This window comes from Microtus pennsylvanicus, chromosome 3 (assembly GCF_037038515.1).
Source record: "Microtus pennsylvanicus isolate mMicPen1 chromosome 3, mMicPen1.hap1, whole genome shotgun sequence".
Lineage (NCBI taxonomy): Eukaryota > Metazoa > Chordata > Mammalia > Rodentia > Cricetidae > Microtus > Microtus pennsylvanicus.
Genome location: NC_134581.1, coordinates 130,508,646 through 130,620,945, shown reverse-complemented (window position 1 = coordinate 130,620,945; position 112,300 = coordinate 130,508,646). Strand labels below are relative to the sequence as shown.

The window sequence follows — 112,300 nt, the reverse complement described above, 5'->3', positions numbered from 1 at the left end:
CTTTTCTCTTCCCCTTCCTGTTATGCTGTCTAGCACCTGAATGTGTCTGGACGTCAAGGTAGAAGCTGCATCCTGAGTACGGGAGAGCAGGTTGGGGGAACCTGGGAGCCTGTTGATCACAGAACCACTCAGCAACCCTGCAGGAGGAAGGGTAGGGCTTCGTGCAAGCTTCTACAATAGCAGAACACAATTCTGGACTAAAATCGGTCACCCAACGTGAATGTTAAGGCCAAATGCTGCCTGAGAAATCACAACCAAAGCGAGGGTGAGATGGATAGACAGCATTTGAGTTGACAGGAGCAGGGGCAGGAATCAGACATACCAATAAAACTGTGGACACACAGTAACAGTGTTGCATAGTCTGAGTGCTTTTATATTGATCAAACTGTTTTTCAGTAGAGTCCCCGACAATAAGTCAGAATGAAAAACATTCCAAGTTTACAGAAAAACATATTGCTGATCGACTAAGATACTTTACAAAACACGGCTTAGCACAGTCCTTTGGTTGCTCCAGTGGTACGAGAGCTATCAAGACAGGGGCAGGGCTCGTGTCCATCTCCGAGGTGTGCTTTTCCCCAGGCTGAGGTCACCAGGGCTTTGCCATCTTTACTAGGCCTGCTCTAGGATGACAGGCAAGAACCAAGAGGGTGGCGAGCTTTATCATCACAACTCCACAATGACAAGGGCTGAGACAACCTCTTAGGCACAAGTCAAAAAAACAGGGTATGTTTCTCTAGGTCAGCTCTTCGGAATTGGTTACGGTTAAACCGTTTCCCTGCAATCTAATTGTGAGTTCATTTCGTCCATCTGGTCATCAGTCCCTTTCAACCGAAGCAAACACACGAACACACAATTACCTGAGACCAGAGGGAGAAATATCTGTCAGATCAGGTCTGGACTAGGTCCTGTCTCTTACAATCTCTCCTGCGGATACTGCCTCTTAGTTACCTTGGGAGGATGAAGAGGGTACTCACTGCCCCCCAGATGAAAAATTGTAAGGCTGGGGATGGGTGGTGGGGGAGATCAACCAGGAACCCAGCTGTAAGAGAAGCTATACAAGTCTCAAAACTTATTTAGGCAACAATGACCGTGGGAGGAAACTAAAAATACCGCTACAAGTTTGAGATCCAGCCGCCCTGTCTCCCTACCCCTAAACAAGCTTCTCTGAATTTTTCTCACCATGTATGGGTTCTAGAGAGCGATGCCAGCAGGGGACCCATCCGGATGAAGCCAGCACATTGGGGCATCTGATATGATCTTCTGGAAGGTGCTAGAATATGGGCTATAAATATCTTCTCCATTCACATCCAGCCAAATCTCCCAGGCAAAATATTTAGCCTGATTCTGATGCAATTCTCGGGATGAAACATGTTTTCTTAAGAGCAGCTGTGGAAGTGTAGGATGCAGGGGAACGGGAGCTCAGAGCTTTGGTTTGTGACTGGTAATGCTGACCCCGTTTACTTTGGGGTTCTGCTCCTTGAGATTATTATCCTCTCGTCTTGCCCTTCCCAGGATGCCAGGGACTTTGTTTCTGGCGCTGTCTGCTGTGTCTGAACTGCTGGCCCCACACAATGGCAGAGAGGCCAGCTGCAGCCTCCTCGAGCTTCCCGGACGATTATGTAAGTGGAGCAGCAGCGTCTTCCTGACCACATTCAACAGCCTGTTTCTAGAAAATCATAGAACAATCTCCAAGGACATTGAGTCTTTGCAAGGGCTTTGCACACAGGGTGTTGATAAACATTTCAATCAAACAGTGGTTTGCTGAGCAGCCTGACTCCCCTGCAATGCACCCAGCATTCTCTGCGCCTCCTTCTTTTTGGTGCTTTGCTGAGGGTGTTCTCAGAATCTAGGCTGAAGAAAGGTATCAGTCCTCTGTCTTCTGAACGTTTCCCCTCTGGAACACCGCCCTATGAAAACTCAGTGGGTTCCATATTTCTGATGCATTTTGGGGTCAACCACAGAGAAGTCAACTTCCCTAAGTCTTCAGTAGCACTCGCTTAAATATTCCAGTGGCCGGAAATTAATTCCCATAGTATGATCTCATTCTGTCTTCAAGTTCCAAGTATTGGATCTCATTATCTTACGCAGAAGGAAGCACAGACACAGTTCCCAGGTTCCTAGGCAGAGGGCTAACTTGGCACTGAGTGGGCTAAAGACCCATTCCAGTTTCTCATTACATAGGGCACTGGGGATTGCACTCTCCCGCTCACACCATAGAGCAGTAAGATGTGCGTGGGTAAGAGACAGGCAGGAGGGAAGTAGAAGAAGGCGCTGAACCTACAGCTAAAGAATGTTCAGAACATAAAGAACGTTCAGAAACCTGGGCTCCTCTGCACGGTCCCTACCCACCTTGCTTTAATTGGCTCAGGGCCTGCTAAGTATCAATGTAGCTTCACCCACTTCCACGATAACACCCAAGTATCCCTTTCCCATAAGTACCACTAAGAAACCTGCTGACATTCTTCTGAATACACAAAAACTGCTATTTAAAAATACCACCTTAAAGCATACATGTAATTTATTTTTCCTTAAATAATAATTCGCTACAATCCTGCCAAAATTTTTTTAAAAAAAATTTTAACCATGGTATTCACAGAAGCAGAATTCTTGAGGACAATCAACATCCCAGAGTACTTAGAATAAATTAACATCAAATTGTGTTTATATTCAGATAGTCTGATTCTCTCCTTTGAAATGAAATGGAGACCATTGTAACTAAGGATGAATGCACACATTTGTTCTGTACAGAGATTCATTCTTTACATAAACTCAACAGTAATTTGAATCAAGTCAGGAATCCTGAGAAAGGTCACCCATCACACACACGCCACCCTCAAGAAGCAGTGTTTCTTATGGTCACTTACTACAAGTTCTTTTTTCAGAAGGGTTCAAAATTCTGGATGCTATTTAGATATCTGGATGCTCCCGTCCCTCCCGTCCCCAGGAAAATCGTCTTGTTTCAAGTGTGAGAGCTTGAAGTAGCAGCAATCCATATAGAGATTCAGTAGTCGGCGATTCCAGTCACGGTGTCTGAGTAACAGTAAGGGGTGAGCAGAGGCTCGCCTGCTTCTAAAGCTAAGTAAGACTCGGCGTTAGGCAGAGGCCATTTCCCAGTCTCAGCCTAGAAGCCACCTGAACATACATTACGAAACCGGTTCAGGCACTGGGGGTGATCCTGAAGAAAGGAATTCAGGGGTCAGGGGAATGGGGTGCTTTGGAACATGAGCTCAGAAGGAGTGGAGATGAGGCAGAGGGATGGAAGGCAGAATAGACCCTGCTCATCCTCCAGCCTGGAGTCCCTTGTGCCCTGCCTATGGTACATTCATCTGAGTTTTCCCTGGTGTCAGGGGTAATGGCCACCAACTGCCAAGGAAGTTCGGCCCTTGGAGTCAGTCCCACACAGATCAACACACAAAACACCTGAGCAACCACAAGTAGCCACATTGGTTTCTGGCAGGAGGAGAGTCAACAGTACTGATGGCGTCCCCTCTCACTGCTTGAGGATGGCTAACAGGGAGCGGTGATGTTGGAGGGAGAAACACAGTTCCCAGTTGGAAATCCCCTGCGGCTTATCTTTCTGGGCCCAAAGATGTCATAGCGGCATGCATATCTGCATCAGCAGGTCCTATGTACAGGGTATCTTTTCCACAGAAATTTGAATTTAAAGTGCCTGGGTTCCAATAAGCTCATCCCTTCCCACAGGGACCAGCATCTCCGGGGGCCTCCAGGGAAATGGGCATCCCCTTCTTCAGGAAGTTGCCCCAGGGATGAAGGAATGACCGCTTCACAGATGTCTTAACTGGGATCCAGCCTCTGGACTAAGCCTTCTTCATACACTCGAAGAATCGCTTCACACACAAACTTGTATTGGCTCTGGAAGAGAAAAGAAAGCTGTCAAGTCCAGAGCCCCAAGAGTGCTGCCTCACCCCATGCTTGAGAGTATCTCTGGGATGTTTATTATGTTTCCTCCCTGGGTGCCAATGCTGGTCTTTGCTGGGAAAGAGGAACTCACATCTTAGCAGACTGGGGTGGGGGGCTGCCCTCAGGAAGTACGGGAGTTAAGCACTGACCGGCATTCATCTTTCTCTGCCTGATGACTAAACACAGTTGCTATAGTGCCTGTTGTCATGGCTTCCTTAGCATGATAGACTGACCCTCAAATTACGAGCACAGATAAACCCTTCCTCTCAGGCTTCTTAGGCACTTGGCTGCACACAGCCATGAGAAAAGTAACTAAGACAAAGACTGCCGTGGAAGCCCTGGTGACAAGAAAGGGCTGTTTGGAGAAGTGTCTGAGAGGACCCCCCACTCCCGTCCTGGCCTGGAATACCTGGACATGTGCAGAGGCCCAGGACGGAGGTGGGTGATGGAGGATACAGACACAGGTGGGCTGGCATTGGGGGTGGGACAAGGAATCTCGATTTCATTTTTTTTTAAGGGAGTTAGGGAAGATGCTGATTATTAGACAGTCCTTCAATATCCTTGGAGGATTGATTTTAGAACTCCCTGTGGGTACCCAAACCCTCAGTTCTTCCAATCTTTTCTATAAAATGGGACAGTATTTGCTTATAGCCTACGAGCACCCTCCACATACCATCCTGTATACTTTCAAAATCACCTTTCTAGCAGGACATGGTGGTACATCCATTGGGAGGCAGAGGCAGGTGGATCCCTGAGTTCTAGGCCAATGGTTTACATAGCAAGTCCAAAATAACCTCCATCGCAAATACCACCAAAACCCCAAAGCAAAACAAAAATTACCTCTTGTTATTCCTAATATCTAACACAGCATGAATAGTTACACAGTGTTTTGTGGGGAAGAGAAAAGAGTCTTCATATGGTTATGCAGAAGCATTTCCCCCATCTTTTGATCTGTGGCCACTTGAATCCTTGGGTGTGGAGCCACATATGAAGAAGGCTGACAAGGTCTTGCTAAGTCGTCCAGTAAGCCTTAAGATTGTAATCCTCCTGCCTCAACCTCTAGACTAGCTGGGATGAGAGTCTCGTACCACCAGGACTGGCTGAGGGTGTTCGGTGATTTCAAACCAGCATCTATTTAGTCTTCCATACTTTAAAACACAGCAGATGATGACCTTAAGGAGATGATTAGTTTTCTTATTTTTAGTTATTCGTGTGGCAGTGGGAGGAGCTTGCCTTCCAGGAGATCCCACACAGACTGGGAACAAGCATCCTTACCTACTACGTTATCTCTGTGGCCTGCGCTGTAGTTCCCAGGTATGAACTAAGGACTCATAATCTCCTAGGGAAATATTACAGCCTCTGTCCAGCAGCCTGTGATGGCTCTGAGGTGGTTAGAACACAGAGTTCCTGTTCTTGCCTTGCTAACTAAACCGTCTCACCTACCCCGCAGGTTTCATCAGGAGGCTGCTACCCTGTCTTTGACAACTCATTTTTAAATATTCTTCTAGAACATTCTGAAATACCCTTGGGGCTTTGCCCACCATGACTGAGATTACAAACTTAGCCAGTTCTACTCAACCCAAGCTTGGGTGGTTTCTGTTTGGACAACTCTAGTCTAGTGAATGAATAATCAAAGGCAGGACAGCTCCTATCTGCAAGACAGGGAAACTGAGGCCCACAGAGGGGTTCAGGGGTTACCAGAAGGTTGTCAGTGTGTGAGGAGGAGGACAAGCGGGGTATTTCCTCCTAGGGACACTTGTCATATTAAGTAAGCACCCAGGCACAACACAGGAAGAGACAGCCCATGGTGAGGGATCCCAGGTGACTTTGCTTCTGATGGTGATGATGGGATGCAAGCAGGGCCGTTCCTGGGCTCGAGTGGCACCTAGAATACACCAGAGGTACACGGACTGCACGCAGATGGGCCCAGGCTTTGCGGTCACTGCACCTCCGACAAGCTGTGTGACTCTAGGCACTGACTCATTTCCCTTGAGCTTCATCCTATCCCCGACGTCCCTGGCTATAACTGCTCCTGTGTGAACTCAGAAAATGTGGATCTCTGCCTTCTGGTTGTTGTTATTGTTCAGACAGGGTCTCAGTATATAGTCCTGACTGGCCTGGGATGTTTTATATAGACCAAGCTGGCCTCAAACTCAGACATCCACCTGCCTTTGTCTTCTGTGCTGGGAGTAGAAGCGTGCATCACTATACCCAGCCAACCGCAACCATTTGTGTTTTATTACGACCTTTTCTTAATTACTGAGTTTCTACTTACTGATGTCTGCACCATCATGGCGCGCTGGTCTCTCATTTTCCGGACAATATCCAGCGGGTAAATAGGCAGGTTCCTCTCAATTAAGCACATAGCTGTTTCCATAGTGACCAGCACACCTGTTCGACCTATTCCAGCACTAGGGAGGAGAGAGAAACGGAGACTCGGGATCTGTCTAGGAATCCTTTCTGCAAGGCTGAGCTGAACCCCTCATCAAGGCCGCCAATGCTGACCCAGGCGAGCCCTGATGTTGGTTTCAAGAACAGAAAGGAGGACACATTCATGTGTGATCTTAAGCTTGTCAAAAGAAAAAGCCCGTTCCCACAGGTCCTGAGGCTCAGATTTAATGAGGAACCCATCCATGGAACAGAAAGTTCACTCCTTCTCTGAGTCATAAATGCTGTCAAGCTCAGAAACTTCGGGACAAGGAGGTGTGGCGGGGTTTTCCTTTTCAGTGTCCAGCTGCACTTGTTTATGACTTATTTATATATGTCCAGCACATGTTCATGGCTTCACTACGTTTCAAGTATTTAGAAATTGTTAGGAAATAAGCATAGTCTAACAGGAGCACGTGACTTTGTGGGACAAGGGTGGGTTTCGTGTCTGACTATTCCTCCTGGCCTTCCCAAGGGGCAGAACCATTGAAAACAGAATGCAGTAAGGGTCAGTACCTGCAGTGAACGAGGGCAGGCTCCCCGCCTACCCTCAGGGACCTCACGTACTTCACAAACTCCAAGAAGTCTGAGGAGTCATCAGGCACGCCGTGGTCAGGCCACGCAACATACTGGAGATGGGTCACTGTGTGTTCTTCCCCAGTCTGTGGAAGATGTGGCCTCGGTGAGTCATCAAAGCAGTGAGCCCTGCCGTGTACACCAGCCAGGGTGGCCTTATCCTCAGTGTCCTCTTGTCCTTCTGTGGCCAGCTCTGCTATGGTCTCAGTCAATTCCCACCAAGTTCCCACTCTCCCAAAATATCACTCTTGCCCCCAAGACATTGCTTTCTTGACCTCTTTGACCTCCAGTCATTTGGTATGTCTTCCAGACTCATCCCACATTGGCATTTGCCCAAAATGTCCTTTTTTGAGGCTGAACACTATTACACAGCTAGGCCTATTTTGTTTACCCGCACACCATTGAGGGACAGACCCCAGGGCAGCCTCTCCCTCTTGGCCCCTGTGAATGGCAGAGCTCCATACATGGGACACTGGCTCTCCGCCAACCAGGTGACATTGCAGCAGAGGTGAACAAGAAACTCCGCAAGGGCTCCTGACTGGGCCTGCCCCTCCACCACGTCCCTCGGGACCACACTCACCTCAGTGTTTGTAACTAGCATTTCTCGGGACACATAAGCAATGGTACAGTCCTCTGCTTGACACTGGACGTGAAAGATGCCGTGGTCCATGACATCAGGGGGATCTGGCCAGTACTGGTGACATTTGGTCTATAAGAAACCAGAGACTACGAGTCAGGCTTTTCTGTGGGGCATAACCAGGGGCAGTTATACTGCATGACAGCCAGAGACATCTGTTCAAGGAGGAATGACAGGAGAGGAGAAACTCAGATGAGACCACTTGGGCCCATGGCCTGAAGAAGGGAGTCAACTTATCATCTAGGTTTTGTTCACTGGGAGAGCAATGGGGCCTGGGTTTTTAGGGTGGGCCAGCCTACCAGAAGCCAGTCGGCCAACGGTGTCACTTTCTCCTCTGTGGTTTGTTCATGGGAAAGCAATAGGGCCTGGGTTTGGGGGCTACCTACACTCTACCCGGGCTGATCCAGGTTCCTTGGGCCTCTTTTTCCGCTCTCAGCAGCCTCGGCCACCTCACCTCTCCTCATCTTCCACCTCCCTCACAGGAGCCTTGGGACACTGCAGTTAAGAGCTCCTGGGCATCAGATAGGGCGCTGCTGGAAGAACTTTCTCTCCACTTATTGGCCATTTGACTTCCAACAGCCCTTGACCTGTCTATATCTCAGGTTTTCACACACTGACAGAGGCCGGAGAGGTTGCAGGATGGAGACACTGGTGGGTGAGGTCAACGGGGGTCATCAATACTGCTGTTGTGAAAGCTACAGTAACTGAATGACGGTGGCCAGCTTCCTCAAAAGTCCTCATTTAAAAAACTTCCAAGCCGAGACAACGACCCCTTTCCATGCGAACAGGGCCTCCTACAACCTCAAATGCTTTCATAGGAAATAGGGTTTGGGGCCTCGGAGGGTACAGACTTTGTACCTGTCCCTCTGAGGGTGGTGAATGGCTCAGTGGGTAAAAACACTTGCTGCGTAACCCTGATGATGAATGTTTATCGCCCAAATCCATGGAAGAAGGAGAGAGCCAACTCCCTTAAATGCTTATTTCTACATGTGTGCTCTAAGCATGTTCAACACACACGTACACACACAATAAATCAAAGTTGTAAAATATTTTTTAAAGGTGGGCTGAAGAGATGGGGCAGAGGTTAAGACAACTGACTGTTTCTGCAGAGAATCAGGGTTCAGTACCCACCACCCACATGGCAGCCCACAATCATGTGTGACTCCAGTCCCAGGGGATTTGATCCCTTCTTCCGGCCTCCATGGGCACCAGGCACACACTGGGACGCAGACATACACACAGGCAAAACATTCATACACATAAAATAAAATTAAAACAATTAAAAGTAAATAAAAAAAATTCCCAGTGGAGCCAAGACTTCCCATACAGCAAAGGAGGAATCTAGGGCACTGTGCGCTAAGACTAGCCATGGCCACAAAGCTGCTATGACATAGTCTAGCATTCATCCTGTGGTTTGTCACAGTGTCTGCCAATATGCCAGCTGTGGCTTTCTAACGTTCCCATGCTCTATTTCCCCTTCCAAACCCTGTAGCCTCTTCCAGAAGCCACTGTGGCTCCCATCTCTGGCTTCCACAACAGGGGAAAGTCTAAACTGCCCATATTGACTCATTTAACACCAATAATTACATATCATTATTATTATTATAGATTTCTGTGTTGGTCCAGCTAGCTCAAGCCACCCTCTTGCTTCGGTCTCCTGAGAGCTTGCACTGTAGGCATGTGCCATCATGCAGAGCTTAGAGAGGAAAAAAATCCCTCCTAAAATCTAGACTGGTGCCCACGTAAGTAAAAATGACATTAGTTTGTAGCAGAAAGGTGGTATAACCAACAGACACATGGAATTTGTTGGGAAACAGCTCTCCCAGCATCTTCTCAAATGGCACCGTGACTATCTGAAATTAGAGTATGCGGTAGGGGCTGGAGGTGAAGGTTCATTGAAACAGTTTGGATGGAAATTTACCCCGGTGGAGACACTCTCCGCCTCTCCAAGATTGAGTGCTTGCTGTCTGCAGGGTCAGAGGCAGAACTGCTGGACAAAGACTGTATGCCTGTCTGTCCATCTGAACCTGTGTCTCTCATCTGTACAGAAGAAGAAAACTGCCCCTCGGCTCCCCAGGGTTCTGCCCTAGGTTAGCTGGGGGAAGATCTCCAAAGTGAAATGTCCCCGTGCAAGGCAGAGCTACACAGTATCTCTGTGTAGCTCTGCGCACCCCGGTATCTTTATCCACAAGGAATCTGCAGGGAACTGGACTCGTTGTAAGTCTTTCTGGATCTGGACACACTAGGGATGCAGTGGAAGAATCAGAAGTCCATGAAGGGCCTTGCACTGTCCTGTTAATGTGCCCTATAACCCAGTGTGCATCTCGTAAGCCTGTCTCATGACTGCTGGCGAAGGGGTACAGAAGCCCCACATCTTTGGAAAAGTATCTGTTAAGCCCCCAGGGGTGCCTTTATGTTTATATTGGCCACAATGAATCGTGACTATGGATGGATTATCTAAGGCTCAGAGGATTTACCCCATGTCAGGCCACAAGAACTATGAAAACAGAGCACAAATTTCACTCCAGGCTGTGACGATAAGAGGAAAGGGGGCCGGCCACCACAGAGAAGTGGGTCGTGGAAGGACAATAGCCACTGCAGCTGGTTGGTAGGCCATAGCTACTGGCAGATGTCGCCAGAAGGACTCGGAATACTGTCTCCACAAAGCGTTGTAAGTTTATGAGACTGCGCTCATCTTCTGCTCCCAGCCATCCATTAACTCCAAGAAGAGGATCTGGGAAGGAAAGGCAACGCTGAGATGGCTTTGGAAAGAAAGTGCTCTCGGGGACCAGAGAAACATGCTGAAGGCTGGGTTCATGGCAGAGGAAGAATGTCTCAGGAAGATGGGCCAGATGGGGTTTGTGGGAGAGCTGTGGGCCCAATTAGGAAGGTTGTATCATCAGTTCTTAATTTCTTGCTAACTTAGCTGGTCAACAAGCATCCCTGAGGGAGGGTTTGATGAATCAGAGATGCTACGGCATTATCCTCTGGGTGCTCTTCCCCCCAGTCAAAGGAATGCAGATAGAAAGGACAGGCCGCACGGGTGGGGGCAGACCAGGTAAGAGCGATAGGTGTCATGGTCAGAGTGGTCAGAGAGCTCAGGACTAAAAGCCTATTTATAGGTGAGGCAAGGACAGATCATTTAGGCTGGAGGAAAAGGAGGCAGGATGGAAACCAGGACTAAAAGCCCATAACAGACGAGGCAAGAACAAATCATTTAGGCTGCAGGAAAAGGAGGCAGGATGGAAAGGGTCACCTGGGCGCAACAGACTACTCAGGAGAGTTGCACAAAGGGCACAGGTTGATCTGGAGACAGGCAACATTTTGCTCTGTGCATTTAGGAGATGTGCATCTATAGGGGATGGGCAGGACATGCTGGCCCAGACCCTCTGTCAAAGCCCAGCTGAAGGCAAAGTGGATAAACCAGCCTATGAAAATTCTGGGCCAGTGAGCTGTTGCTTCTGCTGCGAGGGAAATGGGATGGTCCTGAGAAGAGGTAGGAGGGACCAAGAGGGACAAAGTGGGAGCCATTTGGGTACCAATGGCACCGAACAACGATGGGCAGATGAAGTGAGGAGGTGGGGGAGCTGAGACCGGCTTCAGGTGGCTAGTGCTGGTGGCTAGGTTAAGTAGATTGTGCCTCTGGCTCAGACTGTAGGCTCAGGGGCAGGGGCTCCGTAAGTGTACACACGAGGGGTTGGTTGGTGGCTTTGGGCTCATCTTACATAATGGCACTAAGTAGATGTGTTCAAGCAGAAAGTAAGCAGTTGGCCTGGCGGTTCACGAGCTGGAAGGCTTGTGAGACCACCTGAGGGCATCTGGATACTAACCACTCAGGAATCAGTCCCGCGGGGAGGGAGCCATCTAACCTCTATGGGCACATCATCAAGCACACACAGGAAACAGAGGGAGTGCCAAGAGGCTGATCTGTGTCACCCCAAACCTCTTCTTGTCAGCCTCGTGACAGTCATGGTCTTTATCGCTATTCAGAGCAAATCCACTGCCTCTGGTCCAGTGAGACAATGGGACACCAGGACTTAACCTTCTAGAAATCCACTCTCAATACTCAGAGCCACTCAAGAGATGGGCATTGTCTTTCGTGGTGATGTGGAAACTGGAACTTTTCAGTCCTATTCAAAGCCTTGCTTTAACTGACCAGTGAGACAGGAAAGAAGATTAGCCAGCCACACTATTCATATGGAGATATAAAATACAGCCCCCACCCCCCAGGGAAAACACACATCTGATGCAAGGCAAGGGAGATTGGTTCCCCCAAACCTCCACAGAGAACCTACCCAAAGCCACCCTCAGGAGACAAGGACACAGGTCAGTGACCCCTGCAATCTTTCTGAGCACAGGTGATGAGAGACGCTGCAGGTGGCCCCCTGAACACAGAGATTGTACGGACTCCACGCAGCACAGGAAGGGCATGGGACTCTAGGGCGTGCCTGCCGGAAGACCCACCTCCTACAGGCACGGACGGCATAGGGAGAACGAGCGGGATGCCCTGGAAAGTTCATCTTACAGCCAAAGAGGGGCAGAGCCATTCACCCGGAATGACTGAGCCAGAAGGAGTGGCAGTCGACCGGGCCTGGAGGACAAAGGGTGCAGGTCACCCAAGAATCTGTAACAGGAGAAGGAAGCAGGGACTTTGGACTTTAAAAGGACAGGTCTCTAACTATTGATGAAGGGCAGACAGAGTAAGTGGCCTGGGCCCAAGATGCTGAAGGGATGGGCAGGCCTCCTGGGACTCTCCAACACATGGAAGCAGGCTGGTGAGTTACACTAAGAAGAAAAGGGAGACAAAGAAACCCACTGGGCCACAAGGAGACCTCAGATGACAGGAAAGGGCAGATGGACGGGCAGGCTCTGGGAGAGCGGATGGATGAGGGTGAGATTTCTCGGGTCACCGAAAGGACCTTTCTTTCCTGAGCTAGGACAAACAGATGGAGGGAGGGAGGGGCTGCCACCAGAGCTGATCCTCGGTCACCTGCCATTCCTTCAGGGGCTCCCGGTTCTGAGGAGAAGGAGGACTGTCTAGCTGGAAGGGTGGGAGGGAGCTTTCAAACAGCAAGAAGCCTGACACCAGCAAGACCATGACGGTGTTGAGTCACTGGGAGGATTCAGGTGTCAGCTTGGAGGAATGACATCATGAACTCAAAGACCTCAGGGGATAGCAGAGAATTCAGCTTTGCAAACGGCTCCATAGGAAACACAGTCTGGGCACCCAAAGTACGAAAGGCAGGAGGAACATAGACTATCTGCCATCAACGACAAACCAGAATCGGAGGCAGATTCCTGTTTGTGGCAGTCACGTGACTTGTGCCACTAAGAAAGCCTCAACCTGGGTCTAGGATCACTTGAACATTCTGTCCCTCACATTTCAGCCCTAGCTCCACAATACATAATAGAAAAGGAGGTAAGTGTGGCTGGCCTCAGATACAGGGCTCGGGAAAGAATGCTTGGACTCTATTATCAGTGGTTCTTTTGGTGTGTGTGTGTTTTAATTTTTTTTTCTGAGCTATTTTTCTATAGCTTTGGAGCCTGTCCTGGGAATCACTTCGTAGACCAGACTAGTCTTGAACGCCCAGAGATCCACCTGCCTCTACCTCCTGAGTGCTGGGATTAAATGAGTGTTCCACCTCCACCCATTAATATTTGTTTGTTTGAGACAGAGAAGTAAGGCAGCTGAAAGAGCTAAATCCAAATGACCATGACGGCGTCTGCTGGACACTAGAAACACACAGTCCTCTGAGTTCATTATAGAGACTGCCCAGCCTTCCCCAGTCCCCTAGGGTGATGGGCGCTATCACTGTCTCAGCTGCCAATTGAGGAATGCCAAGGTCAGAAAGGCTGGTAACTTCATCAGGAGGAACTGTTTTCAGTCCCGTCTGGCCTAGGGCTGCATAAAGTTGCCAAGAGTCGAAGGTGTGCATTATCAGAGGGAAGGGACAAGCCACCTTTGCAGACTACAATCTTACTGTGTGAGGTGAGACACCGATCCCACGTGGTAAGCAGAGCCACAGGCAGCACAGGGGTGGGGCAGGTGGGGTGAAGGGAGAGGTACTGCTTTCTAGCTTGTCTTTTTAAGAATTATTTTTAGATTTACTATCTTACGTGTACGAGTGTTTGTACATGAGTGCCATGTGTGTGCTAGTGTTCATAAAGATCAATCAGAAGAGGGTGTTGGATCCCCTGGAAACGAAGTTACAGATGGTTGTGAGCTGCCATGTGAGGGCTGACTTGAACTCTGGTCCTCTGGAAGAACAGCCAGCGCTCTAAACAGCGGAGCTGTCTCTCCAGCCCTTCTTGCTTGCTTTAATAGATCCACATAAGAAGTGGCAAAGAGGAGGCTGAGTTTCTCATCCCTGCAGGTGTCCACTTGGAGATGTACAAGTCACCAGCAGACCCTTTCCTGTCCTGAGATTCATGTTCCACACAACACCATCTACACACACTGGAGCTGGAAATCAAGTCACTTACCCGCCCTCGTTCTGTGAGCGTTGTCAGCATGACCACGAGAGACAATTTCTGATCCCAGACAACTTGCCAAAACTGGGCACAGGTGTGTGGCAGGGGGCCCTGAGTGGCGATGTACTTGTTTACAAGGTTAGCGGCGGGCATCTCCATCTATTGGGAGGAAGGTGAGGTGGTACAGACTGTCAGCGGACCCAAGGCGAGCAGGAGCCTCCAGTCTATACTTTTCTAACAGCTATCTGAATCATCCCCGACAAAGATCTTATCCACTCACAGCAAGAAAAAAAGAAACTGCGGCACAGAGCCATCTCCAGATTTGATAGTAACGTGAACGGAGCAGAGGAACTGCTGATTACACCAGTTCTCACGGGGGCAGTTCTGCAAGGTCATGGTTTAGCCCGCGATGGCCCCAGGGACCAGTCCTGCCATCTGGCGACCTGAAAGTGTTTTTCAATGTGGTCCACTACTGGAAAAATCTGCTGACTCTAGCTATAAAGGGAGAAATCTACGTTTGGGTACGTTGCGCCATGATGCGTGTGTCCCCCATGACGGGCGACCTTTTCCCTTTTTCCTCTTTTGCCCTAATATCCGTGGAGGACGACTTCTTCTCTTACTGGTAGGCAGGGGGACACTGATAACATGAAGGCAAAACACAGAAGGTTACAGACATACCACCAGCAGAAAGAAACACAGAAATGGCAATGGCCCAGTCCATCGGCAGGTGGATGATGGAATTAGAATGTGTTTGGATCCATCTCTCAAAGGTTCGTGGCTTTTAAAGCTATTTGGTGAACCTGCTTTTGCTCCCCTGTAAAGTGAGACCACCCATTTTCTCATAAAGCCCCTGCACTAGAACGATGGAGAGAACGGGAGCGTGCTTTGTCATGGGCAAAGCCCCCCATGCTGTCCCCACTCTTATTACTAGGATCAATGTGTTCTTTTGCAGCCCCCAGATTCCCAGCTTACATTCACATAACTCGCGTTAATATAATCTTCGTTTCCCTGCAATAATACCCGGGTGGTGTCATCTGCCGGAGAGAGAAAAATTTGCCCATTATTCTGAGTGGTTATTGTTATCATCCCAAGTAAACAGGGGTTCAGTTCCCAGCCCCACCTGCAGCTACTGCCTCATTAGCATAAGGACTACTTCCCAGCTGTTCTGAGTCTGAGCCGGCTGCAATAAAGACGGTGGTGTTTACAGACACACTGAAAACCCGTCCAGAATCCCAGACAATCTGTTTTCAAAGGGAGGCCTTATCTTGTGGAGGGGGAAGGAGGCGTCGGCCGGATACTCACACGGCAACACATCCTTGTATCGGTTTTTATCCAGATTCTGAGGCAGCTTCGCACACGTGACGGCTAAGCCTGGCTTCTTCCTGTAGAGTTGCTACCAGACAAATACACGAATTAGAAAAACAGCATCAAGTCCCCAAAACCCCACTGCTATGAAGAAAGATCCGAAAGCATATCCTAATGTCAACTGTCTTCACTGCAGATCCCCCCCCCCCCCACTATTTATTAATTTTATTTTATGCTTTGGTTTTCAAGACAGGATTACTCTGTGTATCCCTAGCTGTCCTGGAACTCACTCTGCAGACCAGGCTGGCCTTGAATTCAGAGATCTGCCTGCCTCTGCCTCCCGAGTGCTGGGATGAAAGGCGGGCGCCACTACTGCCTGGTGAGACCTCCCAATCTTAACACTTCAAAGTGATCCTATGTTACACAGCATAAGGAAACCTCGGTAAGAAATCATATCTTGGTAGGATAAGTCAGCTAAAGTCTTACACATATCCAAACCCGAGGATGTGTAGAGAAAAGAAGGCAGTCAGGGGTTGAGTCACAGACAATGGATCCGGGTAAAACCTTATTTTTAACAGCAAATTTTGGCAAGTGTGGGGGGATGGAGAGGAGGAATTCTGACTCATCCTCAATTAGTCTAAAACTACATTTTCCTCCAAATCAATGGAATGAAGCATACTCTTTGCTGAAGAGCAGGACTAATTCATTCACTATTAATTATGTCGGGAATACATCCCCACAGCGGAACACCGAACCTGATATCGCAGCTTCATTTAAAGGGACAGTTCTCCACACATACAACTACTGCTAAAAATCAAAATAAAGCATCATCTGCACAGACTGGGTGGACATGATGATAAAGGAGCTGGCATGATCATCACTGCAGCTGTGGGAAGGGCTGGGGCTTTTATAAGTGGCGGTCGGAGGTTAAAGGCTTGGGCCATGACCATGAGTGGGAGGACAGACTCAAGTTAGAAGGAAGCTGGCCAAGCTGCCCCTCTCATGTCTATATAGCGGCTTCCACAACTGTCACCAAGCCCTTCGCACACAGGCTTCTTAGTAACGCTCCAAGAATTTTAAGCCATATTTTTCCCCCCTTCTCAATGAAGTTAAAAAGCAAAAGCCTACTTGTAATTTTACAACTTTGAGGCAGTCTTTTCATGTATTTTCTTAAACTTATTATCTTCTGTATACATATACGCAAATATGCATAAGTATGTATGTAAACATACACAATGCATGTGTATAAATAAATACATATGCATAAATACATATAAAAATATTTTTATGTATTTGAGTGTTTTGCTTACATGTCTGTGCACCATGTGTCTGGCATCCGGAGAAACTACAGAAGGAGCCAGGAGTAATGGTGTTCACCTTTAATCCCAGCACTTGGGAAGCAGAGGTGGCAGATCTCTGTGAGTTCAAGGTCAGCCTGGTCTATATAAGCTAGTTCCAGGACAGTCAGGGCTGCACAAAGAAAGAGAAGAAGGGGAAAGAAGAGGAGGAGGAGGAAGAAAGAAAGAAAGAAAGAAAGAAAGAAAGAAAGAAAGAGGCAAAAAGAAACTAGAGGAGGGCCTAACATCCTTTGGAACTGAAATTACAGATAGTTTTGAGCCTCAGCACGGGTATTAGGTATGAAACTGGGTTCCCGGAACAGAAGAAAGTGCTCTTAACGACCGAGCCATCTCTCTAGTCCCAATATTACCTTCTTAACATCAAAAAATGAAAATAAAGTACTTACTTGTCTTTTTCATGTTATATCAATGGAAATAAAGTATCTGAAAGCACTAAGTATTTGTAATAGTTAATTTTTTTGGTTTTGTTTTGTTTTCCAAGACAGGGTTTCACTGTGTAGCCTTAGCTGTGCTAGAACTCGCTCTATAGACTCGGCTGCCCTCGAACTCACAATGCCACCACTGCCCAGCTGTGATAATTAATCTTGATTTTCAACTGGATTGAGAGTCACCTAATCAGACCAGTAAAGCTCTGAAGACGTGACGTACTCTGCAGAGATGGTTAACTCGGGGCAACACCGAGTGTGGATGACATCATTCCCACAGGACCAGGATGGAATGGAAGGTGAGAAGGAGGCTGCCGATGACAGGCATCCCCCTCTCTGCCTGTGACTGCTGAGGACAACAGCTCTGCTTTCCATGCCCTGCACAGTGATGGTCTGCTTCAGTACAGGTAAAGAAATCACAGAGCCAGGCCACCGTGGACCTGACTTCTGAAACCGCGAGCCCCAACAACACAAAGCTAACACGATATTCCTCAGAAAAGATTTCAATATCAATTTTCTTTACCCCGTGTTTTACAAATCTCTAACAAGACAAGTCCTATGAGGCATAAACCTCTTTAATTCTGAGCAGCCAAACATTTCCCAAGCTCATTTAGACCGAAAGATCTCAGCATCTCATAGCCTGCGAGCACTCTCGGAAACCCTGCCGCAACTTAAAAGCCTGTTTCATCCTCGTTATTACATGGTATCTCTTTCCAATACTGTAAGATATTCTCCACTCCAATGATTTTTAATGGCTCAATAATCTAATTATTATAATTTATTTTAATTTTTAGTTTACTTTGTTGTTAGCCCAATCCAGAGTCTTTTTATTCTGATAAGTACCTGAGAACAGAATTACAGCTTCTGAGCATATTTTCAATGGCTCTGATACATACTGCCCTGCAGGGATAGAGACTGATCGGTTCACCGAGCTATAGTCAACATCCTCAATTAAGACGGCTTTGTGTCTTGAAGGGGGAGGCTAAACACCCACCCTCAGCTGTATTTCTGGGCACTGTATTGTTTTTGTAATCTGGTATCTGTTAGGCCTGTTTCTCTCATTAGACAAACTGCATAGAACTTACCAGAGGAGAGTTAACATGGAGATTCGGGGTCATGACAAGGGTACTGTATTTGTTTCTTATATATCTACGGGATGTTTTGAATTTGCCAGCTCTCCAAGAACCTGGGCATTCTCAGCACCTAACAATCTAAGGGAAGCTGCTGAACCGACTCCAAATATCCGGTGCTTTTACAGATGATGAGTCCATTCCAGAAATGAACTTGTGATTTATTGGAGGTTCTGGCCTGATTGAGGTGCTGTCTGGCAGTCACGTCTATCTAAATGGCATTTTTCTTCTAACCAATTAGCTCTGTGGAGGTATTCAATTCAGTGAATAGGAGCCAGCCTCTACAGGTAAGAAGATGGATATATTTTCAAATAACAGAAATGTAAATGCCATCAATTGTGCTCTAGCAACAAGCACAAACCCAGCCTAAGGTGTTATTTATCAAATGATTTTACCTGTATCTCAGTAGTAATGACCTGCTGAGAGGATAATAAGATACAAAGTCACTTTTGTTAAATGACCGGAATGTAGCTGTGGTGGTCTGAATGAGAAGGGCCCTCATCTGTTCATGTATTTGAACATGCGCTTCCAGTTAGTGCAACAATCTGGGAGGGATAAGGAGGTGTGGCCTTCTTGGAGGAGGCATGTCACTGGGGGTGGGCTTTGAGGTTTCGAAAGACATTCCCAGTGTCTCTCTGTCTTGAGGTTGTATCTCAAAATGTGAGCTCTCAGCTACTACTCCAGAGCTGTGCCTGCCTGCATGAGGCATGTGACTCAGGTTGGCCAAGAATTCTCCATCTTCCTGCTTCAGCCTCCTGATTACAGGTGTGTATCACCACACCGGACAGAAACAGAGTCTTTCCAGGGATCAGATCAAATCTTGAAGGTACAATTGTCCTTGCTAATTGTAACATGTACTGATCTGAATCTCTGATGAAGCCTTGCTGAGCTACCCCGACCCTTCCAGATACAAATTCTGAAATTATCATAGGAGTCAGTGAGTCACTTGTTTTGACCCTAATGGGTAGTTCCTTGAAGGACAAGGTAGGCATCAATTAAGAGACGGGTCAGACGGGGATGATTTTTTGTTTTGGTAAAGACAGATGATGTGAGGTAATGGGCAAAGTTAGATGGGGTAGAAAGGACCCTCAGTGGTCTCTTGTGAATACTGTTTCTTATCTGCCCATCCATCCATCCATCCATCCATCCATCCATCCATCCATCCATCCATCCACCCAGCCACCCAGCCACCTATTCATCCATCTTCCTCACCCATCCATTTATCAGTCCATCTGTCAATCCATTAACCCACTTAACCATCCCCTGTCCGTTCATCCAGGGAAGAAGTTAATCCCTTGCAATGCTCATTTTCTATCAACTGAACTCCACAGGTCTCCAAGGAGAAAGTAGCTAAGAGTAGGCCAGAGAGAAGCAGGGTGGGAAAGAGTTGAGTCACACCCAGTAAGCATGAGCTACTGATGATTGGAGGGTTTTTTTTTTTAATTTTTTTTTTTTTGAGACATGGGTTTCTCTGCATAGCCCTGGCTGTTCTGGAACTCTCTGTGTAGACCAGGCTGGCCTTAATTTGCCTGCCTCTGCCCCCTGAGTGCTAGGATTAAAGGCTTTCTCATCACCGCCCAGCTAGTGATTGAGTTTTTAAGTGTGTTCTCAAGACAAGGTCTTGCTATGCCGCCTAGAGTGGTCTCAAAACTCCTGGGATTCAGTGTTCCTTTCGCTTCAGGGTCCCCAGTAACTCAGACTATAGGGGTTTGATACCCACCCAGGTATACTTGGTTTTTAGATTTTTGTTTTTTGTCTTTTATTTTTAGTTAGGTTCATGTGTGTCCATGTGATGATTTGCACACGTGTGTTAAGTGCATGTGGAGGCTAGAAGAGGAAGAGTCAGATCTCTTGGGTCAAGAGTTAGAGGAAATTATGAGCCACCCAACATGGACATTGGGAACTGCCCTTGGGTCCTCTGGAAGAGCAGTGTCTGCTCTTAATGGCTGAGCTATCTCTCTAGCCCCAGATTTGCATTGTCAGTACGGATCTAATCCCAGGTCTACCCCTGACAAGGTGTATGCGTGGGATGAGTGCCTTCTCTTCACTTCTAAAAGAGTGGTCTAGGGGCTGGGGCTGGGGCTCAGTGGTAGAGTATATGCTTAGCGTGACAGACGTCCTGGATTCAATCTTGAGCACCAAAAGAATACAAAGACTGATTCTAATAATTCCTGCCACATCTACTTCACAGGCGGAGTGAGGGCTGATGCAGAAGCAGGAGGGACACACTCAGTAGATGGCAAAGTGCTTCAGAATTGCTAGTTACCATGGTTGGTCTGGAAAAACGGGGACCAAATAAATGCCTTCTGTTTACTGGAAGACGCAGAAACGGATGAAGGAATTCTCTTCATGAAAAAAAAAGGATGTTTATAGCAAGCTTTACAAGAGTGAGGGTGGGGAGGTCTGTCTGCAGACCACAAGCCTCAGGCAGGCGCTCTGTGTCACGGAGGAGGCAGTATGACTGCCTGCTGGGAACCAGGATCTTTCTCCTGCAGTTGTCCACAGAGCACAGCCGCCACCAGCTGAGCAGCCCACTTGTCAAGGTACTGGAGGATGGGAGAGGACTCAGACAGTCATGTCTCTGGAATTTACAGCCCAGGGCTCCAAGCTCAGTGCCAAGTGATGATACCTTACGCAGGCTGGGTATGCTCTTGAAGCCTCTCTTGGTTTATAAATAATAACAGCTATTAATTTTTATAGTGTTCTAATCACGGGCCAGATAATGCATTAAGTATTTATCTCATCCACTCCTTACAATCAATTCAGGAGACACCCAATTTACACGTGGGGAAACAAGGGCCATAGAGGTTAAGGGAAGAGGGTAAGGGGAAGAGTCAGAGTTTAAAGTCTGTCTGGCTCCATGTGGCTAGACAGCTTCCCAGATAGCGTTGACGTGTATGCTTCTAATAACAACTTCACAGGCCAAGGGCATCTCAGTTTCCTAAGCCCGTGTACATGCTGGTTAAAAGGATAAGCTCGAGGTATTGGTACCCTGCCTGGACTCCCGTCAGGCTCTCTGACTTCTACTATAAGCCCTTTAACTGAGATTCTCCTCCTCCTGGGCACTGGGGATGAAACTGCCTTAACGGGCGTCGTGAGAATCACAGAGTGATAGACAGAAATTACAGAGTGATAGGTAGAAATACAGCGGGAGAATGACAGAAGCCGCTGCCCTGGACACAGCGAGGCTCACTAAGGTTGCCTTTCCTGGGAGTTTCCTGTGTCTCTGGCTTCCCTTGGCTCACTCTGCTTAGTGCTGGAAGACAGCCTCCTACCCTGAGATGGCTGGGTCACACGACGTTCCCAGGCGCCTAGGGCTCTTTGAGGGGCAGTGAGGGATATCCAGGGAACTCTGGGATCCCAGCACTTCACTGAAGATTAAACCTGTCTTATCCAGTCAGTATCTTAGACTTCAATATGACTTTATTTAAAGAGCTTATTAGAATATGAAATAAGTGCACCAGACTGAAGTGTAAACTGCAAATGTTTTTTTTGGTTTTTTTTTTTTTGAGACAGAGGGTTTCTCTGTGTAGCCCCTGGCTGTCCTGGAACTTGCTGTGCAGACCAGGCTGGCCTCAAACTCAGAGATTCACCCGGCTTTGCCTCCCAAGCACTGGGAATAAGGTGTGCGCCACTACTGCCCAGTTGTGCATGTTCTTAAGGCATCCTCTGGAGGGCAGGGAGAGGCAGTAGCGGGCAGCGGGCCTAATACCATTTCTGCCTTCTTCTCTGGGATTAATTGATGTTTCAACACTTCAAATGAGGACAGGAGAGGTGCTTGATGCAGAAGTCTGGCAACCTGAGTTCAATCTCCAAAACCCATATGTAAGAAAATGAATGAATCAGGTGGCACTGGTGAACGTCTTTAATCCCAGCACTCAGGAGGCAGAGGCATGAGGATCTCTGAGTCTGAGGCCAGGCTAGTCTACAGAGCAAGTTACAAGACAGCCAGGGCTACAGAGAGAAATCCTGTCTCAAGAAACTAACCAAAAAAAGAAAATAAATGCCTTCACAAGCTGTCCTCTGGCCTCTCCATGTACACCGCAGTACAGTTCACTTCCACATCATGCACTAGTAATAAATTAGTGCCCCCAACACACACTAACACTCTCAGGCGACTCTGTTGATTTCCATACAAGTGGCTACAGGCTCACCCTTTAAGGAATACTTTTAAAAGGTGGCTCTGTGGTGCAATGGATAGTGCATTGGACTTCTAGTGAGGAAAAAGAAAATACTTGTAGAAGCTGATGAAATCATTGCAAGGGGACCCTTATGGGGGCTTCCTATATGTAAAACACACACACAAGGGGCTGGAGAGATGGCTCAGTGGTTAAGAGCATTGCCTGCTCTTCCGAAGGTCCTGAGTTCAATTCCCAGCAACCACATGGTGGCTCACAACCATCTGTAATGAGGTCTGGTGCCCTCTTCTGGCCTGCAGACATACAGACAGAATATTGTATACATAATAAATAAATATTTTAAAAAAAAACACACACACGAAAGTTGAAGCAAGAGCCCAGAGAAGACTTTTAGTTAGGGTAAGAGCATGACTTCAAGTTCCCAAGGAGAGCCCACAGTGCCTCCTTGTGGATATTCTGATCAACTGGAATCACCAGTTGCCAGAGAACATACACTCACAATTATAAAATCTTGAATGTTGCTTGGTCTCATGATACAGCCCCGTAAATATACCAAAATTAGACAGCAAGCTCCCTGTGGCTAGGGGCCATCTCTCCATCCCTCATCACACCCCCAAAGTACCTCAGATTGGGGCCAAATCTACAAACAATCCACCCGTGGCCCTCCCAGCTCTGAGCCTGGATTTGAAGCCTCACTTCAGTTATTCTGGACTGCTCACGTCACAGTTTCTCATCCAGATACCACTGCCACAAGATGCAAGCTTTGACCTTTCTTGTTCTGAAACCAGTTCATTAAAAAATAGAGAAATCGCTATTGGTGGGGGGGGGGGCGTGGAAGGGGAGGAACAAACCACTTCTGCTTTTCCTCCCATGGAGTGGTTTCTACTGCTTTTCCACTCATACTGCTCTGCCATGGTTTACATTCTGGGCCCTAGGCTACCACAAGGTGAACCTTTTGCTTAAGGCTTTCTGCTCGGCATTCCTTCCCATCTGCCAGCTGTGCTACGCTCTCTTCCCGAGCCAGTCAGCAGTCAGATACATTTGACAAACTGCCCACCTTCCCTCATCTTTTTCCTTCCAGGCTTTTTCTAATAACTGATGATCTGTTTCTGAACCCCCTCAGAGCCTCTTATCTTATTTTGTGAGCCGAGACCATGTGTGGCATTGTCAACTGTGTTAACCATGTTAACTAGGTTCTTTGGTATTCTTTCTTCTTCTTTCCCTACCCTAAACCCCTTTCTGAGCCAGGGTCTTACCATGTGGTCCAGGCTAGGTTCGAACTTACAATCCTCTTGCCTCAGCCTCCAGCATACTGAGGCACCATGCATTTACCTGTTCACTGCATGAACAACTGCCCTCTTCCACCTCCAAACACACACGGCCGATTAACACGTTCTATTTTCATTTGACTAGTGGTGGATAAAACCGACTTGAAAGCAGTTTTGCTTTTGGGGGTTGTGTGAAAGGCCTCTGCGGGTGCTTCTGCAGACAGAGGCATTATCATGTATACTGTAGATCCGTCCTTCCTGAGAAGACAGGGCAGACTTTACGTTTCTGTGGTCTGGTGGTCTTGGAAGGCCAGACACTGCCATCACGGGGTGATACCAACTCTCTAAATTCCCATGTGGAGTTAGGGGTAGACTGCTGACATGCCACCATCCTCTGTATGGCACCATTTTCTGTCCTGGGAGCTGAGCTCCTGCTGGCAGCTCTGCAGGCTCAGAGCCTCTCACTCTGTTTCTGACAGGCCAGCCCTGCCTACAGATCGTTGCTAGAAGACAGTGGGAGAGCTGAACACCTGGGAGAGGTCCTGGACCTTCACCTGATGCTTCACCATTCTGAGACTGAGAGGGGGCCCCCATCAGTTCTGGGGGAGTAGAAGCCTTACTATGGTCCTCACCGAGACTCTGTTGTCTGAGCCCTTTGAACCACAGTCCCTTGGCCAAGGAGAGAGGACCATGTTTTAGCTTTGCCAGCTGCTGCTCACTTGCAGCAGAGGCACATGGTGAGTGACAGTAACTGGGGGAGACTCAGGCCCCGGGATCCCCTTACCTCAAACTGGATCAGCACCGTACCACTTTCCAGACCTTTCTTCAGCAGTTCCATGGATCCCTCCAGACTGTCCCCGCCCTCAGGATATACAGGAAACATGGTTTCTGGGAAAAGCTGACTCAGCTCATCTTCGGATCTGATCTCGGCCAGGGAGCGCACAGCTGGAACAGACACAACGGATGAGACAATGGTCACTCTGCTTGCTGGCCCAGGACACCAGGGGTGGTGGCCCACTTGCCTCATTAAATGATCCCAGCAAGATGGCTCAGTGGGTAGGGGAACTTGTCAATAAACCTGACTATCTGAGTTTGGTTGCAAGGACCCAGATGGTGGCAGGAGAAAACTGACTGCTTGGTTGTTCTCTGATCTCTAAGTACATGTATACACAGTACTCATACACATATACATACAAAAATGATAGGATAAATGTAGTAGTAATAGTAATAATAATAATGGCTGTACAGAAGTGTGGAGGGCCGAGGGAGCTTCGAGGGAGTTGATAAAGAGCAGACGAATTCCTGAATGAATACAGATTGCGGTCACAGGCACAGCCATGTCAAGGACCAGTGCCTTGGACCCATGGGAAATTGGCCAAGCCTTCCTCAGGTCAGGCTCAGAACGGCATAGCCACCCCATAGTCCAAGTATGAGTGTTTATGAATGACTGGAAAGCGTGGACAAAATCCAGCAACTGCTGCTTCCTCCTCCCAGATGTTCACAGCCCGAGATGGTTGCCGGCAGACACCGCCTACGGAGTCTAGCTAATGCCTCCCCTGTGCTGTCCACAGTAAACACACTGAGGTTCTAGGTTGTGGGAGTGGTTGGTGCCATCTACCAGAGTGCACACAGCCCACATGAGCCCAGTTGTCCTGTGTCTGTGCGTCCATCTTTCCTTTATTCTCTCACAAACCCTAGCTGGGGGTCTTGGGCTTAGTATAGTAAAACAGTAACAGTAATAGTAACAATATTCAACAGGCCTAGCTGGGGGTCTTGGGCTTAGTATGGTAAAACAGCAACAGTAATAGTAACAATATTCAACAGGCCTTTCTTCACATCGCCACAGCACACTCCCATTTCCCCAGTGCTCCAAGAATGTCATTTAATCTGCACAAGAGTCCTGAGGAAGAGTCTAGGCTAACTCTGCTCCAGTAACATCTGAGGAACGATAAGGAAGACTGGCTAACTTGGAGGTTCCTCAGTATAGGAGGCAGAGTCGGGCCCCTGCTCTCTGATCCTACCTGCCTCCCTCCCTGTCAAAGACAAACACGCAAAACCAAGATAGGACCTAGTGAGTCTCCTTCAGAGCCAGGCAAGTTAAGAAGGGTGGGCTGTGAGCCAGTTGGGTCTAAGCTTTAAGAATTACAGGGCTCTAGGCCTATGTAAAGGGGTGCTGGGGCTGCATTCTCCAGAGGCCTGGCCAGGAGCGGTCAGGGCCCCTGCAGACAGATCTTCATATTTTTTTGTTCATGGTGGTGACAAGCCAGATACCCTAGTTGTTAAAAAAATTCATTTTCAAACACTGACTCCTATTGTAGAAAACATAGCACGCAGCCCAGAATGGAGTGGCAGGCTTATAATCGGAACATCCAGGAAGCAGACTTGCTACAAATTGGCATTTAACCTGGGCTACAGTGTGGGAGCTGTCTCAGAGAATCAGAACACAAAGAAACTGGGCAGATAAGACTGCTCCTCCTCTATGGCTGTGTCCCTGTGGCTCCGCCCCCACGGGCCTGTGTGTTACCTTTTCTCCTGATCACCAGGGCCAGTTCTCTTGAGTGGGACTCCCGGCTTGCTTTGATGAACATCACCACCTGGTCGTGAGTGTGCTCTGAGATGTCCCGGCCATTGATCAGCACGATCTGATCCCCTTCATTCAGCTTTGGCATGCAAGTGTCCGCCTGGTGGAGGGAAGTGAGTCTGTTACCATAGCGCTGGCCTCCAGGGGAAGCAGAAGGCTGCCTCTCCCTGATCCCAGACACCTGAGACTGCGATCAAGTTCACCTCCTCTCCCCTGGGTATCACTGTCTCCGTTTGCATAGCTGCTGCTAGGTGGACATAGCAGCTGGCGGTGGGATTTTAAAGGGGCTCAGAATACAGGCTATGAGACGCTTCAGAACAGACAAGTCAAGTTTCTTGAAGCGTTTCTCCACGGGAGCCCACCGTGCTGATTAAAATGACTCAACGATGCCTCTAACCTTCTGTTTCTTGGACAGACTGTTTGAAAACGCCTAGCCAGCTATGAATGAGCATTTGTCTGTCTTATAATAGAGAATCAGCTCTATAGCAGGGGCAGAAACCACTGTGCAGAAAGATGATGAACAGAACGGTATGGGAAAGCAAGCCCTACTCCCTAGGAACCACAAATGAAAAATAACTGGTAAACAGCAAGTTTAAAAACAAACAAATAACCAAAACACCAAAAAACCGTGTGTGTGTGTGTGTGTGTGTGTGTGTGTGTGTGTGTGTGTGTCCACATGTATGCAGACACGGACAATGCTATCTTCCTTGATTGTTTCCTACCCCGTTACTAAGGCAGGGTGTCTCACTCCTCTTGGAGATTGTCAGCTCACCTAGTCCTGCTAGTCCTGCTGCCCGGCTTGCTCTGGGATCCCCTGTCTGGCTCCCACACAATAGGATTACAGTAGCCATCACACCTGCCCCTGACTTTTACATGGGTACTGGGGATGTAAACCTGGTCCTCACGCTTGAGAGGCAAGAGCATTATCCACTGAGCTAGCTTCCCAGGCCCCCTGCAGTAAGCTTTATGAGGACTGCAGAGTAACCCCTCTGTCCATGTGGTCCCCTCAGAGAAGGCACATTGACTCGCTCAAGTCACAATGTTTCCACAAACACAAACCATCACACGAAAGCCAGGAAAGACAGCAGGTCCACTCACCTACCTGCTACACCTTAAATATGTACACAGAAAGAGGCAAAGGATCTCTATTGTGATGGAGGAAGGTCATTGGTTAAATTAAAAGAAACTGCTTGGCTCTCATTGGTTAGGAGATAGGTGGGAGGAGTAAACAGAACAAAACGCTGGGAGGAAGAGGAAGTGAGGTCAGACTCGACAGCTCTCCGCTGGGGAGCAGACGCTTCAGAGAGAGACGCCATGCTACCTGCTCCAGGGAAGACGCACGCTATGAAGCTCCGACCCAGGATGGACTTAGGCTAGAATCTTCCCGGTAAGACCGGTGCTATACAGATGATAAGAAATGGGCTAGTCCAGGTGCGAGAGTTAGCCTAGGTAGAAATGAGCCAAGCGGTGTTTAAATGAATACAGTGTCTGTGTAATTATTTCGTGTAAAGCTAGCCGGGCAGGCAGCTGGGGTGTTGGGGACGCAGCCCCGCCGCCCATATTACTACAAATGGCGCCCAACGTGGGGCCCGAACCCACGACCCTGAGATTAAGAGTCTCATGCTCTACCGACTGAGCTAGCCGGGCAGGCGGCTGGGGTGTTGGGGACACAGCCCCGCCGCCCATATTACTACAAATGACGCCCAGACGTGTGGCTAACTGAGTCCACAGAAAGCCTGAGAAAGCTTGGGAAAGAGTAAAGCATGTTTTCTTGATTGTGACAATTTCTCTGGTCTACTCTGCTTGCTAGAGGCAAGCAAGCGCCTCATCTAAGAGAGGCTTCCTGACTCAGCTTTAGCTGCAAAGCCTGCAGCTCATTAAGAGGTCCTGCCACGAAACACTTAAACGGTATTGACGAAAAGCTGAACACATGCTTTTCAGTTTTCAGCCGTAGCAGGAAAAAAGCTGCGCTGTTTAAAAATGCCGGCTTTCTGGGCCATCCTGCCAGGGCAAACTCTGACTGTTTGAGGCAGGAGGGCCGGATACCGAGAGAGGACTTGAGTGTTGTCTGTTGTAGCTTGCTGGCTGGCAGGGACCTTGAAACACCATAGAGGTGTGGCTATAAACATGGCTGCAGCCTGTATACCAGCCATGAGGCTGGAAAGCTAAGGAATGGACTGGATCTAGCTGGCAAAGCCACGTCTTTAGTCCTACTGAGATTGCTTGGTAAATTAAAGACTCATGTGGTCAGAAAAAGAGAGAGAGATACAGTAAAAAGAGAGATTCAAAGACAAAGAAAATTTTTAAATGACTTACAGCGTGTTAAAAATATATGCAAGCTAAAAGCTGAAGTTCTTAAGGTGTGGTAGCACACGCCTTTAATCCCAGTGCCTAGAAGGCAGAGACGAACAGATCTCTGTGAGTTCAAGGTGTAGTAGCAAACACCTTTAATCCCAATGCCTGGGAGGCAGAGACAGGCGGATCTCTGAGAGTTCAAAGACAGCCTGGTCTACAGATGTACGCTCAAAAAGCAAAAAGTTAACCTAGGAATGTCACAGCTTAGATTCTTAAGCGCCTAATGATTTAAAGGCGCAAATCAAAAGTGCTCCTGGATAGTAAAAAATTGCAGATTCACAATAGGACAGATTCAGACCACTAAATGAGTCACACTGTTGGATGAATGTACGTAGGCTTGAGAGAGAGAAGAAAAAGAATATAGAGAATAAAGTTGATGATTAAAAAAAAAAGAGGTAAAGTCTTTAAAGAGACAGAGTACAGATAGTTAAGAGATTAAAAGAAATAAAGAAAAATAAGCTACGTAAAAATGGAAAATTCACAGAGAGTCTGGATTATGTATATTGTGTTTTCTTTAAAATTTTTGACTGTGAAGGAGCTAAGTACAGAGAGACATTTCATTATATGGGCTGCCAAATGGAACCAGAACGGAAATCATGAGGGTATGACTTCAGAATTTGGATCTAAGGATATGATACTTTGGAAAAGAGATTCTTCTTTTGTTTTCACAGAGGATGAGACTCTATGGATTTCTTCTATTCCGATTTGGTATGATGGACCACGTCCTCCTGAAGGGTTGCTGTGAACATCTTCAGAAAATTGCTTTGCTCAACTGCCAACTGAGATGAAACTAGCACACAGGTTATACCATGAAAGACCTAATTAACGACGCCCCCATTCAGCAGGAAGCAGTTTAGAGAGAAAAAACTGCGCCCATGTTCCCAAATATAGTTTATAAATGTTCTTTTACATTTAAAGGGGGATATGATATAGACATGAATAATTTGCATTAGTATAGATTTTGCTTTATTGATAGAGATTTACGGTCAATTTTGTTATATGTATAAATGTTTCTGATGTAACTTTTACTTGATAACTGTTTTGTTATATGTAATTTTGCTATGTTAAAGTTAAAGCCTTTTTTGTTTAAACCGAAAAAGGGGAAATGATGGAGGAAGGTCATTGGTTAAATTAAAAGAAACTGCTTGGCTCTCATTGGTTAGGAGATAGGTGGGAGGAGTAAACAGAACAAAACGCTGGGAGGAAGAGGAAGTGAGGTCAGACTCGACAGCTCTCCGCTGGGGAGCAGACGCCTCAGAGAGAGACGCCATGCTACCTGCTCCAGGGAAGACGCACGCTATGAAGCTCCGACCCAGGATGGACTTAGGCTAGAATCTTCCCGGTAAGACCGGTGCTATACAGATGATAAGAAATGGGCTAGTCCAGGTGCGAGAGTTAGCCTAGGTAGAAATGAGCCAAGCGGTGTTTAAATGAATACAGTGTCTGTGTAATTATTTCGTGTAAAGCTAGCCGGGCAGGCGGCTGGGGTGTTGGGGACGCAGCCCCGCCGCCCATATTACTACACTATTGGAGGCAAGCCAAAAGCAACTCTCTCAGTTTCCTTCCTGTGAGCGGCACTTCCCAAAGTTAAATGCATCACCCATGGCTCTTGTTACGGACAGATCCAGAGTAGGTAGGACTATGGGTCTGGGCCTGCACCTGTGCTCTGGCCAGAGGTTCTGCACCTAGAACAAGGACCCAGGTGACACGGTGCTGCAGTTCCAGGAACCATACTGCCCAGCATAGCTGTAAGTAACCTGAGTCCCTCTCTTGGCCTCCATCTGTGTCTGTATTACCAACTACATGTTGCTACTGATCACGCCAAGCAAGGAGCTGATCACCTAACCATCCAACCAATCAAATAAAAACTAAACCCCAACAAAACCCAGGAATGGGACACAGAAATAGAAACTTGTTTGGCTTAGGGGAAAGCAAACACAGGAAGTAGCATAGACTATGTCTACTTACCGGGGACTCTGGGTTGATCCTTGAGACCACAAGAGGCATCTTTTGATCCACTCCTCCCTGCAAATGTTTTAAAGCAAACAAAACCAGAAGTAAAACAAAACGCTTGGAGTAGTTTTGCCAACAAAGCTATGCAGAGACAGCAAATGTAAGCCTGATAGTTCAGAAGGTTTGAGAGGAGGACCAATCACAGGGCTGGGGTCCTCTTGCAGAATTACAGAACACACTGTGGACCCCTCTTTACCCAGCAGGTAAGCCAGAACTCCACTCAGAAGCGTATCTTGACATCCCCATCACCTGAACGGAAGATGCCCTTAGAGGACCCAACAGCATTTCCTGAAAAGGGGCTATGTTAACTTTTCCAAAAGAGGAGGCACAAGGCCTCAGGAAGGGCCGTGTGCACTGGGAGTGCTCCCCCCACTGTGTGAGTGGTCCACCTGTGGGCAGAGCCCTGGAGAGCGGCTGGGCAGAATGGGGTGTGTATGAACCTCCAAAGGCTAGCAGCCCCCTCACGAGATGGGGGTGGGTGAGGGAGTAGGGGGGAGGGGGAGTGAGTGAGGCAGGAAGTTAGTTGGTGCTTCCTCAACAGCTACTTAAGCTGTGTGGGAAGGAGGACCCTGAGGCAGTCATTATCTCCACCAATGAATCCCTGAAGCTGGAATCCAATGGGCGCAGCACCTGTTTCAATAATGCTAAGTACACAAACAGGGCGCTGGCCCAAGGTAGCAGTTTGTAGACGTTGCCTAGAGGGACCCATTCGACAAGGAGGCCTGGGAACTTGAAGCTCTGGGGTGTAGAGTTCTCTAAATAATCCCTCCAGGGTGGCTGGTGGGCTGAGTCTGATCAACCACCAGGTACTCTACTTTCTGAGCCTTAGTTTTGTTTGTAGAATCTGTTTAACAACTGTAGTATGCTTTATTTACTTCTCCATTTCTTTTGAGAGAAGGTCTCCATAGCTCTGGCTGGTCATGGACTTGGTATGTAGTCCAGGCCAGCTTCAAACTCAGAATCTTCCTGTGTTAGCCTCTGACATGTTTGAGTTACGGGCATTTGTAACTGCATTCTCTACTTCAACCACTCATTCTAAGAGCTCAATAAGATGACAGAAATCTAGTATAATGTCACAAATGTGAGGACACTGCAACCATTAAACATAAGGTAATGTACAACCGTATAAAAGGCCAATTCTTAGCCCTGAGTAGTTTAGAATGAATGCATGCACACGTGTGTCTGAGTATGCATCCAGAGGTCATCCTTGGGCTCTTGTTCCTCTAGAGTCATCTAACTTGTTTCTTGAGATGGGGTCTTTCACTTGCTCAGAACTTGCTGCTTCTGCCTCCTCAGCAGCGGGATCACAGGAGCGCACCCCCACACCCTTCTCTGTAAGATAGTTTCTGGGGACTGCAATCAGGTCCTCCTGTTTGCACAGCAAGAACCTTAGCAACTGAGCTACCTCTATAGCCCCAAGGGAGGCTTTGCTTTATTTTGTTAAGGCGGTGTGGGTGTGTAGCAGATTTCTGACTGAAACTCAAAATCCACCTGAAGGCTGTTTCACTGCACGTAACCTAAAGGCACACTCACAGCATACCTTGAGATTAAATCCAAATCTTCCCTCTTCATCTGGTGTGATGCGGATCAGGACTAGGTACCCATCACCTTCATCATTCTGGAAGACATGTGAGAGTCGTTTACATCCCTTCCCTCTGTGGTGGTTTGTGACAAGATATTTTCCCTTTGTCACAACCAATTTGCCTGCCCTCCAGGGAGGGTCGCCAAGCCACTTGGGCCAAGTGCTCACCTTGTCGCAGTAGTACTGGCTGGCATCCTCGATGGAGCCCCCTTTGATCATCTTGTGATAGTCTTCTAAGAACTGCGGGTCAACTCCGTCTGGCGAACAGGAGCCTGGGGCATTTGAAGACGGAGACACCGAACTGGATGATTGCCGGGTCAGGCGGCTTTGTGTTGGCTTGTTTTCAGACAAACTCCTTCATTGTGGGGAAGAACATGTTTTAATAAATCGATTAATATTATCAGAGTAAATATCACTGGCTGGAGGGGGGGAGCCTGGCATCTTGAGATTACCACGGGACCCTGGAACCTGAGTGTTTCTGCAAAAGTCCTCATGGTACCCATACTCTAGGCTAAATACAATCACCTGACTCCTCTCCCTGCTGCTTTGAAAACCGGTGGGGAGATGCACAGAACCACTCTAGCTACACACATTACTTTATAACATAGGAGGTGTTGCCTAGGCTGGTTTTGAACTTCTGACTCAACAGATTCTTCTGCTTAGGCTCCTAAGTAGCTGGGACTCCAGCCGTGGACCCACTAATCTGAACTTGCCAGGGAACAGAGCATCATTTAAAAAAACAGCCCACAGGCAGGCCGCAAGGGAGGGTGACTATATACTGTATAAGTTGTTGTAAGTAGCACAGCGGCCTACAAAAGCCCCCGAGTGAGGCTTCTCTACCCATTCCTCACGTTCCTGCCTCTGCTTCCACCTCTCACCAAACTTCTATTCCAGGTCCTTGCCTGTAGATTTTTCTTTAAATGATGCTTCTGTTTTCCTAGCAAGTTAAACTTGGGGGACAGGGGTTGGTTTTCTTTTTTTATCAGTGCCGAGGACCCAGGCAGGACCTCTCCTGCGGTAAGAAAGAACTAAGCTAAACCCCCAGCCTAAATTAGCCTATCTAAATATAAAATCTGCACCCTATTCACACACAATGATTCACAGTCTTAATTTATTTGAACAAAATATTAGGCGGCAGACCAATGTGGAAACAGAGGTGTATCTGGCCTGGCATTTACTGGTTGCCATCTCTTCAGCCTGTGAAAAAAACTATGTTCAGTAAAATGGTACCAATGAATATCCTATTTACTTATACTTTAAAACTGTAGCTCATGAGTTTTGTTTCTCAGGGCTTCAAAGTTTTTCTCTTCTTATATAAAACTCTGGTCGGACACAGTGAGTTCCAGGACAGCCAGGGTTATACTGTCTCAAAAACAAAACAAAACAAAACAAACAAAAAACCTTTTGATCTACCTAAAACAGGGAGCATGGAGCTAGAGAGATGGCTCAGCAGATAAGAACACTTGCTGTTCTTACAGAGGACCTGGGTTTGTGGTTCACAAACATCTAAGACTTCAGTTTCGGGGGATTCAGTGTTCTCTTCTGAATTCCATGAGCATCAGGCACACACATGGTACACATACATACATGAAGGCAAAACCCGCATGTGCATAAAATATAACAAACCTAAGAACATTTAGTGATGTTTTAAAACAGTAAACAGTAGTCTCTGCAACCACTGACATATTATAAGACTTCCCCAACCTATCTTCTAAGTAGGGTTAGAGAGGCTGCTCTACCAACAGTAGTGGTTTAATAAACAAGTGGCTAGTTTTTGGATGGATTAACTACACAGAGAAGGCTCATTCTTGCAGAGCACAATGACATTCTGCTTGTCTCTTCAGGGTGGATGGACAGAGACTTAAAACGGAACGATGACAAGCAGGACAGGCAGATGATGGGATGCCAAGAGAGAAGACGTCAGAACGGCATGGCTTTCTCTCCAGTCTGGTGAGGGCTCCCTGTGGAGCTGAAGGAGGCAGGAGCCTGCATGCTAGGCCAGAATCAAAATGTTTATCACTGTGGTGGCTTGAAAGAAAATATCCCTCACCAAGGGAATGGCACTATTAGGAGGTGTGGCCTTGTTGGAATGGGTGTGGTCTTGTTGGAAGAACTATGTCACTGAGGAGGTGCGCTTTGAGGTCTCATATATGCTCAAGCCATGTCCAGTTAGTCAGTTCACTTCCTGTTGCCTTTGGGTCAAGATGTAAGGACTCTTAGCTCCAGCACCATGTCTGTCTGCACACTGCCATGCTCCCTGCCATGATGATAATGGACTGAACCTCTGAACTGTAAGCAAGCCACCCCAACTAAATCGTTTCTTTGTAAGAGTTGCTGTAGTCATGGTGCCTCTTCACAATAGAAACCCCAAGAAGACAAGCACAGCTTGAGAAAAACACAAACATCCTTCAGTATGCCCTGAGGAGCAGCTCCAGGGCACCCTCTATCTGCAGATGTGTAAGTCTCTTATACACAATGTTCTAATGTTTCCATTTTACTTATACACACCCTCCTGTGGTTTTAGATCACCTCTCGGTTACTTACAATACCCAACTCGGGGTAAATGTTACACAAGCACTCACCGTCCTGACAAGGAAAAAAATAAACTCTGTGCTTGTTTGACTCGGTCATCAGGACAGACCTATGACACTGGACATGCAGCCAATTTAGTCTGTGGATGCAGAACACGTGGGCAGAGAGGGTCATTTGTCCCAACAACTTGAGTATCTAACAGTGAAAGAGACCGTCACACTGCAGGGAACCCTGTCACGGGTAGGGTTTGCAGACCACAGGGGCTCAGAAGATGGGGTCACATGATGGGGAAGGAGACTGCCATATGGTCCCGTCCAAATCATGCATATTTTAAAATGAATAGGAGGGTTATCTTACGTCTTACGGGAGAGGGCGGGCCTTCAGGGAAGAAGCAAACAGCCAATAAGCTACTAGGACAAGAAGTGAGACTCACTCTGGGCACCATATTGGTGACCCACCAAAACAACTATGACCAAGAATCACTGACAAAGTCTTTGGGATACAAGCCTAGACCTTGTTTTCCCCAGTGCCGGCTCCAAGGGTCGGCTTTTCCTTAGCGCAACTCCTCCCTTGTGTCTGGGTGTGAGGGGAGGGGGGAATTTGGGGGTTTGTTTCTACCATGAAGAAAATCTGCTCCTTTGCCAGAATCTGAACGTCTCCTGGAAGCAAGGAGGAGCAGAGAACAGGGCCGGGAATAACAAAAGCGCACAGCCTGCCTGGGCACAAAGCGCACTGCCAAGGCTTCAAAACTATAATCATAAACTCTGCAGCGCTGCTATAAATATGGAACAAACCAGCAAGTGACTCATCTGCCAGGGGATGATGTTCCTTCCCTGTGCCGCTGGGGGTGGGGCGGGGCGGGGGTGCTGGCGATGGGGCTAAGCATGCTTCTCTCTCTTTCTTCTCTTTTTTGAATGAGCACAGAACATTACACTTAAACTCTGCTTCAAAAGAGGCCTCGCTGTCTGTAAGCTCCTGCCTCTGATTTCTTTGACGGACTGCTTCTTTGAGACTCAACACAAATCTGCTGCAGAAAACATGTCAAAGGCTTCTTAAACATTTTGTAAATACATTCTTACCAGCAGAGTTTCTTTTCAATTAAGTTCAGACCAGACTGCATCTCTTGCCCGGAGAATAAAGCCTCCCCGCTCCATGCCTGCCCGTGTGTTAAGGCTTCAGAAGCCCCAAGGAGAGCGTGGTCCTCGATGCCACTGAGGGGGTTGGGGTTCTGGTTTTCCCAGCCACAAAGCAAACTTACTGCACTGTCAAAGTACCTTAGCCATACTGTCATCTCTTTCTCCTAACCCTGGGCTGCAGAAGAACAAGAGCCCCTAGAGGCCATCTTACGAGGAAGACCTCGTGGAAACATTTCAGAGAATCAGCAGAAGTGTGAAGGAACGGCTGGGGCAAGCAATCCCGGAAATTCAACAGAGCCCAAAGAAGGAGGCTTCAAACTGGACTCGATTCTCCAGAGTTTATATGGCTGGCAGACCGGACCACTGAAGACTAGATAAGCTAGCATCCCCTGTGGCTGTGTGGGCCATGCCTTTCCCAACCCTGCCTGACAGCTCTCCAAAGCCACAGAGCACCACATTGTGACAGCGAAGGCAGATGACGTGGTACTGACCCAGCAGTCCCAGAGGCACCTGAAAATGAAGCCTTATTAAGTTCCATTTTGTGGTCCCTTCTCCACAATCAGCAAGTATGATGAAGAACTCGGGAGAAATGGAGCTTTTTAAGATGTCCATGTGTCACGGGACAAGAGACAACTGTCTCGTACCTGGTCCTGACCTCAGCCATCAGAGGCACAGGAACACAAGGGTTCTCAGAGGTCCCCCAAGTCCCCTACAGCTGTGCGGCTGGGTGAGGGGTGGCAAGTACTTCACTGGTAAGTAAGGTGTCCTCAACTTGACTTCTGGGGGTTGCTCTACTTCCAGTGAATGGCAGAGCCAACCACTGGCAAGCTGGGACAATAGGCACGGGCAATAACTGCTGATGGGGGGGGGGGGGCATACACATGTGTCTGGACAATGCTGAAAACGCATGTGCATGTTCTAATTGCCGAATACACATTTTAGTTGGCATAAATCTGAGCAGCTGCCCATGGTGGGCGGCTGCTATACTGGCCAGCAAAACTCTAGATTCTCAACATGGCCAAGTACATGTGGGCTTCCCTAGCCCTTGGATGGGGTTCCCTATGCCTTCTCTCCGCCTTGTGTCAAAGCAACAGAGTCTGGAGGCCAAGGAGAACTCAGACTGGTTCTAACAGACACCTTCCTCACTCCTGTTTTGCATTTCCAGAGCCACTCGTAGTCTGCAAAGCCACAGGTTCATGTAACGAAGCTCCCACCCGCCTTCTGCAGCTTACATGACAGTGCAGCCAACCGCAAACAGCAGTGATGGACAGTGATGGCTTCAACAGAAGAACCCAGAGGTTCAGATCACGAGGAAATCACGACCACGGGGTTATTCCAGCAGAGGCAGTAAAAGCACAGAAGGTCTGAAGACCATGTTGGCTGTGGGCAGTGACAGAGAAACAAGCCTTTTCCTCACCCCCTCACTCCTGCGCCCCAGATGGAAGTGGGGAGATCTACAGTTCCCCTGTGACTGCCTAAAGCTTCTCTTCCTAATCCTTCTCCAGTAGGGGAGAAATTACCTTTCTTAGTTTTGGCCATTATTTGGGGCTTAATGGTTCGAATACCCAATGGCTAAGACTGGCTTCTTAACACCTTACCCTTGTCTATCATAATTTAATTTAAAGATATCATTTGTGGTCTGTGTCTTATCGGCTTTAGAAAATGAGATAGTTTGTTCCAAATATGAAGATACGATAGAGTTGTATACTAAAGGTTTGGAATTCAGAGACTGTGCCAGACACCTGGGTGTGGGAGGGGAGCAAATGTGATTGGGTCTAACTGTTGAGCAGCTCTGACAATCAAGGTAAAAAGGGAGCTGTTACTGAATAACTAACTAAAAGACTCAAACCTGCCTTTCAGAACAGACATACTTTTTCCTGGCCTTGATCAATGAGGGAAAATACGTCAGTTTCGAAAGGGATGGTGGATGTAAAGTGGAGATGGTGTCACATGACCATTCAGACAGGTGTTTGGATTTACGTTCCGGCTGCACGCACCAGTGCCTGCCTCTTTTCAAGGGGCACTCAGGCCTGCACAAACTCCTCACTGGCCCAAAGCAGACCCGAAGACAGCAAATACGTGTTCCTTACTCTCGGTGTGGGCTGTGGTTCTGGGATACTTCGGAATCACTGTCTTTGGGGGACAGGGATCCCTTGTAGGTATAGAACACATCTTCGGTTTCTGTGATGTAGGTCATCTCATTGGCGAGGTTGTCCGCGGAAGAATGGCGAGGCTTTCGGATTTCGTGCCGGAGCCGAGGACTTCGCCTGCAAAGGGGAGAAGCACAGAGCCCAAGTCCTGAGAGCGGTTCCCACACAGAGGCTTGACCCAAGGGCAGCTGTGTGACCCTGTGACCTGGTCTTTCCGTGGACACCCTGATGGGTGCTTAGAAAGCCAGACCCAGAGCTGGGTGTGGTGGTACACACCCAGAGCTCCAGCACTAGGGAGGATTGAGTGTTAAGGGGCAGTCAGGGGAATTAATGAGACCTTGTCTCAAAAATAACCAAAACAAATGTCAGAGCCAGTGAGGTCATTCTTACTCCAGTAGAATCCATCCAGGGCAACACAGGTCTCTGACACATTTGTGTAAGTGATATGGCCGTCTCAGTTTAGAAATAGGCAGAAATAAGCCTTCTGGTCAGTGAGTATTGATTAAGGATGAGCTACAAAGGCTCAAGCCATCTTGAACTTTTCTCACCAATCCAACAATGCACACTGACAGGTTTGGAAAGCAAAGTGTGTTTGTGATGCTATGAATACCATTGGTTAATAAAGAATTGCTTTGAGTGGACCTATAGCAGGGCAGAACAGAACTAGGTGGGGAAAACTAAACTGAATGCTGGAAGAAAGGGCGCAGTCAGAGAGAAGCCATGTAGCCCCACGGAGACAGACGCTGGGATTTTACCCAATCAGCCACAGCCACTTGGTGATACACAGATTACTAGAAATGGGTTAAATTAAGATATAAGTGTTAGCCACTAAGAAGCTAGAGCTAATGGGCCAAGCAGTGTTTTAAATAACATAGTTTCTGTGTGATTATTTCGGGTCTGAGCTGCCAGGCGGCCGGGAAACAAACAAGCGACCTCTTACAACATGTTTGTTATTCCTCAATGAATTTCCTTTGGTCCAAGACGTAAAATTGACTTTAGAACTTGTGTGCATGAGTGGTATATGTGTGTTTGTGGGGGTGGTTGTGTGTGCTCATGCATGTGCATGTATAGGTCAGAGGTTGTTATCGAGTGACTTCTTCTGTCACTTTCTACCTTATTTTTTGAGGCAGGGTCTCTCAGTGAACTTGGCGCTCATCAGCCCAGCTAGGCTGGCTGGCCAGCCCCTGGGTTTCTCCCATCTCTGCCTCCCAGAGGTTACAAGCATCTATGTCTATGCCTTGCCTTTTGATGAGAGTGCTAACACCTGAACTCAGTTCTCCTGTTGGCACAGCCAGTACTTCACACAGCCATCTCTGCAGACCAGAGACGCCTGGTTTTTCTTTAATGTTCTCTGTATTCAACGCCTGGAATGTGATGGCATCAGAACGCTACCCTGTTCTCCATTGTCAGCCGTAGTCAGGTGATCTTTGATAAGTCCCATCTCCTCTGGGTCTCAGCTGTACTCACTCCTGAGAGTGAGCCAGAAGACACAGCGTTCATAGAACATTTGGGACTGCGCCTGGGTGCCAGGCCCTGTATCTCCTATGTGTTTCCAGCTTTCCTTTGTCAGCTATTTCTCTCTGGGATTCTCAGAGACTTGCAATCCCCCTGCTCCTTCACAATCAATAATGTGCATCCATTGTGGAAGCAAGATGGCTCGTGACTCCTGGGAGATGGATCTTTAATTAGCAGCGAGAGATCCAACCTTGCTCTTCTCCTCGATCTCACCTGGGGCTCTCTCTGGCTCCTTGACAAATTCCCCATAAATTAAGCTGGTGCTTTACAGTACACATATCATCACCACTGCCCAGGACACATGGCTCCCGGTGGAGGGTCCTTTCCTGGCATGCCTCATGTCCCTTCAGTGCCCAGATCCCAGCTAGGAGACGTTCAGGTTCCACCCGTCTTGCAAGCCACACTGCTAATCCTATGGAGCCAGGGTACAGTCATTCCTTGCTTCAACTCTCCTGTTGATGGTGCTTGGCCTTTTAGGAGACATTCTCAAAAATGGCTGATATCTTTGTGGACCACTAAAATAACTAATACAAGATTCCACATGACCCTTTTCTGAAATAACAAAACACTTACTCATGCATTATTCCATTTGTAGAAAACTTAGACCCCTGAGGGTTTCTTTTCTCTTTTCATTTTTTTATCCTTTTAAATTCTTTATCATGAACTTCTTAGAGCTTAAAGCATTTAAGATGCTACCACAGGCTATATGATTCTAAGGTGGACATTACAGCAGGCCTCAAGTTCCAAATGTTACCTTTTATTTATTTTGCAAGGTTGTAGAATGAAACCAGAGCTTGCACATGCTATGTAAGTATACTTCATCACTGAGCTATGCCCTCAGGCTCCGCCCCAATTTATTATTATTACTGATATTTATTACCGTTGTTCAAGGCAGGGTTTCTCCATGTAGCCCTGTTTTTCCTGGAACTCACTCTGTAAACCAGGCTGGCCTCGAACTCAGAGATCTGCCTGCCTCTGCCTCTGGAGTGCTGGGATTAAAGGTGTGTGCCACCACCATCCAGCGATTTATGATTTTTTTTTTTTACAGAAGCACTCGGGAGTGTAGTTAGATAGGAGGGATAGTGTCTGATATTCTAGCACATCAGGATAACTGTGGTGCTCAATAATCAATTGAGTATTTCAGAACAGCCAGCAGAAAGGATGTATGTATGTAAAATTGGACCCATTTGTTTACTTGTCTGTCTGTCTGTCTGTCTGTGTCTGTCTGTCTGTCTGTCTGTCTGTCTGTCTGTCTGTCTGTCTATCTATCTATCTATCTATCTATCTATCTATCTATCTATCTATCTATCTATCTATCTATCTGAGTTTGGGTCCATGTAGCCTGCCTATCCACCTATCTATCTATCTATCTATCTATCTATCTATCTATCTACCTACCTACCTACCTACCTACCTACCTACCTACCTATCTATCTATCTATCTATCTATCTATCTATCTATCTATCTATCTATCTATCTATCTATCTCTTCGAGATTGGGTCCACGTAGCCCAAGCTGGCCTCGAACTCTTGATCCTCTTGCCTCAGGCTCCTGAACGTTAAGCTTACAAGTATTTATTACCACATCCAGCTACTAGAAGGGATTTTAATAGATTTTTAAAAAATCTTTAAGAAACTTTTAAGTTTAAAAAAAATGCTATTTGTCTGATAGATATGACAGTAAAGTTGTCTTGAATACTACACATGTATTGGAATATCACAATGATTTCCCGAAATATGTGAATTTATTATTATTATTGTAAGGCCACTTTAGCATTTTTCAGTATGGAAAGGGTCTAGCTGGCTCCTTCTGCAATATGGGAACGCACATGAGAAGTCTGACTATAGGCAATCCCTGTTGAAGGGTTTAAAGCCGACATTGTATCTTTAAAGAGAGAGGGTATCTGCAACTGGCGCACAGCATAAACGAGAACATACCAGTTGGGGGTGATGGGTGGGGACCGAGAAGGCAGGCTCTTGGTTTCTAGCCGTTCCACTGATAAGGACCTCCTCATGGTTGGATTCCACACCATCCCTCCGATCACCTTTTTGCAGTATTGGTTATTTAGAGACCTGAAAAACCCGACGCAGTGTTACTTTGCACACCGACAAGTCCAACAAGAAAGCAAGAACAGCATCCATGAAATACAGTCTGCCAAGGCACCTTCTCTGAAAGCACTGACTTAGCACCCAGTGACACCAGCCCCGGTCACACCAGCTAGGTTACGAGGAGTGGAGGCAGTTGGTTTCCAGAGTGCCCTTTTAAAAATTTTTAAAGGTTATTTTATGTGGGTGTGGGCACACCCATGGGTGGGTGTGCTGTGGTGTACTTGTGGGTGTCAGCAAACAGCTCGCAGGAGCAGTTTTCTCTTTCCACCGTGTGGGTCCGGGGATGAAACTCAGGTTATCAGGCAGTAAGTGTCTTTACCTATTGAACCATCCCGCTGGCCCCAGACTTCCAAAGACTTCCTTTCTTGTTCTGGTTTTTCTTTAAGTTATATCTGGTCTTTTGGTGAAAATGCTTCTGCTTCTCCACTACTTTAAATAGTTAAGCTACTTCTAGACTATAGCCAAAGCTACCAGGTTAGAAGGAGTGCCAGAATAGCACACACCAGCGCAGCTCCAATAACTTCAATGGATCTACCTCACCCGCCTCCCACTGGCATGAACAAAAGCATTGTCATCCCTCCAGATGCTCCTGGGCCCCCTGGCCGGCAGATGCAGGGACCATCAATCACTGGGAAATCTTTGACAGAGAAGCCGAGGACGTACTTAGAACGGTTTCAGGTCATATTCTCTGAATATGTTATCTGAAGGATATTTCTGAATTTTATTTATAGTTTGAAAACTGAATTCCTGAGGAATAGATTGCCTTAGGAAATCGTTTGAAGTCTGGTTCTGGCATTTCCAATTTTACCCCATGCTCTAATGTCTTAAATATTCCGTATATTTCCTTATGGCCTAAAACCAACGGACTGACGAAAGCAAAAGAACAAAGAAATACAGCAAAATCCAGGTACCAGTTTATAATAATGAATGCCACTGTCACGCTCATTTAAGTGCTAACTGCAGCTAGGAGACCTTTTTCCCTGAGGTCAGGGCTATCAGAAGTCACGTGACCACTTTTTAAGGATGTAAGATTAAAACAAGGGAAGCAGGCAGCGTGACTCCAGGGTTTAACATGGCAGATCCCTGAAGCAGGTGTCACGAGTTATTAATAGAAACTTGAAACCATTCCACGGTCTCCAGAAAATAACGATCAAACTCCCCTTTCACGGAACCTGTCAGAGGGTCCAACACACAGCTATACAGATGTACTCTAGAGCTAGGTGGGACCGTGGTTTCCTCTACTGTGAAATGAAAGGAAGTGACAAGGGCTGGCCAGACGGTTCCGCGGGTCACAGTGCTTGCCACCAAGCCTGATGACTCAAATGCCACCCGAGACCCACAGGGTAGAAGAACTGGCTCCTAGAAGCTGTCCTTGGACCTCCATATGTGTACTGTGACATGCATGTGTTTCCCCCAACTCCACCCCTACACATAAATAAGTAAATGTAAAAAAAAAAATAAGTCAAAATTAACAGTATACTGAAAGAAGGTACCAGTAAGAAACTGATGACTTGTACCCCAAACTGTCTTCCATGCTTCCAGTGACCCTCTGTAGAGGATTCAAACCAGCTGCAAGCAGCCGGTTCTCACAAAATCCTTGCCCATTAGGGCAGGACTAATGGAGCAGAAGAGTCACTGGTAAACCCTTCCTGAATTCCTAACTCACAAATCTTGAGATAACAGACTATGGCTGCTGTCAGCACCAAAACATGGGTTTCCATGTCACAGAAGACGACCAGAACCCAGCACCCCATGCAGGCTGAAGAGGGAAAGAAGTCTGCAGATAATGAAACGGAGGCAGCAAACCAAAACTCAAGTGAGACATGGAGGATATGAACTCACTCAGAGTTGGAAAGAACCCTTCAGTCCCTTCTATGCCACCTCCAACCTGCCTGGAAAATCAGGTTTAGCCAATCTAGCTTTTGTTTGCTTGCTTGGTTTTTCAAGACAGGGTTTCTCTGTGTATCCCCGGCTGTCCTAGAACTCACTCTGTAGACCACACTGGCCTCAAACTCAGAGATCTACTCGCCTCTGCCTCCTGAGTGCTGGGATTAAAGGCGTGTGCTGCCGTCGCCTGAGGTCTAGTCAATTCTTATTTGGAAGAAAACTGCTTCCTTTTAATGACCACATAAGCAGTAATATTATAACATCTTGGTGGGGGTAACACAAGCAACACACCGACAACAAGGAGCCCCCCACAAACTCCAAGTCATCTCATTGCAATTCTGCAACAGGACTGTAGTGAGATCACTACTTACATGGTCACTCTGCAGCAAGGAAGCTGTGCCAGGAGAGTTAACCAGTACACTTATGCCTTAGCCCAGTTATAGTTTGATGCTTAAGTGGTCAAAAACCAATTTTTTTTTCTTCAACCTGAACTTCTTGACTGCAAATCTGTCTGTCAGTCTGACCTGCTGCAGCACCTGAGTTTGACTCCCAGACTCTCACAGACACGGGGACGCTAATCTGCTATTGCTGCTTCGGCTTCACAGCCTAGGTTCCTGAGGCTCATGGTGAGGGATGCCAGGTCAGGAGTGTTCAGATTTACTTCCGCCAGGGAAGTCCCTAGGATGGCATGACCCAGGGAGTGCCTAACAAAAAGGCACAGCCCCACCAGCTGCAGCTATCTGGGCTGTCAATGCTGGCACAGGGAAACAGTAGCAGGTGAGCCCTTGTAGACTGTGGGGCTATTGCTAGTGGCTAAGCTCACTGCACTTGGGTTCTTCTCTCATCCAATGCCTCTGGCTGCCTAGAGGACCACCATGCAGGAAAAAGATTCGGTTTCCATGGTTTCCATGTAGCATCCTGGGTATGAGGCAGCTCTCTAGGTTCCTCAACAACATTATTCTTATGGTCTACTCACTAGCAGAATATTGAATGCATATAAATACTAAACAGAACTATAAGGACTAAACACTATAAAAATATGTTTGTTCTTGGTTCATAAGAAATAATACCACCCCTACCAGAGGCCATTTACCACTGGCTAAATCATTATGTTACCTAATATTTGATAGAAAAGCCACTAGAACATTCTTCTCCAATTTCACATCAAATAATAGCTCATACTTGAGCCTTATTTAGAAAAAGCCACGTTCACGACAATCAATCAAAATTCTGAAAAACCAGTAAATGACTTAGAAAATTCTAACAGCATGACAAACAATTTCTGTCACCACCTATACAAAGCTGTCTTAGAATAAACAAAACAAACATAAGCCCCAGTCACTTTATGTAAAGACTCAATATATATTATTTTAAAAATTATAATGTACATGACATATATATGTAAATTAATTTTACTGTTCTTATCATTAAATATTTTGAATATCACTCCTGTAGGTAGCATTTAACTCAGGTTCAGCGCAAGAATTAATGTAATTAAGTATGTTCCTTTTATAAACACTAGGCAATTGTCAATGACAATTATTATTTTGTAGCTATTATTGGCAATATAGTCCACAGTCACCACACTCTGGAAACCTCTATTCATTTTTATGGGGTGCCTATGAACTAATGTTGTGTGGGAGGGGTTGGCTTAGAGGCCTCCAGCTGTGAAAAGCCCAATATGCTGGCACCAGGATGACACTCGGTGTTCTTTAATTGGGAAGGGGTGAGGGCAACTGCAATTCTAGCTGTCTGAGAACTCAGACGACAGCAGGGTGGAGGGGGCAAGAACTAACGCCGGGAATAGGAGATGCACCTGAGCATAAAAGGGCACAGCTTCCCCTGGAGACGCTCAGCTGTCACTCAGGGATCTAAAGTCTGAGGTCCAGCTCAGAGCAGCCCCTCTGCCCAAGGATGTCCATGCCCCAGGGGCAGGCAGCACACATTAACATCTCGGGTTAGCATGGATGGTTCTCCTCAAATATACTCACTTTTTGGGGTTCCTGGAGCCCAGAGTCCAGTACTGGGACAGAACACTCTTTTCCTGAGGTAGTAACTTCTTTGCCTGAAAGAACGAATGGTGCTCCACACAGGATTTCCACAAGTTTTTGCAAGATCGGTAATTTAGCATGTTGAAGGCCACGATATGTTCCCTGGATTCAGCCTGTGAGGAAGAGCAGCGGAGATTTCACTGCAAAGGTACAGGAGGACTAAAACGTGCCAAGCTTGCAAACCCGCACGGCTGAAGATGTAACAAAGGGAGGGAGCAGACTTCAGACACCCCCGACACCCCAGTGTCCCGTGAGTATTTTGGAGCAGGATTGTCTCTACAGGTGTGATAATAAAAATGACCCGAATCCATGCCTCCTCACCATGTGCGGTCCTTCACAGACACCCTTGTTCCAAACCTGCTTCTAGTTCAAGAGGAAGCTTACTTGGCACTACCATCTGATAAACTTGGGAACTCTGCCCCGAGCATCTCTTTCCTGAAGAAATACTCTTCCACCAAGCAGGTAGTAGAGACATTATAAGCCTGGGGATTCTCTATTCCAGTGCTCACAGATAATAAGTAATCCCATCCCTGGCTTTGCCTTCAGTCTACCTGCATTTGAGTTTTCTGATTCCACATGCATTTTGGTGCTTCATTGACCCTCCTTGCTCTAGGGGTGGGAGTCAGGGGAGTCAGGCAACTGAGGTATTTGGTGCTTTGAGCTCTAGGGATCCCATTTCTAAGGCCCCATTCACTGCGTGGGGTCAGTCTAAGGGCATATCATCTCTGAAACGTTGGGAAATGGACGCAGTGACAGCCAGCGACAACTATGCAGCATAACAAGACAGGGTGTGGTGTGGAAAGGGCAGGCGCCTCAGTTCAAATTCCAGCTCCTTCACTCCGAGGCTGTGGGAGCTCTGGCTTTCTTACTGAGTGTACTTCTGCTGTGGCTAAGCAAACAAACAGGGTTGTCTAGGATCCTGCCGACTCCTCTTGTGAGACCCAGGCACAAGCTATCGTCCATGGAACACTTAAGAAAGGAACTGGCTGTATGGATGCTTCCTGCTATGCATCCCTGGGCTCTGCTAGGCGCTCAGGCTGAGCTCTTTTGTCTAATCCAAAAGGCTCCCTGAGAAGTGGACACTACGTGAACATCTAGAAGTAAGGTAACATGGGCTAGAGGCGGGGCCAGGGGAAGAGCCAGGATCTAAACCTAGAGTATCTGACTCTAAAGCCAGTTCGTTCTCCAACCAGAGGCCAACTGACTCACGGAGAGGACCACAGGGTCTGATGACCTATGGCCACTGCCTTTCCTTCCTAAGACACAGAAAGCCATCCCTGGGGGACTGGAGGAAGCCTTGACGAGGCAGCAAACACAGCAAGCACACAGCCAAGCATGGGCAGAACTCACCTGTTTTTGCCGCTGGTGTATGAAGAACTTTTTTCTTTTGAAAGAAATTTTGAGTATGTTCACCCTGTAAAAGGCCAAGCAAAATAAAAGCACACATAACACAAAAAGTAAAACAAAATGCAAATCAAACAAAGACATCGGGGCTCAGCTGGGCTATAGCTGACCCCTCTTCTGCATGGGTCCTCTATTTCATGATCCGATGACCGCGGGCCTCTGGGAGTGTGCCTCAGCTGAACTCAAGGAGCGGACGGAGCTGGATCTCCATGGGGCCTCTGGATTGCGAGGCAGCTTTTAAATAACCAAGAGCGTGGGCCATGCGCACTCTTTGCTGTAAGTCTCTTTGTGGCACTGCAGCCCTGCAGGAGCTGGTGCCTACGTGGGGGCAGTGTGGAGCAGAGGGAGGACAGACCTGGGTTGTACCCCAGCTCTGTTACTTAACAGCCACGTGTGAAAGAATTTCGTCACCATGTGCATGATACAGAATGAAAGCTACCAAGCAGCAAGTATTTTCACATCGCAGGGCACTGCCACGGGCTTTATAAACACTGCTTCTATCGGGTCTTGCGACAGCCATGAACGGTATTTATCCAGAAGAGGAAGCTGAGGAGCAGAGATGTCACTGCCTGGAGCCAGGCTCTGAGCTTAGGGATCAGAATCAAGAGCCTATGATTTTGGACCCTAGGGTATCTGCTGAATGGTAACCATCACAGCCTTTCTCACCGTGGTCCTATGATAATTTAGACATAGTAAGTATGTCATGTCCTTAGATGATTCTTAATATACCACAGGCTCTCAGTGTTGGTACTTTTCATTAAAACTGGTGAATGAGATCAGGGTGTGTGTGTGTGTGTGTGTGTGTGTGTGTGTGTGTGTGTGTGTGTGTGTGTAGGACAACAGTCTACCTAGGGTGTTCTTCTTCAAGTACTGTCTACCTTATTCTTTGAGAGAGGATCTCTCATTTGACCTGGAGCTCACCAACTACATGAGGCTAGGCTGGCTTACACGACCTCAGAGATTACCCTCTCTGACCCCTTAGTGTTGGAATTACAAATATGCACTAGCATTCTCAGTACATTAAAGAAATTAACTAGTATTCTTAAATAGATTGTACTCACTACAAGTCACTATAAATCCACACAGTGTTTTGGGGAAGTGAGGAACTCCATTATTCTCTAGGATCATATCAAGACCTTGATAAGAACATTCTAGAACAGAGAGCTTGAGTAAGTAAAGCGAGTTTATTCATGTGACATTTCCCCCAGTGGATCAGGAACACACACACAGAGAGCACACTTGCATTATATATTAAAGACAAACACCGAGTTTAAGTAACCTGCTGGTGGATACTCCTATTTGATAAGTGAATTTTCAGAGTGACTGCAGGCTAGTCATGCAAGGACCAGAAGGCTCTTAGAGCCAGTTCTTCTGAGGCATCCATCATGGTACACGTTACACCCTGAGATGGGCAGGTCTCCTCCATACAGTTTGTGTTGAAGGGCACACACAGGAATTGCTATTTCACAGGGGTCTGGAGAACAAACTCATTCATTTTGGAGGAGTCCCTAGCCTTGTCTTTCTGGGCACAGACTGCTTATGTGCCAGTGGCTTCAGATGGGGGTTCCCTGCTAGGCCTCCTGGGTCAGACTGTTCTGCTTCAACGCTTACAACTCCCTCAATGGCCTTTCTCCACTGGAGCGAATCTGAAGAATGCAGATGTGATTTCCAGGCTGAAGGCCCTACAGTGGGCTCCCTACTGCCCTCGGTCACAAGGAAAGATGCAATGTACCGCGTGTCTGGATGGGCTAGGTCCTGTGCCAGGTCCCAGGGACAGAAAGAACAAGACAGTGGGTACTGCAGTCTTAACATTTAATCTAGCGAAGGAGACAGGTATCAAATGGTGCACACAACCATCCCTTTGATCGCTGCAGCGTGAGAATGTAGTTCTCATTAGAACACCGAGGACGAAGTCTCCACTCCAGTGTCCTGTGAGGCTCTTGCTGTCCAGGTCACTCTCCAGCAGCTGGCTATGGCACACCATGCTCTAGCCTAATCCACCATCTACGTCACACTGACTGCTCTGTTCTCCCTTGTTTCCGGCGATATGCTCACTCTGTACCTTCTTCCTAGAACGGATCCCTGCAGTCAAAGCCTACCCTCTTTGGAGTCACTCTTAGAGGCTCTAAGCTCTTCCATACTGTGAGCCGACTCTGTTCCCCTTGCTGCTTCTATCCATTATTTAGTCACAGGTTAACTAACTGAAACAGCACTGGCCACAGCGAAAGGCTTTGACAGGAGCTGGTTTGAAGTCGAGGAGTCACCAAGAATTTCTGAGAGAGCATCTGAAGGACGGGAGGGGTGCCAAGAGTCCCTGTCCGTCCTGACCCAAAGGCTTCTGTTTACCGGCTTGCTTTCGGAAGCTCTCCGCTTCCTTATGGGATCCAAATCTACCTTTAAATGTGATGTTCAGACCCAGCATAAGGAACTTTCGTAGATCCAGCCACAGATGAGGCGAGACTCAGGTAGCTTCTAGCCTATGGCACTGGGGGACTGGAGACACTTAAAGAGAGAATCAGGACCGTGCTTTCCTGCCTGGTCCTTTGCTCTGAGAAGGCCAGAGAACTCATCAGGCTACACCCCAGCTAGCCCAGCCTGTTGACAGTGAGGGGCTCGAGACATCTTATCGCCTGTCCCACTGGCTCCACCGCAAAACCAAACAAGATAATGGCGTAGTTTTGTTGAAAATTAAATGCATTTAAAAGAAATCGTAAAAACCAGTGTCTTTAAGTGTGTAGCCTGCACTTCCCCACAAATACAACATTTAGTGGTAGAATAAGACAGGTCTTGGGTGACAAACTGGACGGGAATTTCAACTGCCCCGCTATTAGCTTAGTAGCGCGAGTCTGACAGTCCTTACAAACTTCCTTGTCCTTCCTACAGCTTTCTCTGCTAAGAAACCAGGACTAAGAATGGCTTACTCAATGTTTAAGTGGGATAAATAAAACACATAGTAACAAGACTTGGATACGACAACATTCAATAATATGACAGCTGCGATCACAGTTAATACCCCTATAATTTTATTTATAGGTTCCCCCACTGTCATAAATAATGCTGTGATGAACACCTTTGACTCTGTGAAGTTCTAGGCGGTCAAACAGAGGAACAGGTATAAACCTAAACGTATCTGGCAGGCCACAACTCTGCCACCCGAATCTCCTTTCCTCTGAGTTTCCGTGTGGCCGCTTTACCGTGCACGCTATACTCTCCTATCTCCCACGGCCTGCCGCACCCGCTCTCCTCCTCCCACCCCACCCCTGCCCTACACACGTTTGTGCTGTCGTTTATAAAAATGCATTATTTGGAAGGTATAATATTTCTCTGAAGAAGCTCCCTTGCCTGGTACAGTCAACTCAAACTCATGTTGAAAATCAACTCCTTTCTCCCTTTCTCCACCTCTGCTCTGGTTTTCTATGGTTTCAATTGCCTGGAGTCCACCACAATTTGAAAGTACTACTGCCTTGACTCTTTCAAGAGAGAGAGGCCATAATCCTCATTACAGTATACTGTGATAACTGCTTGATTTTATTATGCATTGTTTGAAATCTTTTAGTGGACTTAATTCATAGATTAAACTTTACCACAGCTGTGTAAGCAGAGGGGGAAAACCCCACATACATATAAGGCTTGTATTACCTGCAGGCTCATGACTGTCAGAATCTAGGTCTGATTCCACACAAACAAGAGGGTGGAAAGATTGCTCAACTCCAAGACCTGCCTGTGCCATTTATCCACCAACTACCCCTACCACAGGACGACTGGCAGTGGGAAGTTAATGAAAACCAAAGTTTACTTTCCCAAGTGCCAAATCCGGATCAAGTTTGGTTTGATTTCAGAGTTTACAACTTGGGTGGGGTGGGGTGGGGGAGCTAGACTTTTTCAGAGATCAAAAGTTTTGAGATTAGATCCAGCATTGTTTTTACTCGGCATATTTTTAAAGCATGACTCAGACAATTCCAAGCGTTTGCACTCACCAAGGGTAGAAACTCGTACAAATATATTTTCGGTACACTGCAATGCCCGCAGAAGCAATTCCGATCATTAGATCTAAATTGTGCAGATCCTGGGGTGGGGGGAGGGAAGGAAGAGTCCAGGTTCACAGTGTGGTACAGCCATGCTCATCCTCCGCTAACTTTAAAGCACCCACACTTTTATAAATAGTAGCATGCATCCACTCAAGAGGGGGAAAGGCCACTGAACATGGGAAAAAGCCCACTTAGCAGCCACTTAAGAGCCAAGCATTTGGCGCCCAGTTCTTCTAAAGTGAACTCACATACATGCATACACATTCACGCACATGCACACACACACACGCACAGAGCATATCGTGATACCTCGTTTAGGAAGTTACCAGGCAAGAATATTCACTCCACAGAACCAAATATAAAAACACTCTTTCATTTTCAACCATCAGCATTTGGGAGCCACATGAGACTCAAACAGGCTTCTTCTCCATACAACGCCATACAAATCTCAACTTCAATTACTGAAGAGGCTTTAGCCATTATTAAATAATAAAGAAAAATTACACACGTGGACATGACTCTAAATCCAATTAAGAAAGAAATGTTGCTTATGACTCCAACGTAACCACGCTGGCTAAAGGCTTGTGTGTTTGGCACAGCCATATATCATACAGAAGCAGAAGGAAAACACAGAGAATTAAAGCTGTTTTAAATCCACTTGAGTACGAATAAGTAACATTCAAAGGGACAAGGGTTCCTTCCTTGAGTCACACGCGTCTCTGTTGCCAATCAGATGGCATAACTAGAAAACTAGGGTAGAGCCAGTCACAAGTGAGTGTGAATCTTTGGCCTGCCACTAGTTGCCTATGTTGCTGGGGGCTCAGGAGAGCCTGCATTTTCCTTTTTGCACCTTAAAGTTTCTATCAGGCTGAGAGCAGAGAAAATAACCAAGGAACTGAGAACAGGGCTGTGCATATGACGCTTTCGATGGAGAACCGGCACACGGCAGGTGCAACAAGTCATTTTCTCTTGGGGTGGGGCCATCACTTATGAGCAACAAAGGAACAAAGGTGGGTACAGAAACCGGACAAGGAAATGGTGCCGATACAGAGCAAGTCCTGAGTACTCGTGCTAGGCACCAGGCTAAAACCACACCTGGAAGCAAAGCCAGAATGGCGTGAGGAAGAACAAGGCTGCGGCAAGCCTGACGCTCCCTGAGAGGTGAGGGTGAGGAAGGTGGAGACTAAACCTGGTGGTAGAAAGCCATTAATTCCTACTCTGCCATTGAAGGTTTTCAAAACATTCTATCAAAGAAAAAAATACTTGCAAAAGAGCATATAACTTACCAGTGACATCCCAAAGATGTCACTGTATAAGAGCCAATATATTCCCCACCATTTATGAACCATGTTAGACCCTGTCTAATGGAAAACTCTTGGGACAGAAGTGAAGCAAAGAAGTCAAGTGTTTCTGGAAGCTTCAAACACAATCGAAGCTTTTTAAACTGGCAAAAGAATCATTTACTCAACTTTCACAGGCTCTAGCTCTCTCTCACCTGAGGAGATGCTAACTAAGAACACCAATTAGCAAGGAGCCACCCAAAGGGTTGCCTATGAAAACACCTGGAACAAAGACTAGCCAGCAGCTGGTGCTTAATAAATACTGTGCGCGTGTGTGCAGGGGCGCATGTGTGTGCACATGCGTATTTGTGCGTATGGAGGCCAGGACAACCCTGGGTGTCATTCCTTAAGAGCTATGGATCTTGGTCTTGGAGACAGGCCTGGAGCTCATCAGGAAGGTAGCAGAGCCAGCCAGGGAGGCCCAGGGGTCCTCCTGTCTCTGCCTCCCCATCTCTGCCTCTCCAGTGCTGGGATGTCAAGTACGGATCACCTAGCCTAGCTTTTCACTTGGGTTCTGAGCTCAGACTCGGTTCTTCGTGCCTTTGTAACAAGAACTTGATGGAGTGAGCGATCTCCCCAGCCCAATACCTGCTTCATGGTGGGAATGATGTGGGCCAATGGCAGGCAGAAATGTTAATGTTCGCATGATAAGCCAGTGTGGCGGTTTGAATCTGGAACTATTTAGACCAGGCTGGCTTTGAACTGACAGAGATCCTCCTGCCTCTGTACACCTAGTGCTGGGATTAAAGGAATGCTCTACCATGCCCGAACCAGGTCTATATATTTAAGTGCCTGGTGCCCAGTTGGTAGACCTGTTTCAGAAGGATCAGGAGGCAGAGCCTTGTTGGAGGAGGCGTGTCACTGGAGGCATGTTTCAAAAGACCTGTGCCACTCCCAGACAGCGCTCACACCCTGCCTGCTGCCATGCTCCCTACCACAGACTCAAACCCTCTGCAACCATGAGCTCCAATAAATGCTTTCTTTCCTAGGTTGCCTTGGTCATGGTGTCTCTTCAGAGCAATAGAAAAACTACTAGGAATCCAGTGCTGAGGCCATGTCCTGACCACGACAACAGTGCTGAGTGACCTCTCTGTAGCTACAGACTCAGTCTCTCACTTCTAGAGCGGAAAAGTGACAATCCCCAAGGTGATGTAATTATTGGAAGAAATCGTCTACCCGGACACAGAAATGTGCTCAGTGGACAACATCTATGGTCGATTCTATTAAACCAACCCCCGTGTAAAACATTTACCCATCTCGCCATCATGCCCCCATAATTTCTTCTAAAAAATTATTAAGTTGAATAGGGCTGGGGAGACGGCTCAGTCAGCAAACTGCCCGCTGTGCAGGCATGAGGACCCGAGTTCCAATCCCCAGCACCCGGGCATGGTTGGGTATGACTGTAACCCCAGCACTGAGAAGAAGGGAAAGGTGTGGATCCCTGGAGCCCACGGAGCAACCAGCCAGTGAGTATCAGATTCAGTGATCGGCGCTGCTCCAAAAGATGAAGGTGGAGCGTGACTAAGAAGACCCTGGACATCAAGCTCTGGCCTCCACAGGCATGCCTGCACCTCGCATCTAGCTACACCTACCTACCTACATACATACACATACGCACACACACATACATACACATACGCATACACTACATACATCATACACAGATGTACACACATTACTGTATTTGAGTAACCAGCTCTAATTAATCTGAGTAACACTTAAGATGTAGCAGATACTATAAAGTTCATTAAATTGACACTTAAAATGGATTTATAAAATCACACAAAAGTAGAAAGGGGGCCTTTTGTGGGGGAAAGGGGAGGTGAAGAGAGAGGAGAGACAAGAAAGGGTAATGATGGGTTTAGTATGAGCAAAATACAATAACATGCAAGCATGGAAATGTCACTAACACCCCCCACCCCTGTTTTGAGATGGGGGCCCAGGTTGGCCTCAATCTCACTAGGTAGCTGAGGATAACCTTGAACTTTGGATCCTCTTGTGTCTTCCTCCAGAGTGCTGGAATCACAGATGTATACCAGCGTGCCCAGCTTATACGGCACTGGGAATCAAACCCAAGGCCTCATGAATGCCAGAGAAGCACTCCACCAACCAAGAGACAGCCTGAGCCCCTAAATTCATCATTTTATATGCTTACTAAAAAAAATTTAGAATACAGGAAAATGGGTTTTACCCATTTAGCCATAATATCGAATAGTCTTTGAAAGCTTTTAAGTCTCCTGTGCCTTGATCCTTCAAGTGTGAAAAAGCAAATGACTGAATGACTCAGAAGACTCGGATAAACCAATAAGTACTCAATAAGCTTTCCAAGTATCTCTCTCTCTCTTTAAAATTTTTTTTTTAGATTTGTGCTATTTATTATTTCGTGTGCATGAGCGTTTTGTCTGCATGTATGCCTGTGCACCACACGCATGCGTGGTTCCCAAGGAGGTTGTGAGCCTCCCTGTGGGTTCTGAGGATCAAATCCAGGTCCTCTGCAAGAACGAGAGCTTTTCACACAGGAGGGCTTTTCACACTAAGCGGACTCTCCAGCCCCCCCCCCCCCCCCCCCCCCCCCCCCCCCGCAGCTTTTCAAAGACTTGTTACAATGGGAGAGAAACAACTCCCCCCCAAGGAAGTCTGTGAACTTGCATAATTAGAAATAAACAATAGTTTCTGAGCTAAAGGATACATACTCTGCCTCCGTGAAGCTCCACGCCGTAGAAGTCAAGGGTCCGAGCTATGTTGATGTAGCATGATTCTGCTTCGGACTGCTTTAGTCCACTGTAAGAGAAAAAAAAGAAACTGCAAAACTCACTCAGTAGGTGGGGAACATTACCTTGAGCTTTTAAAAACTAAAAGTTTCTGGAAAACGCAACAGTCCCCTGTAATTGTTATTAAAGGTTCCTAAATGCCTTGGGCTAGTACCCCAAAGCACTCTAACTTAATTCTACTGAAGCAGGTTTTTCTTCTTGTCCATGGACCCTGACCACCTCTGGATTTTACCAAGAAACACGCCCCACTTAATGGGCTCTCAAAGAGGTCTTCAGACAGTGACAACTACCCGTTGCCTTTCAAAATGCCTGCCTACATCGCGCCAAGTTGTTCAATTAATAGGTACTCTTTCATCTTTTTGCCTGTCTATTCTCTCAACAGTGGCCTCACGCTTCAAAGACCAGTGACCCTGTGCTATTTTCGGACGCTGACTTCTGTCCCAGGAGCAATTCTGGGAGAGAGGACTGGCAGCGCCCTCTAAGAAGGTACGCTGGTAGCTTGCCCTTTGTTTTTATGGCCTTCCCAAGAAACGTGGTGTCTCTGGAGGGCTGGCCTGGGTCGGCATGGTCCTCATTTAATGGGGACAGAGCAGCTGCCACGGGAGCTTTGAGTCACATGAGGCGTGGGAAGAGGGGACTGGAAGTGGTAAGTATCAGAGTCGAGGACCACCCACCCTGTCAGCTCTCCTGTCTGTCCACTCAACAACACCTGAGGGAATGGCCTGTTTTCTTAAACAAGGTAAATGGCTAAAAGGTATGTGTGGTTCAATCAGCTTGGAGGCCAATCAATCAGACTGAAAATGGGGATTTCCTTGAGGAATTAGCCAATACCCATGACCTCTTGAAGGAGGAATGTGCCGGCTATCACCCTCAATTCCTATTGCATTCTTATGCTTCACAAAACCTCAAGAGATGCCACCATCCCAGTTTAAAGGCCGAAAGGAAGAAAGAAAGAAAACCACAGGAAGCCAAGGGGGCATCAAACACATCCCCCTCACCCCATCCCCGCACCTGTGCTGCTCATGGAGCGACTCCACCTTGCTTAAAAAGTCATCATTTTGATCTGGTATGAACTGGCTGTCGGCAAGATAGCCTGGATGGTGTATGGAAGGATTAAAGTCTCCAAAACGAGCTATTAAGATACAATGGGGAGGGGGGAGGAAAGTCATAATTAGTCTTGCCTCTTCTGTCTGGTCGGCAACAACAAGCATCGATAACATCGCCAGAAATACCTTCCAGGGGAACAGTTCTGATAAGCTCTGAGCCACGTGAACCAGTGCCTCATTAGTTTCCAATTCCACACTCCTAATCTGAACCTCTGCTTAGGGCCAAATTCCAGGTAAGCACAAGGGCGGCAGGTGGAGGGGCGGAGGCGGTGACGTTCACAATAACATGCTTAAAAAGATACCTCCGGGATGCTCTTACAGGGCACCCAGTGAGGAAGCATTAATATATCTTCATTGGAGTTTGCATTAAAGAGAAAGAAACTGAGACCCAGGGAAAAGAGACTCAGCCCTGATATGGGCTATTTTCAGCAGAGTAAAGACCTAGGTGACATTGGCCTAGGTTGACACCCTACGTTCCCCGCCTGTCCATCCAGTGAGCTGCTGAGTCTTCTCTTGAAGCCCGGAAAAGCCAACCAAGTGCTGCAACTGCTTTTCCCAAGCCAAGGCAGAAACTGCTCCACATTTCCTGTTGGATTTTTTAGCTACGGAGAGCCTTCGGAATCATTTGTTTGCTCATCTGTCCTGTTAACTGGTTGTCCCAACCCAACTTCCATGCGACAGGAATAAAGTATAAGCTTCTTGCCTTAGCAAAGTCACTGACAAACATCTGGATCTCAGCATAAGACCAGCGAGCCTTCCTGCGCAGAGCTCGGGGATAACCACTAGGGGGAAATGTTGGCAGCCACATCATACATATTTGCAAAAGCCTGGGGAGCTGGGTGTGGGGGCTACAAAGGAAGTCAATGACATCACCTCACTGGAGGTCTTGAGCAAATGTCTGCTACATCCCCAAAAACATGGGTAATGCTTTATTCCTATTAAACAGATAAGAAGAACAGGCAGATCTACATCCCTGACTCCCACCACAGAGCTATCTTATCTATTTGCTGAACATAGGCCCCAAACTTGAGATCTCAGGTACCCATGCTTCAGATGATTGATATGGCCCAACGGGCAAGTCCTCTACCTGCTATTCTTCCCACTCTACCTTGATCTCCGAGCCTCTTCTTGGGGCTCATTCCTCCGATACTTTTCTAGACTACTTCCCTTCCCCTCTGCAAGCAGTGTAGGGCTCACACTCGGTGCTTTTCCTCAGAGCCTGAATCCCCAGCAGGATGCAGAGCCCTTAGGGAGAGAAGTGAGCTTCCTTCATCCTGGTCCAGAGCCTGCTCCTGGCAGAGACTCAGAAAACATGGAAAAACTACAGGCTTTTTAAACCTTTACTTGCGCCTCGCAAGTTCTTGACTAGCTGGCAGCCATCTTCATTGTGTGGAAAGTATTTTGTCTCTTGAATACTATACTTTCTAATCTAATAAGAAAATGTGTCTCAGTTAGCAGATCACAGACAGGACTTAAATAACAGACACTCATCTTCAAACAATCTGCAAAATGTATCAGACAAAATGTAGTTAGTATACCATCTGAGCTGCTAATTTTAAAACTAAGAATTAGTCTATAAGAAATGTATACATAAACCGGGTGGTGTGGCGCACGCCTTTAATCCCAGCACTCGGGAGGCAGAGGCAGGCGGATCTCTGTGAGTTCGAGGCCAGCCTGGTCTACAGAGATAGCTACAGGACAGCTAGGGCTACACAGTGAAACCCTGTCTTGAAAAACAAAATAAAAACAGAAAGAAATGTATGCAGAGCATGCAAATACGTGTATATTTATATGTCATGGCTATAGGACTATAAAGAGGTTAAACTTCAAACCGTCTGACAACCCATGATTTGTTTAATATGACAGCAAAGCAGTGTTTTCTACCTTAGTCAGCTTATACCTTTTAGGCTCTAACAATTTTTTACAACATTATTTCTTTAATGCAAAGTACCCTTTTGTTCTTGTTGTTTTTATAAGACAGGGTTTCTCTGTGTAGCCCTGGCTGTCCTGGATCTCACTCTGCAGACCAGGATGGTCTCGAACTCAGAGAGCTGCCTGCCTCTGCCTGAGAGTAAAGGCCCGTGCCCACGCTGCCGGGCCTGTAATGACTTTCTGTAGCCACCGTTCTATCCACCTCCCGCAGTGGGAAGTCTGACGGCAGAAGCAGGCAACAGGATGTCTTAAACACAGGTCTTTAATTTTCCTCTAATAATAGCTTATTGCCTATCATGGGTGACTTTTAAATTTAGTTTTTATTTTCCATGTTGTGTAGGGAGGTCAGATGCCAGCTTTCAGGAGTGAGTAAACTCCTTCCAGTGTGGGTTCCTGACTGAACTCAGGGCAGCAAGCTTGGCCACAAGCACTGTTATACAAGGAGTTATCTGGCCCACCCTACAGACAACACGGTTTTCTTCTGGACTGACAGGAAGACACAGTAAGAGTTAAAACTATACAAAGAGTTCTTCCTACAGTGGTTAATGATCTCCTCCCTTGGGACGAGGTGGCCGAGTGGTTAAGGCGATGGACTGCTAATGATCTCCTCCCTACCACTTTCCAAAGCAGAACAGACATTTCTAGTCTTGTCCGACACCATGAGGCCCAGGAGGTCAGGTCACACAGATAGAAGCCAAGACCCAGGCAACACGGCTTCCATCTCTACCTATTCTCACTGACTCGGTCAGTGTTGGTTCGGCTATGAGGAACTTTTGGCTATGGGCCACCTTGAACTGCATTCAGTATTTAATCTGAAGCAGCCATATTGCCAAGTTCCAGCATCACCGTCATTCACAGGTTGGAAGCGGAGGTTCAATGACAAATGGATAGGGTAGGGCTAAACTGAGCACAATTCTCTCCTTCTTCAAGTTCCTGCCCCTCAGCCCTGGTCCTCCAGCGGTGAACATCCACCTTGTCTTCAATGTGAGAAGGTCAAGTCCCTGCCCCCGTCACTGATCAGTCCAGTAGAAACGGCAGCCATAAATCTAGAGACTGATGAAAACACGCTGACTCTGGCTATGTGTTCAGAAAACACACTGTTCTCTGGGCATGACATGCCCGGCACCATCTTAATCACAGCAGCCGGGATTACTATCCCGGAGCCTCACAAGACAGTGCCTATTAACTCCTATAAGGAGTGAGGGTCGCTAGACTGTAGCACTCATTCTTTCCCGCCTACTACCAGCCACTTGCCACCCTGCCCCAGCTCTTCCTGGTCTCAGCGGGTGCTGAAGTACATAGGTGGATGCTAACTGAAGGGGTAGCTCTATTCATGCAGCTTTTGGGGAGGCCATCACCCATGTGGGGTGGAATTTGGTGAAGCAGCTCTTTTTAAAGTCAGCCACGCTCCTTTAAGTATAAACCCGGTGGTCAACTAAACTGGATTTGGACGGAATAGTTTCTTTGGTCTGTGGTTGGTGCCCTATTGTTGGCTCATGGCTTCCCAGGAAACGTCACACACTGGTTATACCCCAAGTGGGTGCCACAGCTGGTCTGCCCCAGAGGTGACACAGAAAGAGAGCAACCTCTTTGGAGTTTCTCATCCTGAGAAGAGGAGGCGGGGGAAATGGGGCTGATGCTGGGTGCCCGCCTGGCTAGGAGGCTAGCTGTATGCTCAACATCGTGGGGTCAACCCCAGTAGCCTCGTTCTCCCACTCTGGTTCCATGCAGAAGGCAGGTAAGCTGCGGGTTCACCAGCAATGTTCTTCACCTCTCTGGTTGCTATCCTGGTTGCTAAGGGAGGACGTGCACCTGGGACCTCCTCAGCAGCCTTTTTCCTTTCTCTCTCTTTTGCCGTGATGTTTCTGAGGCCACAGAAAGATGGTTAATTGGGTCTGCATCTGCTCTGAGACCTGGTCAGAAAGACCTAGGGTGCTTCCTTAGCCACCTGCCATGTCGGCTGAGACCTCTGGAAAAGGCAGAGGGGACAGACACTCCAGTCTTTGGCTGCTACACAGATCAATACAAGTCACACGGTGCTCTATGCTGGCACCACACAGCGAACAAAAGACAAAGTGGCATTTCACTTGTCATGGGATCTGACACTGAATACGATTAACTTTTAATGACAGAATGAAGAGATTTCTTCGGTAGCTTAATCAGTCTTAGAGGAAAACTTTATCTGGATTTTCTATCCACAGTGGTACCCGTAATTATGTGTGGCTTGTTCAATTGGAAATGCATGGAAATTGCAAAACCAAGATGGGATTTCAAAGATTTAATTAAAAAAAAGAAAGAAAAGAAAAGAAACCCTCAAAAATAGCTCGTTCATTTTTTATGCTGATTATATATTAAAATAATATTTAAATGGGCTAAATAAAACATTCAAATTATCTTCTTCATACATATTTTTTTAAGGCTAGCCTCAAGTCATCCAGGCTGGCCTGGAACTCACCATGGAGCCAAGGATGACTTTGAACTTGTGATCTTCCTGCTTCTGAATGGTCACAGACCAGTACATAACCCATTGGCTACACTGATGCTCTGAATATAAATTCATAAGATCTCAGCAGCACTTTAGATGGGCATCAGGCAAGGAGCAGGGGTGCCTTCCAGCAAATTCTGTTAACCCAGCTGGGTCTCAGTTTCCATGTTCGGAGGGGGCAGGAGATATAAATATTGTTCCACAGGGGTTTGTATGGAGAGCAGTTCCAAATACCTGGGCAGAGGCTCTGGAAAAAGCCGGGTGTAGCTGCCTGCCGTTTCATAGCTCCCTGGGGGAATATAGATACCACACCGCTCCTTCCCCCGCCACGCTACCGTCCATTTGATATCCCCAAGTAAGAGGAGAGTGTGGGCCAGGTTAAAAGCTTTACTCTCAGGACAGCACAAGGCGCTCCATCCCAGGACCCTGGGGGAAGAGACTACCTCAAAGAGAGCAGCCGGGGGCTTCCTCAATATGCTAGCTGGAACAAGATGGCCACCACCTAGTCAGTCTCCCTCAACTTACATTGTACGGCATAGGAGGCTAGAACCACAGCTGAGTTGAGAGGGCACGTCAACCTGTCGGGAGAGATGAGGATGAGGTGAGACAGAAGAACCATGGGCTCGCATAAATCGCAGACAGCCTGTGGCTTTCTTTGTTCCCTTAACTGTTAATGAGCAACGTGAATCTTAAAGGCAACTGCGATACGAACTGTTCTCAAATGACACAGGGAATACCTTAGAGAGTTTTTTGATTAAAAAAAAATAACTTTTGGTTTAAAATTATAACCATCACAAAGGCCAGGATGCTGACGGTCTGAGGTTGGGTGGCACGCTCATATTGCAAGAGGAAAAGGGAGAGAATGGAACCTGAGATGCAAGCAGCCTTCCATGCTTTCTAATAGACCCGAGACTTGCTGGGCTCTGACTACCTCTTACAGGACTCTTGGATGCGTCTGTCCTGGAATGGTGACACCTTTTAAAATGGAAAAAATAAAAGGGGGAGGAAAGGTATTCTATGCTTTAACAATTGTAATTACTTAATTCACTAACTCCTGACGATTCCTCAACCCACGGACCTTGCTGAGGTTTTCAGGACTCAACCATCTGCCTGTCTCTCTGTCTTCTGCCACCCACTAGGAATCCAGGCCTGGCCTAGATTTGTTCTTATTTCCAGTTAACCTCGCTGCCCCGCCTCCCCCAGATGCCTGTTCTCAGCGCCATCACCCGTCTTTGTTCTTTTTTTTCTCTCCATTCAAATCTGACTCTGTGGTCTGCTCAAGACCTCAGCCACCAGACCTGAAGCAAGGGCCCCTGCTGGACGGAAGAATGGGCTGGGAAAAGCGTCCTTACCAGCAACACTGGCAGACAATGAGATTTTAAATCATCTTCCAGCCTGGTGGCAAGCGGAAAGAACATGTAGTTTCCATGGCAGCCTATGAAGTTCGCACGTGTGAGTCATCACTTGCCTGTCTAATGGGGTGGCCCCCAGCAGTCCCCCTTTCTGTCCACTGTACTCCTGCAGGTTCTTGAGGTACATACGAAGGTTGCAACCCCTATCGGAAGGCCCCCTGGTCCATGAGTAAAGCAATTCTGAGTGTTCCCGTGGAAACTCGTGTCTCTCTGGGTCTGTGGATGCTCCTAGGTCTGCTCATTATCTGTCCATTCGGAATCACAGCATCTTCAGGAGAGCGGGGAGACAGGTAGGTGACGAGCACAAGCAGCCACTCTCCTACCAAGATGAGCTTTGCTTACTGTCTAGCTAGTGTCTTTGCTAGAAGATGGATTTGGGCGACAGCCAAGAAACAAGCTATGGAGGCTGAGACTAAATGGAAAGAACCTACGGAGACTGAAGAGGAAAAAAAAAATCCCAGCTGGGTGGTGGTGGTGCACGCCTTTAATCCCAACACTCGGGAGGCAGAGACAGGTTGATCTCTGTGAGTTCGAGGCCAGCCTGGTCTACAAGAGCTACTTCCAGGACAGACTCCAAGAGAAAGCCACAGAGAAACCCTGTCTCGAAATACCAAAAATAAATAAATAAAATCCACAGAATGGTCGCTGTTCAAATACCTAGTCTAGAGCAATAACAACCTGTATTCTCCTCTCAGGGTTCCATCTACTCCCATGCAGACTTCTTTCTCTGGGGTTCAGGCCTCCGTGTGTCAAATAAAGGGACCGCCCTGGATGACCCATCTCTGCAGAGAAGAGATGGTCCTACAGTACCGGTTACCAGTCAAACCAGTCAGAAAAGTTGATCTCTCAAGGCAAATGCTAATGGGACCACAATATCCTTGGCCACAGATGTCCTAATGCACACCTGGGAAGAGCCTGAGAGCAGGTGGTGGGGCCACCTGGGGAGCTAACAAGGCACTATGGGGGGCCTACTTCAGGGTGTAGATTCCTCCTAACTCATCTGGATGCTCCAAGGAGCATCTTGTTTGGGAAAGCAAAAAGGAGGACAATGTAGGCCCAGTGTTCTGAGTATAGGAAGGCTGAAGGGGAGGCCCTGGCCAGGTGGCCAGCACGGGCTGGAACCTGCCCCATAGAACAGGCACTAGGACAGTATTTATGAAAAAACAAGGTGTCTGAACATAAGGGAGCCATGGAACAGGTTTCCATGCCTGCAAAGAACAGCCCAAAAGGGGGAGCCAGGCATGTTCTGAGGAATAATGAGATTGACTCACAATACAAAAGAGGAGTCCCCAGCTCTGGTGCACAGCTTGTGCTGGGTGGTGAAGGGATGCAATGGGGAAAAGATACAGAGAGTTCATGATGCTCCTGTGGGGTGGGCTGTGATCACTAAACAGTCAGCGGTTCTGCTAGCCCCTCACGGAGACTCCCGTCTCTGGCCTGCAGGACCGGAGCAGAGGGAAGCACTGGTCTCTTTCAGCCTCTCCGTGTGCACACAGACACCATGTCTGATGTATCGGCCCTCTCTCTGCTTTAAGATCTTGCAGCTGCTCTCTCCTGTCTGGTGGACTGAGATACCCGCCTCCACTGGGTATGAAAAGCCCGCCCTCTGTTTTCCTCCAAGTCCACCACATATGGCTTCCAGCTGGAATGGGGGATGGGAAAGCCTTCTTGCTGTCCAGGGGAATCCAATTTTTAGTTTCTCCACCAACCCTAAATTTGGCTTATCTCCAGCAACCCACAGTGAGTTTTCTAGGCCACAGTAGCAGCAGAGCTCCTGAAATCCTCGGTCAGCTGTGACCCCCACTACCCACACTGGTCTCACTGGCCTCATGGGCTCCTGTCTCATGTCACCGGGCACAACTGCCAGCCTCCTTGTGGTGCGGCAGGCCAGTGGCCTCTGATGACCCTCGGCAGTAGAACTAAAGTCCCAGGAAGAAGTGGGGGCGAATAGAATGGAAGTAGAGGGGGCTCTTTTTCTGCTGTGGATTTTTTTCATAAGGCAAGAAAATGCTAAGGCACCAGCAGGTCAGAGGGCTCAGCAGACAAGGGCACTGCTGCATACGCCTGGTGACCAAGTTCAATCCCCTGAGCCCGAGTAGAGGTGGAAAGAAAGAACCAACTCCACATGTGTACGATGATGTATATGTGAACACATAGGCATATGTACACATGCATTCATTCATCATGAATATATGCACACACAGGCATATTCACATGCATTCATTCATCAAGCATAACATATATGCACACACAGACGAATGCACACGCACATTCATTCATCATGCATATATGCACACACAGGTATATGCACACACGGGCATATGCACACATAGGTATATGCACACATAGGCATATGCACATGCGCATTCATTCATCATGCATATATACACACAAAGGCATATGCACATGCATATTCATTCATCATGCATATATACACACACAGACATATGCACACACACATTCACTCTATCTCTAACAATAATAAATAAACATATCTTTAAAAAGAAAGAAAGTACTAAGGATTTGGAAGACGGGGTTCTGTGGGCTTGGGGTTTTAGTTGTGTTTCTAGCACACTCACAGCTACCTTCCAAGTGAGACGGCCTGGATATACCCAGAGTCCTGACTCACAAGCAGGTGCTCACATCTGAACACAATTCCTTCCAGAGAGAAGAGGAATCACCCAGAAGTACCACGGGCTCAGCAGCGCCTCTAACTTTCACCTTTCTGCTACCTGAACTAAGGCCCATTTCACATCCAGTGTCTTTTCTTCCTCTTTAAAATCCCCAGGTCTCTACCAGAAAGACCCCTGGATCTTTTGTAATAAGAATAGTATGGAACAAAGTTTCTCGACCGCTAGCCTCTGTAAACCAAGGCGGAGTTGAAAACAGCCCAACATACGGGTTTTGTTTAAATTGAATTCTGTTGCCAGGAATGAGTGCTCATTAGATTAAAACCAGTAATCTGGCTAGCCTGACAGGAAAAGAAGAATACGAAATTCTCATTACCTTCCTTCGCAAACATCCATCTTCAGTTGTAAGAAATACAGATGCCTGGGAAACAATGGTGTTTGTTAGCAAATGCTCAACGTGTAATAAGCAAGCAGCAACAACAAAACGCACTTTTAAAAAATATACGTACGCAAATACCATTTTACCTATTTGAAAACCTGCCTAGGTGCCCTGTGCTAGGGCGGGCTGAGGGGATGGATGGGGTAGGAGTCAAGGGTGCCCCACTTGCTGCATGAGCCTTCTTAACTAGGCATGGGGACCCCCAGCATTCTGTACAAGCTGCCCCACACACTCACAGGTCACTGCTCTAAACACCGAATGGGCATGTCTACTCCCCCCCCTCCCCCGCTCCTATGTGTGAAACTAAGTAGGTGGGCCTGTGAAGATCACATCTTGCCTGTGGTGCAACATCCAGCAGAGCTTTTTCCTGTAGCCTAGGAACTATGGGTGCTGGAGCAAAAATATTGGTAGCCTTGTTGCCAGGACCCAAAAATGGCAGAATCAGCCTTGAAAGCCCAGAGCTCTTCTGGGGGCAAACTGTTCCAGGCCCCTCAGCCCTGCAGGCTGCATCTTTGCCCTGAGACAGATAGGGGGGAAGAAAGGAGGCCAACATCAACAGCCCTGGCAAGGCCAGGAAGCACCGTGGAGGTATTTATATTTAGGGACGCGGCATACATGTGACGCTTGGCTCCTCTCCCCCACTCTTTTTTAAAACCCAGATTCAAGCGGGATTGACATTCCAAGGTCTAGCCAAAAGTGACAAAAGGAAAACTAATACAGACAAGCGCAGAAGCGCGGGGGGGGGGGGGGGGGGGAGAGGATCAGGCTGGCAATTTAAACAAACCAGGCTCATATTCCTCGGGGTTGAGAAAGGTCAGGGAGCTGGCTGTTTTGAGACCTGCATGCTTCAGACAGTATTGCAACCTCCTATCTGCAGCCTGGGGCTAGTGCCTGGCTCTGTGGCTTTCTTCCTCATTTCTGCATCCCAGTCAATCTGTGAGGCTGTAACACCATCTCTGTTTAACTTCTTAAAACGCTATGATAAAGAACTTGCAAGAAAAAAAAATCATACTACAAAATTAAGCAGACCTAAAGGCTATCTATCTCAATGAACTCGCTACAGTCTGAGGGAATGGATGCTCAGAGAGGTTTTATGGATTAGCTTTACTTTCTTTAACCTGGACATACATGCTCCGAGAAAAATCTCTGTGTGCTACATATAAGTCATTACCATGTCTTAATAGGATCTATTATCGACACTCTGTATTGTGTTGAACCTTGGGCACCGTTAGATGGTATTAGTCACACAGGCATAGGAGTAGTTCACCTTTCTGTCAACTTGACTGCATTTAGAAAATCACCATGGAAACACACCTCTGGGTGTATCTGACGGCTTTTCCAGAAGTTTTAACTGGTGATGGAAGACCCGCCCTGAATCTGGTGAATGACTCACGGACTGAGGTCCCAGACAGAATAAAAGAGGAAATGATCCAAACACTAGTATTCACCTGTACTTCCTGACTGTGGGTACCATGCAATCAGCTGCCTCCCACCCCCATCGCCATGCCTTCTACCGTGAGGGACTGGAGCCTCTAGAGCTGTGAGCCAAAGCAAACCCTCTTCCCTCTCGTAGCTTCTCGTTGCTGTTTAAGGATTTGGTCACGGCAATAACGAACGTAATAAAATATTCATGCTAACTCATGCCCACTCCATCGTGGGATCATCTTTTCCACCTAGGAGAACATAGCCAGTTCTTTCTAGTTTGTTTCTATGTTTACCCAAGCTAACATTCAATCAGAATTAAGTGTTCTCTCCCCCTGGAAGGAAACGGGGAGAAAGAAGAGAGAGGCAGAGCTGTAGTTGATCCACTGATAAAACCTGGGCTTTCATTGACGGACAGAAATGAGACCATGAACATTCACCAAATGCCACCTGGTCCTTGGCAAAGCTGAGTCAACCCCACAGCATCATGTGTAGAGAAATGAGAATATCAGAATGCACCCCAAACTTAGGAGGCTTTATCATTTTCCCCCAGGAGTGCAAAGTGTAATTAGAGATTGCCAGTAAGCAGAATGCTGCTTAGAATGATCTAAATTTATCAGTAACAGCAGTTGCGGAGGCTCACGATAAACAGTCAAGTAAGCGCCCCCGAGAAGAAAGGAAAGCGATCAATGGGAGCGACTCGGCATGTCTGACTTTAGCAATGTTTGACCCCCCTTTGAGAGTGCACTCCATCCAAATCCTGTGACGGCTGCCTGTCAAGATGACACAAACTACAACCACCCAGAAAGACAGTCTCAATGAGGTATGGTCTGCATCATCTCAGCCTGTAGGCATGTCTGCGGGGACAGCATTGATAAGCTAATCAATATGGGAAGAGGCAGACCATTGCGGGCAGTACCATTCCCTAGCAAGGGAGTTCAAACAAACCCCTTCCTCTCCTTTGTTGCTTTTGGCTAGGTTGTTTTAGCACATTCACAGAATTTAAAATGGAACAGACCTCAACTTCAGGAAAAGAAAAACAAAATAAAACAAAACAAAACAATGACTTGTCTCCTGTCCTAGATAAGAAACGAAACAACCAATGTTGTCATCACTACATCCCTTCTTTGGTTCTTTTTCTTTCTTTTCCTCCCCACCCCCACCCCCCCGGTTTTTCAGTTTTTCAGCCCTGGCTATCCTCAAACTCACAGAGATCTGTTTGCCTCTGCCTCCCAAGTGCTGGAATTAAAGGCATGTGCCCCCATGCCTGGCCTTTTCTTTGATTCTTGGGAGCCAAAAAGGAAACTCCTCTTTGGAGTGGCTATGAACCTAGAGCACATGAAGATTATATGTGCCAGGAATAGAGGTGAAAGCCTTCATACAAATTAAAGAACAAAAATCAATCCCATGTGTGAATTAGTGGAGGAATCTAAGGCCCATTCTAAGACAAAAATGACCTAGTCCCAGCTGCTCACTGGTTAAAGGAACAGTATGCTGCCCTAGTTCTTGCTGAATGTGATACCTGGTACCCACTGCTCGGGAGGAAGCGGCTATAGTGGCTGCACGCTATGCACCTTAAGGTGGGAGTGGATGTGACATCAGAACCAGTGACTGATGAGGAACTGACCTGTAACTCAGGACAAGAATTGGTCTATCATTCATCTCCAGTTAAAATCTGCTCCCCATCATAGCCCTGTGTGTTCCCATCCCTACAGCTCCTCAGAAGATCTGAAGGTAGCCTCTCTCCTCCACAAGGATTCTCTCTACCCTACATTCCCTAGATGTCCCCTGAGGGCAGGAAGACTCACTCCACAAGGTTTCGGCTTCTTTCCCGTGGGGGCATAGAAGCTGATGGCCATGAAGGGCATTGGACCATGAGATAAGGTTGATCCTGGAAGTATCTCCGGCAAGTCTTTCTACTCAGAGACCTGCAGACAGGGAGTCTCACACCTGGGGCTCCGGCACTCCAGGAAAGAGATATGGTGAATGGTGACAGTCACCATACATGAGCTGGAACTTTTTAGCTGAGCAAAATCAACTTGGTGAGCCACAATGGTCACTTAAAAAACTAGCACATGTACATATATAATTCTTCAAGGTTTGTTCTTTTTTTTTTCTAGATAGAGTATTGATACGTTGCTTAGGCTGGTCTTAAACTCAAGGGATCCTTTTGCCTCTGTCTCCCCAATTATAGATGCTGCCATTGTGTCTGGCTCTTTGTAGAATTCTAAAGCATCCCTCAAACAGAATCTGCTATTTCAGATTGTTCTGAAGAACCCCTGGTAAGGTAGTTTAAAACATCATCCTGACAGATGATGCTACCAGTTTTATGTCAGTCAGCTTACGACATGACGTGCTCGGTTGAGACTCTGAACAGTACTGTTCACCAGAGTAAAGAGTCATGTGGTGATGGTGGTGGTGATGGTGATGGTGGTGGTGGCGATGGTGGTGATGATGGTGGTCGTGGTGGTGATGGTGCTGCTGGTGGTGTTGGTGGCAGTGGTGGTGATAGTGCTGGTGGTGGTAGTGGTTTTGGTGGTGATGATGATGCTGGTGGTGATGGTGATGATGGTGATAGTGCTGGTGGTGGTGGTGGTGATGGTGGTAATGGTGAAGGTGGTGGTGGTGACGGTGATGATGGTGCTGGTTGTGGTGGTGATGGTGGTTGTGGTGGTGGGGTGGTGGTGATGGTGGTGCCGGTGGTACTGATGGTGGTAATGGGGATGGTGGTTGTAGTGGTGATGGTTGTGGTGGTGCTGGTGATTTTAGTGGTGGTGATGGTGGTGATGGTGCTGGTGCTGGTGGTACTGATGGTGGTAATGGTGATGATGGTTGTAGTGGTGATGGTTGTGGTGGTGATGGTGATTTTAGTGGTGGTGATGGTGCTGGTGCTGGTGGTACTGATGGTGGTAATGGTGATGATGGTTGTAGTGGTGATGGTTGTGGTGGTGATGGTGATTTTAGTGGTGGTGATGGTGCTGGTGCTGGTGGTACTGATGGTGGTAATGGTGATGATGGTTGTAGTGGTGATGGTGGTGGTGGTGATGGTGGTGGTGGTGGTGGTACTGATGGTGGTAAATGGTGATGATGTTTGTAGTGGTGATGGTTGTGGTTGTGGTGATGGTGGTGGTGGTGGTGCACCAAAATGATTCAAAGCAGCATGCACTTCACTGTGATTTCCCAAGGAGTCACCCAGGCCTCCCTTATCCAGGCTTCACATTTACCATAATAATAAACACAGTCCAGCCCCAGGGCCTGCCTCTGTGGAAGAAAGAAGCACATACACAAGAAAGAAAAACAGAGTAATAAATGAACAAGTGGCCTTTACACATATTAAAAGCTAAAATATGAATGCTGTGTGCCATTAAAAGGAAGAAAGGAAAATGAGAGAGCGGTTTATGTCTAAGCTAATGGCATCTCTTTGGTGGGAGTTTTCTGCCATAAAATAGGATTCAATAATCCAGAACAGCTTCTTCTTCCCAGGGAGACAATTTCCCTCCTTAAGAACAACAAAGGGGCACATAACTAAGGGGCTCAGTGTGGCATACAACAGGGGAAGCGGCTGGCACAGTCTCCCATCCCAAGGCAACATGACTTTCTTACTGCACCCTTCCCATGCCATCCATCCCGCACGCCCCAGTTTCCCTATCCCTATCCCTATCCCTTCCCTTCCCTTCCCTTCCCTTCCCTTCCCTTCCCTTCCCTTCCCTTCCCTTCCCTTCCCTTCCCTTCCCTTCCCTTCCCTTCCCTTCCCATTCCATCCATCCTGCACGGCCCAGTTTCCCCCGTCCCTTCCCTTCCCATCCCATCCCATCCCGCAGGCCTGTTTCCCCAACCAGAAAATCCACTTGCCAGGACCAACCAGGGCCAGCCCAGCCTGCAAGCTGGCAGGGTAAACAGCTGCTATCACTGCTCACTCCCCCCTCCCATCTGCCTCCCAAACTTCCTAAACCTGCTGATTCACCCAGCAAACAAGGTAGGTCCTGCCAGATCCCACTCCCCTTCCTCACCCCTGTAAAAGGGGATCTGATGGAAAGTTCTGGTTACAGCTAAGCCTTGTCTTCCTCAAGGGACTTTATTCCGGCCCCTCAGATTCCACGTTACGTGCCCTGTGGGTGACTGTTCTACAGAAGAACTGGCTTAGCATCCTTAATACTCATAACGTTTAGCAGATAGAGGAGGGAAGAGAGAGAGGGTCTCCAAGCACTGGAAATTACACCAGTTTGGGGCTGAGACACAGGCCACAAACAGAAAACAAAACTGCCAGTTAAAACTTTCAACCTAGGCACCCCCAAGGTTTTCTTGGATCACGATAGTTGGTGAGGTCATACCCCACCAACTATGATTTGGCTAGAAAACAAAGAGCACATTTTTGGGGGGCTCCCGTTTTGTACAGACTAGATAGAGAATTTCAAGAGAAAAAGATCATTACCTGGTTTGCTCCTGTTGCAGTGTGTTGGGATCGGGTATAAAATATCTGACTCGAAAATGCAGGGTACAGGGGAAACCTCCTATAACATTTTTCAAAGACAAATTAGGTTTTCCCTTAAAAAGAAAAAAGTCAACGTACACAGTTGCTACTCCCCATAAAGGGAGCACTTTTCACTCAACCCCATTTTCCACTATAAAAGCTCCAACTTCAAGTTCAGAGTATATAAGTTAACAGTTCATAAGGCCCCACTGTGGGATCATCTACTTCCGGTTGCACATCTGCCTTAGGGCCCTGCTCAAACTATGATACCCATACTAAAAATGTTTTAAAGTCTTAAAACCAGCATCTATCCATAACATTCACAAAGAACGGAAGCAGCCTGCATTTAGCTTGTGATTTATGCCTCTGCAACATTTCCAGGTAGCCTATAGAACTTCACCACCACCATGGCTACCTGCGGGCTGGTGGATCTATTTCACAGTCAGGGATGGAACTGCCTCTCCTGACTGGGCACCGGTGACAAGACCAGAACGCTCTGTAACACTGACTCAAGTTTTTGACTTGATTTTTTTTTTTTAACTAGAAAACACTGTCACAATTTCAAGGTAGATCACAACAGTCACTGTGACCCTGAGTGCTCTACCACTCAGATATGACTTAGGCATCAACGCCAAGAGCCAGTTTGCCTGTGGGATAAAACTAGCCACGTGTCTGACCGAAGATCACTGTTGCCAAGACATGGGGAGACCCGACCTTGTTGACTTCACCCTGTCTCTGGCACTTGGTAAATCTGCCCAGGTCCTGTCTCCGGGCTCACATAGCACTTTCGTGATCTCTGAAACCCAAATCCTTCTGTGATCTGCCCAGCTGGCTAATCCTTCTGCTCATCTCGTCTTCTGTCTTGGTTCATCCTGCCTCCACTCTTAGTTCCTTCCTTTGTCACCTCTGGGCTGGGGCTAGCAGAGTCTTTAATGGTGGGTGGGTGGGTACGCCTCTGTCTACACACCTAGCTACCAGTGAGTGGCGCTCGCTCTGAGGCAAAGTCATCATCGTCGTCCCCCATCCCGCGTTCACCGTCCAATCTCCCCCTTCCTTTATTTGTTACTTTGGTGTTTCAGGTATAGTCTCTGTCTTTCTTGGTTCTTCTGTGGACTCAGAGAACATGCACACATATGTGTGTGTGTGCGTGCATGTGTGAGCCTGTGTGTGTGCATGTGTGCGTGTATACACGCACAAGTGAATATGCATAGTACTATCACAGAACTCCTCTTTTCAACTTCTACATGTGACCTTGAGAGCAGGGCTCAAATCTGGCTTGCACCGCATTTCTCAGGTTTAGTACAGTGCTTTGCCTTGGTCAGAGCACTTAGGGATGTGTTTGCTGCAAGAATGAGTCAGAGAGAGAATGACAGACAACAGCTACCTAGGCCTCATGTGACTGGCCACCTCCTGTGAGCCAAGAATCCTGAAGGGGACAGAGTAGGCTGAAGTCCTGAGAGGCAGCTAAGACACCTCACTGTGAGGTAGCAGGAGGCGTGCTCAGCCACAAAGGGTCAAAAAAATGAGAGTTAGCGCTTCCCTTCAGGAAACCAGTGATATCTGTGGAACTCTGGGAGTGGCCATGGACCCTGGGTCAAGAGGAAAAGCATTCTTTACAGAAGGAGGAGACTGAGGGGCGGTTCAGAGGAAGTCGTGCAGACTGGCCAAGTTAGTCTGGGACAACAGGTACCTATCAGGGCCAATGAGAGCCGCAAGAGCAGCTAGGCTGAGAAGAGGTAGCCAGAGGGTAGGCTGGGCATGACCGGAGGAGCTGTGTCACTTGGGGCTGAGAGTAACACAGGGGGCCACTCAGGACAGATGAGCCAGCATCTGTGGGAAGTATGTTGGGAAGCTGTTGGAAAGTATGAGGGTTTACGTCAGTCTCTCTTTGTGTGTGTGTGTGAATACATGTGAGCATACATGCATGTGGGTGTGCATACATGCACACGTGTGTCTGCATCTGCACGTGGAAACCACAGGCTGATGTCAGGATCTTCGTCCACTGCTCCCCATCTAATTTTTTGAGACAGGGTCTCTTACTGAACCTGGAGCTCATCATTTGGCTAGGGGGTCTGGCCAGCCAAGTCCAGGAATCCCCCTGTCTCACTCATCCTCCCAGCACTGGGATCATGGGCACGCACCAAAGTGCCCAGCCTTTTACGTTGGTGCTGGGATCCGAGCTCAGGTGCCTAAGCTTATACAGCCAGCATGTTTACCAACTAAGACATCCCCCTGGCCCTTTTATGTCTATTTCTTATCCTGGGCTGAGAAGGCCCACCCTTCATCCACGTTCTCCCTTATAAACAGAAGCAAAGGCTCCCTTGTTGTGAGTTGCCTCCTCTCTCCTCACTATTCTGCACAGCTGGAATTGTTAAGGCTGCTCAGAAGCGCAGCCTAAGCATCTCTCCCTGGCCCGGCCCCCTTAAGTCCCCAAAAAGACAGATGGCCACACCCCCAAGAACCAACACCAGTGAAGTCATACCCACCTTTCAGCTGCTTCCTGAGGGGTTTGCTTGCCTCGAGCCATCTCTGTGGAGTGAGAAAACACACATAAGCTGCAAGACCAGCCGAAGCAGGCAAGCAGCACTTCATATGCGGGGACACTCACGGGGGAGTCCACTGGGTCGTCGCCATGTTGCAAGCCAAAGTACTCCTTCTCCGTCACGCCCAGATGGCCATAGGCCAAATCCAGAAGTGACTGGCCCAGATCTTGTTTCTAGATCAGAAAGCAGCAAGTGGAGAAAGTATTAAGATGAACCAAGAACTAGAAGAACTAGAAGCAACAATGTTGTCTTTTTTGTTTGTTTTTTACTGTAGAAAAAAAGGGAAACTAAACTCCTCAGAGTTTATGAATAGCTACTTCCCAGAGTTAACAAAAGCATTAATAGCATTCGGGAGGCAGAGGGAGGCGGATCTCTGTGAGTTCGAGGCCAGCCTGGTCTACAAGAGCTAGTTCCAGGACAGGAACCAATGCTACGGAGAAACCCTGTCTCAAAACATCCAAAAAAATAAAAAAGCATTAATAAATTTCAGGTTCACAAAACTGCACAAAGGATATAAAGTAGGGTTAAGACAAACTATATAAATATGACTGAGACACTCTGAGTTTAAGAGATTGGGGAGAAAGGTAAGTCAATAGAGTGCTTGCCTTGCAAGAGTGAGGACCTAAGCTTAACTCCCCACAATCCACTTGTGTACGATGGAAGACACAGCCTGGGAGCCTGCTGGCCAAGCAATCTAGCCAAGTAGGAAAGCTCCAGCTTCAGTGAGATCGTGTCTCAAAAACATAAGGCGGGGGCCAGAGTGGTTGAATATTTCCTGCACTGTGCAGAAGACCGAAATTTCGTTCCTAGCACACAAGCTGGGCAGCTCACAACACCTGTAACATTCCAGCTACAAGGGGCCTAATGCTCTCTTCTGGACTCTGATTGCATGGGCACTATTAATGCAGACACATAAATGATAATAAAATCTTAGTGGGCGCTCATTTTCAATCCGTGCGCACAGGAGGAAGGGGCAGGCAGATCTCTGTGAATTTGAAGCCAGCCTTGTCTACATAGTGAGACCGTGTCTCAAATGAATACATACATATATATATATATAATATATATATATATATATAGAGAGAGAGAGAGAGAGAGACAGACAGACAGACAGACAGACAGACAAAATGGTTCAGAAAATAAAAATAAGGCGGAGAGCAATGAAAGAAGTCACCCAATATTGGCCTCTGGCTGCACCTGTCAGTCAACCTGACTGACGTATCAAGCTCCAGGTCAATGAATGACTCTGAGAAATCACATTGCAGGTTGTCTTCTGGCCTCTACATGCATGCGCGCGCGCACACACACACACCACACAACACTGCGAACTTAACTGAGCTTTCTAAATTGCTTCCATCCCTTAGCTGAGGCTCTCCAGTGCCTTCTGGAAAACGCACGCGTTACACAGCAAACACACCATGACCTGCCGCGGATTACCCACAGCAAACGCTAATCCCAGGTCAGCTCCTGTTGGCTGCTTGGGGCCCAGCTGCATCTCCTTCCCCCGGAGGAACCCAGAGAGTGTGCAGCGGCGAGGAAAACTCTCCACTAACAGCTAAAAATACTCGAATGCCATCCAAAATACCCTCGAAGTGACTTGGCACACGTCCCCTTGTGGGATTATCTGCCCCGCTGCTTCTCGGGCATCGGAAGTGAGAAGCCGGTGGGGACATTCAGCCACACTTCACTCTGGAGTGGGACTCAGCGGCCTACTCCAGTGTTTATGGGGCAGCCTGATGTGGGCGCTGGGACAGAGCCACCGTAAGCAGCGCTCTCCTTCCTCGGTGACTAACACGGAGTGTCAACCGCTGTCAAGGGCTTGGAACCAGTCGAGACAGGGCAGGTAGAGTCCTTGGAGGACATTGTGAACAGTGGGATCCACCTGGGGACAGGGACAAGGAATCCCTCTGTGTCGGGATGACAGGGTGGAGTGTCACCCTTCTCTTCTGTCTAGTGGGCCCACCCAGCTTGAAGCTGTTGGCACAAACAAAAGGTGGCTTTGGTTGGTGGGCGGCGGGGGTCAGGGGTGGGGAGGGGGAGAGATGTACACAAGAGCAGCATGGAGCATTTGGGAGACTTCAGATTCTATTTTAAAAGGTCGCCCTCCCAGGAATGCTTTCAACCCAACCATTTAGCTCAGGACAATGCAAGTCAGAAATAGACGGGTAGAGAGAGGCTCTCCCTGTGAGCTTCTGAGAGCAGGGAATGTGTAGAAAGTGGGTCGCTGTGACCAGGGTGGGGAGAGTTAGGTAACTCGGACATTCCTGCGGCAAGATCTTTGGGGTGACTTCATGGAATCCGGTCTGTTGTAGAGAGCATGAGCCTTGCCTATTTACAGAATGCACCACCTTGTATCCTGAAGGCTCCAGAAGCTTCCAGCATCCGTCGCAAGAAAGTCTCTCCATGGGTAAAGACAAAAGCCCACCTGTTCCCCCAAGTTACCAATTCAGATACAGTGTGTGGTGTGTGTAGTGTTTGTGTGTGTATGGTGTGTGTGGTGTATGTGTGTGTGGTGTGTGTATTATCTGTGTGAGTGTGGTGTGTGTGTGTTGATGCTGGGATAACATCCACCACCCTCATCTCACAAGCCAGGCTGGCTGGTCAGGGAGCCCAAGGGGTGCTCTTAGTTCCACCTCCCACTTTAATTTATTATGTCATTAGCAACTGTAATTTATTGATACCACACTCACTTGGCTTCAACTCTGCAAAGCAGCCCTCAACATCTGCCTTGCCACTGCGATCCAGGCACTGGGAGGCGCCATGCCCATCAAACCCACATTAGCCACTGAGAACTGAGAGATGCCATGCCTGGCAGTCCCACATATCACCCAGTATCACCTGACCACTTGACTCGCATCAGTGCAATGCCAAAGCCCTGTGTTCTCGCTGGATTGCGTCTCTCACCTCTGAATTGCAGAATCCAAACATTCAGGTATCAACTCTGCTCAATTCTCCTCCTTCTCCAAAGAATTAAAATAGAATCAAAGCCAGGTGTGGTGGCACACATCTTTAAGCCCAGCACCTGAGAGGTAGAGGCAGGTAGATCTCTGTGCGTTTGAGCCCAGTCTGATCTATACATCGACCAGACCAGGGCACAGATATACAGTGAGACCATATCTCATGAAAAAGTAGGAGAAGGGGAGGACAAACCAGAGCAGCAAAGCACATCAGAGAGGCCTGCCAGCAAGTCCTATTGGTCCCATCTTCCAGGTGCCTCCTTCCAGTCACGCCCACAAGACTGCTCTGTCCACCACCAGAACCTGTCTCAGGGACTGCGACTCAGTCTCCCAATCATCTCTATCCCTGGCTGCTGAGGACCGAGTGACCCTTAAGTCAGGCCATGTCAGGTCTCTATCCAGCCCTCTCTACACTGCCCAGTGTAGAAGCCAGCGTGCCCAGCTTCCAGTTGGCCTCCCACCCCCAACCCTTCTCGATATCTCTGACCTCACTTTCCTCTGGCTCTCCTCCCATGGGGCTCACGCTGTTCTAGATGTGCCAACCTTCCGCCATGTGGGTCCCAGGCTTGACCGCAAGCACCTTTACTCACTGAGCTATCTTGTCCTTCTCTTTCTCGAGATGATAATAACACATCCCATCCTCAGAAGAACCAAGCATGGCCTTAGAGAGAGCCGAAGAACCGAGTGGGGCAGTGGGGAGGAAGGCAGGGAAACAGATCTCGGCTAATCACCGCCACTGTTGGCTGGCGCTTGAGTGTTGTGGGCTGCTGAGGACTTCTTGAGCTGCCCTGGCCCTGGTTTGGAAGAACTGAAAACTGCCTTCTGCCCGCACCAAGAACACTAACATTAGAAAGAAGAGAGAGAGTGAGGTTTTATGATTGGGTAGAAGATGAAGGGTGTTAGTGCAAGCCTTTGATCCTAGACAGATGCAGACAGATCTCTGATTTCTAGGCCAGCCAGGCCCTGACAGTTAGTCCCTGTCAAAGGGGAAGAAGGAGGGGTAGTGGAGCAAGCAGTAGCAGCTACAGAAGGAGTCTGTTAGTTTTCATTATGGTTTAAGTGCTATGGGCTTTTCTGCTCAACACCCCCCCCACACACACACACCATTGTGTTTGTTTGTTTTAAGACACAGTGTCATGTAGCCCAGGCTGGCCTCAAACTTTTGCTACTCCTAAATTCACCTCCCAAGTGCTGAATCATAGGAATTTACTACCATATCCAGCCCATCTCCTTTACTTTCTCTGCATATTTTTTTTTTCAAGAGAGACAGAGTTTCCCTGTGTAACAGTCCTAGCTGTCCTGGAACTAGCTCTTGTAGACCAGGCTGGCCTCGAACTCACAGGGATTCACCTGCCTCTGTCTCCCAAGTGCTGGGATTAAAGGTGTGCACCACCACCGCCCGGCCTCTCTGCATATTCTTTAAAAGATGGGGTACAGGTGACTTGGGGCCAAACTTGATGCTGTGAGGCTTGAGAGACACCGAGAAATCCTGGACATAGGCGGTGTGTGGAGCGTGGGCGTGCAGCCGGCTGAGGCAGCTGCTACTCTTGCCTCTCACAGCTGCTTATGTGAAGACCTGAGATCAAGGGCTCTGAGCAGGAGCCAGGCCCTTGTGGAGTGCCGCCATCCATGAGGCTGAGCATCTCACAGGGCACAGCTGTGTGCCCAGTCCTGGGCCAGGGCACCCGACCTGTCCTCAAGGGGTTCACAGTTTAGTAGCAGACTTATAACCTAGTGATTCTTACTATTTTTAAAATTGCAGAGTCACGTGGGCTCTATACAGAGTGTGGTCATCCAAGGGCCAGTTCTGCCTTGGGGGAGGGAGGGAATGGAGCCATCAGACAGGTCCCTCCGAAGAATGGAAAAGGTGAGACGGGGCAAAGGTTGCAAGGCCATGCCCAGCCCAGACTCACCATCTGAGATCGGAAAACTTAAGCCTTCATTTTTCAGTCAATCTCTTACAATTTTGTAAGCCAAGAACTTAAAACTATTTAAGAGAATTTCCTCAAGCCCCCCTCCCCCTCCAAAAAAAAGGGGAGTACTTACGTTAACTTTAAAGGTCTGTACCACGCCATCCAAAAACCGTATACTACAGATGACCTCGGATCGAGTTTTCTCTTTGGGTAATTCGGAGGTTCGTATATTATTAATTCTTCCACCCAACGCACGTAACCGGGAGGTCATAACGACCGCTGAGTAACCTGTAATATAAGACGCCTGTCAGGGCTTTCAAAGGCAAAAGATCAAGTCCCATACAGTTCTTCACATGGGCCGGCTTGGGTGCCCAGAGCATCAGCTGCAGAACCTGCAGGAAGGAAAGAGGGTAACAAGCCATCTTTGCATTTTACAGTTGACCTGGGGGTCAAATGACCCCTTCACAGCGGTCACCTAAGACCATCAGAAGACACAGATATTTACGTTATGGATTTAAAACAGATGTGCACTGCTGTGCTAGGCTTTCAATACAGATGCAAGGGAGTCCAGACCCTGGCCCTCACACTTTCATGGCAAATGTTTACCAGCCGAGCATTCTCCCCAGGCCCTTGAGATGCTTTTAAGAAGGAAGCAACAGGCTGGACTTGGTGGCACAAGCCGTTAATCCCACTACTCGAGAGGCAAAGGCAGGTGGATATCTATGAGTTTGAAGCCAGCCTGATCCACAAAGTGAGTTCCAGGGCAACCAGAACTACTAGAACTGAGACTTTTTCTCAAAACAAACAAGAAACCCCTCCCCCCCCCAAAAAAAAACCTAAAAGGAGGAAGTGGGGGAGTATCACATGGCAATTTAAACCCTGACCCCTGTGTTTTGGAAGAGTAAGGAAACTGGTTCTACCAACCGCTCCATGATGGGATGGTAGGATAAAAAGGCTAACGAGATTTGAAACCGAGCACACGGCCACAGCAGCCCCGCGGGTGTGCTGAGTGTCTGGACCGCCACAGAGAATACAGGAAGCACAATTCAGCATGGAAGGGAGAAGATGAGATTAACTAAGTGGAAGAGCGAGTGCAGAAGGAAGCTTTAGAGCGCACATGCCCCTCCCGGCTTCAGCTGGGCTTCCTGCTTTTCCCCTCACTCTGGGTGCTCCTAACAAGTCCTGCCCCTTCAGGGCTGCCAGTCTCCCAGCCGGTTACACAGGGTGTTGTAAACGTTCTCAACCATGCTCACTGACGTGCTACGCTTAGAACTCACGGTGTGTGCTTCTAGCTGTTTCCCACTACACACCAAGCTCCATGAGAGTAGGAATAAGGTCTGGTTTTGTTCGCTGTACCAATGACACCCAGCTCTGACAGGCAATCCATTAAGTCCTTGAGTAAACCAATAAATGCCCAGAAGAATTAGACAGAAAGTGAAGTCATAAAAGCCTGGGGGTGGGGGGAAACCACGTTAGAAAGTGACAGGAAGCTCAGGCTGACAGAGCAGTGTAGGCAGGACAGAAAGATGGCGCGAGGGTAGCTGGAGGGGAGATGTCCTTCAGTCCAGGGCTCCTCCCACTGCAAGCTGAGGAGATGGGGCAGGACTGGACCAAAAAGCAGTGATTCTGAGTGAGGTCTGAGTGACTGTGTGAATCTTAGTCTTCCAAGTGATGCTCGAGTTAGACACTAGCCATCCAGGGTCTGTCTGCTCTTGGGGAACAAGGCTCAGACACCCAGAAAGACAGCACCAAATGCCAGGGCAGGGCCAGAGGTAAAGACCTGGGCGAGCGGTGAGAAGACAGACAGACGTGTGTTACCCTGCAGAGAGAGACCAGAGGGCGGAGCAGACCAGAGACTGAACATTAAGTCTCCGGGACAACTGGGATGGATACAGGAAGAGGACAGAAGCGGTGCGCTGGGTCCCTAACATAAATTTAAGGAGTTCCAGGTAAAAGTTCTAGCTTTTAAAAGTAGCTAGCTAGGATAGGAAATCTCAAATATTAATGAAAAAATTCCTGGGACTGGCAGTGAGAGAAAACACACACACACAACCACAGAAAATTCCACCCACCCCCACCTCCTCCATGCCCTTTTCAATAAAAATGTCACCAGAATCAGGGATGCATTTTCTGAGTAATACAAAAAGTTATCAAAAGACAACAAATGTGTCCCCGACTGCATTATCCCACACGCAACTGAAAATGTCAACTTCGCTGCTTGCTTCTTGTTGAAGAATCTCGGGTGAATTGTGCTTTTTGGAAGCTACAATAGCACCATTATGAAGTGTAGTATTAACAGGCAGCACCCCTCAGAGCTTCCTGAGGCAACTTCTGAAAATGGGGCTTTCATTGGTCCTACCTCCCACGGGGACTCAGCACACGGGGCCTTTGGGAGTCCCTCAGAGGGCAGACTGGGAGCTGAGGTTCAGACAGCAGCTTTTCACATCGCTGGCCTTAGAACATAGCCAGATCTGCAGAGCAGATAGAGCAGACAGTCTCACACAGACCCTGGACATAAAACCAACAGGGACTTCAAGGAGGAACCCAGGAATGAAAACAACATGAACTGATGAGCCAACCACAGGCAGAGTTCAGATGGCCATTCCCCTAGGCCAGCATGGGAATCCCAGCACTGGAAACTGAACTTCCCAGCATGGTCACAGAATATACTCAGAGAGACTTTTCCCTTTTCCCTGATTGTCACGCGAAGGCCTTGGAGCCTAAGAGCGGTGTCATTGAAAGGTATTTTATGAGAACCGCAGAATGTTCTTCCTGTGATTGTCCCCGGAGCAAACCCTGATAAGAGCTTGCCCGCTGCTAAACTACACATTATCAGGCCAGGAGGTGTTTCCAGATTGTCTTGAAATTGTATCTTAAACAGTCTGCTTGGACAACAGACGCTGAGTAATTGCCCTGTTTCCTGTACCGCAGCAATTGGGGAACTCGGGGTTTCTATGGCTTCCTTTATAAGCCTCTTAATTCTGAACAAAGCCAAAACCCAAACAGGAACACAGTGGCCTCGGTAACCACAGACCATCACAGCCGCAGGTGAGAACACTGGCGTCATGGGAGCCAAGCCCACGATTCCAGATCAACAAGCTACAGTTTGGGGAGGGCTGGAACCCTCCGTGGGGTCTACTGTGATTCAGATCTTAATCAAGGACGAGATTCAGAAAGCATTTATAGAAAAAGCATGCTCTCGTGATGCACACAGCTGGGGCTCGGTCAATCCTGCAAACTCAGAGATGCAAACACTACAGAAGGTGCCTCACACACACCAGATATCCAATAAAAGGCATTGTGTATTTATGTTTATTTATTACCGTGGAGATGGGATCTCAGGCAGCCAAGGCTAGCCTCCAATTTACTACATAACTGAGCCTGGGCATGGCCAAGTGCTAGGATTACAGGTCTGCACCACCATGCCAGGATGCAAGGCTAAGCTTCAGAAGTGAACGGGCGCTGAACTATAGAGTCCAGATTTTGTAGGGCTATCTTGATGTCAACTGGTCAACTGTCTTGCAGACAGAAAAAGGTTTCCTTTCTCGAATGTTATTCCTTTTAAAGCAATTCACTGAGTGTTCAAAGCCAGTCACTGCTACAGACGTTAAATACCTCTGAGACGGGGGGGGGGGGGGGGGGGGGGGATTAGACCTTTAGCTGAAAAATGTGTTTCAAGGCCTAGGGATGTAGCTCAGTTGTTAGAGTGCTTGCCTCGCATCCATGGGGCCCTGGGTTCGACCCACAGTACTGCATAAACCAGGCAACACCCACCCACAGGCAATCCGGCACCTCAGGTGGAGGTAGAAGCTTAAGGTCTCAAGACTTTCAGAAAAACAAACAAGTAAGCAAATATTGGTTTAACGGAGACAGGATCTTAGGTCGTTTAGGCTGGCCTAGAAGTTGTTAGATGGTCAAGGATAGCCTTGAAAGTCTTGGTGCTCCTACGTCCACTTGCCAGATGCCAGGACTAGGCAGGCCGCACCACACCCTGATCTTTTTAAAGAAAACACTCTGGATTTACAAAGAACGGGGCATGGAGTTTTCTATGTCAGAAAACCACGGGTAAGCCTTGCTCCTAGAACCAAGCCAGGCAAGCACACGCAGGCTGACCTTGGCAATACTACCATCTAGTGGCCACCATGAGAAAGCACGCGCCTCCAACCCCGTGACTTGGGGGCGACGCAGGTGTCAGCTCTGATCCTGTTTCCCAGGCAGCTCGGCTGCTTTCTCCTAATCCTTCTTCCCCACCGGGCTGAGGAACGCGTTCTTCCCCTCTCTTTCATTTTTTATTTTCTTTTCTAATTTTGAGTATCAACAGATGACCGATCCGCTGGAGAGGGAGCTGTCTAGCACAGAAAAGAACACAATGTACCATCAGCCACCTGAGGCAATGACTCACCAAACTGCCAGCATTTCTTTCTCAATTATCAATATTTAATAGATGGGAGAGAGATGCTTTATTTGGCTGCTAAGAGAGTATCAGTATTGCCTTTTCTTTTTGCTGGGAACACACAGAAGTTGGGCTGCATTTTGTACTAATTTAGTCTTGCGGTGGGGTGGGGTATAGAGGGGGGTCAACCCTGTCCTTAACAATCACATCACACATGCTTTATGGTTCTTCCTGAAGAAAGCAAACCAGTTCTCCAAGTGCTGCGTCCACCTGACATATGATGTCCCGGGCCCTGTTTTGAGATCAGGCTAAGTAAGGTGTCCCTTAAATCCTAAAGGAAGTGGGCGTGCCTTCCTACCAATAAAACTTTACAGCGGTGGAGAGGTGATTCTGGGGACGAGGCACTGATCATCTAGTGTGAAGACTGGAGTTAGGGAGTCTGGATCCCAGCGCCCAAATAACGTGGCCACCTGTAATCTCCGTGCTCAGGAGGCGGAGGAAATGGGAGGTCCCTGGGCGGGGCAACTGGCTACCTGGACTAGCAGAATCCACGAGCTCCAGCTCTGAGTTGAGCAAGAGAGGGTATCAGTACATAAAATGGACCTTGATGGTGGAAGACATCTCCCACCAAGCTCTGGCCTCGGTGGGCACCTGTGCTCAAATGTATACAGGCACACACACATACACATAATTAAAGACGTAAGAGACAAGCAGGTGTGATGGTGTACCCCTCAATCCCAGCACTCCTAAAGCAGAGGAGGGTCTGAGATGCACACGCCCACACAGACGCATGCACAGCACCCAGGGCTTGCTCTCAGGCACAGGCTACGGGTCGGATTATCACTTTACTCCTAAACTCTTCAGCACGGGTCTCCCAAGACCAAGGACATTTCTCTCCTAACCACAGGGAAATGACTGCACCCAAGTAGACAAATGCCGAACAAGCATTTATCTTACAGCTCATAGTAAAGTTTTACAAATTAGTCTGGGCCTGTCTTCCCTTCCTCCTGCCTCGAGATGCAATCTGAAACCATACCTTATTTACTGTGACAGAGAAGCAAACCTCTAATAAACACCCCTTCCCCCCAGACAACGATACAGGCAACCCGGGAGCCAATGTCAACCACAATCTCCAGGATTTCTTCTGGCTTTGCCCATCTGTGCCTATGACCAGGGTCTTGGGGGCCAGAGTGCAATGTCAGCTTCCGAGGCTACGTTACAGTTATTTCCCAGAGCTGCATAAAAAGCAGCTATCCCATCACTCAGGGTGGGAGAGGTGCTTCCTAGAGCATTGCTGATGCAGGGGCAGAGTTCTCCAGTCTGTATGTCAGGGCTGGGATGAGCACAGATGTCCAAACAAATAAGGAAAGTTCAAAAAGTGCTCTGACACCCGCTGTCCTGGCTTCTGCCCTCAAAGTAGCGGGCATCGTCCTGACCCCAAATTCTTATCAATCTGGAACACCTGAGAATAAAGACAGGCACACGCGCACACAGGGCATCCCTCTCTGAAGCACATGCAAGAGACAGCTAAAAAAGGAGCAGAGAGAGAGAGAGAGAGGTGCCTACATGGAGTGTGATTTATTAGGCTTGCCAAATGTTTTGAAGTTCAATTCAGCCCAAGTGAATTAAAAATCAGTGGTTTTCGTTCTCGCTTGTGAAATGCCCGCATACATAGGAAAACACATCCATCACCATGGCTTTGGCTGATCAATTTTAATTATGTGCTGGTAACCAAATTATGACGCGGCACACGGCATCTGACCTTTTTTCTCACGGCTGTGATTTCTGTAAACTGATCAATACCATCCACTCTCATTTTTACTTTTCTGGCTTTCTTAATTTCTTAAATACAATGCAGAACAATACAAAGGTTAATATACTAATTTACTAGTAACTTCAGTTTCCAATATACACAGTCAATACTGAACACCTACTAAACCAGGGGTGGGGAGACGGCTCAGTGTGTAAATGCTTAGGGTTTGAATAGGATTCCCAAGCACCTATGTATATGCTGGGCAGGCATGGATAATCCCAGCATTCGGTAGGCAGAGATGGGAGACCATGAGAGGAAGCTGTCTTCCTCTGCCTCAAAGAATAAGGTGGGGAAAGTGATTGAGGGAGGCTCCCAGCATCAACTTTGGCCCTCCACAGGCACACAAACCCACACCACATGTAACACACACACAGGCACGCACGAACGCACGCACGCACGCCCACCCACACTGTAGGACTCAGCCATGACAAGCTCCATAGAGGCCACAGTCTCAGTAGTTTACCTGGTTCTGAGAAAGACCACAAACTGAGACTACCCAGGCACCACACAGGAACAGACTCTCCAAAGGAAATTCCTAACGTTTCAACCCTGGCAGATAGGATCACCTGCCAGAACACACCCATCGCTTTTCACCAGGACACCCCTAGACAAATGTCAGCCAATCAGGGGTTCTAAACTTTAGAAATCCCTCACCCCACACCCTGCTAATGTAACTTTTCTGGGTTTTGCCTTTAAATAATGCCCTCTAAAGAGGGTCGAGTACCTCCTCTTGCCCAACTGCGCCAGTTGCTTTGAGGTCCCTGCCAACTTGTACTGTGCACACAATGAACCTTGCTTTTGCATTTCAGTGAGTCGGTCTCCCTGGTGGTCTTCTGGGGTCCCCATGGACTGGGCACAACACACACCACATGTAATGTACACACATACCCATATCACATGTAACACATATACATTCCCACACCATACATAACACATACAACATGTAACACATATACATTCCCACACCATACATAACACATACAACATGTAACACATATACATTCCCACACCATACATAACACATACAACATGTAACACATACCCACACCACATATAACATACACACATGTAACGCATAGCCACTCCACACGCACACACACATGTCACATGCACGCACATACCACATGTTTTGTTTTGTTTTTTTCGTTTTTTTTTTGTTTTTTGGTTTTTCGAGACAGGGTTTCTCTGTGGCTTTGGAGCCTGTCCTGGAACTAGCTCTGTAGACCAGGCTGGTCTCGAACTCACAGAGATCCGCCTGCCTCTGCCTCCTGAGTGCTGGGATTAAAGGCGTGCGCCACCATCGCCCGGCCTGTTTTTGTTTTTGTTTTTTTTTTTGTTTTTTGGCGCACATACCACATGTAACACACACATCTAAGTTAGAAAAACAAGTTTCTTCGTTAAAAAGGCATTTTTGCCATGCGTGGTGGAGCACATTTTTAGTTCCAGCACTCGGGAGGCAGAGGCAGGTGGATCTCTGTGAGTTCGAGGCCAGCCTGGTCTACAGAGTGGACAGCTAGGACTACACAGGGAAACCCTGTCTCAAAACAAACGAAAAAACAAAAACAAACACAAACAAGGCATTTTCACATTTATTGCTAAATTAATGTTAAAGTCGGTAAACAACTTCTCTTAAGTTTATATGCCAAAAAAAAACTTTAAAAATACTTTTAAAGCTTAAAGCCTGCTAACCAATGGTAATCACAATGATGTGAAGACAAAATGTAAAAAAAAAAAAAGACCGGGTAGGCCTTTGCAAAAGGACTTAATACCTTTCGTTCCTAGGAAGCCATCAGCCCTGACTTCACACAACTCTGTCCCTAGATCTTTAACTGGTTGGTGGGGGTGGGGGTGGGTGGGGGGCTCCCAAAGAAGCCCCACCATCACCAAAGCTGTGGAGGGAAAATTTGTCCGATCAGTACAATTTGAACCAAGACCTGTAATTAGCACCCTTGTTCTCAGACGACTTCAAAATGCCAAATAGTTTTCTTATTCTAGAGCCCAGGGTTTATTTATAGGTTTTATTTATAATATGGACAGCCTGGACATTGGGAGGCTAAGAAGTGGCTTCAGCACCTCTGAGTGCAGTATAAAAAGCAGGCTTCTGGAGCCGCGGGCAGTGCGAGGTTGCCTATAAACTTTATAGTATAAAGGGAAACAGGTTCCCAGCCCTGTAGGCCTCAGCAACCTTAACACAGATTTGCCTGGGGCAAGAGGAAACCAGGCCCAGCCTGGGAGCGTGGCCACTCTGTGTAGGTACAGGAAGCCCTTTTCAGGACAAAGGCAGCCAAAAGTTCCCAGGTTCCAGGCCTCCCTCAGGTGGCTCTTCTCCCGGGCTGACAATACCTGTTGGAGAGACTGTTGAAAATGAGATTTTTTTTATTAGTTATTTTGATGTTTGGGAAGACATTATCATGCTGAAACCACACCTCACAGCTCACAGGACCCACCTCTCCCCTCAGGACTGTTTCCTGGGAGACGCGCAGTGTGGGCTGTGCTGGGTGGGCCTGGCCTATGCACTCACCCAACAGGCACTGGTGAACTTGCCCTGTTCTCCACCTCAGTGAATCCAGAAGCCACAAACCTGCCTGCTGGGACAAACGGGTCAAACACAAGGTCCAGAGATGGATGGTTATGACCAGGCCATGCTGTAGAAAGAGACTTTTCTAGAACTTGGGCCAGGGTGTCTCCCAATGGCCTCCAAGTAATCCCCAAATTCCAGTCTTATACTCGAGCATTTTTTTGTCATCCTCCCCCCACCTTTCCTACTCCCCCCACCCCCACCCCAGGACCAGAAGATCTTGTTTATAATTACTTTTGGCTTCCTTTGTTATTTCTTCGGCAACGGAGTTCCGGATCATTTACTCACTCAGTATTAATTTACTCAGCCCCAGGCCAAGCCAGGAAGTGGCAAGCGAGTGGGGGAAGGCAGAGGTGCTGGGAGCCTGGCTTCCACAGGATAGGAAGCCTAGGGGATGGCTACAGAGCTGGGGACCTTCCGGGCTGAGGGACCAGCTCACCGCAGTTTCCAGGCCCCGGGGAAAGACTCCCCAGCCGCGGGACCACACCGAAAGATCAGGAGGGGAAGTTCAGGGAGGTTTTAGGAGATCTGGGGCCTCTCTTGCCTGAGGGATAACTGAGATCTTAGTGAAAGTTCAAGGAAGATTAGGCCAGGTTCTTTCAGAGGCTTTTACACAAAAGAGGAATCCCGATCTGGTGAGAGGTTTAGCACCAGGCAGTCGGAAAGGACTAGCTGCGTCCTAGTGAGGAGGAGCCTCGGAATTGCTTACGCTAAGACTCACTTTACTCACCTAGAAAAAGGCCGATTTCCCTCCCTCCCCGGACTGTTTGGAGCCTTTCTGAGAATACGTTTGCAAATTAGCCACTTTCTTTTGTTCTCGTTTTTATCTTGTTTTTTGGAGATGGTGTTTCTCTTGGTAACAGCTTAGGATGTTCTGGAACTCTCTTTGTGGACCAGGCTGGCCTCGAACTCATGGAGGTCCGCCTGCCTCTGCCTTCCAAGTGCAGATTAAAGGTGTGCACCACCACCGCCTAGCTGGACTGATTTTTTTTTAACCCAGTGGTTAAATAGGTGAAATACATAGGTTTTAGGGCCCGGGAGATGGCTTAGTGAGTGTGAGAACGTGGGTTCAAAGGTGGGGTCTAAGCTGGCCACCTTCTGTGTGGACTCCCAGAGCTCCTGTGGTAAGATGTGAGGCAGAGACAGGAGAATTCCCAGAGACTCACAGGCCAGTTAACCTAGACTATAGCACACAAAAGTGAAATACAGAAGAAAGACCCTGATCTCAATCATGGGAGAATGCAAGTACCAACAGCCATGTTTATCCTCTGATGTCTACAAACAGGCTATGGCCCTCGTACACACAGGCACCCTCAAACACACAGTACACTTATAGGAACAATAAAAGAAAGACAAAGGGTGCCGGGCGGTGGTGGCGCACGCCTTTAATCCCAGCACTTGGGAGGCAGAGGCAGGCGGATCTCTGTGAGTTCGAGACCAGCCTGGTCTATAAGAGCTAGTTCCAGGACAGGCTCCAAAACCACAGAGAAACCGTCTCGAAAAAACAAAACAAAACAAAAAGACAAAGGGCACATATTTCTGCTCAACAGAAGAAAAAGCTTAAGGAAAAAGGCTGCATAATATACATAGTAACCAAAATCATTTGATAACCCAGAAATTCAACTTTTGGTAAAAGGAAGTGTCAAAAATATGCTTAAACAATTATGTATGTATAAGTATAATCATATTAGTATAACTTAGAGAAAAAGAAATCCACTTGTCCATAGTTAAGTACTAGATGAATGTAAACTCACACACACAACCGAAAGCAGTCTTCACACATGCAAAAAAAAAATAAATAAAAGGCTGCATAAACAAGGGAGGTACAGAGCTACTCACTGGAAGGGTGGGGGAACTCTGAAGAATCTAGTGGAATGTGGGCGGTTCTTAGTTGACCAACGCCCATCACTAGAGGTAACAAGTGGAGGAACTCGATGACACCCGTGTTGAGAAGGATACTGGAGAGTATGATAAATGGGGACCAAAATCCTATCACGACTTCTGTTTTGAAAGTACCCAGGGTATATTTCTATTTATGGAAGCCATTCCCAACTTCTCAAACTGTCTTCTGACACAGATGTCCATGGAAATCATTCTAAATGGATGCCCCATTCTTGGAAGTTTTAAACGGTCCATCAGATCATGACCTGGGGGGCAGAGCAGTATGAAGGCACAGCAAGGCATTACGTAAGGCTTAAAAACTGGCAAAGAAGTGTGCTGGGTTCTTAGCACTTTCTCCCTAAAATTAAGTGACCATCCTCTTTTCATCTTGCTTGTGGATAGTTCCACCAAGCTCAGAACAGACTGGAAAAACAGGATGGAATAAATTTACTCTACAGGAACATGAATCAAGTTGCATAAACTTTACAAAAATACTGTGTTAATATTTGCCCTCAGTCGTGGTCACACCCACTTGGGTGTCAGCCTCTGATATTTCTGTCTTGGGCTCCAGCCCCCGCCCCTTTACAGCCAAAAGCAGCAGAAGCCTCCACTAAAGAAAACAGCTAAAGTCACTTGGAAAGGTTTGAGATGTGCTAATCACGGTGAGTCCCAGCCAAGAGGCTGGAATCTCACAGTGGACTGTCCTGCCAGCCTCTACCCCTGCCAACAAGCCTGAAGCCAGGGACAGCCTGGCCAGGAAAAAAAAACCAATCCTCACGACCATCCTGCCGAGCCTTCCCCAAGCTTTTATCTCAAGGCAACACAGACAAAGCTCCCAGCCTTACCCTTGCTCCCAAGCCCACTTTTCGGAGTACTTCCATTTTGATTATTCAGCTGAGGAGGCTTTTCTTCAGCTACCTTTTCTCTTGTGGCTTTCCTAGGCAGGAGCCCTCAGAGGCTCATTCTAGCCCTAAAGCCCTCTGCCTGGAAGGCCTCAATCCCACAGGCCATCTCGGCCTGGACGAGGTAGGCATTGTAACCATGCCAGCTGCCAGTGCCTCTGGAAACAGAGATAAAGATGTACTTTCATGGTACCTATTCAGCTTCCTGGGGTTTTGTCACTTGATAAAACGAGAGCAAAAGACTAATAAAATTCTTTTTTAAGACTTAAAACAGCCAGGCAGTGGTGGCACACACCTTTAATCTCAGCACTGGGGAGGCAGGGGCAGGTTGATCTCTGTGAGTTCAAGGCCAGCCTGGTCTAAAGAGCAAGATTCGGGACTGGGGTGGGGTGTATGACTTAAAACATAGTATGCAAAATGCTGGTATTTGGGACTAAGTTGAAAGAAAAGCATATGAACATTCAAACACCATATTCTAGAAACTAAATGTGTAAAAACTTGCAGAAATGTATAACTGTCCCTAGTATTAATCAAAGCAGATGTTTAAAGTCTTAAGAAAAAAATGTGCGTGTATATGTGTGTGTGTGTGTATTACTGGCATTACTGCATTTATTTGGACTGAGCCCCAACATGTGTTGAAGGTCAGGAGTGCTTGGTGACTTGAATAAAGCCCATTTTAGGGGGAGTATCTCCAAACGCCTAGGCTCCATCACTGGCAGACAGACTGACAGACTCTGGACAAACTGACTTCCTAGGTCTCAGCTGTTAACATTCCCTGGGAGCAGAGGGTTTCAAACCCAGGGCAGCAGAGGGCCTGTTCTCCCACTCCCGTACGTAGTCAACGTCCCTCTCACCTCATTCCTATGTCCCTGGGCTCTGACAGGGCGGCTTTGGTCGGCACTGCTCCATTAGACAGGTCAGTAGCTTAGACTCAGAGAAGCATGCCCAGTCAACTCCAGCAGTAATGTCGGTTCTACATTACACAGTTGGCAGCTCCGAGTCTCCTGACCCGTGACACTGGGTGGGGGGTGAATTACAGGTGATTCACTGCAGGTAAAGCAGGGCCCCACACTTCATCATGCTGTCTCTGTAATTTACTGGCTACAGGGCCATTCTTATCCCGGTGAGATAATCTCCATGAGCACTTCCCCGGGCTCACAAGTAGGCGAATTTCCTCATATGAAGGAAATGGTCCAGAAAAGCTGCCTTTCTCCCCAATTAATTCTGCAACATTAAAAACTCAGGGCATGATATGGCTGTGTACTACCCGTGTTCCTCTACTGCAAGGTGACACAATGCTTTGAACAGTGCCCCAGTAAACGTACAGAAACAACATCCAAAGGAGGACAGTCCCTTTTCTGTGAAGGTCACGGCCATTTCAGCCCCTCTCCAAATTGAGAAACATAGCAAACGCTGTCCTCAGTTTGGTAAAAAGGTGTGTGTCAGAAAGCCTTGTGCGCCAATCAAGGCCAGCAGAACAGAAGCCAACTCAGGGTTAATTATTAGCTTCCCAAGAGCAGGAGGGAGCCCACAAAAGCCTGAGGCCAGACCCTGGATTTGACCTTGGGCCCCTCCTAGTCTACACTCCCAGGGAGGTCTTCACCGAAGCCAGGACTTGGTAAACTAGAACTCAGACAGACCCTAGCCCTTTACACTTGCCGGTACACCCAATGATTCCAGACAGAGGATCTAATAAAGACAGTCATTGGAGACTATTAGGTAGGGGGCATCCTGGTGAGGCAGGGACACAGGATATAACCCAGCCTCAAAATCTAAAACACGAGTGGGGAGGTGCTCAGGCCCAGCAGAATCTCCCTGGATGTGCCCAAGCAAGGTGGTTCTGGGCGTCGGGAGACAGTTGACCCTGGAGGAGAAGAGAATGCACAGGTGACACCTAAGGACCCGCTCTGGGGAGCATACCTAAAGCAAAGCAACAAGCCAACCTGCAGGGTGACTGTTTGAACTGTGTACATCTGTTTCAGGACATCATAACATCTGGGCTCTACATCATGCCCGTTTTGCATCATCACAGAGCTCTTGTCTACAGGTTTTACTGTATTCCAAGTGGGTGTGCATGCCTGCAACTGGACATTCAACCGACTCTTCATCAGTGGAGCTCAGGTCTCAAAAGGACACACAGAAGGAAAGAGCAGAAGACCAGGACAGGCACTAACTTCCTGGCTGCAGGGCCAAAAGAGGTGTATTTTCTGGTAAAACCTCGAAAGCTGTGTGGGCGTGAGCTTCCAGGAAGAGGCTAGACCAATGCTCAAGCAAAAACCCAGCAAGACCAATGAACAGGCTACGAAGGACAAATTGGAGCGCGGTGAGGCGGGGGGAATCACCCAAGCTGTTTTCTGACTTTTTCTTTCCAGACAGAGCAATCTTTACACCGAACTAGATGGGCACAGAGAGCCATCCTGAATGCCTCTCATGGTCAGTGAGATGCAAGGGAAATCCAGACCAGAGACAGGAGCTGGGTTCGGCGCCTAAAGTGAGTGAGCCTTTGTGTCTCTGAGGTACCCTCCTGTCACAGCATACCCCCAGGGCTCCTGACAGAACCAAGCTTTCCCTGGACACATCGACCTTATTTCTCAATTGTGCTCCTAAAATTATGTAGGATATCTAGAATTGGCTATTTTACCTCTTTTAAGTACAATTTTATATTCATATGCAATATTGTGCAATCATCACTGCTATCTATTTCGAGAAAATTCCATCATTCCAAACAGAAACTCTGTACCTGTTAAGCAATAGGCCTCTACCCAACTCCAAGCAAGCTCTCTCCCTTCTGCCTCTGAGGAGCTACCTATTTTTGATCTTTCATACAAGTGTGGCCTAGTTCGCTTCCTATTGTGATAAAAAACCATGGCCAAAGTCAACCTGGGGAGGAAAGCATTCATTAGGTCATGGGTTACAGGCACAAGGCAGGATCTGAAGCAGAGACCGTGGAGGAATGCCCTAATTCCTGCTTTGTTCTTCAAGTCTTGTTCAGTCCACTTTTACATACCCCAGAACACCTGCCTCGGGGTGCTATCTCCCAAAGTGGGCTGGGTCCTTTTTCATCAAGGAGCAGTCGAGAAAATGCCCCCACTGACTGGCTTCCAGGCCAATCTGATGGAGGCATTTTCTCCACTCAGGAGCCTCTTCCATTTGATTTTAGCTTGTGTCAAGTTGACAAAACAAAACAAAACAAAAACAAAAAACTAATGAGGATGTAGTAGAATCACAAGGCATCTCCTTTGGAGTCTGCCTCGCCATTCCTCGACATACCCTCTCTGTTAAGAATGTGTCACAATCCTTTTCCTTCTCATTACCACCTAACATTCGGTTCCTTTAGCTCAGTGCAATTTCCCACAGGCAGTCATTCATCCAAGCTGTGTCCACCTTCTTCCGATTGTGCCTAAAGATGCAATCAACTTCAGTGTGCAAGAATCCATTTGGAACTGGGCATGGTGGTGCACACCTTTAATTCCGGCACTAGGTAGGCAGAGGCAGGTGGATTTCTGAATTCAAGGGCAGCTTGGTCTACAGCACGAATTCCAGGACAGCCAGGGCTACACAAAGAAATCTTGTCTCATTACAGCAACAGCAAATGTGTTTGTCTGGCTGCTTCTTCAATGCCTAAGGACAGACTGCCAGGTCATGTGGGAGCTCCATATCTACCTTTTTCAAGATGTGCTGCCTAGTTTTATGTCAACTTGACACAAGTTAGAGTCATCAGAAAGGAGGGAACCTCAATTAAGAAAATGCCTTCATAAGATCAGACTGTAGGCAAACCTGTAGGGCATTTTCTTAATCAGTGATTGATGGGGGAGGAAGGAGGGCCCAGCCAGTTGTGGATGGATGCCATCCCTGAGCTGGTGGTCCTGGGTTCTATAACAAAGCAGGCTGAGCAAGGCATCATGAGCAAGTCAGTGAGCAGCACCCCTCAGTGGCCTCTGCACCAGCTCCTGCCTCCTGCTAACAGCTGGGTGTCTCCCCTCCCCTTTCTTCTAGTTCTGCCCATTCTCCTAGGTCTACAGAAGTATCTCATGGCGTGTGTTCTCCCGGCCATAATGACTAATGACGGTGTGTGTGCCCTTTCATGCATGCTTACTGGCCATCCACCTTTAAGAGAGATGTCCGTTCAAGTCCTCCACCCTTTACTGTGATGAACTTGTCAAGATTAGAGCTGGTAAATTTTAGGACACTTTTTAAGGATTTATTCTTAAACACAGTGTGTGTGAGTTTGTGCTTATGATCGTCGTAGGGTCCGCAGAAACCAAAGAGGGTCTGGCAGGCCCTGGAGCTGGAGTCTCGGCTGTTAGGAGCTGCTTGTAACGTGGGCACTGTGAGCAGAACTCGGCTCCTCTGGGAGAGTAGCACTGACTGCGGAGCCATCTCTCCAGCCCCTAATTTCAGGCATAATTTCCTAATGTTAAACTTTTATGGGTTTATGATTCTAAAGTGCTTTCTCCTGTCCTATAAACTACCATCACTTATGTGATGCCCCCAAACTTTAGCTTTGATGGATCTCAATGTACTACTTTATCCTTTGTGGTTTGGGTTTCTGGTACCATATGCCAAGAGTCCACGGCTACATCCAAAGCAATAAAGAGTCATCTCTACGGCTTTCTCTAAGAGGTTTTCGGGGCTTTAGGTTTTATACTAAGGTGATCAAACATATTTTGAGTTCATTTTTTTAGATAGCGTATGAAGCAGAGCTAACACATGAAGACTGATCTGGGTTTGTAAAAGATGAGCCCCATGGCTCAGGCAACCAGCCCAGCCCCCAGCCTCCCATCAATAGTGCACTATGGGTAGGAAAACCATTCTGGAGCGTGTAAACCCCTTCCAGAACCTGATGTCCTTGACTGCCACCCACAGCAGTCAGAGGGCTGCCTGCTCCCCCACAAGGAAGTTAAATCTGATCAACTAAACAGATTAAAGACTAAATATGTTCAAACAACCCACGGTGTTTACATACACCCACTGGCTATCCTAAAACGACACAATATCAAATAAACACCCCTGAGTAATGACAGGATGGAGGGTCCCAGCCTTGGGGAGCTCAGCACATCTTTACCAGCTTCCTGTCTTGGGTCCTCCGGTGAGGAATTCGGGCCCTTCCCACTTGGACTCCCAGGGCCTTACCCAAGAGCAAACAGTCTGGGTCCAGGTGTTCACACACATAGATATGCAACAAAGATGCATGCCATTGTTCTCAAGGGGTGGGAACCCGCTTCAAAGGATTGGGGGTGGGGACCCCAGCTTCCAGATCTCCCTTAGCGATCCAAGGGCCTTGCATTATCTGGCTGTGGCCACTTCCGTCCACCTGATACACCATGCTCACTCTGCCTAGACACAGCTCCCCTGACTGTGCCCAGCTTGCACCAAGCTTATTCCACCTCAGGGGTTCATGCTCGTTGTTCCCTCTCCTTGTGACATCCTTCAGATTTTCACCTGTCTCTCTCCCTCCCCTCACGTGTCTGCTCAAATTCATCAATAGCCTTCCATATCATTCCTTATGTCCAGAGCCCAACTTTCTTTCTCTCCTTAGCACATGAGTAAGTGAACGAAAGCGGATGAAAGAGAGGACAGCATCCTCAAGTCTATATGGTTCCATTACATGGCTCCCTAGGTGTGGGTGTGACCGCACAGGCTGTCTGGGACCCCTGACTTGTGACAAGGACAGGGAGAGCAGAACACGACACGTAATCCAACACTCCTACATCCGTCAGTCAAGCTCAAGATGTTGGTGGCAACTGGCTTAGCCACAGGAGATGGAATCTCTACCCGTAATAGATGTTTGCAAGACGCACGTGTGAATGAGTAAGCGGCCACCTCACCCACACAGGGCTTGTGCCCACACTGTGAGCAGGACTCCAATGAAGCCAGAAAGAGGTTACAGAAAATGCTTCCCGAGAACCTACTGCCTGCCGGGAAACATTCAGAGGTGGGAAAGGTTGTGGCTGCGATATTTTTCCTCTCGGCCACATCTACCACACTGAAAATTAAAAAAGAAAAGGTTAACTGACAATTCGCCAGCTTTGGGGACCACTTAAGTGTGGTCCCAAACTTAAATAGCTACAAGGGAGCCATGAAACTTTCACAGGACGAATCAGGCACCGGGCGGTGGTGGTGCACACCTTTAATCCCAGCACTCGGGAGGCAGAGGCAGGTGGATCTCTGTGAGTTCGAGGCCAGCCTGGTCTACAATAGCTAGTTCCAGGACAGGCTCCAAAGCTACAGACAAACCCTGTGTCGAAAAAACAAAAAAACAAAACAATATGAATCAGGCATAATGGTATTGGTGATGGCAACTAGGGGGCACGCCTATAATCCCAGAACTCAGGAGCTAGAGAGCCACAAGGATCAGGAGTTCAAGGTCACCTTTGAATACACAGTGAATCTGGGGTTATCCTGGGCTGTCCCTGTCTCAAAATAACACACCAAAACAGAAAAAGAAATTTTATAATACAAAAAACAATGAAAGTATTAGGTTTTAAAAAGCCACATCTATGGTGTGGTTTTCTATAAGGAACTATGAAGAATTTAAAAACCGAGTAGATTTTTGAAAGAAATGCTGTCACCTGAAGCTTTATGGGTGACCAGGGATTAAGCCCTTAATCTTCCCCTCCCTGGCCTACCCCCTCCTACCTTCCTTCCACCTTGCAACCGCCTAACTAGCTCCCTCTTCCAGGGATGGCTCTGGCCTCTAGGTTCCGCTCCATAGTCCTTCAGGACCTGAAGTGAGCTGGATTCCAGACCCCCTGCAGCAGCTCTCTCCAGAGCTGGCTCATCAGAAGCCAGACCCCCTCCCGCATCCGGGCCCTATGCCTGTAGCAAAGGCGGGAACCTAGAGGAGATTCCATTCCTCCTCAGGAACAGGAGTGCTTGGTCATCATTCTCTGGGTGGTCCAGCCCTGGCTCCTTAGAGGCTTCTAGTTTATTCTATCCCTGCTGCTTTCTCTGGAGGGAGGGCCTGCTGACTTCACACCCCAGCGTCTCCCTGGCTCAGTTCTGGATTCTCAGGTAGCCTGCTGATCTCAGCACAGTAGATAGGTCCTTCCCACCTGAGCTCTGCTGGTGCCCTGCCCTACATCCAATGCCTCGGGCATGAAATGAGGCCTCCTCTGCTTAAATTGTAGGGTGGGGCAGGTGCTTAGGGAAGTGAGGACTGGGCTATCTCAGGCCCTGCTAATCAAGGTCAGGTGTGGTGAGCCTGGTGCTGAGGAGGGAGGAGTAGTGAATGCTGACAGAGAGGGGACAGTGCCACTGGCTCCTGGGCTATCCTCCGGAGATGCCCACAGCTCCGTGGGACAGCAAGCAGCACCTTCTAAGGGAAACTGAACTGTGAGGCGACCCTGAGGAATGCATGACAACCAACAACATCAAGCCACCCCACGCGATCTCCAAGGCTCTCTCCTGAACTGGTGCATCATGACTTATAGTTGCCCTGCAATGAGCCCGCCATACCCCAGACCCAGGTCCGCCTGTCCAGCTAAGGAACTGAGTGTAAGGCTGAGTGTTCAGTCCCTAGGGATGAATATGGCTTTCTATAGTCTCAGTTAACCTAGAATTAATGAGCCCTGAAAACAGAAAATGGAAAGTTTATAAGGGTTGGCTTGGTGGGTTTGTTGTTGTCATAAAAACCCAGCACCCCAGAGCTGCTACCACGTTATACACTAAAAGCTCTCAGTTCTTAGCCGTTATACAACTCTTCAGTATTTTTTTTATACAACTCTTCAACTCTTCAGTATTTTTTTTATACAACTCTTCAGTATTTTTTTTAAGACAGGGTCTCACTTAGCCCAGGCTGGCCTCACACTGGCTATGTAGTTGATGGTGACCCAGAACTTCTGATCTTCTTGCCTCCACCTCCTGAGTGATATGCCACCCTCCTTGCTTTATTTATGCTGGATTCTTGGTGATGGAATACAGGGCTTTGGACACACTAGCTCACTTGACCAACTGAACAACCCACTCCCCAACCCTTACATAATTTTTAAAAAAATATTTATTTATTTATTATGTATACAATATTCTGTCTGTGTGTATGCCTGAAGGCCAGAAGAGGGCACCGGACCTCATTACAGATGGTTGTAAGCCACCATGTGGTTGCTGGGAATTGAACTCAGGACCCCCGGAAGAGCAGGCAATGCTCCCAACCTCTGAGCCATCTCTCCAGCCCCCCCTTACATAATTTTTATCTTATTTATTGTGAGACAGTGTCTCACTACGTAGCCCAGGCTGGCCTTGCATTCATAGATATTCACCTGCCTCTGCCTCCCAAGTCCCAGGATTAAAGGGATGTACCACCACACCCAGCTGAATGTCTTTCTAATGCATTGTGCACTGTAGTTTTCTAATTTAATTCTAGTTCTGAATCCCTTACTGTGTTTAATTTATAGGTTAGTAACCTAGGTATGAACAGCCGGGAAAATCCATGCTATACTAGGGTTTAGTCCTGTGCGCACTCCAATCCTCACTTCCATAACGTTTTAAACTACTAGGTGTGGTCTCTAAGCAACAGTTCAGAACCAGAAGGCGCCTGTTAGAGATGAAGACGTCTGAGTCCCACTCCAGGCGGGGCAAATCCACGCATGTTGTATTCTCACTGGAGCCAGAGAGGCTCTGCTATAAACTCGAGGCCAGCTCCCTAGATCTTCAGTTCCCTCCTCTCTGTGGCCCGCTGCCATCTTTGGTAGCTGTCGCCATCCATGCAAGGAGCTAAGGCTAGCCTCCACAGCTCAGGCAGCGAGCACAAACCGTAGCCTTCGCCACCCCGAAGGCTGCTAGCTCACACGAGAGACAAGTGTCCCACAACAAGCAGAAAGTAACAACCAGCAATGTCAGTGTAATCAATATGTATCACTGCACCATCAGGGATCGTCATGTGACCTCATGAAGTGGGCGTGTCCCTGTCATTCCTCGAGTGCAGAACAGTAAACAGCTACTAGGGGCTCAGCTGGGGTCATAGGGTATGGGTAGGGTCTGCCAGCCCAGGATCACAATGGATGCCTTGATCCACAGCCACAGGTAGAGAGAGTAGAGAGAGGGCACTGGAAATCATAGGAGCCTTTTGGAATCTCAAAACCTGCCCTAATGACACACCTCTTCAACAAGGCCACATCTTTTCATCCTTCACATCCAGGTGGGGACCTAGCATTTAAATATGTGATCCTGTGGGGGACATTCTCATTCAAACCACCACAGCAGACTAGTCCTAGGTGGTATCCTCAGGGCTCAATCCGACCCTATCTCAATTAATAAAGTGGTCAGGGACTGAGGAAGACACATCAACTTCAGGCATGCTTATGCATGCACATACAAACACACACACAAAGCCCTACACAAACATACATGCACACCCACACACAAACTCTTACAAACTAACAGCCTGAAAAGAGGACTCCTTCTAACACAGGTGCCTCCTAGGGTCCACTGTTGGTGGTGGGTGTGTAGGCCACACTTCAGCATCTTCTGGGAACTTTCGGGAAACAAAGAACGTAGAACTCAGTTAAGACGGAGGGAATGGGCATCCCCATTAAAACATGGAAGCTGGAGTTGGAGTCATGGTTTGAGGTGCTGGGGAAGATGGTAGAAGGAAAGAAGAGACGTCACCACCTCATACAGTCTGTAGAGAATGGGATTGACCCATATGCTTTTTGGGGTGGGATACTTTCTGGGGGACAACAGTAAGGAGAGGTCTGAAGGTGCATTGGGGGGCTTTTGGCAAAGAAAGAAACGAAGGGAAGGTGTTGGGGGGAAGTTGGTTTGAGAAAGGGGTAGAAAGGTGGGGTGGAGGACGATGGGACAGGCAAGATCTGTCTAGGGCAGGCGACTTTAATGTTTTCAAGACAATGGAAGGCTGGGGTTTTGGAGACAAACTCTCACTATGTAGCCCTTCCTGGCCTGGAACTCACGACATAAACCAGGCTGGCTTTGAACTAGCACTGATCCACCTGCCTCTGTCTCTGGATTGCTGGGATTAAGAGTGTGTGCTACCACACCTGGCAACAGGACATTTTTGAGGAAAGAAGGCAGTGACATTGGACACGCTGAAGGATTTAGGGACACACATGGGGAGATGCTTGGCAGTGACACAGACAAGACCAGAAGTGTCCAGTGTTGAGCCAGCCAAAGGCTCACACCCGAGAGCCCCGAAGGACGAGGTAGCTAACACAGGAGGGCCCCCAGGACAACAGTGGGGGAGCCAAGCAGGCTGGGGGTAGAGGAGAACAGCATTGCAGAGGCCCTACCATAGAGAGTGTCTAACACATGGCCGCCCATAGACGAAAAGGGCTCACAGAAGCGGGCCCTGGTTTTCACAAGAGAAGAGTACGTGGCCATCACAGCAACGGCAGCATTGGTTAAATAGCAGGGTGTGGCTGCTAAATAAATGCCTAAATAGTCACCTGAGAAGGCAAGGTAACCAGAATGGTGTTGCCTGCACTCCCATACTTCCAAAAATACTGACAACAGCCAAAAGGCAGAAGCGACCCACGTGTCCATCAACGGATACACAATAAACAAAACCGACGACAAAACCGCATTCGGTATTGTAAAGGAGATCCCGAAGTCCGTTACATGGATGAAGCTTGATTTCATTTTGTTTTTCAGACTTCACTCTACAGCCCTAGTTGGCCCGAAACAGGCTCTGTAGACCAGGCTGGTTTCAAAGGGCTGGGATTAAAGATGTGTGTCACCATGCTAAGTGCTGCAGCACAGAACAGTTGAATCTGTACACAGAAACTCGAGTGGCAGTCGTGGGAGCTGCAGGGAGAGGCACACTTACGGAAACTTGTCGCTTAATGGCTGTCATTCCCAGGGGCTGTGGGGTTCTGTGGATGGCAGCGACCACTGTACAATACTGCAAATGCATTTAGTCATGTAATGCCCCAACCCTGGACGCTTAATATTGGGAGCAGTGAACCCCCAGATCCTGAATTTCTTGTAAACAACTTGTTTCCCCCTGATCTGAGTGCCTACAGCTGCTCTGAGCACGAGACCTTCAGGAGTTCCTGATGGCAGGAGAGTGGTTTCTGGCTTGGCTGAGGCGTGGCTATCTCTACATAAGCTGCCCCTGACTACAATAAAGGGGGCATTCTTGGGGCATTTCTGCTTCAAGGATGATCCGTGTCTCTGTGTGTTTCAATCTCCAGCCCCTTGCCCGGTTCACGAACTACATGGCGGCACATAGAGCGCAGACAAGCGTCGTGTGCCACAACTTAAAAATGGACAAATGGAAAATTCTAACCTCTACAATTTTTCACCACCATTTTTTTTTTAAAGGAGGCCTTTACCTCAGGGACAAACAAACAAAAAATCTGGACTGGAAATGAATGGCAAGTCTGTCCTGAGAGGTGAGAACCACACTTTCCCGGTTTCTGCTGACTGTCCCTCCAAGATGCTAGGAGGTAAAGAGAGAAGTTGGGCAGAGACCTGGTAGGAGGGGCCTTTTCTCCTTCAGGTGGTGATAGGTTAAAAAACACGCCAAAGTCCAGAGCAGACATTCATTTTTCTCTGACTGGAGGACAGAAGGCAAGGAGCGCGGAGCCGGAAGATGAAGGCGAGCTGGGAAGGCGAGGATCCTCCTTCACATGCTTCCAGCATGACGGGGGCAAGAGGCAGAGGTGGCGGGGCGACCTGGAGAAGCGAGGGAGTCTTGGGGAGAACGCAAAGGTGGGATGTGAACCCATCCGAGCAAAGAAGGAGCACACAGGAGAGACAGCTGGCTGCAAGGTCTGAGCTATCTTCTTCAACCATTGCCTGCCCTAGCTCAGCTCCTCGAATCAGTGGCTTCCATAAAGCCAGCAGCAAAGACGCTCCTGCCCACCACGGATCTGAGTCAGACCAACAGAGCTTAGAGAATGTGGCCCGGTGGCCCGAGTCTCACCAAGTCCTCCAGGGGATTCCGATGTTCTGAATTTGAGGAACACAGCCACAGACTATAGAGAGCCCATGGAAAGTTTATATAGCCTTTAAAAATATACGTGAAAATGGAAAAGAAAAATTCCCACCAGTCCAGTAGTGCCTATATAAAAGAACAAGAAATATTTAACTGCTCCAAAAGCAACAGCAAACTTATTTGCATAGTAAGAGAAATGCCAAAGGTTATTAAACAATAAAAATATACAGCCTGATACGCTCCATTGGAGCTGACCTAAAAAATGCACCCCAGACCTGAGATGTGGGTCCCAGCCATGCTAAGTGCCTGAATGCCCTTGAGAATACCAGATCCCATTAGGACCTCCGTCTCTGCGGGAAGGAAGCAAGATAAGGCTGCCTTAGGGTCCCCTGAAGTTTTCACACTGTGATGTTTTGTCCTGTAAAATGAGACGCAAAGCAAAGGCAAATGTGTTTGCCTCTCTGAGCTTGGGAAAAGGACTTTTTTTTTTTAATAGAAGTTTTGTTTGGGTTAACGTTGCTGTAGTCCTAAGGCATTGAACCCTGGGTTTTGTGCACGCCCGGCAATCATTCTGCCACTGAGTCATAGGCCCAGCCCTCTTTCGGAACCTACTCATTTTGAGATCAAATCATGCTTCCCTAGATGATGTTCCTGAAGCCTACCCAGCCAGCTCTCCGGAACATTACTGTGTAAATGCACATTTCCATCGCACAAGACTTCAGAACCCAGCTCTGGTTAGTGTTTTCTCAGGGCTGAATAAAGGGCCTGACTGCACAGATGTCGAAGCCTGCCCCTGCCCTGTGCACATTTGACACTGGGTTAACAGTCACTAGGGTCCTTCTAGGATGGCTTTCTGCCTGGTTGCTCTGCATCCAAACCTGTCTGTACCTACTGGGCCTTGAAAAACCCAGTCACAGTGACTAGGTCCCCAGTGCCACTTGCTTGCCTGCCTCTGCCAGTGGATCTGATCACAGAACTGAAGCTGGCGGGCCTGTGAACTGTGCGTGCTTGGGTAAGAAACCCTCATCTAGGGAGACTGTGGCCTCCTGCTCTGCCCTGCTTACACATCTGGCCTTTGAATTCCATTGGAATTTGCTGGGCGGATGGGGAGCAGCAGACCAGGCACACTTCTCCTTGAGGCCTTATATCATCAACCTGCCCTGCCCTGCCCCTCCATCCAACCTGAGTTTGCAGTGAGGTTCCAGGCAAGAAAGAGCAAGAAAATGAGGGCTGTAAAGAGGCCCTAAGAGGAACAGCTTGGAGGGTGACCAAAGGTGTGGGACCAAAGCAGGGAACACGTAGAGCCCCTAGGCAATGCCAAGCACATCGGCGGGTTTTGTCGTCATCCCGATGGAGGATTTCTAGTGCCAGGACGTGCGCTAGGCTAGTCTGATCTCAACCTCAAAGTCATGACTGATTAAACTGAACGAACACATACCCTTAACGCACCTACAGTAGTCCCAGCCGAGGCCGGCCAATCAGGTGAGGTTATTAACAACATGCTCTTTCACTCTCAGAATGTTCTCATTTGGGTGATATGCCTGAGCCCCAAATCCAGAGAAGTCAAAGGTAGAGTTGGAAGGTGCTATTTTCAAGGTAGGGGAACCTCAAGAGTGAGTCTCCTTCCTCATCAAGAATGCCACTGGCCTCTCCGGTATACCTGCCAACCCATTATTGAGGCTACATATTGAGGCTTGTGCCAACAGTAGGTTCACTATCCCACCCTTCTGGGGTGTATAGATATGACAAAAAAAAAGCGGTATTGAAACCTGTTTATAGCAAGACTACAACAAACGGCACCAACATCAAGAGCTGGGGATGCAGAATGCCGGGAGCCTCGCTTCGCTTTCCACCACTGTGAAGCTCCCCTCTGAACTCATCGAGTGTTTACCGAGAACCCTGGCCTGTCCACACACAGCGCCTGACGTTGGGGCAATAGTGAGTCGAAACTGAAAGGCCCACGTTGAAGGACCTGTGGCAAAATGCCACCTGTGCACAGCAAAAATGCCAAGGTCGCAGGCAAGCTAGCTCTAACAGACGCACTAACCGGAGCGTACCACACTGAGCAGACCACAGAGGATTTGTCTGCTCCACAAAAGACCTTAGTGAGGCAAGTGACAAAAAATAAGGTGCGTCCCCTGCCCCCAAACCGGCATGGTATTTCTCTGTGAAACAGCAACCAGGCTGACCTAGAACTCACAGAAATCAGCCTGCCCTGGCTCCTGAGTGCTGGGATTAAAGGCGTGTGTTTACAGATTAGGCAGCAGTGCTGTGAGTATTAATTTTGTGAGTCTAAAAGCTGTACTGGTGGAGGCGAGGAACGGAGATGGGGCTCCCTGGGTCGAATACTTGTCCAGCAAGCATGAAGCTCTGGGTTCGAACAGTACAAAAACTGGACGCGCTGGCTCACACCTGAAATCCTCAACCGCATAGAAAGTTTAAGGTTAGCTTGGCAGTGGTGGTGCAGACCTTTAATCTCACATTCAGGAGGCAGAGGCAGACGTTTCTCTGCGAGTTCAAGGCCAACCTGGTCTAAAAGAGCAAGAAGTTCCAGAATAGTCCGGCTACACAGAGAAACCCTGTCTCAAAAACGAACAAACAAGCCAATAAGGACTGAAGTTGGCTGGGCCTCCATTAAGACCCTATCTCAGAATCAAAAAGGGAAAATTCGTTCAACCAAAATATCGTTTTTCTCATACATCAATCTTTCTCTACACACACGCAAGCATGAACAGGAGTGCACACACACATCAAACTACGAAAGTGGAAGAGGGACGACGTGTAGGGAGGAGAAGGCACCAGCAGACGGGAGGAGGCGACGGGAGGGCAATGGAGCTATTACAAACAAAACGCAAGTGTATGGAAAGGTTATACACCTGTGAGTTCCGCACTCTAACTACAAGGGAAAATAAAATGTGTACTGTGGTTATGTCGAAGAATGTGACTGCTTTTGGGAAATAAATCTATTAGGGGGAAGGGCCTATCAGAGTGGTCCTCAAATGGTTTGCACACAGAAAATATGATAAATGGGATAAAGGGGTAATGGGAGCTGGGAGATTGGGGCGAGAGGACGCGGGAGTTCTGAGTGGTTCTCTTGTAACTTTAAGTCTGATTAAGTCAGAATAAAGTTAAAAGCAAAGCTCAGAGAAAGGAGAGAGGGAGGAATGCAGGAAGAAGCGGGGAGGAGGGGAGGGAAGGATTGAGATCTAGCCTGACTTAGCAGCAGGTCTCCCAGCCCACATGGAGACACAGGTACTAAGTGCAAACCACACTAAACAACCGCAAAATTGCCAAGTGTGAAAAAGGCTGTCAAGGCAAGGCTGTGGTAGACTGAACATTCCAAGCTGAGGCCCAGGGCTGAGCTGAGCTGGGTGGAAGGAAACCATTCGCCAGCCCTGTCAGTCCCAGGCCGCAGGACCAGGACACAGAGCGGCAAGCTCAAGGCCCGAGAAAGTGCATTAGAACTAAGACTGGCTCTGTCCTTACTCTAGGAGGACTGGGGCCCTGTGGCTACAGGGAACAGACCGGACTGGTGACAGGGACACACGGAGGACGCTGTGGTGTGGTGACAGCTGCTTCTCGAAGAAGCACCATCTGCCTGTTTCTCCTGCGCCTAGACGCTGCAATGCTCTACAACCACACGCATTCATGTGCCAGCCAGACACAGGGAGGGGATGCAGTGGGTGAGAGGTCAAGCCAAGTGCCCAGAGTGGGCAGGGGACGGCTGCCAGCGAACTGCTGCCTCTCTGGTCCTGCCCTCAAAGCTGACTCATCTAAGAGAGGCGGGTAGAGAGGCCCAGGGCTCCACCCCACGCCCACGCCTATCTCCGCTCATAAACACAGCACCCAGCCAGCAAAGCCCTCCAGGACCTGAATCTTGTCTTCCTTCAGTCTTGAGGAAGGGAACGAGTGGCCTTGACTTGGGAGCGGGCCTCCACAGGGCAGCAACTCAGCAGTGACTCCAAGAATCCCATACTGAAGGGAAGGGATTTTCACTGTCCCAGACTTTAGGGGCTCATTAGCTCATTTTTTTATTTCATGTGCATTGGTGTTTTGCCTGCATGTATACTGTGCGAGGGTGTCAGGGCCCCTGGAACTGGAGTTACTGGCAGTTGTGAGCTGCCATGTGGGTGCCAGAAATTAAACCCAGGTCCTCTGGAAGAGCAGTCAGTGCTCTTAACTGCTGAGCCCTCTCTCCAGCCCCTCATCAGCTCGTTTAAGAAAGCCTATAAACAGAGGAATAAATTCTGAGATGACTTTTGCTTAGCAGGTATGTAATCAGTCTAGGGGACAGATGTGGGTTCAAGTCCCCACCATGCTACTGTGGGTCCTTTTGGGAAGTCACCGTCATCTCTGAGCCTTGCTCAATGCATCTGTGAAAGGGGAGTTACTGGGTCTCAGAGCGGCAGGGAGGCTTCCCGGGCTTCAGTAGCAGAGACGCATTACTGTGGCCACTGGTTAAAGCTTGTGTATACTGACAGCTTATCAGGGGCTTGCAGTTTCCAGAACTACCCCAGTTCCAGAGCTTCTGTCCTAATGTTACACATACACCATCCCAGTGCCTCAAAAATTCCACTCTCTCAATATCCAAGCACCCCCCGGTCTCCTCTTACAGAGTTCCTACTCCGACATTCTTTTTCACAGGATAGAGCCCCGTCTTTGGTTCAGAAGATGTTGTCAGCAGAGCCCCGCTGCCCCCAGTGTTAGGGAAAACAAGCCATGGCCTTCAGGACTCCCTGTGACCTCTGATTTGGTAGCTGCCCAGCAGGCACAGATGGCGACGCCACTGGGAGTATCACCCACTGAGGGACACACGGAGGGCAGGCGGACTTTGCCCTCACCTGCCTTCCGCGCGGCCTTCCTGGGGAGGCAGCATGGCTAGCTAGTCGCTGTGAGGCCTCAGCACTCAAACAGCTCCTGGTGGCCAGTAAGAGCCATGTTAATTTGTAATAAGAGACACCCAGAGGCATCTCTAGTACAAGGGGCTCCAATGCAGAGGGAAGAAAGAAAAACCAGCACTTAGCTGCACACATGGCGAAGTCTGCCTTACTCAACAACTAGGGAGCATCCCAATTAATCTGACCGCCAACCACCTTGGAGGCGTAATGCAAGCGTTAAGACGTACCATCTCGGTGTATTTCCTGGCAACCGTGCGTGGCGCTTAATAATGACCTTCAACTTGACAAGGATCTCGAATCACACAGGGGGCAAGGCCGACTGCCAGGCATCTTCTAGATCATTTTAATTAACGCGGGAAGGACCACTCGCAATGTGGCTGGCTTCGTTCCATGACTCAGGGTCCCAGATGACATAAAAAGGAGAAAGCATCAGGGGTTGCCCATCTCCCTCTGCTTTCTGAAGCTCTTGCAGCCACGACTTTTCCTGCCATCATGAACCACGCTTCCTCCGTAAGCTGCTTTGGTCAGCTACTTGGTGACAGCAGGAAGAAAACAAACACGGTATGGATGCATGGCTGCCACCCCTCGTGTGGGTTGCATCTACCTTGATCCTCTTTTAAAGCAGTTATGAGATTGGTGGGTAGACGGAGACACACAGGTGCACGGGCACAAGGTCTTCGCAAGCCCACCGCGTACTTTCACAACCCAACTCAGCTTCCAGCTCTGCAGGATTAGGACCTGACACACAGTATAGACTGCACCAGTAAATAAATAAATAAAGTCTGCCTTTGCTGTTGGATCTGCACTCGGGATAACCAGATAACTTGGAGGTAGAGGTGGCTTCGGGAGCTGGCACTAGCAGAAACTAATTCAATGTCCCTGGGCCCAGTCCTTTCTCATCTGTAGAAAGTAACATAACATCGGCCCCCAACACCCGCCAGCCCAGCCAGCCAGAATCCCATCAACATTCCAGCCTCGCCAGAGCCTGTGGAGAGAAAAAGGGCTGCTTTTGCTTTCCAGGAACTGACCGACTGGTACAGGAAGGTAAGCCCTGCTATTATGGTCAAGAGAGGGGACCACAAATCAGCGGTCCCTTTCTAACATGCCAGTCCCTCGGACCTGGAAGGAAAGAGGGTGTTCCGTGTCTTCTGGTCACTCCAGCAGGTTGTACCCATTCTAGAAACCAGTGTCCCTTGCGTTCACAGACCTGTATGTAGCTCGGAAGGCTTTTGGTCTTACTCAGTCTTGCCAGCTCACGTGTGTGTGTGTGTGTGTGTGTGTGTGTGTGTGTGTGTGTGTGTGTGTAAGGGGGCAGGGAGTGGGGAACAACACTATAATTAAACTTCCAGGTCACAGTCAACAAAAACTGAGAGCAATTACCATCCCAGGACTGAGACTATACCAACTTAGACTTCAAATTCTCCTGGGAATAAGATTTGCCTATGATATGATTTGTAAGCAAATCAAAAGCTATCATGACTTTGCTATGAGGTCAGGTAAAAGAAGGGCTTCAAGCTGGGGTCTTGGATTTGGCTCTTTGGTAAACCCAGAGCCCAGGGACACACTCAAATCTGGCCTGAGCTGCAGGGAAGTGCAACCTGAATTCCAGGTTGGGGGTCTCTTGGCTTATTCGCTGGGCTTCCCTACCCACAGCCCCGCAGCTGTCAAACAGAAACCTCTGTTCAAAGGCTCGCCTGGGCGCTTCCCAATGCCCTCCGAAATCTGACCTCCAGTATGCCAGTCAGGTCTAATTTGCATACACTAGTCTCTGGAGAAGACAAATGAACAGAGACTACCCAGATCGATAGAGAGTATTAGGCATGTTTTATTCTATTCTAAGTCTCGACAGATTGGTATTCCATTAACTGTATGTGAGGATTTATGGGGCTGCTCATATACTAGAATATTTAACTAAAATGGCCTACTCCCTGTCAGATAATAGCTTATCGTTGTTAATTTTCAACTAGTCAATTTCAGGAAGGCTTCCGGTTTCCAATATAGTCTAGATCTTGGTTTAGTCATCAGGGAAAGACATCTATCTATGTGAGGTTTTTCTACACCACACATGGCAGTCTTTCCAGAAGAAAAAGTCCTGCCTCTAGAATCAGAAGTCTTGGGTTCTTCCACCCCAGTCACCCTCCGGGACAGCGACAGCGAGGGAGCCCGCTGAGAGCCTCAATTTCCTCCTCTATAAAATGGAAGTGACACCACCCTCCGAAGGAGAACTGTAAAACCGAAATGAGATGATCTACATACACTACACGACTTTACATACGAGGTCACTAACTGCAATGATTCCATATTATCATTAAAAGCCCCAGATGAAATTCTCAGATAACCGAGGTAGACAGAAAGCAGAAGTTATCACAACTGAATCTACTAAATAGCAGGTCACTTCAACCCAGACAATATACGGAGCATTCCTGATTGTCATAGGGAGGGAGCTGCTGCCAGAACCGACAGAGCAAAGACCAGGGAGGTTGTTCTGCGCCCTATAATGAACAAGAGGCACCCCCCACAAAGAAGGCGCAAACCCAATGTGAGAAGCCGACAGACCCTGATCAAGTATTTAAAGGTTAGGCCTGGGAGCTTTGCAGCACAGGCATCTTCCCAGCCAGGCTTTCCAAGTCATCGGCTTCCCATTTGCAAGACGGATCATCTTGCAAAAATAGTTCTTTCTGTAAGTGGGGCCCGAGTGTCAACTTCTGGAGTTTCTGAACTCCAGACTGCCTTTAAACAGGAGGCTCTCTGCTCATCCGCCGCACTGTTGAGTCGCTTTTCCAAAGCCTCAGCAGACATTCTCCGGGACACAAACACAGGCTCCGAAAATGCTTGCCTAATTCTAATTTCCTGACGAAATGGGAGCCACGAGGGTCTCTAACTGAATTAAAATCACATCACGCCAACTGTTCGCTTGCTTTGTGCCGGGCACGGAGCCAAACACCTCCACATCATTTATCCTACTTAATCCACCACCAACCCGGAGAGGTGGGCATTATTACTGCCTGCATGCAAGGGAGGAAATGAAAGATCAGGGAGGTTAACCGACTCGTCCAAGGTCACCAGCTGGCCAAGGGGAAGAGCCCAACTTATACCCAGGTCTCTCGTTTCCCAACCACGAGCTCCCTGCACCTTCATAGAACACCCAGGTGTCAAGTTGTATTAACTTCCCATTAATTTTTTAAAGGCAACCGTCAAGTTCGTAATAAGTTTGGGTGGCTGCAACCGGGGGCGAGGGTTTCCGGGGAGCGTTCTCCCTCCGCACAACGCAGCAATGTCACCGCAAGTTAACAGAGAAGCCATCCGGTCGCTCGCAGAACGGGGCGGATTGGTTTGACTCTGGAGTTCGTGCCAGGCCCAGGAAATGCCGTCTTTGCAATCGGCAGGCGAATTTGCCATCCCCCCAGTGGGGGAGGGGGCGAGCCTCGGGGGCCGCAGAAGACTGGATGCCCATGGCGGTGCGCCCCCTCGGCTGGGCTAAGGATACCGCGGCGCGGGCCCCAGGACTCAGCCAGACTGGAGCGCACGCCCACGCTCGCGCCGCCAAGTCCTGAACGCCCAACCCTGCGCCGCCCCCGCCCGCGCCCCGCCCCAGCCCCGCCAGGTGATCTCGGCCTGCGCCCCCTCGGATGCCCGACGTGGCGCGGATACCCGGGGCTGCCAGCCCTCCCGCTAGTCCTCCCGCGTGTCCGCCGCGCCCCGGGCCGGGTGGGGGTGGGGTGGCGCCCTGGGTGTCCCCAATCGCCGCAGCCCGCGCCCCGGTCCGCCCCGTGGAGATCCCAGCCGCCCATACCTGCAGCATCCGGGGGCGCGGGGCGCCCAGGTAGGTCGCGCGGGCTGGCGGGCGGCACGGAAGCTCGCTCGCGCCGCGACCTGGCCGCCGTCTGAGCATGCCCAGTGCAGCCCGCGGGCGGCTCCCGCCGGCCGGGCTGTGGCCGCGACGGGCCCGCGCGCGGGGCGGGGGGACACGGGACAGGGGCGGGCCCGGGACAGACTTGGGGGACGCTGCCACGCGCCTCCGCGGGCCACCTGCCGAACTCCCGCAGACCTCCTAGACCCCGGTTCACGCACGCCGCCATTCATACCTTAAGCATTTATTGAACACCTACTGTGTGCCTGGCTTTCCGGGATGGCATGCCTCGAAATGGCAAGGACTTGGCGGAAAGGACAGAAAGCTTGCACAGGGCTCCGTGGCTGAGTTGGGGGTCGCGCTGACTGCAGCGCAGCGCTCCTTTGCTGGTCCTAGGACGCCAAGCGGGTTAGCCCGTCCCAGGGCCTGCGGGGCCCCTAGCTGGCGGGCGTTCCTGCCGGCCTCTTCCGCCTCCTCCCACACCTGCCTACCTGCGCTCGGCGTGCACCTTCCTCTCCAGCACACCCTCTGAACTTGACTCGCCTCGGGACATTTGTACTGCCTTTCCCTTGGGGTAGGACGTCTTTTTCCCCCTAACTTGGCTGGTGCCCGGCGCCCTCTCACCGTTCAGGTACCCTTCGTCGGAGAGGCCTTTCTGGCTACCTTTTAAAACTCTCCGCGTCTGTTATCGCCTTCCAAGCATGTACCATTTATCCACTCAATGGCTACTTACGTTCTTCACACTTAATCTATAAACAAAAATTCTGTCACTTGCTGGGAGTTTGGTAGGGAGTCTCTCGCAGCAAACAGGCCCGCAAACAACGCAGTGTGTGAGGTGATAAATTCTTAAGAACAGAGAAAAAGAGCCGGGCGAAAAGGCTAGGGGGTGGCCCGGTGAGAGCCGGTGGAACAGCCGGATCAGGTGACAGATACCATTCAGTCACGCAGCTAAACGAGGAAGCTTTCCTAGGACGAGAAGCCAGCGCCAAAACAAAACGCAAGTTTTGTGCCTAAGACTCGGGAAAGAGGGCAGAGGGGCAAATGGGGCAGATAGAGTCGCTTACTGTCTGTCTCTCTTGATGCCCCTTAAGGAGTGCCTCCCTTCAATGTCAGTTCGGTGGCTCCGCCTCTCAAGAGACCTAGCCTCCAAATAACTCCTGGCACGCACTAAAAACGTTTTGTTGAATGAAGAGGTTAACAAAAGAATGGAGCGATGGCTCGGGCCCTATAGTCGGACCTGGTGCCAGATGCCCCGAGACTTTTTTCACCATGCCACCATGGAGCGAGGGTTCGTGCCTGGTTTCCCAGCTTAAATCCGGATCTCGGTCCCAAGGTAGTGCACCGCGGCGGGCGCCGCCAGAGCGCTGAGTTTGGGGAATTCCGACAGAGCCGGGAGTCCCGGGGGCTGCACTGCCCTGGCCCCGCCTTGGATCGCACACAAAACCTGGAGCCACGGCGCGGTGGCAGCTTTGGTCGGACCGGCAAGGAAAGCACTGGGCATGCTCGGAGACTGGGGAGCCCAGCGTCCGGAAGGAAAAGACCCCTAAGGGGTTGACGAGGCTGTCCACTGAGTCCCACCTGACTAACCCAGACTCAACCTTCTGCCTGGAGGCTGGGCGTGCTGGGTAACCCTCCCCCCCCCCCCCAGCCTGGTGGGAAGTCTGGAATTCA

General features: G+C 48.3%; 1 protein-coding gene across 6 annotated transcripts; it reads right to left on the bottom strand.

Moving 5' to 3' along the window:
• Positions 1–350: 350 nt before the first annotated feature.
• Positions 351–111,816, bottom strand: Ptpn3 (protein tyrosine phosphatase non-receptor type 3). Of its 6 annotated transcripts, none has more exons than XM_075967168.1 (26): positions 111,694–111,816; positions 78,555–78,709; positions 73,617–73,724; positions 73,495–73,537; positions 70,970–71,048; positions 65,053–65,097; positions 61,160–61,212; positions 56,123–56,243; positions 55,034–55,121; positions 50,950–51,038; positions 46,919–46,982; positions 45,509–45,681; positions 41,460–41,594; positions 37,947–38,123; positions 32,357–32,543; positions 32,147–32,224; positions 30,562–30,618; positions 26,182–26,338; positions 24,442–24,602; positions 15,335–15,425; positions 15,005–15,066; positions 14,045–14,191; positions 7,505–7,633; positions 6,865–7,010; positions 6,197–6,332; positions 351–3,873 (listed from the first exon to the last, which is right to left on the bottom strand). In XM_075967168.1, the coding sequence occupies exons 2-26, from the start codon at positions 78,690–78,692 to the stop codon at positions 3,796–3,798; spliced, it is 2,742 nt and encodes a 913-aa protein (XP_075823283.1). In that variant the 5' UTR covers positions 78,693–78,709; positions 111,694–111,816; the 3' UTR covers positions 351–3,795. The 6 variants fall into 6 exon arrangements, with proteins under 6 accessions (XP_075823283.1, XP_075823281.1, XP_075823280.1 ...); XM_075967166.1 differs by lacking the exon at positions 111,694–111,816 and adding an exon at positions 111,363–111,567; XM_075967165.1 differs by lacking the exon at positions 111,694–111,816 and adding an exon at positions 110,889–111,085.
• Between the last annotated feature and the right edge of the window lie 484 nt (positions 111,817–112,300).

Excerpts from the sequence above, each read along its gene's own strand:
- Ptpn3 (XM_075967168.1), bottom strand. The coding sequence starts at position 78,692 with ATGACCTCCCGGTTACGTGCGTTGGGTGGAAGAATTAATAATATACGA. Across the intron at positions 41,595-45,508 it reads GGCTCCAGGAACCCCAAAAA|GTCTCTAAATAACCAATACT; the intron begins GTGAGTATATTT and ends CGGGTTTTTCAG. Across the intron at positions 32,225-32,356 it reads GCCAGTACTACTGCGACAAG|AATGATGAAGGTGATGGGTA; the intron begins GTGAGCACTTGG and ends CATGTCTTCCAG.